Source organism: Gorilla gorilla, chromosome 12 (genome assembly GCF_029281585.2).
Source record: "Gorilla gorilla gorilla isolate KB3781 chromosome 12, NHGRI_mGorGor1-v2.1_pri, whole genome shotgun sequence".
NCBI lineage: Eukaryota > Metazoa > Chordata > Mammalia > Primates > Hominidae > Gorilla > Gorilla gorilla.
This window is the reverse complement of record NC_073236.2, coordinates 105047734-105169629: the sequence shown is the minus strand read 5'-3', so window position 1 is coordinate 105169629 and position 121896 is coordinate 105047734. Positions and strand designations below refer to the sequence as shown.

The following is a 121896-nucleotide window of genomic DNA, read 5'->3' as shown; positions in this document are numbered from 1 at the left end:
ATATTGTTAGGCTTTGTGTCCCCACCCAAATCTCATCTTGGATTATAATCCCCATAATCCCTATGTGTCAAGGGAGAGACCAGGTAGAGGTAATAGGATCATGGGGGCAGTTTCCCCCATGCTATTCTTGTGATAGTGAGTGAGTTCTCATGACATCTGATGGTTTTATAAGAGGCTTTTCCCACTTTGCTTGGCACTTCTCATTCCTGCCACTTTGTGAAGAATGTGCCTTTCTTCCCCTTTGCCTTCTGCCATGATTGTAAGTTTCCTGAGGCCTCCTCAGCCATGCTTAACTGTGAGTCAGTTAAACCTCTTTCCTTTGTAAATTACCCAGACTTGAGCAGTTCTTCATAGCAGTGTGAAAATGGACTAATACACCCTTTGTATGACTATTCCTCAATTCTTCACTGTCCTTATTAATGTGGACCACCAAAATTTAAATCCACTTCACAGGTGTGGTCTGCCCATTGCAACAACAAAGAGACTTCATTCCCTGTGGTTAGGGCATTTTCTCAAATATTAGCGTGGGGCCAGTGGCAACATTCTTTTCTTGACTTATGTGAAACCTGTATTTTGACAAATGCTGTATATAACCAATGTTCCACACTAGTATATTATTGGACATCAAAGAGAAGGCTTTTATGATCGTTTCTAATTTGGTCTCTTGTTTTGACCTAAATAAATGAATGTTGATTTTGTTGCCTACTAAATTAGCTTTTCCTCCAGCTGCTTCACTTACAAGTTTGAAAAATCTGCTTTAATGCTTTTAAATTTGGGGAAAAAAATACACCCAAATACCCCAGATATCATTTAAAAACCTTAAACAGAGCTACATGGCATTCCAGCAGCAGCTTATCCAGGTTTCAACAGAACTGCATAAGAAAACTGCTTCAAAGCATCTTGTTTTTTATCTTGTATAGAAATTCCCATGATATCCTGTGTCTTGGTGTTAATACAGTGAATCTACTGCTACCTAAGAGCCTCTTAGCCATTTCATCCAATAGATGAATGAGTCAAGTTTGTCATTATCTACTGTAGTTGAGTTCAACTATATTATAAAAATTTCCATATACTTAAAAAAATCCATTCATGTTCTTTGATTATTTAGTTTTGCTAGAATACTCTCTCCTCCCCTGACTGTAATTTTCTCAAATGACATCTTTTCTCTACTCATTTTGAAAAATCAGAACATTTGCTTAATCTTCCATTTCTGAGCTCATTCTTTCTCCCCCATTTTTAAAATTGTTCAGACTATGATACTACATTTGCAGTCTCTTCAGTATCTTTTTATGTGCTTCTTCCTGACACGCTCACTGGAAATCTTAATTTTATTGTTTGAGGTCTCAAATACATTTCTATAATAAAGATTATTTTTCTGACTGTAGAAGAATGAACTAAAATAGGATTTCAGTTGGAGTATTTTCCCTTTAGGTTGTTGACTTTCTGTTTCTTTTTTGTATCATGGACATAATTTTAACAAATATATATGTGTATATATATGTATAGACAGATAGATGATTAGATAGATACAGATATAGATATGGTTTGGCTGTGTCCCCACCCAAATCTCATCTTGAATTGTACCTCCCATAATTCCCATGTGTTGTGGGGGGGACCTAGTGGGGGATAATTGAATCATAAGGGCAGTTTCCCCCATACTGTTCTCATGGTAGTGAAAAAGTCTCATGAGATCTGATGGTTATATAAGGGGAAACTCCTTTCACTTGGTCTTCATTCTCTCTTGCTTGTTGCCATGTAAGAGGTGGCTTTTGGCTTCCACCATGATTTTGAGGCCTCCCCAGCCACGTGGAACTGTGAGTCCATCAAACCTCTTTTTCTTTATAAATCACCCAGTCTCAGGTATATCTTATCAGCAAGTGAAATGGACTACAACATATATATACATATATATGTATGTGTGTGTACATATATATGTAATGCATATATACATGTATACTCTGTTGGCACATTCTTGAGACTTCAACTCATTATGGGATACTTTTCCTAATTCTCTCTTAATCATGCCATCTTTTAATATTCATTTGTGATTATATATTTCTATTTCCGTCTTAAAAATATTTTGTGAATTTGCGATTTTCAGTTATAGTGGACAGTTTAATAGTTCTGTAGTTGCTAATCACTGATTGCATATTTAGAATTTTTTTGAATCTCTAGTTTCTCAAAAGTCATACCCAGAGGGAAGTCCCAGATTTTCTAGGACCTGAAACTTATACAATTGGAGAGAAGGGGTCTTTTTTTTTTGTTAAGAAAACCACATAAAACACCTCATTTAAAAAAAAATTTTACAGGACTGTGAATGCAGCCCATGAAAAAGAGGGTTTTCGGAAGCTTGACATTTATGAGGGTGAGGGTGAGTACACTTCTGGCTATGTCCTTTCAGAGTCTAGCCAAAGAGCTGTAACTGAATTTTGGCTGGTCATTTTGAAAGTGGTTTCAAACAATCTAGCATATATTATCTGCTCAATATGGAGGTCTGAGCTGATTCAGAAGCCACTCCTAACATATAGACATGGGAAAGAAATCAGGGAAAGAATGAGGGAAAGAAACCACCACAATGGAAAGTCAGTACATGAAACACATGAGAATATTTGAAGCCTTGTCCTTGAGACAATAGAATGATCTGAATTACAAGTGAAATGGCTAACTGATTATAAGGGTGAATAGACTCTAAAAGACAGAAACAGCATATTATGGATTAAAAAACAGGAATAATTTTGAAAACAAATAAATATTCTACAAATAAGACAATAAATAATATATAGGGGAATCATTCAATAGAGAGCTTAAAAAAGAGACTAATAAACCATAAAAAAGAATAATTGTGCCTGAAGATAGATCTAAACTTTTCTATAGTATAAACATAATTAAAGAGAAGGAAAGAGTGAAAAATGAGGATTAAAGTAAATGACTATACAATGCTAAGTGGCAGCCTATGTGTAGTAGGAGTTTCAGAAGAGATGAATAAATATTGGAAAAGCAAAATTTGAAGGCACAAGAACAGCAATAACAGCAGATATATTTCCTCTATTCCTGTTATTGATGGAAAATCTTCGAAATACTCACCATTAAGTATGTTGTCTGCTGTAGGATTTTGGTAAATAACTTTAATAATTGTTTTTCTATTACTAATTTCCAAAGTTTCATTTTTTTATTTTTAATGATTGTGAGCAGAATCTATTTGAAGATTTTCTGTCTCTTTAAAGATGATCATATGTATTTTTCACTCTCTTAATGAATAATGTACATAACTTTTTCATTCCTAACATATAAATTATTAAACAATGTTGAAGTCAATTTACAAATACAATTTAATGTATCTAAGGATTTGGTGCTATGTTTATAAGTGAAATAATCTATTTGTTTTGAACTGTCCTTGGCTAGTTTGTCATTTTAATTATATAAATCTAAAACAAGTTGGATAACTTTCCCTCCATTTCTATTCTCTGGAAAAATTTGTGAAAGTCAAAGGTAAACTAGGGAAGTTTGCTAAAACTTGCTTGTAGTAGTATCTGTACATGGTGTCATTGAAGACTAGGAAAAAGGAAAAACTTGTACTACCTATTTGGTTTAATGCCTATTAATCAATTCAGGGTTTCCATTTTTTTCTTGAGATAATTTGATCATATACTTATTTTTAGAAAATTTTAATCACATACACATTTTATATTTTATTGACATTAAAGAGGTCTTTCATATTTGGTTAAAACTTCAAAATTAGTCACTACTTTCTTCATATTTTGTATCTTCTCTTTAATGTCTACTATTATATATATGTATGTGTGTATACATATGTGTGTGTGCATATATAGAGAGACAGAGAGAGAAAGAGGGAGATCTGTCTTTGAGCAGTGTTGCTTGAATTTTATCAATTTCATTCATTTCTGAATATAATGAATATTTCATTTTTTCACAATATTTGACTTCAAATAGAAGGATATTATGACCTCAAAATTAGTTTTCAACTTGTTCTAGAAAATCATCATCTGGGTCCTTTATTCGCATAACGCAGTTGGAAATATACTTGCACGATAATATCACTTGTGAATCTCTATTTACTTCTTCTCCCAAGCCCCCCATGATGTTTGCACTCACTCCTCTGTGAAGCCCTCCCTGATAGCCCCTCAGCAAGATCCAGAAGTTCCATCCACTATGCCGTGCCTGTTCTTATTCCATTACAATAGAAGACATGTTCAATTGTTTTGCTTTACTGAATGCAGGTCTCTTTTCTATATTCTAAGTTTCCTGGGAATAAATGCAGTAACTTTTGTTTATGACTTAGAAATCCAAACAATTATCTAGTATTGTGTAGGCACTCAGTAAATCAGTTTGGATTTTTAACATTAATTAACTTTGTTAATTATTCTTGTGCTTCTTGTTAAGAAAATTAGTAGTTAGAATATATTTTGACAGATTAGAAAAGGTTGACTCAGGCCAGGTGCGTTGGCTTACACCTGTAATCCCAACACTTTGGGAGGCCGAGGCTGGTGGATCATGAGATCAGGAGATCCAGACCATCCTGGCTAACACGGTGAAACCCCATCTCTACTAAAAATACAAAAAATTAACCGGGCATAGTGGTGGGCGCCTGTAGTCCCAGCTACTCGGGAGGCTGAGGCAAGAGAATGGCATGAACCTGGGAGGCGGAGCTTGCAGTGAGCCGAGACAGTGCCACTGCACTCCAGCCTGCCACAGGGCGAGACTCCATCTCAAAAAAAAAAAAAAAAAAAAAAAAAAACAAAAACAAAAAAGAAAGAAAAGGTTGACTCATTCTTCTAAGAAGATAGCACACTTACTTATTTGATAAGTTGGGCCTAATCATTGATTTATAGTTTATCTTGTTCTAGAAATAATTTCAGTGGCTATGTCACACCTGTGTGTGTCTATCTACTTCCACAGCCTTTAGAAGAGACTCCTCAAATACTATTATAGATTTTCTTCTAGGGTGGTGATAGTGTTCCCGCTTTTACCCGTGAATTCATAAATCATACTATATTCTCTGAAGTCTAAAACCGAGCTTCATTGTTTATTGTTTAGACCTGTCATCTCTAAGAATCCATCAAAATAAGTCTCTTGCTCACTGTCTTTCACTGTGTTCTCCTGCTTATACAGTTTTTACAACTTTGATTCATCTCCACTATATTAGTACAATTTCCCCCCTGGTAAGTTTTGATTTAACTAACAAAAAGATCTACAATTGGAAAAGTCTTGCCTTTTAGGCATTTGTTCAAAACCATGGGAATTTGCAGCTCCCCCTATGGTCTTGCCACAGATTAAAGTAACAAGACTAATTTCAGTCATTTAAGATGTTTAATTTAAATCACTTGTTTCAATGAGAATACATTTTTTGATCATGTGATGGCCTAAGGAGAATTTCAGTCCATATTCCTCTTGTTGATTTTGCTGCAGAATTGACAAGCCGACATCAGTCTCCAGAGTGAATCCAAGGAGTGGACCCAAGACATTTGTGTTCTGTGATGTGGTGGCATGTTACCTGTCATCTCTGATGCATAACTCCTAAAGTGTTTATGTCTGGGGCAGTTGTAGAGATTGCAGAAGATAATACTCAAGATGTTCTCCAAGGCCAACTACTCATCAGTTTATTCATGCAAGTATTAATAATACAATTGCTTCTCCAGGTTCTAGCAATTAAAGAAGAAAAAACAAGTGGCCTGAATTTGAACAAAGCAAATATGAGATTTGTGGCTATTGCTTGTAAAAGTGGTTGCCTTCACAAATAGCCTTAGAGCAGAGGATTAAGAATCACAGAAAATGTACTTGATTGTGTATACTTTTGCTGTGTGACCTCATCAGTTTGTATATAGACGACCAGAGCTGAGTCCCTTTTCGTATGCTGCTCTCTCCATTCAGTACGGTAGATGTTAAACATTGTGTGTAGGTATGCACATGTGTAGGCCGCCATATGTGAGCATGTGTGCGGTTTCATGTATTCAGTGTCTGCTGAAGCAGACTTTGCTAATTACTGTATTACCCTTCTCCTTTTGTTCAAGCCAGGAAACCAGTTTCAGGAACCAGTAAGAAACACACAATAAGATATGCCCTTCAGGTCCCTCCATATCTGTAATGCTTGGTTCCTTCATGCCTCTAGAAAATATTTCATGAAAACTGCTGAAAAAAAACTTCTTTTCTCTGACCAAACTTGAGACAAGCTCCTCTGAGATCCCTTTTTGAGGAGGGCCTGCTTCGAGCTCTCTCCTTGGCCTGTTTAGTCCAGTTTCAGCAAGACTCTTGCTGGATCACTTTAGTGTAAATCCCCTAGCCTCGCTATCTAATAAAATTCCTCATTCCCCACCTTCAATATCTCTTAACATTGGCCTTGCTTCAGCAAGATTCATTTTGAGTAGGTCTAGCAAGTATTCCCCTAGCTTTGATGTTTCCTGCTAGTAATTTTCCATCTACTGACCCTCACCCTCTCCAAAATTTCTCCTTGGCTATACACTTCTACTTTTCCCCTTTATATGCAAAGTTAAGCCCAATCTCTCCTCACAGCTAAAAAACTCCACTGTAGTAGCCCCCCATTGAATAGTCTTCCTTACCATTTTTAATGAATGTCACAAATATATGTGTGTGTGTATATATATGTTTTTTTTATTTTTCCATAAGTTATTGGGGTACAGGCAGTACTTGGTTACATGAGTAAGTTCTTTAGTGGTGATTTGTGAGATTTTGGTGCACCCATCACCCGAGCAGTATACACTGCACCATATTTGTAGTCTTCTATCCTTTGCCTTCCTTCCATTCTTCCCCCCAAGTCCCCAAAGTCCATTGCATCATTCTTATGCCTTTGCATCCTCATAGCTTAGCTCCCACATATCAATGAGAACATACGATATTTGGTTTTCCATTCCTGAGTTACTTCACTTAGAATAATAGTCTCCAATCTCATCCAGGTCATTGCAAATGCTGTTAATTCATTCCTTTTTATGGCTGCATAGTATTCTGTCATATATATGCCACAGTTTCTTTATCCACTCATTGATTGATGGGCATTTGGGTTGGATCCACGATTTTGCAATTGTGGATTGTGCTACTATAAACATGTGTGTGTAAATATCTTTTTTGAATAATGACATTTTTTTCCTTTGGTTTAGATACCCAGTAGTGTGATTGCTGGATCAAATTGTAGTTATACTTTTAGTTCTTTTAGAAATCCACACTGTTTTCCATAGCGGCTGTACTAGTTTACATTCCCACCAGCAGTGTAGAAGTGTTCCCTTTTCACTATATCCATGCCAACATCTACTGTTTTATTGATTTTTTGATTATGGCCATTCTTGCAGGAGTGAAGTGGTATTGCACTGTGGTTTTGATTTGCATTTCCCTGATCATTAGTGATGTTGAGCATTTTTTCATATGTTTGTTGGCCATTTGTATATTTTCACAATATTGATTCTACCCATCCATGAGCATGAGATGTGTTTCTATTTGTTCATGTCATCTACAATTTCTTTCAGCAGTGTTGTATAGTTTTCCTTATAGAGGTCTTTCGACTCATTGGTTAGGTATATTCCTAAATTTTTTTATTTTTTTATTTTATTTTTTTGCAGCTATTGTAAAAGTGGTGGAGTTCTTGATTCTCTGCTTGGTCGCTGTTGGTGTATAGAAAAGCTACTGATTTGTGTACATTAATCTTGTATATGGGAACTCTGCTGAATTCTTTTATCAGTTCTAGGAGCTTTCTGGAGGAGTCCTTAGGGTTTTCAAGGTAAAAAATCATATCATCAAATAGTGACAGTTTGACTTCCTCTTTACCGATTTGGATGCCCTTGATTTCTTTCTCTTGTCTGATTGCTCTGGTTAGGACTTCCAGTTCTATGTTGAAGAGGAGTGGTGAAAGTAGGCATCCTTGTCTTGTCCCAGTTCCCAAAGGGGATGCTTTCAACTTTTCCCCATTCAGTATTATGTTGGCTGTGGGTATGTCATAGGTGCCTTTTAATTACGTTAACGTATGTCCCTTGTATTTTGATTTTGCTGAGAGTTTTAATCATAAAGAGATGCTAGAATTTGTTGAATGCTTTTACTGCATCTACTAAAATGATCATGTGATTTTTGTTTTTAGTTTTGTTTATGTGGTATATCACATTTATTGACTTGCCTTTGTTAAACCATCCATGCATCCCTGGTATGAAACCCACTTGATCATGGTGGATTATCTTTTTGGTATGTTGTTGGATTCTGTTAGCTAGTATTTTGTTAAGGATTTTAGCATCTATGTTCATCAAATATATCGGTCTGTAGTTTTCTTTTTTGATTATGTCCTTTCCTGGTTTTGGTATTAGGGTGATGCTGGCCTCATAGAGTTAATTCCTTTTTTCCCTATCTTGTGGAATAGTGTCAAAAGGATTGGTAGCAGTTTTTCTTTGAATGTATGGTAGAATTGTGCTGTGATTCAGTCTAGTCCTGGCCTTTTTTGTTGGTAATTTTTTAATTACTGTTTCAATCTTGCTGCTTGTTAATGGTCTGTTCAGGTTATCTAGTTCTTCCTGATATAAGCTAGGTTGGTTGTATTTTTCCAATAATTTATCCATCTCTTCTAGGTTTTCCATTTTATGTGTGTAAAGGTGTTCATATTAGCCTTGAATGATCTTTTGTATTTCAGTTGTTTCAGTTGTAATATCTCCTGTTTTGTTTCTTAGTGAGATTATTTGGACTTTCTCTCTTCTTTTCTTGGTTAATCTTGCCAATGGTCTATCAATTTTATTTATCATTTCAAAGAACCAGCATTTTGTTTCATTTATCTTTTGCATTTGTTTTTGTTTCAATTTCATTTAGTTTTCCTCTGATCTTGGTTACTTCCTTTCTTCTGCTAGGTTTGGATTGGTTTGTTTTTGTTTCTCCAGTTCCTTCAGGTGTGACCTTAGAATGTCAGTTTGTGCTCTTACACTCTTTTTGATGTAGGCATTTAGGGCCATGAACTTTCCTGTTAGCACTGCCTTTGCTGCATCCCAGAGGTTTTGATAGGTTGTGTCATTATTGTCATTCAGTTTGAAGAATGTTTTAATTTTCATCTTGATTTTATTTTTGACCCAATGTTCATTTAGGAGATTATTTAATTTCCATATTTTGCGAAGTTTCCTTTTGCAGTTGCTTTCCAGTTTTATTCCACTGTGGTCTGAGAGAGTGCTTGATATAATTTCAATTATCTTAAATTTATTGAGGCTCGTTTTATGGCCTGTTATATGATCTATCTTGGAGAAAGTTTCATGTGCTGTTGAATAGATTGTGTATTCTGCAGTTGTTGGATAAAATGTTCTATATTTATCTGTTAAGTCCATTCGTTCCAAGGTATAGTTTAAATCCATTGTTTCTTGTTGACTTTCTGTCTTGATGACCTGTCTAGGGCTGTGAGTGGAGTATTGAAGTCCCCCACTATTATTGTGTTGCTGCCTATGTCATTTCTTAGGTCTATTAGTAATTGTTTTATAAATTTGGGACCTCCAGTGTTAGGTGAATATATGTTTAGGATTGTGATATTTTCCTCTTGGAAAAGGTCTTTTACCATTATATAATGTCCCTCTTTGTCTCTTTTAACTTCTGTTGCTTTAAAGCTTGTTTTGACTGATATAAGAATAGCTACCTCTGCTCCCATTTGGTGTCCATTTGCATGAAATGCCTCTTTCCACCTCTTTAAGTTTATGTGAGTCCTGATGTGCTACATGTGTCTCCTGCAGGCAGCAGATATTTGGTTGGTGAGTTCTTACCCATTCTGCTATTCTGTATCTTTTAAGTAGACCACTTAGGCCATTTACATTCAACGTTATATTGAAGTATGAGGTACCTTTGAATTCATTGTGCTCTTTGCTGCCTGTGTACTTTGGTATTTTTGTTTTCTGTTTTTGCTTTTTAACTTGTATTTTTGTCTTACAGGTGCTGTGTAATTTATGCTTTAAAGACGTTCTATTTTGATGTGTTTCCAGGATTTGTTTCAAGATTTAGAGCTCCTTTTAGCAGTTCTCATAGTGGTGGCTTGGTAATGGCAAATTTTGTTAGCATTTGTTTGTTTGAAAAAGACTGTATCTTTCCTTCATATATGATGCTTAGGTTCACTAGATACAAAATTCTTGGCTGATAATTGTTTTGTTTGAGGAGGCTGAAGCTAGGGCCCCATTCCCTTACAGCTTGTAGGGTTTCTGCTGAGAAATCTACTGTTAATCTGAAAGGGTTTCCTTTATAGGTTACCTGCTGCTTCTGTCTCACAGCTCTTTTCTTTCCTGATGACAATGTCCCTATTGTCCCTAACCTGATGACAATGTCCCAATTCATCTTTTTGTGATGAATTTCCCAGGTGTTCTTTGTGCTTCTTGTATTTGGATGTCTAGGTCTCTAGCAAGGCTGGGGAAGTTTTCCTTGATTGTTCCCCCAAATATGTTTTCCAAGCTTTTAGAAGTCTCTTCTTCCTCGGGAACACTGATTATTCTTTGTTTTGGTTGTTTAACATAATCCCAGACTTCTTGGAGGCTTTGTTCATACTTTCTTGTTCTTTTTTTCTTTGTCTTAGTTGGATTGGGTTAATTCAAAGACCTTGTCTTTGAACTCTGAAATTCTTTCTTCAGTTCTATTGCTGAGACTTTCCAGAGCATTTTGCATTTCTAAAAGTGTGTGTGAAGTTTCCTGAATTTTTTATTTGTTTTTAAGCCATCTAGTTTCTTGAGTATTTCCCCCTTCAGTTCTTGTAACATATTTTGCATTTCCATGCATTGGGTTTTGCCTTTCTCTGGTCCCTCCCTGATTAGTTTAATAACTAAACTCCTGAATTCCTTTTCGGGTAAATCAGGGATTTCTTCTTGGTTTGGATCCATTGCTGGTGAACTAGTGTGATGTTTTGGGGGTGTTGAAGAGCCTCATTTTGTTATATTACCAGGGTTGGTTTTCCGGTTCCTTCTCATTTGGGTAGGCTCTGTCATAGGGAAGGTCTGGGGCTGAAGGCTGTTGTTCAGATTCTTTTGTCCCACAGGTGTTCCCTTGATGTAGTATTCTCCCCCTTTTCCTATGGATGTGGCTTCCTGTGAGCCAAACCGCAGTGATTGTTGTCTCTCTTCCAGATCTACCCACCCAGCGAGTCTACCTGGCTTCAGTCTGGTACTGGGGGTTGTCTGCACAGAGTCCTGTGATTTGAACAGTCTGTGGATCTCTTAGCCATCAATACTAGCTATCTGTTTTGGTGGAGGTGGTGCGGCCGGCAGGGGGCGGGGGGCGTGCAATGGACTCCGTGGGGGTTCACAGCTTTGGTGGTTTAATGCTCTATTTTTGTGCTGGTTGGCCTCGTGCCAGGAGGTGGCGCTTTCCAGAGAGCATCAGCCATGGTAGTATGGGGAGGAACCGGTGGTGTGTGGGGCCCTAAAACTCCCAAGATTATATGCATTTTGTCTTCTGCTACCAGGGTGAGTAGGGAAGGTCCATCAGGTGGAGGTGGGTCTAGGCGTGTCTGAGCTCAGACTCTCCTTGGGCGGGTCTTGGTGCAGCTGCTGTGGGGGGTGGGGGTAAGATTCCCAGATCACTGGAGTTTGTACTTAGGATTATGGCTGCCTCTGCTGAGTCATGCAGGTTGTCAGGGAAGAAGGGGAAAGCTGGCAGTCACAGGCCTCACCCAGCTCCCATGCAAACTGAAGGACCGGTCTCACTTCCACCATGCCCCCCACCCTCAATGGCCCCCAGACTGTTTCCAGGTAGAGAGCGATATGGACTTGAAACCCTGTCCCAGGCTCTCCACCTCCCAGCTGAGAAAGAAAAGGGCTTGGTTCTTCCCTCATCTGTGGAGTCTGCACACTGGATTTGTGCCCTCCCGCAAGTTCTGTCCAGTAGGCTTCTAACAACCTTCAAATTGTTACAAAGTTCTGCTAGAGATTTCCTTCTCCCTTGTAGTTTTACACCCTGCTCCTCTCCCATTGGATCCCTGTGGTGCTAGGCAGGAATGTCCTGCGAGGGGACCCAGCGAGCTCCCAGGGCCTTTCTGCTGCTTCCTGTATCCCTGTGTTTCACTGGGCTCTCCACACTGATTCAGCTCCAGGTAAAGTCAGAAACTTTGCCTGCAAACAGACTTTCAGCCTCTCCAGTGGGTGTGTGTATTTGGGAGAGGAGGGTCTCCCTTTCCCACTTCGGCAGTTGGGGAACTCGCATTTTTTGGGTGGTCCCCAGGGTCGTGCAGGAGCAATCCGCTTCCTTCAGAGGGTCTGTGGCTCCTCTTGGGGTTGCTGGTTTGTTCTTGCAGTTGATCTGGAGCTAAAATTTGCAATGTGAGCCCCCATTCACTGCTCTGTCAGGAGATGCAATCTAGTCCTGCCTCCTGTCCGCCATGATCATACATATACATATATATATTTTTAACACTGCCATACAACACTATTTTTTCCACACAGTTGCCAGTGGGTCTCAGGAGCCCCTGGAAGGCATGCATTTGGAATTTCCTAGTGCTGCCTTTTATGTACCTAGAGCATTCCATAGTCTAGGGCTGACCACTTTCTCTTAGAACTTGTAAGAGAAGCCAACAGAATTCAGCAGTCCTTTCTCAACTGTACAGCAAGACAAAAAATAGATATCATCTTTTCACATATTTCTATGGTAACTCCTAGAATACAGAGTGTTACTTGGGAAAATGGGGACAAAGAGGAAAAGGAGGACAAAGGAAATAATGAAAGGAATTATGGAGGATGGTTGAATAAAATCAGATGACATTGTAACCAAACTAAAGTGGGTCCATTTGCCCAAACAACAGAAAGACAAAGACGGGAATTTTGCCGTGAGGAAGGTTTATTGTGAGGCAGCTGAAAAGGAGACTAGGGAATGCTCAAATCCATCTACCCAAGCTGGGGGATGTGTTGGGTTTATGAGGATGGTGTAATGAAGTATGATCTGACTGGATCTTGCAATGAGGTGATGCCAGAATGCATGATCTGACTGGATCCTGACCTTCTTGCCTTGTACTTTTTCTTAATTCAGTCCCTGCTTCTCAGTCCTACCACTTAGGTTCTGCACATGGTTCATCTGGGCATGCTTAGCTCATGTGATCTTCAACTTGGAGGTCCCTGGCGACCAAAAAAACAACTTTCAACTTTGCTACATGACAGTTAAACCAGATTGGTATGATGCAGTTATAACATAGACAAGTTCTTTCAAAGTAGCTGTAATTAAAGTCCAAAATTGTGAGAATTCAATATGAAAATAAAATTTATCTGAATTATGATATTTCTGTATTTTTAAATTAAATTTGTTTTTTTAAAGAGATTGATACAATTATATATATTTGTCATATAAAACATGACATTCTGAAACACATAAACCTTGCAGAATGGCCAAACCAAGCCAATACATCACAGTTGTCATTTTTGTGGTGAGAACACTTACTAATATCTTAGCATTTTTCAGGAATATAATATATTGTTATTAACTGTAGTCACTCTTTTGTAGAATAGATCTTTTGAATTTATTCCTTTTGGCTAACAAAAATGTTGTGTCTTTGGACCAACATCTTTCTTACCCCCTCCATCACCACTGCCCCAGACCCTGTTAACCAACATTCTACTCTCTACCTCCATGAGATCAACTTTTCTAGATTCCACATGCAAGTGAAATTATGTGGTACTTGTCTTTCTGTACCTGTTTTATTTCACTTAACATAATCTTTTAAACAAATGTGAAGAGAGAATTATACCTGAAGAAGGCAATCACTTTTGGAAGCTCTCTTTCCAAGTACAGCAAATAAGCTTGCCTAACCTGACAGTTCAGATAAGATTAAAGACATGTTGCTTGAATTACTACTACAGTTCTTATTCCTTTGTTCCTCACAGGTTTCTGGGACTGCATTCATGAACTCATCCTTTGAAGTATTTCAACAAGCTTTTTCATGTAACTAATCTGCGGAAGGTAGAAAGGGGAAAACTGTTGGGTGCTAAAATGACAACTGGTTCAAGGTACAATGGCGAATATTTTTATTTCTGCAACTTTTCTTAGAGGTTGGAAACTGGACTGGGCAGGAAGATTCCTTTTTGTAAGATTAGTCTCCAGTTTTCATCAAGCAGTTTAGTGGGGTATTTTAGGCCCAGTTCCCTCTCCACAGTCCCCAAAGGTCTTCTGTTAACTTTAAATCAGCAAAGAGAGAGATCTCTGCCAAGCAGCAACTGCAAGAGCATGTGGGTCAATGTTACCAGCAGACACTCAAAGCCCATTCCCTTTACTTCAACACTGCTTTATAAATTATCTTAGAGACGTTGTCAAGTTGGTATCAGAGGTGAGTGGTCATGACTTCATGATTTCTCGTCTTTCTGAATGCACAGTGGCTGGGAGTGGTGGCTCATGCCTGTAATCCCAGCACTTTGGGAGGCCGAGGTGGGCAGATTGTTTGACCACAGGAGTTCGAGACCAGCCTGGCTAACATGGCAAGACCCCAATCTCTACCAAAAAAAAAAAAAAAACACACACAAAAATTGTCTGGGTGTGGTGTGCATGCCTGTAGTCCCAAGTCCCAGCTACTCTACTTGGGAGGCTGAGGCAGAAGGATCACCTGAGCCCAGGAAGGCCAAGGCTGCAGTGAGCCCTGATGGTGCCACTGCACTTGAGCTTGGGCAACAGAATGAGAATGAGACCCTGTCAAAAAAAAAACAAGAAAAAAAAAAGAAAGAAAAAGAGAGAAAGAAAGAGAAAGAAAGAAAGAAAAGAATGCATAGTGAGATTTTACAGTAAAACTCTTTCTTAGAGGCTAAAAACTCTGGGGATCTCACGATGTGGGTACATTTCTAGAGATAATATTTTAGATCTCTATAGACATTATTTTAATACATTTTTTTCTTTTTGGTTTGACTGTGTATCATATGGCTTTTCTTCTTGGAAGTTATCAAACTTCTCCCTAACTAAGGTCCTTGCATATGCTGACCTGTTTGACATACTCCCACTCTGGTCTACTCATTCTTCAGGTATCATTTTCATTCCTGTCACTACCCCTTAACCCAACCCAGACAAGGTTATTGTGCACTGAATCATTTCAAAATGCCACTTTAAAAATGAGTAAATATTTTTATAATTATGTGTTGAATATACCTCCTCTTTACAAGCATATAAGTCTATGATACAAGTCTATGCTTGTCTCTTCTAATTCTGGTACATCATGTGATGTGAGAACCATGGTAGGCAATCAATAATGCAGAGACAAAATGTTTTTATCTTAGAGAGACTCTCACACAAGTTTCTAGTTTAGAGATGCTTCACTGAAGTTTATGGCCTCAACTTCCTTGGGTCTTGATTACTATCAGTGGATGCAGTGATGGAGGGTAGGTAAAATCCAATGTTATCTACAAGTTCTAGACTACAGCCAACAAACTTTTTCCAAAATAGGCCAGATAATAAATATATTAGGTTTTTTGGGCCATGAAGTCTCTGCTGCAGCTACTCAGCTCCACATTTGTAGTGCAAAAGCAGTTATAGATGAAACATAAAATGAATTAGTGTGGCTGTGTTCAAAAAAAGCTATTTTCAAAAACAGCCAGTGGGACAGCTTTGGTCCTTGAGCCATAGTTTGCAAAATTTTGTTCTAAACAGTAATTCCTTCACTGGAGATTTTGAAAACAGAAAGAGAATACAGACACCTATACATGTTCTGGTCTATTCCTGTTCTCTAGTATAGCAGCACCTTAAAACTGTATTACTAACAGAGTACAGGAGATTGTATGGAAGGCCTATAGTGATGACTCTTTCATCAGCTTTGTTCATAATAAATTAACCGTATGTGTTTCAGAGAGTCATATGACTCCAAAATGATTTAACACATGCTGCTACAAGCCAGCCTTCTTAAGTTTTTATTAAATCTTGATTGTTTTGGTCACATTATTTTTATATTAAATCCTGTGATAGTCATTGTTTTTCTATAAAAATCATCATATTTCAAGTGTTAGGTAGTGTGTATAGAACTGACAGGTAATAATTTTGACAGGTATGGGATTAAATAGAATCCATCCAAAACCATTTACTTTCCTTATACATTATAGCAGAAGTGGCTAAATTAGAGGGTTGTTCCTGTCTCCATCATGTACTTCTGTCTTCTACTCCATCCCTTGTATACATTGGGGATATTTTGAGCCAAGTGATAACGTTACTTACACAGCTGATATTTCAGACTAATATGAATGCTGACCGTTTGCACTCACAACATGCCCACAACACATGGATTATCCAGGGGAATTAATCGTTAGCAATGAATTCAACATTTAGCCTTTAACATTTTTATTCTGCCAGTAAGGCCAGAGAATAAATCTATTCTTTCAAGCAGGCAATTATTAATCTCTGGCTTTCACAAACAGCAAACGGCCACTGAATCCAGCTGACAGCATATATTTATTTAAAGATTAATAAGGAGAATTACCTATATTAGTTAAAACGTATTCTTCATTATGTTTAAATCTTTCCAGAGCTATGGCAGGAGTTGGACTGGAGTATACAGAACGGATTAACTTATTCTAATTGTTATCTAAAGTAGAGGCATTGAGCACTGATATGGTTTGGCTGTGTCCTCAACCAAATCTCATCTTGAATCAGTTCCCATAATCCCCACGTGTCAAGGGCGGGACCAGCTGGAGGTAACTGAATCATGGGAACGGTTTCCCTCATGCTGTTCTCGTGATAGTGAGTTCTCACAACATATGATGCTTTTATAAGCGTCTGTCATTTCTGCTGCTGTTACTCATTGTCTCTCCTGATGGCCTCTGGAGAGGTGACTTTGCCATGATTGTAAGTTTCCTGAGGCTTCCTAGCCATGTGGAATTGTGAGTCAATTAAACATCTTTTCTGTATAAATTACCCAGTCTTGGATATTTCTTCATAGCAGTGTGAGAACGGACTAGCACAAGCATATTTCCAAAATACATTCTGACAGTCATTTAAGTTTCATTGCAGAAAGACTATAATCTTGCAATAGACATTATCTAACTTTTTGCTAAGAAAATACATTTTCAAACTCTTCATCCTTTGGTGTGACCAGGTTCAGAGATGTCCCTTCATGTATCTTGTGTTTATATTGCAATTTTGAATATAATGGGATCAACTACATGAATTAAAGACAGAAATAGGAAGCAGGTTTCAAAAAACATAATTTAAGAACATATAATGGAGGAATAATTGTAGGAGCTTATTCTTTATATTCCAGTTTTATTAGCCAAGTAAAACGATTTCCTTACTCTGTCACTTTTTAGTCATACCAAGAATGCTGTCAGTATTTCTCAAATTATTGTGCAGATTTAGAAGAATCCACGTTATAGTGCAATTTTGAGTCTCTTAAAAGAAAAACAAGGATCTTAAACCAAAGGCACTCTATCCCAAATTTTGTAAGTAACTACTGAATATCTCCAAAGCCTTCTTAGGAATCCTAACAATTTTCATGCTTTTTTTTGAGACGGAGTCTTGCTCTGTCGCCCAGGCTGGAGTGCAGTGGCACGATCTCGGCTCACTACAAGCTCCACCTCCCAGGTTCACGCCATTCTCCTGCCTCAGCCTCCCGAGTAACTGGGACTACAGGTGCATGCCGCCATGCCCGGCCAATTTTTTTTTTTTTTTTTCAGTAGAGACGGGGTTTCACCGTGTTAGCCAGGATGGTCTCGATCTCCTGACCTCGTAATCTGCCCGCCTCAGCCTCCCAAAGTGCTGGGAGTACAGGCGTGAGCCACCGCACCTGGCCAATTTTCAGGCTTTTTATTGGTAGATACTTTATAATGTTTATTTAGTTGGTTTGCAAAAATGATCATAGCTTCATGGTTGTGGCGTCTGATTTTCCTCATGTCGAGTGTAGCATCTTCCTTGAGTTCTAACCTTCTGTTCACATTATTATGGGAAAGTTATTGAAGAGTTGATGCTTCAGGGACAATTTTGAAATTGGCTTTACCCTTGTCATGTCTGTAAAGTGCAAGCTACAATTGAAATGCACCTGCAGTTTGCCACCAGGAGGCATATTTGTCCATTTCTAAAATGGAAATAGTTAAAAATGCATTCACAAGTAGTAATATTTGAGTGGACTTCAATTATTTATGAAATTCTGTACCTATCAGATACAGAAACTGCAAAATGCTACAAAAAATTCATCTAATGTATAATATGGAGTGTAACATTGGAAGAGCAGAGGGGCTATGAAGTGAGAGTCTCTGTTGAGTTTATCTTTCACAGACTCAAACAAAATACCTTCGATGTGACTTTACTGGCCCCTATTTTAGTCCCCTGAGCCTCAACTTTCTGTATTTCATTGGGCTTTGATCACTAATTTACATAAATTTCACTAATACTTACTGGAGCTTTCTTACATTTGTTTGCTTAAATGTCAGCAAAAGGAAAATGCAATACTCCAGAATAAAATCATGAACTAAATTAAGAAACAAAGTAAAAAGACTCTGCTTTAAAATATTCTATTATTATTCAGTTTCAACCTTGTTTTTATTGTTTGTATTTCCACTTGTGGATTGTGAGAGAAAAACACAGTTAAAAAGTTGAGTATGTCAGACAGTGGATTGTCCTTGGATAGTGTGTGGTTTGGACTCTTCCACACATTTCCAGTGTTACGCTCTTTAAGAAGTCCCAGTTCTCCTCTGTTCATTCAAACTAAGCTTCTCAAAGTTTCCCCCAGGCACTTCATTTTATCTCATGGCTCCTTGAATGTAGGACTGCTTTATGACAATAATGCATTTTTCTGCTTTTTTCCTTTTCTTGTTTATCCTTAAAGATTTGGCTTCTGTGTTACTTCTTATTAGCGGTGATCCCTGCCTGCCCTCACCGAGCTCAGGGAGTTAGGGGACTATTCTTTGTACACATTGTGTCCTGTGCTATCCTTTTCACATCACCTACATTTGTTATACTTAAGAACTTGATTTTTTGTTCTCAACATTTTCTACACTTGCTTGCGACTTCTTTGAGAAGAGAAACTGCATTCTTACTTCCCAGTAGCCAATAAGTAGACACATAGTAAACATTTATTGTATGGATGGCTTATGGGGTTTACTACAAGTCTGTTTTGTTTCAGAGAAAGAATTTCCCACTTGTGAGTGGGTCAAACGGTGGAAATTTTCTTGCATGGTTTCAATTCAACATTCCCTTTTCCTAACGTCCCGTGGAATTTTCTGGACCTTGATGATAACTTTTAGGTTATGTGGTGATTTTTAATGTACTTTGAGTCAAACTAAAAATCTGTTGTCGTCTTTGGGACATACTAGACCAAATTAGTTTCGGAGAGTTCATTACATTCCCCATGGCTTCGGAGGTCAAAACCTCTCCTGAAGTTCACTTTACTATAAATAAGTACTTATTTAGATTTTATTTAGGGATGGGTTTATAATGTATACAGATATAATTTGTATTGTAATAATAACACATGGAAGGAAGAAAGTTATAGAGTTAATGAGGAAAAAATTGTATACTGTTGAAACTAAGTTGATGTTAATATGAAGTAGATTGTTTTAAGTTAAGTTGCAAATGTAATTCCCAGAGCAATCACTATGAAATAATCCAAAAATAGGAAGTAAAGAAAACAACATGGAAATAAAAATGATATACTAGAATATGTCTATTTAAAACAAAAGAAACAAGTAATGGAAGAAAACTGAAAAAAAGAAATAAAATATACACGTACCAATTTGGCATAAATAAATCCTACCTAACCAGTAATGAGACTTAAAATAAATGAACTAAACATTTCCATCAAAAGGCAGAGATTGGAAGATTAGTTTAAAAAACATATGATCCAACTAGATGTTGGATAAATGAAACAAAATTTACTTTCAAAGACACAAATAAGTAAGGATTAAAAAAGATGTGCCATTCATAAAATGCCCAAAAGAGAGTTGGAATGGTTATACTATATGATGTGTTTTGTTTTTGTTTTCAGTGAAATTATAAATGAAAATGAAAACAAATTATACAAAAATTTATAGAATGCAGCTGAAGCAGTGCTCAGAAGGAGATTTTACAGGCCTATTTTTAAAAAGAAGAAAGATGGCAAATCAATAATGCAGCCTTCAATCTTATGAATTTTTTTAAATAAAAAAACATACTAAACCTGGAGCATGTATTAGTCATAATACATACTAATACATATTAATACACAAGGAACAAGCATTAGGGTTCTTCAGAAAGATAGAAACAGTAGGATATATACAGAGAGATGGATAGATATTTGAGAGAAGATGAATTAGGGAAACTGGCTTATACCAGTTCTAGAGGCTAAGAAGTCCCACAGTGGTCTGCCTGCAAGCTGGAGACCCTGGGCGATCTACTACACCTAATAGAGTACTAAGAATGGTGTTTGGAGAATGAGTATGTCAACAAATGTTGTTACAATTTAACCTACAAAAAATGGAGCCCAAATATAGACAGAAGTATTGTCAAATGGATTTTTGAGCAGACGAAGAATGAATTCCTTTCATTAACATTGTATCATTTGACTCCTGGAAAATTTTTAAAAACATATTTATGAATATTTCTTAAATACTGGCCTTAGAACGTGATTGAGGGTCTTTCTTCCCTCCAGTTCCGACACAGAGTCCTTTGCTTATCACTGACTAGCAGACTTTTCATTTATAAATTGTTGACAATCTACTTTCTAGAAGATAAACTGATCATTTGTTGTTGTCAAACGATAAGCCTCAAACTATAAGAAAGAAAAAGGAAGAGGAGAAAAAGACAACAAGAACAGAATATTTTTCCAATTGTTCATATAAAACTTTGGAGTCATCATTGACCCCTTTCTGCCTCTCACACTCCCAGTCCAATCACTCAGATCATCTTGCCCACTTTGTCTTCAAGTTATATACAAAATTTAACCACTTCTTCTCATCTGTACTGCCACCACTGCAGGTCAAGCTACCTTCATCTCTTACCTGGATTAGTAAAAAGCTTATAAGTTGATATATCAGCTTCGCTACTTATCTCCACTCCAAGTATTCTCAAAACAACAGCCAGAGTAATCTTACCAGGTTAGTCAGATCTTGTCACTCTTCTGCTCAATACACTTCAGGCATGTCTTCTCCATCAGAATAAAAATCACCACTGAGGAAGACCTACAGGGTCATATATGATATTTCTGACATTCATTTTACACTAATTTTACCTTCCCTCACTGTGCATGAGCTAGTGCTTCCTCATTGTTCCAGGGATGAGCCATTTGCGTCTGCCTTAGTTTTTATGCATTTGCTTTTTCTTATCTTTAGAATGCTTGTCCTCAAGAGTCTACCTGGCTCACTCATTCACTTTACTGGAATGTCACCTTTTCATGAAATTCTGCTGATTCTTTGAGCCATCCTATCTATTATTCTACATATGATCCTTCCTGTCCCTCTTCCTTGCATTTTTTCTCCCCTTCCCACTCTCATCATCTAATATACTATACATTTTAATAATTTGTCTTTGGAATTGATCTCAATTTCTCCCACTAGAATGAATGTCCTATAGGGCAGGGATTTTTGCCTATGTGTCTAGAGCAGTGCTTGGCACATAAGAAGTTTCTATAAATGTTAGTCCTTCTGGGAGACAGATGCAGAATTGAACTGTTTACACATATTTTTTCACTTTTTCTTCCTAATAGCTCTATTATGCTGATATTTGCATCCCCCCCCCCCCCACTTTTTAAGGTGAAGATACTGAAACTGAGAGAGGGTAAAATATGTGAATCTAGGTCTTTCTGACTTCAAAGCTATTATTCTTTATTATATCTTAGTTACTTTTACTCAGAAAATAAGTGTTATGTGACAGGTCCTTAGGTCTTTATTTTCCTTTTATCTGGGACTCTATTCAATCTTCCTTTCACTCTCTGACTTTTCATGTTAACACTGCAAAGACGACCCATTGTGAAGCCTGGCTTAGCCACGCTGTCACAAGCTCCTTTAAAATCTCACTAGTTGGAGTGGAGCTGTCAGCCTTTTGTGAACAAGGCAAGCTTCTCACTGAAAGAAAAGGCCAATGACATGGTGTACCTTGTAAAAGCTATCATAGTGGAAAAGAACATGCAGCAATGTTCACATCATGAAGAGAAATGTCACCAGATGCATATAATTTTTAAATTCTTACCTATATTTTTATACACACTACTTGGGTTAACAGTTCTGAGACAATAAAAGAAAGACACAATCATTGTATTCAGTTCAGTTGCTTCAAGTGTAAAAAAAAAAGACTGTATAAAAGTGAATATCAGGTTAGTAGTCTGAAATATTGCCTATTGATCTAATCAAAAGAGAACATTCAAAATGAATGTAGTCCAGGTTTATGTAATATTTAGAACAAGTCAAATGCTTAGTACTTTTGTGGTAAAAGTTTTATGATTCTTGAATACTAATGGCAGAAAAGTCAAGGACTGCAATGATAAAGTCGAAATAAAACGTGAAACCAAGTGGAATTGCTAGAATTTGAGTCATTAGGAATGAAGGAAAATCACAGCAGAAAGAACTAAACAGTGTAATGATTTAATAGGAATCTTTGCTTCCTATGTCAGTCCAAGATTTATGTGAACAAGAGTTTTTGAGAACTCATGATGGAAAGGAGAAAAAGGTGAAAAAGGATTTTAAGCCTTAGCTCGTTGATTTTAGATTTGAGATTTGTTAAACTTCTCACAGTAAGTAATAAAAAATTCCATAAAAAGAATATCTGTTGGCCAGGCGTGGTGGCTCACGCCTATAATCCCAGCACTTTGGGAGGCCGAGGCAGGCGGATCACAAGATCAGGAGATCGAGACCATCCTGGCTAACAGGGTGAAACCCGCCTCTACTAAAAATACAAAAAAATTAGCCGGGCGTGGTGGCAGGCACCTGTAGTCCCAGCTACTGGGAGGCTGAGACAGGAGAATGGCGTGAACGTGGGAGGCAGAGCTTGCAGTGAGCCGAGATTGTGCCACTGCAATCCAGCCTGGGCAACGGAGTGAGAGTCTGTCTCAAACAAAAAAAAAAAAAAGGGAGAATATCTGTTGAAGAAAGTTATCAAAACATATGTGTATGCTTATGAGTGTGTTTCATTATATGCGCATGTATATATATGTATGTGTGAGCATACACACATATATTTCCCAAAAAGCTTATTTTCATGATTTCTCTGTATTGTCAGAAGGTGCTAGGATAATACTGGCTGCTTTTACAGATAAAAGCAGAAAAGCTCTCACTCTTCATGACTTGCACTCTAGCAAGTTCATTCCTCACTCAATGTATTAGACCCAAGTAGGTGCTCACAGTCAGTCCTGCAGGAAGAGATTAGAGGATCTAGTTACCCAGGGATCATCTCCATTCCTTCCAACTGAAAGGGAAACAAACAAGGAGGAGCACGCCCGGGGAGGTTTTCACGGGCCAGGACTGGAAATGCACATTTCTCTTTTCCTCACATTCCAGTAAGTAGATCTCCATTATGTGGCTACGTGTAATACAGCCATGTGCCCAGGAAGAAGACAAGTCTGATTTTGAGAACAGATAGCAATTTGCCCCATTAGAATAGAATACGCTCAATGAACTTTTACTAAGGGCAAGGCAGTGATCCAGAAAGTAGAACATACACATTTGAGTATCATTTTTTTTTGTTTTTTTTTTTTTGAGAAACCAAATATAGAATACTAATTGTATAGTTTTTTGATAACAATTGAGTTGTTCCATTTGGACTATAAAAATATATAATAGTACCTATTTGGGCTCATGTCATATGTTTTATTAACATGTACTTCCTGGTTTATATCAAATTACAGAATTTTAGAGTTTCAGAATAATTTGAATTTAGAAAGCTATTACTGTAGATTATGTGGGGGCATTAATGGAGGCTTGTAATTGAAATGCTGAAAATGTAAATTAATTGGCTTGTAAATGAGACAGGTATAGCAAGTAAATGAGGTCCTGAGGGTATGTTTTTATTCAGCTACTGAGTTGCAGGATAAAGTCAAAATATTTACCGAGGTTAATGGAATAATTATGTAGGATTTATCAATACTATTAAAATTACATTTAAAATATAGAGCTATATTGCTTACCTTAAATTATAAAATGAGCTTTCTCCAAATTCAAAATGCTTGTAATTCAAACAGTCATTTTTGGATTACTGTAAAAAGGTAACTAACTGCCTTTTTACAATTAGGAATTTATTTACAACTTTCTCTTCCAATCCATTTTCTAGTCTTTTATACAAAAGACTCATCTGCTTTCAAGGTTAGTTCATTTAAGTCATAAGGTAGAGAGAAGCAAGTACAGAATACAACACAGAACCACAGCCATAAGGCAGATTTCTCAAATACTGTCCCTAATGTTACCAGGGGTCCTTGCTTCCAGAGCTCCCAAGATGGTGGTGGGCCACTTCCAAGATGGTGGCAAGAGTCGTATTCTCTGACCTGGGGTTCTCGGTCTCATGGATTCCAAGGAATGGAATCTTGCGCCATGTGGTAAGTGTTATAACTCTATTAGAAGTCGTGGGTCACGGAAGGGAACCATGGACCCCAGTGACTAGTGTTCAACTCAATTAGGATGAACCCAGGCACTTAGCCCTGCAGGAACAATGGCAAGCATTTAACCCGATGTGGAGCAGCAATGGGCGCCTCGCTGGATTAGGAGCACAGCGGGCACCCTGCTGGATCCAGAGGGATGGAAGTCAGCGGAGTGTCTGCCACGGCGTCAAAACAGCAGTGGTGCACTGCCAGCGAAAGCTCAGCTCGAGACGTAACAAACACGTACCAGTAGAGTATTAAATCTTGCAGTTGCAAGATTTAATAGAGTGAAACAGGGTGAAAACAGAGCTCCCATACAAGGAGGGACCCAAAGGGGGTTGCCTTTGCTGGCTCGAATGCCTGGATTTACATCCTGATCATTGTCCCTCCCGCTGTGCTCTCAGGCAATAGATGATTGGCTATTTCTTTACCTCCTGTTTTTGCCTAATTAGCATTTGGTGAGCTCTCTGATTGGTCAGGTGTGAGCTCAGTTGCAAGCCCCGTGTTTAAAGGTTGATGCGATCAACTTCCCAGCTAGGCTTAGGGATTCTTAGTCGGCCTAGGAAATCCAGCTAGTCCTGTCTCTCACTAACAGAGACTTAACATTAACGGTTGGGTCTTCCTTGTTTCTCTCACTCTTTTCCTTTCCTTTCCTTTTATTAAAAAAATTTTTTCTTTCTCTTCTTTCCCTCCCTCCCTCCCTCTTTCCCTCCCTCCCTTCCTTCCTTTCGTTCCCCTTGTTTTTTCTTTTTTTTCTTTTAATTCTATCAAGTCTTTAGATTGTTTTTCCAGTAGATCCTTAATTTATTTGTTGAAATGAAGAAAGTGGAAGTCAAGCATTTGCTTTCACCTAAGCTAGACTCTCTGCTTCTAGGGAATAGTGCTGGAGATCATCACCTTTATATCTCCTTACATGGGGGCAGCTTTTCCAAGAGGAGTTAAGAAACTATTTCACAAAGCATATCAAATTAATCTTCTCAATATCCTTCCAGTTAGCTTATGCCTGGTCGTTTTTCCAAGAAAGCTTCGGATATAAATATCACTCATTTCTATTTGCCTAAACCTTGTGTTTTTTAATTGCCTTTTTGAACTTAAGTGGTTTAATAAATATTCTCCATTTTAAGAAACAATTTTATTCAAGCTCATTAAATATTTTGCATTTGCTTAAATAAAATATGTCACCTAAAAATTGAAAGCATGGGAGCAAATATATAAATTATTACTTGTATGTTTATAATCCGAATAAAACATCTTCAACAAGAGGTATATAACAGGGTTTTTTAAACCTTGGCATTATTGCTTTTTGAACTAGATAATTCTTTGTTGTGGGGGACTGTCCTTATACTGTAGGATATTTAGCAAGATTCCTGGCTTCTATCCACTAGATGCTAACCAGTTGGAACAACCTAAAATGTCTCCAGATATTGTCAAATGTCCATGAGTGAGAGCACTGGAGGTGTAAAGTTGTATCAGTTGAGAACCACTGGGCATATATTGCAAATAGTCTTTTGTATGCTCTTAACTTTTGATAAAATATCACAGTCCTCCTTAGAGTAACTCACTATCCACAAGGCAAAATTGTTTACATGTAATGTAGCTGTTAATCAATATGGGCTTTAGGCAAGTCTATGCTGAATAAGACTCTGTGGGCTAATTCAATGGTTTTAGGTTTCATAATGACAGAGAAACTAATATGTTTTTGGTATGGTTGAGCCAATTTAGTTACTAAAGAGTCAACAAATTATCTTGATAGGACAAATTGGGTCAATAATTCTACAATAATTTTTTTAGTGTTTTGACATTAAATTCGGGGAGAACACACTAAATAAGAAACAAGAGTCATATAGCTTAGAGTTTAATTTTAAGATTATTCTTTAGCTGTTTCATCTGTTTTATTCATTGTTGAAAAAGAAACAATTATCTGGTGAATTTCAATCCTGTAAAAATTCTTTGGGATGAATTTTGCCTAAAAAGGCATTATATATTTTCTATAGTTCTCAGGTTTGGGTTTGTGATGTTTTTGAGAAATACTTAAATTCTGAAACTCTTACAGCCCTCTTCTGACTAGCCTTGGGGCAACTTCAGTAGTAGGAACATTCTAGATGTAAATTAAAACATTTTAGCAAGGTAAAGCTATTCAAAATAATGACTCAGTTTGGCAGTCAGAAAGTAATTCTCCTGGAAGCATTCACACTGGGGTATTCACCAGCAATTGAGAAACACTTAACTAGAAGATTGAAAGGGAAGAATGAAATCATTGTTTCCAATTCTCAGCAGCTTTCACTTCTATTCTTCCTTAACTAGTCAGCTCACAAATTGTTGTGAGAGAATATAGTTTAGGTTAAATCTTCAAGTCTTACCTGTAGTGTTATTTAAGTGATCTTGGTATATGTAATAAACACACAATCGAGCAGCTAATTGTTGCAGCATAACTCCAATCCAATTGCACATTCACTTTCAGGTGCCACAGGGTCTTCTAAGCCCTGGTGAATGCTGTAAAGCAAATACATCTCATTTATCTCTTTGCATATTCCACAAATTTTACCATATAACCTATATGTAGGAACTCTCATTCCATACTTATCTTTAGTCTGTGTATAGAGACAGAATATTGACCGAGAATAGAAAAATAAGGCTTGTTAGATTACCTTTGTCAAGCTTATGCTACAGCCTAATGGGGTTCAGGACACACTATCCCAAAATGTAGTTAGACAATGAGTTCTCTGAGAGCAGGATCCACCTATTTGGTTGTAATAGTTTTTTTTCTATAAATGTTGAATGAGTGGATCGATTTATCAAAATAGAGTTTATGAACATAAAAAATTGCCTTATGCAACCAAGTTTGATAATAACAACATGACCTTGATATTAAACTGAAAAAAGGCATCTTCCAGTCTCTACTATTACAACCTCTCCCCAACTATTATAGCCATTCAAATCTCTAACCAGGCTGAATATTAAATAAAATGGTTTACCATCTGATGTTAAGGTATAAAGATAAGATTTTTTTTTCTGAATTAAAAAAAATAGTCCAAAGAAGAAGGAGGAAGAAAGGGGATATAATGAGAATGTAAGTATCCAAGAAATATTGACTGTTTTGATTTACGTAATGAAATTAAAAAGTCAAAAGCCAGTTTTAAAGCATTTCAAAGTAATATCACAGAAATTAATTTGAAGGATACATTTAATGTTTTGAATCATAACCTGTCAAGCCTGGCATGCATTTTAACTGAGTTTTTAAAAAAAGCATTCTGACGCTATTGTACGGACATTAGCGTTTTAAATACCACAGAACTACCTAAGAAATAATGATACAATAGAAATCAGTTTCCTGGCTGTAATAAAGTATTTCAGTTGAAATCATGATAAATGTTAAAGGAAATATTTTGATTATTTAAATAACAAAATTGGCTGTTTGTAAAACCTGGTTATACCTGATAACTTCTAGAACAATATTTCTGATTTTAACTCCATTCTGCTTTCCTTAATTTTGTACAGACACACACATGCACATAAGTTTATTAAATTTTCACAAACTGAACACCCCTGTGCAACCAATACCTGGATCTAAAAAGAGAACATTGTCAACCCACCAAAAGCCCTCATTATGCCCTTTTATCTGTACCTTCCCTCCAAAGTAATTACTAATTATTATGCACTTAAATGATAAGGGCTGTAGAGATATGGGTGGGGCACCAAGAGCTTCTGCTACAGTTTACTCCTTGCCCTAACCAGATCCCCCCTTGTCTGGTATTAAGTTTAATCTATCACTGTTTCTTCATGTGACAGTTGGTCAGTGTTTCACTGAAAAAAACACAATAGAAGAGGTGGGACTATAGTCAGCACTGCTTCATTGATTCTGAAGCTGAAATTTATATTTAGTATTTCTCCACCTCTTTCTCCAATTTTACATTCCCTTCACTCTCAACCAGCCCTCTCACTGTTATGGGTTGCCTATCCAGTAGATAAATATAGAATTTAATCATTCAGAAGTCTGTGCCACTGGATAGCATATCCTTATAAGGCCATGCTTGCTATAATTACCCATTAACAGATATCACTCAACATGGTAACTTAAGAAAGAAAGAATAGCATGTCCTTGTAAGGCCATGCTTGCTATAATTACCCATTAACAGATATCACTCAACATGGTAACTGTCAGGCCTCTGAGTCCAAGCTAAGCCATCATATCCCCTGTGACATGCACGTATACATCCAGATGGCCTGAAGCAACTGAAGATCCACAAAAGAAGTGAAAATAGCCTTAACTGATGACATTCCAACATTGTGATTTATTCCTGCCCCACCCTAACTGACACGATATATTCTCCCCCCGCCCTTAAGAAGGTACTTTGTAATACTCTCCCCACCCTTGAGAAGGTACTTTGTACGCCTATCCCAAATCTATAAGAACTAATGATAATCCCACCACCCTTTGCTGACTCCTTTTTCGGACTCAGCCCACCTGCGCCCAGGTGAAATAAACAGCCTTGTTGCTCACACAAAGCCTGTTTGGTGGACTCTCTTCACACGGACGCGCATGACAGTAACACCAGGAGATTCCCCAAGGACTATCTTAAAGTTTAGACATAATTCTTCTTAACCCCATCAGGTAGTAGCATTCCTAGCTCTTCATGATAATCAAATTCTATTATTCTTGCTAATATAGTAACTTTGTTTGTTTTGCTTGCTGGTCTTTTGGCTAGAGGAGCGTCAGATAATTAGGCAGCAGTCCAACAATTGGATTTTGTGGAACTTTTACTATGTCATCTATTTATTGGAATTCCCCCTGGATACCAGGACCCCCTCCAGGAGAGCTTAAAGTTATAGTTACAGGAAGTACAAATTCCGTATGTGGATCCCTGGAAGTGTGATGAGAAGAACCACTGTTTCCAAGATCTATTTATTCTATTTATCAGGCCTATAAAATCATGTAATGGCCATGGCTTCAACTAGACTCCACATCTTGAATCACAGAACTCAACGAATGACATCAACTACAAGCTGGTATTCTGCTATACATTTAAGAGGCCATTTTAATATTCTATTAGTCTAGCAGCTTCTAAGTGATGAGGGATATGGGGGGACTGGAGGATCCCGTGCTCACTTCTTTTTCTGTAAAAGGAGCTCTTTGATCCAAGGTGACATGGTATGGGATCCAGTGACAATAAATCAGTTATTCTGTGAACCCTGACCAAAACTTGACTAAACTTTTAACAGTTAGGTTTTTTCCTGACCACAGACTCCTCACCTTTCTTTTCTTAGAAAATTTACATTGGAAAACAGATGTAAATTTTCTCCAGCCTCTTGCAAGGTTTACAGTCCAGGACTTTGAGGTCCTGGGAGTCATCCTTTTGAAATACAATCATCAAAGAAGATAGTGCTCCAATCTCCTAGTCTCTGTGGGAGGGTGGGAACCTAACTTCAGTAAACTAAGCACCAATTAGCAAACACAGAGGGGCTGATCATATTGACCCACTTTCCCACTAAAATGTCTAGTACTTTCCACCAGCTCACCACAGTGCTTAAAAACTCTGTCTTTTTAGTAGAGTCCAATCTCTTTCATCTATTGCAATAGTGTTGAATAAAGTCTTCCTTGCCTAACTTGTCATGTGTATTTTTTCTCTGACTGCCTTCAGAGAGTGTTATTGTCCAAGACACTGAAAAATAGAAACACAACCTTCATCTAGAAAATGCAAGAATCTCAGTAAAGATGAATCATTGTTCTGCCACCATGGAAGGCAGCTAGTTGTAGTCAATTAGCCAAAAAGTACCTGGTTGGTTTCCTTGAGGGGATGGCATGCGTATTAATCCGGATCCAGTCAGGACACAGAAATAATAGCAACAATTTAAACAAGAAAAATTAATGTAAGGTATTATTAACTACTAACAGGAGTGAAAGAGTGTTGTACATGTAAGACTGAGAGAGAAAGAACAAGGCAGGAATAAGAACTTAGAAGAGACACCATCCCCCAGCCTGAGAATCAGATCTTATTAGAAAGAGTGTCGCTACCCCAAAAATATGCAAAAGATCAGTGGGGAAGAAGTTTGCTGGAACATGTGGGCTTGGATTTTTGGGTAGGAAAGTTGTGTGGGGCGGTCAAAAAATTACTACAGAGTGTTTGCCACTAGGTCTCTGGCACGCTAATTTCCTAGTAGCTACATCACAGGAAAACAAAATTACACCAGTACCAAGGAGAGAAGCCCCTTCCTCTTACTATAACCTTTCAATGTCCTTCCATTGTCCCCTGTTGACAAAGCTTAACATTGCACCAGCTGGCAAAGGAGAAATGTTCACGGGATTAAGGGCCAGTATCACAGATCAGGTCAAAGAAAGGTGAACTAGGAGTTTATAGATAATAAATTAATAACCAGTGTCATATCAAGGGGTCAGTGTTGGTCCAAATTTCTGACTGGTCACACATTCAGTAGCAGCACTGGCTGCTTAGTGAGAAGGAGCCCATAGTGAAAGTCCCACATGTGGCCTGACTTTCTCCAATGTTGGCCACTACAATTGTGGGATTATATGCAAGCACAGGAGTGGCTGAAGTCAAAGGGTGGCTAGCCACTGTTAGATGAGTCTTTCTAACCTAGTTGTCTATGCTTTCTCTGTGATGAATGTTGGTGGGCACTGCCATGAGACATAAAAATCCTCACATTTTATTTACTTTCGCATAGAAAAATCTGCATACTTTTCTTCAAATATCTGCTCTTCCAGTCTTACTCTGTACTGTTTTTTTTTTTCTTTTTGACTGAGTCTCACTCTCTCATAAGGCTGGAGTGCAGTGGTGCAATCTCAGTTCACAGCAACCTCTGCCTCCTGGGTTCAAGTGATTCTCCTACGTCAGCCTCCCAAGTAGCTGGGACTACAGGCATGTGCCACCATGCCCAGCTAATTTTTTTTGTATTTTTAGTAGAGACGGGGTTTCACCATGTTGGCCAGGATGGTCCCGATCTCCTGACCTTGTGATCTGTCCACCTCGGCCTCCCAAAGTGCTGGGATTACAGGCATGAGCCACCGCACCCAGCTGGTTCTTGACGAAAAAACTAGGTCATTCATCTCTGCCCCAAAATTTATTAATACCCTCAGTGCAAGCGTCTTCTTCTACATCAAAGTGATAACCTAAAGCTTTGTTCAAAATTCTGTCCATTAGTAAGATTTTCCCTCAATGCTGTTTTCTGAAGCCATTTCTATTTTTGGCTGGTATCAATACATTGGTTTATAGTAACTAGCCTCTTCATAAATCTGGGCCAGATTTACGTCCACAGGCTGGACATAAGTAATTCCTTATGAAGTCATAGCTGTGAGCTGAGGGTGAGATATTGGAACAACAGAATTTGGTACTTGGAGTCTTGGTCACCTCTTTTTGTAACTTACTTGTCATCTCTGAATTCATGTCTCTGAATTCTGATTAGGCTGTAGGCCTAATTTTTGTCATTGCTATCATATGGTGGATTTATATTGTGCCTATACAACTTCATTATTTGATAGGTTGATAATTCCCAATTTATAATTAGTAGCACCAATAATATCCTTAATAGTCACTTGATATACTGGCACTGGACACTTAGTCCCTTTGAGGTTAAGCTATAAGTTAATAACCAAATACTTATCAGTCAACTTTTTTTAAAACTGTGATTATGAAGATAAGCTCCATAAAGAGAAAAGCTAAGTCTGTCTCATATACTAAGCCTAGTCATTATGAATATTAAAGTTAGGCACATAGTAGGTGTTCAGTAAATATTTGTTGAGTAAATACATCCTAGAGTAACTTCATGGAATTATTTGATGATGAGAGATTTAAATCAGTGCCATAAGTCAGCCGATAACAGGTAATACTTTTTCAATTAGACAATATAAGCATAGCTCAGAATTCAGGTTGTCCTATTTTGCAGCAGCATCAGGAGAAGAGGAGGAACAAGCAAATGAGGAAGAAGAGGAAAAGGAGGAAGAGGAAAAGGAGAAGATAGTATTTTTCGTATCTAAAACTAAGATTTCAACATGCCTTATTCACAGTGTTCAAAGGGTGATACCAAACACAGTCAGTGTGGGAGAAGGAGGAGTGTGCTTATTATTTTATCTAGATGTCACTGCTATTTTTTATGAATCAACTTGCTACTTTATTAGAATATGAAATATTTCTTTTGTCTTAAATTTATATATGCTGGTGCAAAACTTCTTGAGAATTATAAAATGACTATGACCAACTATAGAGTCATTTTCAGAATCTATACCTTGCAATTCCAGAAACGAAATGCTATTAAACATTAGCAATTAAAGATGCAGTTGTCGTTACTGACCTAAATTCACCAGTTGTAGTGATATTAGCATAAAGATTTACAACATTTTTATGAAACATTAATAATCTGTGACTATGTCAAGGTGGGGCTGGGAGATAAAAGGCAAATACCCTTTCCATTTCACTTATGAAGTTGCTTTACAAGGTTTCAATTAGATCTTTCTTTTTACCCCTGAGAGAAGCTAACAAATCTATTGCATTAATTATGGTTTCAAGACAGGATCATGACAGCCAAAATTATAAAATTACAGTCATTGCAGTTGTGTAGGCTCTACTTCTCTCATTCTGTGTGCCTGTAGAGTTGGAATGTAACTTTACAACTCATATCTTAAGAGGCAGTGCAAATGCAGAACAAATATGCTGTGCAGAGCTAGAGAAAGAGAAGTGATAAAGCCAAAGAACATTGTCTGATTAATCAAACAAATCATTGAATGTGGCTTATAATATTTAAAATGCAAGACTTTAATCCATCGATTACCATTTGAAGTATATTCATGTTTTAAGAAAACAGAACACGATTATATTTCAATATATAATTTCTGTACAGCCAAAAAATAAAACACCACAGTAAAATAAATGGGAAAAACATAATATTTAAAATGCTTGACAAAATGTTAACATCCTTAATCATAAATGAGCTCTTAGTAACAAAGAGATTAACTTTACAAGGGAAATGAAAAGAAAAAGAAAAGAGGAAAATGAAATAGCACAAATGACTTATAAGGTTATGTAAAGATGATATAGCCTAACATTAATAGATAAAAGGCAATTTCATTATAAATTATATTATCAGTGCTTAGAAATATTGATACCTAATGTTTGTATGGCTGTAGGAAATGAGGAATTCTCAAATACTGGGAAAATTTACTCCTGTCATGAGAAATTTAGTCAAAATATAGATTTTGCATATTCTTTGCCCTGGCAGTTTCAATCCATAGGAATCATTCCAACAAAGTAGTTGGATGAATTTTTATATATATATATAAAAATATATATTTTTATATAATATAAAATTATATATATTTTTATATAATATAAAATTATATATATTTTTATATAATATATATTTTTATATAAAATATATATTTATATATTTTTATATATATTATTATATATAATTATATATTATTATATATACTATTATAATATATATTATTTATATATATAAAATATATATTTTTATATAATATTTTATATATATATATACACATGAATGTTTACTACATAGAAAATGTGTAAGTGATATATCATCTCCCGAGTAACCATTTAAGTATCAACTGGTTTATAAAATAAGAGATTGGGAGGTGGAATTAGAAAGAAAAAAGGCACAAGTAAAAATACTAGATTTCACAACATTCTATGTCCTTTGAATTCTTAAAAAAGATCATGTTTTAATGAATCAGTTTTATGTTTACTCTGCGATAAGTAAAAATTATAAATATATGCATTTTATACTTAGGAAAGCACTGAGATGAAACCCTTTTAATTCCACCATCCTGTCTCCTTTGTTCAATAATGTATATTCACGCTTCTATCAAATTCAGTTTTAGTTTTTCACGTGTATGCATATATGCTTGTATACACACATGCATACATAGAGTGGGAAAGAGCTATCTCTGAATATATATTGTTGTATTTGTGTGTGTTTATATGTGTGTTTGCATATGTATGTTTGTATGTGTGTGTGCATGTAGGTGTAGCTAGAAAGAAAGAAATGGGAACTTTTAACTATGAGTCCACAGAACTGTCCCAAATCACAATACAGCTATTTGAAAATAGAAAGGATTGGCATGGTCATTTATTATTTCCCTCAACATTTTTTTAATCTAAAAACTAATTGAATGCCTCTTCTGAAAAATATATTATGCCAATAATACACCTTATGACTAAGGCAGTCAGCAGGGTAAATTTCCAGATTATTATTTAAAAAGCTATTGTCTGTAGAAAAGAAAAGCCATGCATAAAAATCTTATCTCTTTTGATATGGGTAGTATTCTAAAGAACACTGTCACAGCATTTCCTAAATCTAGAAAATAAAATTTGTTGGAAATATCCGTATTTTAGGATATTGTCTAAAAACATGATTAAAGTTTTAAAATGGAATTTATCAAGTGATCCAGATCCACTTAGGTAACTAGCTAATGCCATAGATCAAAAGCACTTGCAGGCAGAGATAACTAGTTGTGAGCTGATTTTATATATTCAAAAGGAATGATTTTATTTTTGATGAAATAAAATTTAAAAAATAATGTGCAATCAATTAAAAATCATAATATGCAGGAGACAGACTTAGTAGTATTACATTTAATAATCAAGGCAATGCTTTCTGAAATACCTAACTTGTAGAATAAATCATATTTATAGCATGAATAAATTAGGAAGTAAGTGACTGAAAGAGTAGGTTAATTAAAATTAGTGCATTTTCTGAACTGGAAAAGGAAATACCTTGGTGAGCTAGTCTATCAGAGTCTGGCAGTGATTTCAGCTAAAGTAATCAAAGCAGATGGGCATTCAGAAATGACCCCAAAAGACTTTATTTTTATGGTCATATACTGAGTCACAGAGCTTACACAGAGCTTACCATATTATCTTTATTCAAAACATTATTATCACATGATGAATATTTGTGCAGACTAAATATAATTGCATAACTTCTTGAGAATTAGGCAAGTTATCTATTATACCTTTCTTTCATCTCATTTTCCTCACTTATGAAATAAAGATAATAATAATACTCATCTCCTATGATTTTTTTAAAGATTGAATCAAATAATATATAAGATAGAACACTGGCACAGACTAAAGCTTTCAATAAATGAAAACTAGTACGTTTTAAAATATTAGCTGTGCTTTGACGTTTTTGGTATAGCCCCCATTAAAGATGTTTACAATTTACAATTATGTAAATTTTTGTTTCATTTCATGGTGTTTGGGTTTATAACAGCTTTGCAAGCAGTTAAATAGATTACAACTAAGTAGACTATGCTAATCTAATCAAAGAGGCAACCGAATTAGACTTCTGTTTTTCTTTTCTTTAGCAGTTTTATCTACATGAAAATTATCCTCTTCAAGATCTTTCAGGAAAGCTTTTCCACTGTTGGAGCACTTTTAATAAATAGGGTTTTGGTTAAGGGAAGAAAATTAACAAGAGACCTCAAAGAAAATTCACTTCATAAAGGATATAGACTTTTAGATGACATAGCACCTTACACGGAGTTTGGAGATGGAGAAGAGTCAGCTGGGAAATAAAAAGTCAGCAGGGAAAAAAAATAAAATAAGATTCAGGGACTAAAAATGAAATCTGTAATTGGAAAAGGTCTACAAGATCATTATGTCTTTTGAATTGCAATCACCAGGTTAATAACTTATGAGAAAGATGTTTTGGAGTATGCAGACAACAGGTGATCTAATGCTTCTATTTGTTCCTATACAATCAGAGGTCTTAGTTCACATTGCTTATTAATCAGAAAGAAGGTTTTCAATTTATTGGCCTTACTCCTGACCTTTCATTCCCTTGAAACTAAAGAATCCCACATGTTGGTATTGCAAAATGAGACAACTTCATTTACAGTTAGATCTGATTTTATATAGCATATTATATATAGCATATTGTGTTTTAATTTTGTTTTTAGTAGGGGGAGTGGGAGAAGGATGCTGTAACATTCACAAAGATCAAGAATACATGTTATAGACAAACAGGTTTAATTCCTACAAGTGACATATGCTATGTGACTCTGGGCACACATTCTTTAATGTTAAGGCCTGTTCCTTATTTGTTATTTAATCAATAGCACCCACCACACAGTGTGTATGAAACAATCACACAAGAAATGCATATTGAAAAAGCAAATGGTATTTTTTAACTTCATGTTCTCTTTCCTATTTAAAATGGGAATAAAAATTCTTTATAAATTCGTGGGAATTAAATTAAATAACGTGCACTAAACACTGGATAGAGAAAGTACCTGACATATGGTAAGTCCTCAATCAATAGTAGCTTTTATTATTTGTATTAAAATTATTCAACTGCATGACAAGATTTTTTTTGGACAGAGAGAACTATTACTGCTTTAAACATCAGGCCTGTCAGGAATTTATATCATTTACTATTATTTTATTTATATACAAATTTGTCAATTATTTTGATACACATTAGAAAATAATTTTTTTTATCACTGGATAACTATGACAGAGTTTTAGGTTAGCATTTTTATAGTTCGGTTGGATTTGGAACATACTTGATACAGATAAATCTTGAAAACCTAAATTAAGTGAGAAAGAAGTTTAATCCCAGGAAACATTTTTGTCCCTTTTTTTACTTTTCCTTCCTTAAATACAGTGGGAATTTAGACGGAAGTGCCCAATGCAGTTCCGTATATGGGGATAAAATTGCCTGGTAAGAAGTTGTTTTTCTTCCTACCAATCGTTTGTTTCCTGGATTTTAATCTATGAAAGTCATCCCAACTGTCCCTTCTTTTTATTATCATACTTTTTTAATCAAAGTACTCACTAGATTTGATACAGTTTAATTTGAAACCTTAATCAAGCATTGGGTTCATTTCTATGCCATCTTTTTGATTGTCAACATGGCTTCTAAGTGTCATTGAGAACTGTATTGGGAAAAGCCAGCCATTTCTGAAGTCTCCTTATAAGAATTTTCTTTATCTGTTTATTATATAAAGTGCAATTTGTAACTAAGCTGTCCTGTATTTCTTTTGCTGACAGCACTTCCAGCCAGCGAAACAGTTCAGGACCATGACTTCATCCGATACCCATTGATTACCCAGTACAGGATGATGATTTTTAACTCCAAATCAGCACTAGCTCCCTGATGACTCTAATTCCAGTAATAGCAATATTGCTTCAACAAAAAAAGAAGGACCATCTGAGACCTTCTACATTTATTCTTATACATTAGCTTATCCTGAAGTGTTCAAAAACCTTTGGTGGAGGAGATAGTGGAGGAAAGGGATAATATTTTATTTTTATTAAACTAAAGGTATATTCAGAGGCACTCCTGTTGGCTTAATGGAAAAGGATATGACTCATTAGTAGCTTTTTTTATTGGTAATTTTGGGTACTAGCAGAGGAACAGTATAACTTCTATTCTCTGACAGCGGAAGTTGATCTATGCTCGTTTTGCCAAGAGAACTGCTCCCAGGGAGGAAAGTCTTTAATACCATGCCTGTTGGCATTATTGCTCTGTCAATACAGACCTACTTTCTCCACATAGCCTCTAATAGCCCCGAACTTACAGATCTGATAGCCAGGTTCTATCACCTGAGACAACTTTGGATCTTTTGAACTTCTGAGTCCACAATCCTAAAGAAAAAACTATTATTCTAGGGAAAAATTAGGTCTAGTCCCCTGGGTCTATCAACTTTGGCTAAAGTAATATGATTATATAAAATCATAATATCTCCAATAGGAACCAGATGAATGTAAGGGGGAGAGGAGAAGTCTTTTGGCAGTTTGTCATGTTTTGTACAGTGTCTCACTTCCACACCCTCTCTTCCCAATGAGAATTGTCCATTTCTGCATAGAATGGTAAAATAATCTATTTTGGGCTACCAGAAAACTATCACCACACCTCAGCTTGACCTTGTTTGTTAATGTCCCCTTATTGAGTCTAGAAAGTGGTGGTATCTGAGTCCTTAATCATTCAAATTTCTCTGCTGTGTATTAAATTGCAGAACTTACAAAACATGTCAACTAGTTTTCAAATCCTGATCCAATGAATTTCTGGTATTGATTCTAGGTTTAAAATTGCACACTTTCTCTAGATCCCATTTTACAGTTGATCTTTAAGTGACAATTTGATATATAGTAGCTTTTCATATAATCTATGTTCATATTACTTCCTAGTCTTTTGTAACGGTGGTAGGAGAAATCATTGTCAACCATTTCAATGAACTACGAAGAAATAGATGTACAGAAAAAGTTAAGGAAAAAATATACCAGAAATCTTCCATTAAAAAACAGGCAGATGAATCTGTACAAGATTGTGGTACAAAACTAGCATGAACATTGGGAATCCTAAATCAAAAGCTCTTCACTTAGTTTAAGTTCTTGGGACTTACCACTAATGAGACTTGAAATTCCTTCAAAATTTAGTATAGAATAAAAATCAGATTTCCAGGAAGACTTGTCAAAAATCTCTAAGCAATTGAATCAGAAATCTATTGGATTATTTTCTCTTAAGTAGAATACATCATTTTCTTTCCATAAATAGACAACATAAACACCACCTGTTAACAATGATTCAATTAATTCAATCAGTAGAGTCAGTCTTGCTTTAAGGATCAAAACTAAGCCAAAACCAAACAAAGCTCAAAACAATGTTTTCCCCACAATAATAGAATATGTGTACCTTAGCTTGTTATAAACATACTAAAAGTAATATGCCATATTAATTAGTCTATGATGTCACAATTGTTGATGACTCATTCCTTTTTAATTTTTTTTTTACTTTGGCCTCATCTTTATTCTTACAAGTCTAAAACTCAAAATTAATAAGAGAGTGGTAAATCAATGATAAAAAGACCAAAATTATAATTGTTTCTTACATCATATACAAAAATCAACTCAAGATGGATTTAAGACCTAAATGTAAAGCCTAAACTATAAAAACCCTGGATGATAACCTAGGACATTCTGGACATAGGACCTGGCAAACATTTCATGATGAAGATGCCAAAAGCGACTGCAACAAAAACAAAAAAAACTGACAAATGGGACCTAATTAAAGAGCTTCTGCACCATAAAAGTAACTATTAAGAGAGTAAGCAGACAACCTACAGAATGGAAAAAAATATTTTCAAACTATGCATCTAACAAACGTCTAATATACAAGGTCTATAAGGAACTTAAATCTACAAGCGAAAACAACCCCCTTAAAAAGTGAGCAAGCACATGAACAGACACTTTTCAAAAGAAGACATACAAGTGGCCAATGAGCATATGAAAAGAAAAGCTCAACATCACCAATCGTTAGAGAAATGCAAATCAAAACCACAAGGAGATACCATCTCACACTAGTCACAATGGCTATTACTAAAAAGTAAAAAAATAACAGATGCTGGAGGGGTTGTGCAAAAAAGGGAATGCTTATACACTGCTGATTGAAATATAAATTACTTCAGTCACTTTGGAAAGCAGTTTAAGGATTTCTCAAAAAACTAAAACAGACTTACCATATGACCCAGCAATCCCATTATAGAGAAATATAAATCATTCTACCATAAAGTCACATATATGTGTACATTCATCACAGCACTGTTCACAATAACAAAATCATGGAATTAACCTAAATGCCTATCAATAGTACACTGGACAAATAAAATAATGTGGTACATATATACCATGGAATACTATGCAGCCATAAAAAATGAGATCATGTCCTTTGTGGGAACATGGATGAAGCTGGAGGCTGTTATTGTACACCAACTAACACAAGGACAGAAACACAAATACTGTATGTTCTTACTTGTAAGTGGGAGCTAAACAATGAGTACATATGAACACAAAGAAGGGAACAACACACATCAAGGCCTACTTGAGGGTGAAGGGTGGGATGAGGGTGAGGATCAAAAACTATGTATCAGGTACTGATTACCGGGGTGACAAATGATCTGTACACAAAACTGCTGCAACATGCAATTTACCTATATAAGGACATGCACATGTACCCCTGAACCTAAAATAATAGTAAAGAAAAAGAAAATAGTTACAATAAATTCCATAATATTACTTTACTTTCAAGTCTCTAGGTATTAAACATGAGTTAGTTAAGTGGATTCTTTACCTATTGGTTCCATCATGTGTGCTTGTTTAATTTTTTTTTGTATGACAGTTTGTTAGAAGCATGATTAATTTTTGAATAAAAAACTCCCTGAAGCTTTCTAGAGAAAAGAATAATATTTTACTGTTTTAAGCAGTATTTAATCTAAACAAATTTTTTATTTATTTAGACACAGGGTCTTGCTGTCATCCAGGCTGGAATGCAGTGGTGTGATCATTGCTCACTGCAGCCTCAAATTCCTAGGCTCAAGCAATCTTCCCACTTCAGCCTCCCAAGTAGCTGGGACCAAAGGAGTGCACCACCACATCTGGCTAATTATTATTATTATTACTATTATTTGTAGATTCAGAGTCTTGCTATGCTGCCCAGGCTGGTAACTCCTGGCCTCAAATTATTCTTCTGCCTTGGCCTTGGGAAATGCTGCTATTACAGGAATGAGCCACCACATCCAGCCTAAACAAACATACAAAAACAATACTTACAGATTCAATAGATGAGATTGATTATCTCAAAAGTTCCACCTTGGCAAAAGCCCCATGGGGACTGGAATTTCAGTCTATTGGTTTCTATGTTGTATGCCTATTGTCCCAAACAGAAACTTGGGGCATCATTTCTTATCTCTCATTTTAAAAAGAGAATGCTTCTAAATTTCCACAGTACACTTCATGTTTGCCGTAGGTTTTTGGAAGCTTCCCTTTGTTTATCTTTATATTGGGATGTGTGTCTTGTTTTTCACATATTAAACCTTTATCTCCTTTATATACCTTCTCCCACTCTGTCAACCACCCATATCTACATTGTTTTCTGTGTGTTTTATTGACAAGCAGTCTGTATTTTCAGTGTAACTGCATTCATTAATTTTTGATTTTGAAGTTTTGTTTTTCAAGCACCTTTCTGCCTATATATAAGTCTCTTTTTCTCCTATTATCTTATAGTTTATCTTCACATTTAGATCTTTAGTTCATCAAGCTACTTTTGAATGGGCTGTTAAGTAGGCATCCACTTTTATTCTCTTCCTTGAAGAGTTTATGCCTATAAACTAATTCGTTCTTTTCCCATTACTTTTGACTCTCCCATTGTTATATATGGGTTTCCATACAAACTAACAAATTTGAAAATCTAAAGAAAAATTGTAATTTCCTAAAAATAGATAATGCCAATGTTTCCTCAGTAACTGTAAGTTTTAAACAAAATTAAAATAAAATTTAGAAGCATCCTCTTTTTAAAATGAGAGATAAGAAATGATGCCCCAAGGTTCTGTTTGGGACAATAGGCATACAACATAGAAACCAATAGACTGAAATTCCAGTCCCCATGGGGCTTTTGCCATGGTGGAACTTTTGAGATAATCAATCTCATCTATTGAATCTGTAAGTATTGTTTTTTTGTATGTTTGTTTAGGCTGGATGTAGTGGCTTATTCCTGTAATAGCAGCATTTTGCGAGGCCAAGGCAGAAGGATAATTTGAGGCCAGGAGTTACCAGCCTTGGCAGCATGGCAAGACTTGTTGCTACAATTTAGTAACACAGCAAAAGTCAGGGAGAAAAAATTTTGAAGTTAGTTGACACAAATTTTCAAATAATATTAAATTCCTACAAAATAGGAATTTAATATTTAATAAATTCCTACAAAATAGGAATTTAATATTATTTAATAAATTCCTACAAAATAGGAATTAAATATTATTTGAAAATTTGTGTCAACTGACTTCAAAATCTTTTCTCCCTGGCTTTTGCTTTGTTACTAAATTGTAGTAACAACGCTTGCTATGCTGCCCAGGCTGGTAACTCCTGGCCTCAAATTATCCTTCTGCCTTGGCCTCGCAAAATGCTGCTATTACAGGAATAAGACACCGCATCCTTGACAGACCTGACAAAAAGAAGAAGTGGGGAAAGGATTCCCTATTTAATAAATGGTGCTGGGAAAACTGGCTAGCCATATGTAGAAAGCTAAAACTGGATCCCTTCCTTACATCTTATACAAAAATTAATTCAAGATGGATTAAAGACTTACATGTTAAACCTAAAACCATAAAAACCCTAGAAGAAAACCTAGGCAATATCACTCAGGACATAGGCATGGGCAAGGACTTCATGTCTAAAACACCAAAAGCAATGGCAACAAAAGCAACAGTTGACAAATGGGATCTAATTAAACTAAAGAGCTTCTGCACAGCAAAAGAAACCATCAGAGTGAACAGGCAACCTACAGAATGGGAGAAAATTTTTGCAATCTACTCATCTGACAAAGGGCTAATATCCAGAATCTACAATGAACTCAAACAAATTTACAAGAAAAAAACAAACAACCCCATCAAAAAGTGGGCGAAGGATATGAACAGACACTTCTCAAAAGAAGACATTTATACAGCCAAAAAACACATGAAAAAATGCTCATCATCACTGGCCATCAGAGAAATGCAAATCAAAACCACAATGAGATATCATCTCACACCAGTTAGAATGGCAATCATTAAAAAGTCAGGAAACAATAGGTGCTGGAGAGGATGTGGAGAAATAGGAACACTTTTACACCGTTGGTGGGACTGTAAACTAGTTCAACCATTGTGGAAGTCAGTGTGGCAATTCCTCAGGGATCTAGAACTAGAAATACCATTTGACCCAGCCATCCCATTACTGGGTATATACCCAAAGGATTATAAATCATGCTGCTATAAAAACACATGCACATGTATGTTTATTGCGGCACTATTCACAATAGCAAAGACTTGGAACCAACCCAAATGTCCAACAATGATAGACTGGATTAAGAACATGTGGCACATATACACCATGGAATACTATGCAGCCATAAAAAATGATGAGTTCATGTCCTTTGTAGGGACATGGATGAAGCTGGAAACCATCATTCTCAGCAAACTATCTCAAGGACAAAAAACCAAACACCACATGTTCTCACTCATGGGTGGAAACTGAACAATGAGAACACATGGACACAGGAAGGGGAACATCACACACCATGGACTGTTGTGCGGTGGGGGAAGGGGGGAGGGATAGCATTAGGAGATAAACCTAATGCTAAATGATGAGTTAATGGGTGCAGCACACCAACATGGCACATGTATACATATGTAACAAACCTGCACATTGTGCACATATACCCTAAAACTTAAAGTATAATAATAAATAAATTCCTATTTTATACAAGTTGTCTGACAAAATGCAATAAAAGACAAAGATGCCTAGTTCATTTTATGAAGCTAGTGTGTTTTTGATTACCATAAAGATAATGACAATATAAGAAAAGTATAGGCTTATTTTACATAGGAATACACACACGCACGCTTAGGAATGTATGTGTAGCATTAAATATTTGAATATATATATCATTAGATATTAAAATATACACATGTAGCATTAAATCTTTTTTTTCTTTTTTCTTTTTTTTTTTTTTTTGAGATGGAGTTTTGCTCTTGTTGCCCAGGCTGGAGTGTAGTGGCACAATCTCGGCTCACCGCAACCTCCGCCTCGCGGGTTCAAGCAATTCTTCTGCCTCAGCCTTCCGAGTAGCTGGGATTACAGGCATGTGTCACCACGCCCTGCGAATTTTTGTATTTTTAGTAGAGATGGGGTTTCTCCCTATTGGTAAAGCTGGTCTCAAACTCCCAACCTCAGGTGATCCACTTGCCTCGGCTTCCCAAAGTGCTGGGATTACAGGTGTGAGCCACCGTGCCCGGCTGGCATTAAATCTTAAAATAATACATAAGTTTACCAAATTTCAAGTTTTGTCTTATAATCATAAGATTGGATGTAAATATAAGAATGATTTAGTATAAGAAAAATTTTTCAATGACAGTCAACCCATTAAAAGAAAACAATATTTTTTGTTATCTCTATAAAAATATTTTTTAGTTATCTCTAAAAAAACACTCAATAAATGAAGACTAGCAGAAAACTTCCTTAACTTGATAAAAATTGTACACCAAAACCAATAGTAAACAGTATACTTGACAAGGAAATTTTAGACATACTTCTTTTACTATTGGGAACAAAGGCATATTTAGCATAGTATTGGAAGTCCTGCCTAATGGTAACAGAAAGAACAATAATTAAGAAGTGCAAGGATTAGAAATGGAAATATATAAATCTCATTATATGCAGATATTTATCTACCTAAGGAAAACAGAACAATAGAATAAACATACAAACAAAAAAAATAAATGAGAACCCTGTGAGTTGCCTGGACACAAGATATGTCTGTAAAAGGCAATAGCATTTCTCTACCCTTTTTCTAAACAATTACCAACTGAAGGGATATGACTGCCGACAGCACTTTCATACATTTGTTGAGGATGTTGGTGTCCAGAGTAAGAAAAGGTTTGTCAGTTTTCCATTATAAAATGTTTGAACTCTCTAAGCCGAGGTTTTAGCTCCTAAAAGCCCCCCTCCTCCCCCACTGCACGTGCAGGCATCATCTAGCCTTCTTCACATTTCCTCATAGAAACTGGACTTCAGAGAATGAGTGCGAAAAATGGATATTCTGGCTAATGTTATCACTGTGTGTAATGAATTGTCCTTTTTCTCTGAACCAAGAGTCATGTGTCTTCTGCCAGCATATGAAACTGTGATAGGCTAACTTATTAGCTTGCATGTCAGGTAAGAATCTCAGACCTTGCACAGTTCTTGACACTACCTAGAAAGTAGGACACCATCACACCAGCACCTAAAACTTTAACTCATATAGTAACTTAGCTTATCATGCATACACTATGGAGGAAAAGCTATAAAATTAAGGGTATAAAAGAAGATCTTAATTTTTAAGAGACATTTCATGTTTTTAGAAGGGATGGTTTACTATTATAAATGAATCAGTTGTTCTATTTCAAATTTTATATTTAGATAAGCTTAAAAATCTACAACTTCTATGGAAGAACAATTCATGAATAAACTGATCTTAAATAATTAGGAGTAAAGCAGAGATATTTGCTAAAATAGAATTAAGAAATATAACAAAATATAGTTATACATACTGTGTGTATTGGCTCAATAACATTAGTTCAAATATGTTGCCATATATATTATATATATGGTATAATACATATTATATATTCTATGGAGCAGAATAGAATACTCAGAGATATAATCTCATCCTAAAAATTGAAGTTCGGTGTTCCTGTAAAACATTAGATCATAAGTTTTATCTAAAACATTCAAATTTCTCCCAGCAGATTACATTTAAAAGCAAAATTTAACAGAAGTGCTCTTGGATTTCTTTTTGGAGTGTTCCCCTAGTCCACTGTTGAAAAGGCAGGCTCAAGGTTTAATCGCTTAAGCTAGGTAGAAAAGTATCTTGGAAAGTGTTCAGGGACTGACAAAGGGAAGCCTATAAATCACTGTGAACACAATTGAAGTAAGCGTAGTTAACTTTCAAATTGCTGCGCCTATGCCAAACTTTATAAATTTGTAATCACAGTTTTTCATAGTGCATTTTAGCGTCCAGTGGTTTGTCTAAACATGGGTGGCAAACCAATCTTCCATGAGTTGAATTATATCCATATAATTTGTCTAGTCCAGAATTTAAGAAACTTGTGAAGGTGAATTTCATGAGAGAGAGAGAAAGTTCACAACAGCCTTACCACTTCATATCATCTTTATATAAAGCCACTCATTTACCTTACCTATCTAAGCTCATGTGTGTGAATAAGATTGTAATTTGAGGTCTAAATCTGAAAGGCTGGGAGCTTTAATTGGTGCAAAAAATCTACCCAGGCCGGGGGCGGTGGCTCACGCCTGTAATCCCAGCACTTTGGGAGGCTGAGGCGGGCGGATCACGAGGTCAGGAGATCGAAACCATCCTGGCTAACACGGTGAAATCCTGTCTCTACTAAAAAAATACACACACACACACACAAAATTAGCTGGGCATGGTGGCCGGCGCCTGTAGTTCCAGCTACTCGGGAGGCTGAGGCAGGAGAATGGCATGAACCCGGGAGGTGGAGCTTGCAGTGAGCCGAGATCACGCCACTGTACTCCAGCCTGGGCGACAGAGCGAGACTCTGTGAAAAAAAAAAAAAAAAAAAAAAAGAAATCCTCTACCCAGACTCAGTTTTAGGATCATCTCTGTTTTAGGATTCTGAGGTGGGTCTTACATACTTGGTTTTTTTTTCATTTCAGAAATCAAATTTAACATGGAGAAGGGAATGAGTAATTTGCTTCCCTCTGAGCTTCATCCTTTTTCATATGAATCCTGCTCCCCAAGAACTTCACAATATATTTTGCCCCAGTTATCCTCACTTTAGGCTTGGCTGTTCAGGTCTACTGGATGGAGGAATTCTACACACAGGTTATTGATCAATGTGTTTTATGCGGCAGACCCATGTTTTTGAAATGATGTCAGAATAATCTGGTCCTTTTTGCTCTGGTTAAAGTTGCATTAGATAACATATATTTTTTGTATGCCAAATAAATCTAAAAGCCTTAATAACACTGGTTTACATTAATAAGTCAAAATAATAGATAAAACAAATTTAAAAATTTACTGACAATTTTTACAGATATAATAAAATTCAGAAACAGCCCAAGGAGCCTCAATGAATGTATTATATTTCCAGTTAATCAGTGATGCCAATGCCAGGTTATTTTAATAGTATAATATGAATAGAAATCATAAAATACCTTTAAAAAAGTGATTTTTGTGAGTAAAGGAACTTGCAAATTTTAAAACACTGGCCCTGTTATAAAAATGGATCTTCCCATGAGTGTGCGTTTAAGTTGAATTCACTGATCTGAAGGACACACAGCTGATTTACTCCAAAGAGTGTCCTTTAAATCTCTGAGGTTAACAGGGAACTTGGTAAATTGATAGTGTAGAACCTAGTGAAAGATTTGAATATAGATAGAGGTCCTCAAACTTTATTGCTGACCTTGAGATTTGGAAATAATATTTGTCACATTATTAGAAAGCTATTGCTTTTTCAATGACAAATTATTTGCCATGTGGGGTTGTAATCATTAGACCACATTTTTTATAGTATTGATTGTTTGTGCAAACATGAGATTTAGTCAGAGTTTTATTATACATTTTTTTCCCAACCTCTCCTGCTAGATTCTACGGTGCTTTAAATATCTTTTATTTTGGACAATTGCAAGGGAAAAACAGTCACATAGAATTTCTTTGTTTTGATGTATAGAATGTAACATTTGAAGTTTAATTACAGTATCATGGTCCTTTTCTCCATTTTAATTACCCTCTATCTATAGATTTTATATCAAATGTGCCATTTTTTATATGGTTCATCCACGAGAAAGAGAAAATCATCTGATAAAATCCACTTGCTTGACCTTTACAGTTAGGCCTTTCTTGGTATTTTTAAGAGCTGTGCCAGCACCTTCAGTAGTCCGTGATGTACCTCTGTTAAACATGAAAAATTTCACAGAAGCTCTGTTTCAGACAAGGTCACTCTGTGACATGATGCAGTGGGACAAAAACCAACAACAATTCATGATGTTGACTAAGTAAAGAGAAAAACCACATTACTGTACAAACCCTAAAATATCAAACATCCTTCCTTTCCAACTAAAATGAGTGACTGGTATCTACTTACAAACTACAGCTTTAAAGTTGCTCTAATCTTCTCTTCTTCCAATAAGATTTAAAAATTATGGCTCTTAAAACTATGTACAGTTCCTGATAACATTCAATGCAGACAAAAACCTTACTTGTTTGAACCCTCCCCCAGATCACCTAACAAAAGGCAGAATCTTGAAAGGACCTTGTAGTAAGTCCTTTCTCATACCCTCTTACCGACACAGCCCATAATCCCCTATGATGTATGTTCTCCTTCCCTGTAATGCCCAATAAGTCCAACTTGTTTTACTGGTGTGTTTCTGCGTATCTCTTTCTAGAGGACATTCTGACCCATTCATTACAACCTTGGTTTGTGTCCTTAAAACACATACACACACACACACACACACACACACACACACACAGCAAAACAACAACCTAATAAAATCAAGATATATAATAACTTAAGAGTTCATACCTAGTTATTATCTTGAGTCTCAATCAGTGAATTATTTCTAGCATACTTCAGCATTCTATATCTTCAGGCACCAGAAAATTGAACTTGAAAACAAAAAGTAATTCTAGTTGTAGTCTTCAAAACTACTTTCTAAAACTGTTCAAAAAAATCAAAAGGGAACCCAAGATAAAAAAAAAAAGTTGGTATTTTTATTCTATCTAGAGAGAAGCTTGTCAAAAACAATAGTTCCCAAACTCTATTTCATAAATTATTGATTCTCAATTAATTATAAATTAATAATGATTCTTCACAAACTCCTGCAAAATATATGAGTGGAGGTACTTCCTAACTCATTTTATGGGGCCAGTGTTACCTTGATATGAAAACCAGACAAAGATATCACAATATAAGAATACTATAGACTGATACATTTTATGAATATAGATGTAAAAATACTCAACAAAATACTACAAACCAAAACCAGCAACATATAATAAATACACATCATGACCAATTATTATTTATTCCAGGAATGTAATATTGGTTTAATCTTTGAAAATCAATTAATATAATACATTATCTCTATAGAATAAAAGACCACATGATCATCTAAATAGAGAATTTAACAAATCTACAACCCTTTCATGATAATACACACTGAATAAATTAGGAACAGAGGGAAACATCCTCAGTCTCATAAAAGGTGCCTACAGCTAACATTCCACAGCTAACATTGTATTTAATGGTGAGAGACTGGATACTTTCCTCCTAAGATCAAGAACAAGACAAGAATGTGCACTCTTGATGTTTCTATTTGTACAGGAGGTTTTAGCTTGAGCAAATAGACAAGAGAAGTAAATAAAAAGTATCTGCATTGGAAAGAAAGAAAAAAGTTCTATTTGCAGATAACATAACTTGGTATATAGAAAATCCTAAAAGATCCAGTAAATAGCCATTAAACTAATAAATAGGTTCAGCATGGTTTCAGAATACAAAATTATTATAAAAAATCAATTGTATTTTCATACTTACAAGAAACTATCCAAACATAAAATTGAGAAAACAATTCTATTTACTATAGCAATTTAAAAATAACATTGAAATAAATATAACAAAAGAAGTGCAAAATTTATACCCTGAAGTTTACAAGCCATTGTTGAAATACATTAAAGAAGATCTAAATGGAAAATAATCTATGTGCATATATTTGAAAATTTAACATTGTTGAGACAATACTCACCAATTGATCTACAAAATCAGCATAATCCCTATCAGAATTCTAAATGACTTCTTTGTACAAATTGGTAAGATGATTCTAAATTTCATATGGAATTACAAAAAATCCAGAATTGTTAAAAAAAATCTTGAAAAAGAAGAATAAATTACAAGTACTTAAACTTATTGATTTCACTACAAAGCAGTGGTAATCAAGACAGTGTAATACTTGATGAAGAATAGACATATAGATTAATGGGATAAAATTGAGTCCAGATATAAGCATATACATACAGCTATTCAAATAATTTTTGATAGTTGTGCCAAGACAATTCAATAAAGAAAAAATAGTATTTTCAACAAATAGTACTGATACAACTGGGTAGCCATATGCAAAGGAATGAAGTTGGACCTTATCTCACACCATATGCACATGTTAACTCAAAACAGATCAAAGACATAAATGTAGGAACTAAAATTATAAAACTTTAAGAATAAAATATAGGAGTAAATCTTTGTGTCCTTGGATTTAGCAAAAGACTATGAACTATGACTCCGAAAACTTAAGCAAGAACAAAAAAGACATAAAATAAAAATACATAAAATGAACACCATCTGAATTTAAAATTTTTGTCCAAAGGATACCATCAAAAGAGTTAAAAGACATCTTACACAATGGGAGACAATATTTGTAAATATTTTTAATGGAAAAAATGACACATGAGAAAATTCTTTACTGCTTTTTAGAAAATTATATCTAGAATATAAAAAGAAGTAAAAAAAAATCCAAAAACAAAAAGACAACCCAATTTTAAAATAGACAAATTACCTATATAGTATTTTTTCAAGGAATTTATGATTATTATGAGTTTACATACTGAATGGTATAAACATAATGATGTAAATAAATATTTGAATCAAAGAAGTCACAAGAATACATATGTTATGATTATACTATATAATGTACGAAAACAGGCCAACTTGATGTACTGTGATAGAAGTCAGGACAGCCGGTACTCTTGGTGGGATAGAAACTGGAAGGCAGCACAGAATTGCTGCTCATGGTGCTGGTAATGTCTTTTTTCTTGATATCGGTACTGTTACAGAGATGTCTATTTCATAAAAAGTCATTGAGCTGTACACTTATGTACATGTGTCTGCATATATACTTACACCAGTGGAAGTATTACCAGTAGATGCTAATAGATGTTTTGTAAAAGTTTTCTGAATTACATTAAGCTTAAGAAACACCCACACACATTAACAATGTGTTTTTTTCATTTGATTATATGTGTTTTTGTTTTATTTTAAATGTATAATGTGCTGTTTTCTAGAAGAGATTGGTGCATTTCAGTGGATAAACCAAAGTCTAGCAAGACAGATGAAAACAAAGAAAAGCTGAGATAGAAAATAGAACCATATTGAGCACAGTTATTACTGGTTTTCACATATGATTTACATTTTTCCACCAGCTTCTGTCTTTTTTTTTGTATGTCTCATTAAGTACTTCTATCTTTTATTCAGCTCAATGTATAGATACTTAATAAGCAGGAAAATAAATGGAGCATCTTTAGTCTGTTCACTGTTAGAATTTTGCCTATTTTGTATTTGCCCAAGTAAAATCTAAAGTATCTCCTTTGGCTGTTTTCTAAATTTCTTCCACTTGTCAATTTGTTATAGTACCATGAGTGTCAAATAATATGCTATTAAGGAAAACCTCATCAAAACAGTGTTGGTATCTTAGACTGCTAAACTGTAATTTCTTTCTTTCCAGGCTATAAGTTCAGTTTCTGCTGCTGCAACTTTACAACTGAATCAGCTTGAAAAAGATTAAGTATATGGCCAAGGCTCGTTTTGTAAGTGACATCTATTATTCCGATTAAAAAAATGAAAGAATAACTTAAAGCACCTCCATCATAGGCTGAGTGCAGGGAGAATTCAGCTGTCATTTTGCATAAAGCTGGATCATCACTACATTTAATCTTCATTTATCCTTGTACCTTTCTTTCGTCTATCTGTAGATTTTACTGCTGGAAGGTAGTGACCCTACAATATCAAATGAACAAATACATTTACCCTTGTTTGCTGTTAATAGTCTTAGGAACCATATTTCAATTCAATTAATAACTATGTTATTTTTCTTTTCTTCTTTTTTAAAAAAATCTCTTTAGTTAATTCTATGCAACTATGAGAATATTTTTGAGATTTTTAGGACGCCTGCCTTTAGATAACTTGAATTCTCTTTGATTACTTACGGTACCCATATAAAACTATCAAATACGATACAGTTCATTTCAATCCTTGCCTTACTAGTAGCAGTTCTGGCATCAGGGACTGCTTTATTCGAAAGCCGTAAGTTAAGACAGAACGATCAGTTTGACAGCTTGTACGCTCATTGTCTTGGTAAAATGTTCCACGTGATTGGCTTAGGAATTTTTCTAATGGACAAGTAAGCCAAAGTTGAAGGTTTTCTTGCTTTCAGAGTTTGTTTTGTATTTGCTTGGGCTTGTTTTTATTTTTTATAATATTTTTGTGGATCTCCTGACCTCTTAGTTCTTGAATTTGCTTCAAACCACGGCTGCTGTCAAATACATAAGTAAGCAGACATCCTAACTCTGCGAAGCAAGAAAAATGATTCCTCTGTGAATTTATTTCCTCAAAACCACAAAATTTGGGATTATGCTTGCTATTTCTTATTTTTTTAAGGCAATTTATTTATTATCGACATTTGATAGAAGAAACATTTTTACAGTTTACTTGCAAATAGTTATGATATATAGACAAGACTGAAAAGATATTCCAATGACAGTCACCATCAGTAGACTCATCTTAAACAGAGGAAAATGATTAAAATATTTCAATAATAATTTTTTTTTTTTGACACTGAGTCTCGCTCTGTCACCCAGGCTGGAGTGCAGTGACGCGATCTCAGCTCATTGCAAGCTCCGCCTCCCGGGTTCACGCCATTCTCCTGCCTCAGCCTCCCAGTAGCTGGGACTACAGGTGCCCGCCAATTTTTTGGAGGCTAATTTTTTGTATTTTTAGTAGTGTCGGGGTTTCACCGTGTTGACCAGGCGCGGTGGCTCACGCCTATAATCCCAACACTTTGGGAGGCCTAGGCGGGCGGATCATGAGATCAGAAGATTGAATAATTTCTTTTTAATGGGAGAAATGACACATGAGATAAAATTCTTTACTGCTTTTTGGTTCAAAGAACCCTAAAAGGGTTGAGAGGCCTGGCTTCACTCCACATTCTGACATTGACACGATATAAAATCAGCCATTTAGCCCTTTGAAATTAAGTTTTTTCACTTCCTTTTAAAATTAAGAGCTTAGGGCAGATTATTTTTAAAGTACAATTTATGCTGTTCCTCTACAATTACCATTTGTTCGTTACTTAATGTGCAAGAAAGTAGACTTAACTCACACCGTCTCTCTTGAGCCTTCTAATGATCCTAGGGAAAAGGCTTTTCCAGCATCTCCATTTTACAGAGAATAAACCATGGCAGAAATGAGGTAAACATCTGGTTCAGGGTAACACAGCTGGGCAGCAACGGAGACAGGAATCCACTTGATTCTGTGTGACTCCAGTTTCTCTCCATTGTATAATCCTACTCTTGTAGGAGGTAGTATAGTATCTTCCTTAAATGCATGCATTCTGGAACCAGCCTGCCTGGAGGCAGCCTGGCCTGCTATGCAATCCTTAAGAAGTTATTCTAGTCTAGGCCCTGTGCCTCAGTTTGATGGTAAAAGGGGAAAATAATTGTTTTTCCTTCATATGGTTATTGTAAGCTTTCAAAAAATTAATATACATAAGTCGCTTACGATAATGCCTAATATAAAAGCATGCCTTCAGTGTTACTCACTGCTATTATTAACTTTATTCTTATTTCAAAAAGAGAGTCCTATTGGCTACAATGTTCACTATTCAGGTGATGGGTACCCTAAAGTTCTAGACTTCACTTGTATGCTATATATGCATATAAGAAACCTGTACTTGTACCCTCTAAATATGTAACAGTAAATACTTTTAAAAAAAAAAAAAAAAAAGAGAGCCATGAGACTAAAATCACCTCATATATAGACGTGGTTTGATTGCATCAAATATGTCTTTTTATTACTGTTCACTTGGCATGACAATAGTACGGTTCTTGTTTCAAATGGAATTCTGCAAATCAAATGGAATTTCAGTCTTCCCATAATAGCCTTGCAGATTTGATCAAAAATTTAAAATAGAAAATTGCTTTAAGCTAGAATAATTTTACCTGGGCTTCTAACTCTTATCAATTACATGACAATGTTTACTGCAATGGTGAATCATTTATGAGTAATAGACATTCAATTGAATAACACCGCATAATAAGGACTGTTTCAAAGAGGAATATATAGTATGCCCATGTGCATACAACTGGAATGAAATTCAGTACACCTGTGTGTCACTCCTAACTCTGCCCTTCCATTCTAATAAATAGAAAAAAAATCTCTCAGTCTTTATGGGGTTAAATTTCTTTATCTTTAAATTAAATATTTACTTTTTATTAGGGCTATTTTGAAGGTTAAATAAGATAGCATCTATATATAGTGTTCTATAAAGTGTAAACCTCTCTTCAAAACTAAACTACATTTTTATTGAAACAGTCCTTAATTTTAAAAACTCTGCTTTAAATTCAGCCTGATTTTACAATGGCCTTTCATAATACAACAGGTTCTGATTCTGGATGCTTATATTACTGTGCTTGTCTCTTATAAGAGATCAAGCACATCAGTGTTTCTAGGGTTACATAGATTATCTTCTGCAGTGGAGGCTTACTGCAAGAACCCACATATATGAGGGCAAAGGGCATGACCTCACAAATTATATTGTTCTCTCATACTTCCAGAATGTGCAATGAACTTAGAATAATACAATAAGACCCAGGAGCCTGCCTTTTCCTTGCTCACTGAATATGCCAAAAGAGTTTGTTAATGGGCTGCCACTCTGTGAAGAACAACTCAGGCAGAATTTGCTCCTTAGCCTCCCTCTGTCTACCTTGCAATAGGGCAAGCTGTAACAATGATAGCTGCTTTATGTATAACAGAAACTGTTGGCCATTTTCTCATAATTGAGTATGTGACCAAGGCTTGATATGGATGAATTACTTCTTCACTTTCTCTGGCACATCCTCTTAGAGGTTTATTTTTTTCTAAATCCCATTTCTTAATCTTAGCCCCCAATTCTATTAACTATTTTTCAACACTGTACACTAAAACAAATGAACATGCCAAAATTGATTGAGTGATTGAAAACAATTCAGCCATACTTTCTCTTGATTCTGAATTAGCAAGATATCTAAAGGAACCTCTGGAGTTATTAAGCTTCATGCCTGATAACCAATTCCAAGAACCAAAACTATGCTAGAACGTCCTGGACCTAGGTTTTTTGTCCTCCCCAAAGTTAGATTGGAGTATTCTGAGGCATCAAATGTCTATGCCCTGGACCAAATATAATTACTCAGCTTGGAATATAGCCAGATACATTTGCTATTGAAATTTTAATGTCAAGTGGCAAGAGATTTCCATCTACTTTCATTTGAAAAGTTCTTGGGCATATGTGAGTCATCTTATCTGTTTCTGGAAATAACAGTACAATATTTCAATTTTGTTTTTCAATTAACTATTTTCCATCATATTGTCTATTGCAAATATATTGTTTAAAATCAAATCTGGAAAAAACCTATATTCAAAGTGGTTTCTTGTTTCTCTGAGAGTTTCTGGAGGAAGAGATGTAGCTTTGTAGTTTAATTGAATTTTAATCCAATATAATAATATCATCCTTGTAATTGTCAGGGATTCCAAGACTGGGTTAAATAAGCACCTTTTATGAACTAAAAAAAAGCTCTGTGGACCATTAACTTTTATAATTGAGTTTTAAAATAGCACATGTACAATCAAAAGTGTTGTTTTACTTCTTATTTATGGGTAATTTTATTACTACATGATTTTGGAAAATAATAGAAACCACCAGAGAAACCATATGTCTAAAAACAGAAATAATTTATTAATGCATTTTGTGTGTATTTGGTCATAATGCATATTCTAATGACTTTATAAAATTAATTTAAAGACCAACCCCTGAGAAGCCAATAAGTAATAAGAATTTGATTATAGATAGGCATAGTTCATCTGGTAAACATTAGAATTAACTATTATTGTTTTGACTACTGTGGTTGAATGACTTATATGTAAACACTAAATTAAGTTTTCTTCTTACCAAGATCGAACCCTGATGTAGGGAAATAAATATGTCTAGATTACATAACTGAGATGGCCTCACCCATTATCTCTTAGGTAATTCAGATTTGTTGCTTCTCAGCTGACACTGAAAACCCCAGTGACCATATCCTGGTCCTCAATCTGGACCCATGGATCCTTTTTAGTCACGCCACTTAGCTCCAAAATCTCTGTTTCCCCAGTGCTTATTTCAGAGTCTGCCTTGCAAGTATTCTCATTGCTGACCTTGAATGTTTTCTCTTAATATCTTACTCTCGACTTTTTGCTCTTGTGGCCACACCCATCACTGCTTCAGGTGTCTTGTTAGGCTTCTAGAGGAAAAGATAAGGGGTTATGGGAATCGATTTTGAGAAGGCCTGCCCCATCAGTTTTCTAGGCACACTCAGATGTACATGAATTATAATTTAGGCCTGAGCAAAGACAGATGTTACTGTTTCCAGAGAATTATTAACCAATTCAATAGCATGCAGTGTTATATTACATACCATATAGGTAGATAATGGTCCTTACCAGGCCTATTTGAACTTATCCTAGTGCCTTCCATAGTATACTGTTCATATGTAAGAAATAAACCTATGCTAAATGATTTAATAAAGGCTGTTTTGAAACTGTTAAGGCCAACACTGAAATGTACATCATTCATATAACTCATATATTTATTCAACAGGCATTTGATAAGGACACAATTCATGTCAGCTGCTATATACACATCGTGTCGTTGAATCACTAATATGTGACTTAAAGAGGTTAGGATACAAACCTAAAGTCACACAGCAAATAGGATATGAATCAGGTCACTAATTCAGGACTGTTTAACTTAAAACACTATGCTTATTTTGCTCTATCTCATTTCATTTTACATTGCTTAAAGAGATGCACAAACAGTAGAATAATAAAATTATTGAGAATGAGAATAGTTAACACATATTAAATTCTTTCAATGTGCTATTCTAATGTATTGGTTTTACATTATTTATGTTATGCAATATTTACAAGAATACCCTGTAATAAATATTATTATTGTTCCTTTAATACACATCATAAGTTAAGCCTCAGAGAATCAAGTCATATGCTCCGAAAACGTTAATGGCAAAACTAAATTTTATCCCCTGGCTGCCTTATCTCAAATTCATGTTTAACCATATGGGTAAACAGGAATGGGACAAAAGACTATCAAAATAAGATTGGAGATGAATTATTTACAAGGGAAGATTTTAATCAAGGTAAGTACATAAACTGAGAGAGTTCGTAGAGTTTACCTACAAATGTGCTATATCTATATATGATGAGAAGTACTCCATAGTACCTTGATAAACCTGACAGAGGTTTTCTTTAGGGGAGGTTACATTTTGAAATCATTTATGAAAATCCAGCTCTTCGGAGGGAATTGGGTCAACTTACATAACCAGTTCTATGTAAATGCTTTAACATAGAAGATAAATGAATGGATAAAAGCATTTGGAATATTAGACCTTTGTCAGATGGATAAATTGCAAAAATTTGCTCCCGTTCTGTAGGTTGCCTGTCCACTCTGATGATAGTTTATTTTGCTGTACAGAAGCTCTTTAGTTTAATTAGATCTGATTTGTCAGTTTTGGCTTTTGTTGCAATTGCTTTTGGTGTTCTCGTCGTGAAGTCTTTGCTCGTGCCTAAGCCCTGAATGGTATTGCCTAGGTTTTCTTCCAGGGTTTTTATGGTTTTACGTTTTATGTTTAAGTCTTTAATTCATCTTGAGTTAATTTTTGTATAAGGCATAAGGTAGGGGTCCAATTTCAGTTTTCTGCATAAGGCTCTCCAGGTTTCCCAGCACCATTTATTAAATAGGGAATCATTTCCCCACTGCTTGTTTTTGTCAGGTTTGTCGAAGATCAGATGGTTGTAGAATCTACAAGGAACTTAAACAAATTTACGAGAAAAAACAACCCCATTAAAAAGTGGGTGAAGGAAATAAACAGACCCTTCTCATAAGAAGACATTTACGTGGCCAAAGTACGTATGAAAAAAACCTCATCATCACTGGTCATTAGAGAAATGCAAATCAAAACCACAGTGAGATACCATCTCATGCCAGTTAAAATGGCAATCATTAAAAATTCTAGCAACAACAGATGCTGGCAAGGATGCTCAGAAATAGGATCACTTTTACACTGCTGGTGGGAGTGTAAATTAGTTCAACCATTGTGGAAGACAGTGTGGCGATTCTTCGAGGATCTAGAACCAGAAATACCACTTGACCCAGCAATCCCATTACTGGGTATATACGCAAAGGATTATACATCATTCCACTACAAGGACATATGCATATACATGTTTATTACAGAACTATTTACAATAGCAAAGACTCGGAACCAACCCAAATGCCCATCAATGATAGACTGGATAAAGAAAATATGGCACATATACACCATGTAATACTATGCGCCATAAAAAAGAATGAGTTCATGTCCTTTGCAGGGACACGGATGAAGCTGGAAACTATCATCCTCAGAAAACTAACACAGGAACAGAAAAACCAAATGCCCCATGTTCTCACTTATAAGTGGGAGCTGAACCATGAGAACACATGGACACAGGGAGGGAAACATCACACACCAGGGCCTATTGGTGGGTGAGGGGAAAGAGGAGGGAGAGCATCAGGACAAATACCTAATGCAAGCTGAGCCTAAAACCTATGATGGGTTGATAGGTGCAGCAAACCACCATGGCACATGTAAACTTGTGTAACGAATCTGCATGTTCAGCACATGTATCCCAGAACTTAAAAAAAACAGAAAAAGAAAAAGCATTTGGAATTACTTTGGATGAAGTTTTCTAGAACCACAGTGAAAATGGGAAGATTAATGAAGGAATCAGATATAGATTAAGATTTTTGAGGGGTTTTAAGAGCATCGGGATTCTATAGCATGCTTCTAAGAAAAAGGTGTCTACCTTAACTAATACCTTCACCTGTTTCTATATAATAGAATGCTATTGTTACGATCAATACAAGAGATTAAAACATTTCTTATTTTTCCAGGATGTAACTTAAAGGCAAATGTACAAAGGATAAAATGAAGCAGCTTTGACCAGTGTAACTTAATTTACATTTATTTGATTAGTATTTCCAACTTAAGTTCACATTAAAGGAGAACATTTTTATTTATGCATAAAAATATATATCTCATTGTAAAGGTTAATAATGTAGAAAATATGGCAGCAGTTTTCTTCAGTATTGGCTGGGTGTTATATGGAGGAATATTCTACTACTGCCAACTTTCAAGTTTATCACTATTGCCTTTTGAGTGTTATTGAACTAAATGAAAAGGCTCTAGAAAATTTTTATAATGAGAATTTTCTTATGCATGTTACTTACACTTGGATGAAGTGATTTTACTTATCTTTACTCATAAAATGGTAATGTTTGAGAAGTCTTCCTTTGAGAGGATATAAAAAAATTTTTTTAAGATAAGGGAGAATGGCTTTTCAAAGGATCCTCATGTTTCAATCACTCACTGAAACTTTCACAGAAATTATACCAGCTATGGCAACTCTGAAATACCTCCAACATCATCAACTATGTTAGGGTCTGAGGAACGAGTAGAATAAATAACATTATTTAATTGAAAGAGTCCTGAAATTTTGATTTTTATTTTAGATTCAGGGGGTATATATGCAGTTTTGTTATACAGCTATATTGCCTGATCCTGAAGTTCGGGGTAGGTTGATCCCGTTGCCAGGGTAGTAAGAATAGTATCCAATAGTTAGTTCTCAACCCTTGCCCCTCTCCCTTCTTCCATCCCCTGGTAGTCCCCAGTGTCTATTGTTGTTATCTTTATGTTAATGAGTATACAATGTTTAGCTCCCACTTATAAGTGATAACAGGCAGTATTTGGTTTTCTCTTCTGTGCTTAGTCACTTAAGATAATGGCCTTCAGCTGCATCCACGTTGCTGCAAAGGACATGATTTGTTATCTTTCTTTGTTTACTTATTTTTTTGAGATGCAGTCTCGCCCTGTCACCCAGGCTGGAGTGCAATGGTGCAATCTTGGCTCACTGTAACCTTCATCTCCTGGGTTCAAACGATTCTCCTGACTGAGCCTCCCAAGTAGCTGGGATTACAGGCGCCCACCACCATACCCAGCTAATTTTTGTATTTTTAGTAGAGACGGGGTTTCACCGTGTTGGCTAGGCTAGTCTTGAACTCCTGACCTCGTGGTCTGCCCACTTCGGCCTCCCAAAGTGCTGGGATTAAAGGTGTGAGCCACCGCGCCTGGCCGATTTGTTATTTTTCATGGCTGTGTAGTATTCCATGGTATATACAAGCCACATTTTCTTTATTCAGTGCACTATTGATGGGAACCTAGGTTGATTCCATGTCTTTGATATTTTGAATAGTGCCGTCATGAATATATGAGTGCATGTGTGTTTTTGGTTGAATGATTTATTTTAGTTGAACAATTTTTTAATGTACTCAGTAATGGGATCGCTGGGCCAAATTGTAGTTCTGTTTTAAGTTGTTTGAGAAACCTCCAAACTCTTTTCCACAGTTGCTAAACTAATTTACAATCCCGCTAAAGGTATAAGCATTCTCTTTTCTCTGTAGCCTCACCAGCATCTGTTATTTTTTGATTTTTTTAAAAATAATAGTCACTCTGACTGGTTAAGCTACACTATTTTAAAACATTGATTACTATTTATCTTTGTCCATCTTTTAAATATATATATATATATATACACACACACACACACACATTGGAGCTTTGATTACAGAAACTACAACTAGCAACATTGTAAGACATTTCAAAAGAGTATCATGCTAGTATTCACCTTCTAAGGAAGACTTCATTTAAATGGGTAATTATACCTGTAACAAATGGAAATATTCAATTACCGTCTTTGGTTCCTCATTAAAGTCAATGACAATTTACTCAGGAAAAACATATAAAGTAATATGATTCCACATATCTAATATAGTACCAAGAGCTAGCAATCAGGATAAGTATCACATCTCAAAACTTCATTTCCCAAGCCTCCATTCATCACTTCTGATAAAACACAATCTCCAAGTAAAAATCAAGTACTTGTATTAATAGAAATACAACCCCCAAAGTGTTCTTTAACCTTGTGTTTCAATTGGACTGCTACCTATAAGCCTCTCTTACATAGAAAGTGTGAATTTTCAATAGCAAAGACTTGGAACCAACCCAAATGTCCATCAATGAAAGACTGGATTAAGAAAATGTGGCACACATACACCATGGAATACTATGCAGCCATAAAAAAGGATGAGTTCATGTCCTTTGCGGCGACATGGATGAAGCTGTAAACAATCATTCTCAGCAAACTAACACAGGAACAGAACACCAAACACCGCATGTCCTCACTCATAAGTGGGAGTTGAACAATGAGAGCACGTAGACACAGGGAGGGGAACATCACACACTGGGGCCTGTCGGGGGTGGGGGGCTGGGGGAGGGATAGCATTAGGACAAACACCTAATGTAAATGATGAGTTGATGGGTGCAGCAAACCAACATGGCACATGTATACCTATGTATCAAACCTGCACGTTGTGCACATGTACCCTAGAACTTAAAATATAATAATAAAAAAAGAAAGTGTGAATTTTCTGCCTGCGTGTGTATGTATGTGCATGCATATATATATCTAATGTATTGCATAAATATATGCACTTACTATGTATACACATATATAGACATGCATATATATATATACCTACTATATATACAGATATACAGACATATACACACACATATATATGTGCATGCACGTACACACGCAGGCAGAAAATTCACACACAAACATATATATAAAATATTAAACAGTTTATTTTTATTTTTCTGGGTACATAGTAGGTGTATATATTCATGGGGTACATGAGATATTTTGATACAGGCATAGAATGCATAATAATTACCTCAGGGTAAATGGGGTATCCATCACCTCAAGCATTTATCCTTTCTTGTGTTACAATCTGATTATACTTTTAGTTATTTTAAAATGTACAATAAACTGTAGTTACCCTGTTATGCTGTCAAATACTAGTTTTTATTCATCCTATCTAATTATGTTTTTGTATCTATTAACCATCTCTATTCTCCCATCTTCACTAGCTTTCCCAGCCTCTGGCAACCATCATTCTATTCTTTATCTCCATGACTTCAATTGTTTAAAATTTTTTAGCTTCCACAAATAAGTGAGAACATGCGAAGTTTGTCTTTCTGTGCCTGGCTTATTTCATTTAACATAATTATCTCCAGTTTCATCCATGTTGTTGCAGACCATCGGATCTCATTCTTTCTTGTGGCTATAGTACTCTATTGTGTATATGGACCAAATTTTTATTATCCATGAATCTTTTGATGAACAATTAAGTTGCTTCCAAATCTCGGGCCATTCTGAATAGTGCTGCAGTAAATATGGGAGTGCAAATATTTCTTTGATTTCCAGATTTCTGATTTCCTTTCTGTATAACTAGCAGTGGGGTTGCTACATCATATTGGTAGTTCTAATTTTAGTTTCTTGAAGAACCCCCAAACTGTTTTCAATAGTGGTTGCACTAATTTGCATTTCTATGAACAGTGCAGAAAGGTACCCTTTTCTCCACATCCTCACCAGCATTTGTTATTGCCTGTCTTTTGGAAATAAGCTGGGGTATTTTAACTTTTAACTGAGATAAATTGATACCTCATCAGTTTTGGTTTGTATTTCTCTGATGATCAATGATGTTGAGCACCTTTTCATACACGATTGCCATTTGTATATCTTCTTTTTAGAAATGTCTATTCAGAACTTTTGCCCATTTTTAAATGAGAATATTAGTTTCTTTCTTATTGAGTTGTTTGAGCTCCTTATACATTCTGGTTAATCCCTTGTCAGATGGATAGTTTGCAAATATTTCTCTCCCATTCTGTGGGTTGTGTCTTCACTTTGTTGATTGCTTTCTTTGCTGTGTAGAAGCTTTTTAACTTGAGGTGATCCTATTTGTCCAGTTTTGCTTTGGATGCTTATGCTTGTGGGGTATTAAAAAAAAAAAACCTCTGCCCAGCCTAATGTTCTGGAGAGCTTCCCCAACATTTTTTTGTAGTGGTTTCATAGCTTGGGCTCTCAGATTTGAGTATTTAATCCATTTTGATTTGATTTTTGTCTATGGTGAGAGGTAGTGGTCTAATGTCATTATTTTGCATATGGATATCCAATTATTTCAGCCCTATTTACTGAAGACTGTCCTTTCTCCAATGTGTGCTCTTGGCACCTTTGTAAAAAATGAGCTCACTGTAGATGTATGGATTTATGTCTGGGTCCTCTATTCTGATCCATTGGTCTGTAAGTTTGTTTTTATGCCCGTATCATGCTGTTTGGTTTAGTGTAGCTCTGTAGTATAATTTGAAGTCAGATAATGTAATTCTTCCAGTTTTATTCTTCTTGCTCAGGATGGCTTTGGCTATTCCATGTTTTTTGCGGTCCCATGTAAATTTTAGAATTATTTTTTCTATTTCTGTGAATAATCATTCATATTTTAATAGAGAGATTGATTTGAATATCTAGATTGCTTTGGACAGTGTGGATACTTTAACTGTATTGCTTCTTCCAATCCATAAACATAGAATATTTTTCCATTTTTTTGTTATAACACATACTACTTTCCTCTGGCTATCATTTCTAAAGATTGTAAAGACTATCCACGTAGGTTAGAATATCCAAAAGTAACATCTTGCTCTTCTTAGTGATCTCATTCCATCCTCACTCCCTTAGACAGATTAAGATACTGTTGCAGATTAGGTCATGGCAATTCTATCAACTTAATCACAAAGAAGTTACTACTTAACTCTTTAATCTTTTCAGTTTTTCTTCTCTAGATTTTGCTTTATATTTCTGTCTTTCTTTAGTTTTTCTGGGACCTTACTTTTCCCTTACCTTTGTGTCCCTTACCTTATGTCCTTTACCTTTCCTTTTTTTAATTTAACATTTATAGATTTTTTCAATTTCTCTTTTTAATAAAAAAATTGTGTCCTCAGCCCTCTGCTCTTTTGAATTCATAACTTCTTCAAAATACCTTTATTCAGTGTTCAACTACTATGTGTTTGCTAATCAATAACAACAGACCTGTCTCTTGTATAATCCAGAACTCTATCTCCAGTGGTCTGTCAGACATCTTTGCTTTCATGTCAAAATGAAATAATTCATGCTAAAATGGAAATAATTAAAACAAATAACAAAGCAACAACCTTAGCCTTTTAACATTTGTCAGTTTTTTAAATGACATCATTAACCACCAAGCAAGTCACCTAAGACAAATTCACTTTTGTTTTTTTAACAGCACTGTCCTCTACCTTGCCCCATCTGATGGCCATCAAATTCTGTTGATTCTACAGCTTTGATAGCTTATCAGCTCTGTTTTCTAGAATTCTTGCCACCCACTTAGTTCAGACTCCTGAAATTTTTTCAAACAAAATAAGGAATCTCTTATTTTGCTTGGCTGTGATCTTATCCTCATATCCTTTGCCGAACAGGCATAAAAGGCTCCAAATTGCTGCAAATCTCATCATATCATTTCCATTAAAATAATCTTAAAGCTCCTTCAGGATTTTATTCAGCATAGAATTTTCATGATATCCATTCAAGATCTGGAACCTGCCCACTGCTCCAGCTTCCTTCTCATGTTTTATGTCTGTGCATTATACATGCAATTCTTTTGCTTGAAATGTGATTCTCTCTTCCCCATCTTTTTCATCTTTCATCTTTTATTAAAAATTGACCTGGCCGGGCACAGCAGCTCACGCCTGTAATCCCAGCACTTTGGGAGGTTGAGGCGGGTGGATCACGAGGTCAGGAGATCGAGACCATCCTGGCTAACACGGTGAAACCCCGTCTCTACTAAAAATACAAAAAATTAGCCGGGCATGGTGGCGGGCGCCTGTAGTCCCAGCTACTTGGGAGGCTGAGGCAGGAGAATGGCATGAACCCCGGGGGGCGGAGTTTGCAGTGAGCCAAGATCGCGCCACTGAACTCCAGCCTGGGCGACAGAGCAAGACTGTGTCTCAAAAAAAAAAATTAACTTGAACATAGCCTTCAAAAAATATTTCTTAAGCCACAGCCAAATGTCCACAGCCCTTAATCTGTGCTCTCAGAGGATTCTGCATACTCTTCTTACATAAGAGTATGTAAGAAGTATTCACACTTCAGTGTGCTCAATCATTCACTTGTCTGTCCCCTTTATGGCCTAAGCTCTTTGAGGGCAGGAGCCCTGCTTTATTAATTTTAAATCCCTAGCATTTATTACTGAGTCCAGTAAACTAAGTGTTAAACAAATATTCATTAAGTAAAGATATAATTGCAAGAAACACACAGAAAATACTTCTATTTTATCTTTCTTGGGAGAGGTGATTACTTTTTATTATACCCTTCCCATTTCTACTGTTACTTATTTCCACTTTTTCTTACAAAATGAGACCTAACCCTAAAAATAATAATAATATTCTTGAAGGATAGTTAGTCTTTAATTCTCTGAATAGCTAGATATTTACAATTACAGAATTTCTTGAAAAACATGTGCTGAGTTATGCATTCTCAGGAGACATTCATTTAAATAGCTCAGGACACAGCTAAGTTCCCAGGGGAATAAAGTTAAGAACACACATAGGGATTACAATCTCTAGGAGATAATACGTTGCCTACTTCTTCATGGAAATTAGGAAATGAGTTGCATATAGCCTCATTAGGAGGACAGAAAGCTACTGTCACTTTTCTAAGAGGTGCTCTGAGCATCTTCTATTATTTTTTTCTTTTACGTTGTGCAGCTTATGGAAATAGCTATGATACCATTTAGAATTTCTTTTTGGTGAGAGGCAATAGTCCTTTCTGAGTTATGATTATTATTAGTTTTACAAATGCTCTCTGGAATCTCTAAAGTTCATTTGTACATATTATATTAATTCACTAACATGATTTTGTTAATTTACAAATCTAATTGCAAATTTCTGGAAAGAAAAAATATACACACACACACATGGAATGTATACACATATGTATACATTCCATATGTGTATATATGTAATGCATACACACAGGTAACGCATACACATATGTAATGTATACACATATACACATATGTGTGTATCTATCTATCTAGCTATCTATAGAGAGAATTTGACGAAGCACCAAAGTTGTAAGGCATGAATTCTGTACTAAAGAATTTGGACATTTTTAGGTGTGTGGGGCAGAGGAAGGGAAGATATGCAAACACAGACTAAAATAGGTTAAATGTCCAAGTATCTGGGCTTTAGGTATATTGTTCTCTTAGGAACACCTGTACTCAATTTTTATTTCACTCACTCATGAACACTCAGTTTTATTAGACAGGTTCTACCATGCTGATTTGTAATCCTCAAGGATTACCTTAGACTAAGTACCATAGATAACAAATAGCCAGTTTATAATGCAAAATATTATAGTTAAAGTGACCTGAAGTTTCTTATAACAATAAATAAATGTAATGAAATATTTTCTAATATATTGTCTCCAAATTAATACACTTTAAACTCAGAATAATTAGAAGTTACAAGATCTGGCCCTAACGATTGAAAGAGTAATTTCGCTTTTGGAGCCTTTCCTAAGGAAAACACCTGGAGTATATCGTAAGAAATAGGTTCACACAAGTGATCTTCAAATTAGTGTTATGGTGGCAAACATAATAAAAAATCAGGAAGCAAATAATACTATAGCTAGGCAATGACCAGGCATTAATGCAGCCAATAATATAAACTTTTCTCTAAGTTTATGTCATGAGAAATGCTTTTGCTATGATAAGTAAAGCATTCAGGAATCAGAAACATCTTTAATGTGTAAGTATGTTGTAATTAAGCAAAAATACGCATTAAAAGGGGGTTAGTATTAAATAAATTAAACATTTAGGTAGCTTTTATCTGAGAATTGTCAAACTTTCAATTCTCTTTTTATTCTAAGTATTTTATATTTTTAGAATTATGGATACATATTAAAACTATACTAAAAATAAACTTTATGTTTACAATTACATAAAAACCAATGAAATTTAGTTAATATCTATAAAATCTAACAGCAATTTTTTCTAACTTCCGGAATGACAAATGCTGGTTCTGTCTTCTAATATGCCAGTGAGTAAGTCAAAGGTCACAGAAATTTGAACTTACAGGATTCACTTTGCAGATAGTGTTTTATTATAATTTATTTTTTTAAATTCTGAAACTTCTAAAATAAGTACTATGTAATATTGTGGCCAAATTGCTTATCACATGTTAATAGTCACTTCTTTATCCCTTTTTTGGCAAATATACACCTCCTTCTATCCCAGCTTTAGTGAGTTTAAAGAGAATGAAAATCAAAGTTTCAATCAACACTGATCCAACTCTCAATTACCTAGAGAGCAAAGGTAAACCTAATAAGAATGTTACAATTCACTTACAACCAAATTATAAACTACTAACCAATTTGGCTGCCAAAGTTGAAGTAGAGGATCACGCTGGTAACGTGTAGAGGTAAAAACCATCTTTTCTGTGCTAAAATTGCCTATGTATCATCAAAATTTTAATACTGTTTTTTTGAATAATTCCAATATGTACAATTGCAGAAAACATTTAATGCAAGGTTCAGACAAGAGAAAATATGTATGTTAAATTTCTTATACAGTTGATATCAAAATCAATTGATTATCAGCTGCAAGATGGTCTGAAAATACAGGAGCCAAGGGTAAGAATGGTTATCAGTTCCACTATGTGCATTTTCCAAAGTCACAAGAACAAGAAGATTATTTCCTTTTTAAGAACTTTCCATCTTTGACAAACTTGTAACATATAAAGCTTCAATTGGAATAATAACGATCTTGTGCTTTGTTTTAGCTTAAATAACCCAGTTGGGTCAACACTTCATGTCTGGAACAACAGACACTGTTTAATTCAATTTTAAGGGGAATGAAAAAAGACAGTGAGGGTAATGGAAATATACTACCCTATCGATACAAGGTGAGGAAAGCCAAGAAGGAACAATGGTGGATAAAACGTCTCTTGAAGGAAATGAAACTAGAAAAGAGATGACTGCCTATCTACTGTATGGAAAATAATATAAGCCATTTAGAATGAAGGTCATTTAATAAAGGGAAGCTTCAGCAATGCTTTTACAGTAGACTTTATCAAATCTCAACATCTATTTATATTTAATTTCTAGACTGTCCAATCTCATATTGACGATTGTGGCTACCCACAAATTTTCTGATGTTCATGGATGCATGTTAATATATCAAGCCAAAAATAGGCAAATCAAAGTAGCATAAAAAAGTAAGGAAATGATAGTTGGATAGAAAATAGTGATTTATATTTTGGCATTATTTTAGCCATTTGAAAGACTATATTGATATTGCATTCAATTAAATGAAGCACGGGGAAATCACATTTTAGAAGTAACATAAATTTGTTTCTCCTCAAGAAGACATAGACTTGTTTTAGGCCAGGGGAAAATGACTTCTATCAATATCCATTCTAGCTCAAACACAATGGACACAAACAACTTTTTCACCTTTTTTTTGCTTATTTACTCCACAATACATCATCTGGAAAAAGAAACGTACTCAGGGGCACGTTAGGCTTATGAGTAGCCATAAGGAAAGCATCACTGGTAAGAAGGTTGAGTGTGAACTTACAGAATAATTGACATATCACTAAAAAAATTTTTAACGTCTAAGAACAATACATGTAAGGGCTAAGTGAATCATAAGCTGTGAGCCTGTATCTCTGTCCAACTCAATTACATATTCCAAAAAATAACCACAGAACAATGTGCACAGGGTCATAAGTTTAAGTTATCACACACACACACACACACACACACACACACACACACAGACTATAGACTAAATACCTGCATATGTATATGAGCAATTATATTTTATCACCATGAAACATATCAGCACGTTAGTTCAGATTTTAACTTCTATTTTATCTGTGAAAACAAAATAAACAAGGCCAAACAGATGGCATAAATACACATGAACTTTGGGGAAAAGGGGGCACAATTAAACTAAATTATATAATTCTAGTTCTCCATAATAGAAATAGCACCTAGGTGTGCAACATATGAGCAAGAGTCAATTCCATACCACTATACTTACATTTTCCACATTTTATACTGTGTGGAGAGAGGCTGGATAGAGTCAGCACTGATGGTTTCAAAGAAGATAACATTTTTATTAATATTGGAATTATACACACACACGCGCACACACACACAGGCACACACTCTCATGGAGACACATTAATTCCATATATGTTTATTCAGAATTACATGTATTTTCTTAATATCCTCTCATGCTAAAATCTCTATGATGGAGGACTAGGGTACATTGAATCCATTATGTTGAAGAGACATAATCTTATTTCAATTACATAAATACAATACTGTATTTATTCTTGTGGGAAGATTGTTCTGATCTCTTTCAAGTCATGGGCTAAGTAAACTTTGGTACCCTAAGATTTTCCAAACCAAGTGAGCATATAGATCCCTATCTACAGCATGTGCACTTTATTATAAAAATTCTAATTTCAAAAGTCATAAACTTCTGAAGGCATAAACAGTAAGTTCTGAGATATAAAGGCAGGATCACAAAAAGCTAAAGCTCCCAATCACTTTATCATCTGTTTGAAGAAACCAATTAAACAATTATGTCAATAAATACCTCAGCCAAAAATTTGTTTTCTTTTATCATAATCTTTCTTTTTACTTATACGAAACCTGGCCATATGCCAGGAGTTGTGTTCGATGCTTTTTAAATTTTATCTTCTCTCATAACAACAGAATTTTAAAATATTTTATCAGTGAGAAAACTGAAGCACAGAATAACTTGCTAAGGCCACCCGATGAGTAAAGGGTAGGGATGGTCTTTGAATCTCAACTACAGCCTCTTAGAGCTCATTTTCTTACCTATTACATTATATAGCCCCTTACTTTATTAAATTTGAAGAAGTAGGTTTAAGTAACTAACTCATTAATGATGTTTGGTACAAATTAAATTCCATACTCCAAATTAATGATTCACGGCTTGGAAAGGAAATTCTCAAATTCATCCTAATCCTCCATAGACACCTCCCAGAGTATAATATATCTGGCATATGTCTGGCAATTGTTATATATTTGCTAATCAACAAATGAAAGAATACAGTATGACTACTCAAGTCAACTTAGATGGGGAGATGTCATTATCTAAGGCTCACTGTTTTATGAAATAGTGGCTTTGACTCTGTTTCAAAGTGATAGAACTATTCTTGATGCTGCAATAACTCAATCATTATAAATTCCATAGACACTGGAATCATTACAATCGGTCTTTTCCGTGGTATTCATTAGATTGGGAATTTATTAGAGATAATACCTAAGTTTGAATAAAGGCTTATACATTTTAAAGCATGAAGATAACAGACAACATTGACGACAGCAAAAATAGAATGAAAAGGAACATTATATGCTAGAACTAAAAGTAGTCACTATGTGTATTTGTTGATGCCTAAGATCAGTTATAGTAAATAACTGATCAGTTATAGTAAATTAAGCTTTCTTCATGGGATTCTTATGCTTTTTCAATATACTTTAGTAAACCAAACCCATTAGAATAACCTTCAATTGTGGTTTGTGTCTTTTTTTAAAAATGACCAAAGATTCTTCTTAATTGTAGAAAGCAATTTAATAAGCAAATATTTAAATATGAACTATACGCAGTTGACAGTCTCTGACTAATGAGAGATCAGACTCTACCAACATTTGGATAATTAATTTTAGTGATAAAAGAGGCAAATGCCAATGGAGAAGTAATCTAAAATGCCTGTGCTTTCTTTTTTTATTTTTCTTTTTTATTTTTTTGAGATGGAGTTTTGCTCTTGTTGCCCAGGCTGGCATGCAATGGTGAGATCTTGGCTCACTGCAACCTCTGCCTCCCAGGCTCAAGTGATTCTCCTGCCTCAGCCTCCTGAGTAGCTGGGATTACAGGCATGCACTACCACACCCGGCTAATTTTTTGTGTTTTTAATAGAGACAGGGTTTCTCCATGTTGGTCAAGCTGGTCTCGAACTCCTGACCTCAGGTGATCCACCCGCCTCAGCCTCCCAAAGTGCTGGGATTATAGGCGTGAGCCACCGCACCCGACCTGTGCTTTCTATACCATCTGTGGAAAATTTCTAAGAGGGCTTATCTAAGGGAAAGGCTAATTATTTCAAATGGCTCCTCTGTAAAGTCACAGCTCTGCAACCTCCTGTCAGTTGTGAAACTTTCAGAAAAGAATTGAAAAGATCTCTGGGTGAGTGGGAAAGTGTTGGTTTCCATGGAGAAAATGATTTGGCTCTAGATGACTGCCTGTTCTAGAGAATGATGAGAAACCCCATTTCTGAGATAGACTAAACCATAACAATTTTATCTCTAATATATTTGATGAAAATTCTAGACAAAATAGCCATTCTTCATGATCTTCCGTTTAATATTCGATATGATACCATTCCGAAATGAAATGAGTACTCGTGGATTTTTTTTTTTTTTTTTTTTTTGAGATGGAGTCTCGCTATGTTGCCAAGGCTGGAATTCAGTGGTATGATCTGGGCTTGCTGCAACCTCTGCCCCATGAATTCATGCAATTCTCCTTCCTCAGCCTCCCAAGTAGCTGAGATTACAGGCTGTGCCACCATGTCCAGCTAATTTTTGTATTTTTTTAGTAGAGACAGGGTTTCACCGTGTTGGCCAGGCTGGTCTCAAACTCCTGAGCTCAAGTGATCTGCCTGACTTGGCCTCCCAGATTGCTGGGATTACAGGCGTGAGTCACCGTGCCCGGCTGGAAATATGTTTTTAAATGAAAATTATAATTGTTATTTAATAATGTTACCTATCTAAATAATACTCAACACCTAGACTCCTGAAAACTGAATTAGCCCCAGAGATATAAATTTTTGTACATCTAGGTCAACAGGAAAATAGAATAAAATAAAATACCAGTAAATCAATTTTCTTTCCCTAAATTTTTCTTGTCATTAATCAAACTAATTTGAATATAGCACTTTTAAAAACAGAACAAAATTAAATTGAGTTTTCACATTTAATGTACTTTAGGTAAACAGTATTTTCTAATGCTTTTATTGTCTAATTGCCACCCGATGATTTTGAATCATACAAAGTACAGAAAGTCTGGCAGCAGAGGACAACAGAAACGTGAGAATTTAAGGTATATTTGATTCAGCACGCAGGAAACTACTCACTTTTAAAACAGGGAAAGTCTCTACATTTAAATGTAAAAGAACAAATCTTCCCTCTTAAGTATGCTATTCTCTATTTTGAGATTTCCCAAATCTACTTCTTCCTTCCAATGGCTGTTACATCTTTCTCAAATCTCTCAGTCCCAAGTTTTCACTTTGTTTCCATATGTCTTCTACAATATTATTTTTACTATCTTCCTTTATATGGCTTTCTCTCTCTGCCCACATCCCCTAACATGGAAACCATGAAAGACTGAGACAATACAGGTCAACAAAATAATTTAAAAATCCATTTACAAGAAAAAGGAAAAACAGCATTTAAGTTTATGCGAAGAGATACAAAATTTTAGAAAGAACAGTATGTCTCAGCCTCTTTAATTCATGGGCCCAGGCCGGGTGCAGTGCCTCTCGCCTGTAATCCCAGCACTTTGGGAGGCCAAGGCGGGTGGATTGCTTGAGGTTGGGAGTTTGAGACCAGCCTGACCAACATGGTGAAACCCATCTCTACTAAAAATACAAAAACTAGCCGGGCATGGTGGCAGGTGCCTGTAATCCTAGCTACTCAGGAGGCTGAGAACAGCTTGAAGCCAGGAGGCGGAGGTGGCGGTGAGCTGAGGTCGTTCCACTGCACTCCAGCCTAGGTGACAGAGCAAGACCCCATCTCAAAAAAAAAAAAAAAAAAAAAAAAAAAAAATCATGTGCCCTTAAAAATCATAAGACTTTCTTTAGTGTTATTTAAAATTTCAAGGTATATTTTGTGTGGTTTAAACAAATCAAATTATACTGTAAAACAAAGTTTTATATTGAATAGGTTTTTTCTAATTACCCAAACCCTCCTTCAAATTTTTCCTCATTTGAGGTTATTCATGATGCTTTCCCCTACTAGACAAGCACTTTACCAAATTTTACAAGCAATTGAACAAGGAATTATTTTTCTATATTTAGGTCCCTGCGTTGCAGTTTAGAAATCCCCTTGTGAACATATGGGACAAATATTTGAAATGGAAATCCAAATGTAAATGAAAACATTACATCTGTAGGGGGATTTCTTTAAGTTGTGCAAACCAAAGCCATATCTGTAACCAAATAGATTAATAATCACAAGCCTGTATGAATCCTATGAAATCTACAGGGACAAATAGCAAACAATAATTTATGGGCCAGGAACTTTACTGACTAAGAACTCACTGTAGTTCCTGTGACTCTCTGCTGCATTGCAGGTGCTAAAGGAATAGGTAAGGGTTAAAATGTAAGGAAAACCTCAACAAAACAATTGTATCAGTCCATTTTCAGGCTGCTGATAAAGAAATACCCGAGACTGGGAAGAAAAAGAGGTTTAATTGGACTTACAGTTCCACATGGCTGGGGAGGCCTCAGAATCATGGTGGAGGTGAAAGGCACTTCTTACATGGTGGCAGCAAGAGAAAATGAAGAAGCAGCAAAAGCAGAAACCCCTGATAAACCCATCAGATCTCGTGAGACTTATTCACTATCATGAGAATAGCATGGGAAAGACCAGCCCCCATGATTCAATTATCTCTCCCTGGGTCCTTCCCAAAACACATGGGAATTCTGGGAGATATAATTCAAGGTGAGATTTGGGTGGGGACAAAGCCAAGCCATATAAACGATAAACTCAAGCAAGGAAGAGTTTTGTTTGCTTGTTTTTTTTTTGTTCTTTTTTCACCCTTTCCTTTTTCCTGGTTGTCTGGTTTACATGACAACAAAAGCATCTGAGAAATTCAGCTTGTCTAAGATGCCAATCCAAAGTGTCACAGACAGGCTTTCAGCCATAGGACAGGTCATTACTGCAAATGCTGGACCCAGGGGTACTAGGCTTGGACTAAGTTAATGATTATGTGGCAAAAATGTATTCTTTCCATAGGAATGTGGAGGGCTGTAAACGGGGGGAGGACATGGACTTAGAAGCTCCAAGTTGATGAAGAATTTCCACATTTCACTGTTAGAAGGATGCTTGGTTTTCCTACCAAGCCACTAGACTGGCTGAATCTAAGGGCTCAAAGTTTAATGCAAGAAGGAAGGAAATGCCAGTTTTCAACAGAATGGTTGGATTTAAGAATCCCAAGTGAAACAATGGAGGTGGAGAGAATCCAAACTGGTAAACCAAACTCAAGTGAGGGCAACATGAGGTATCAATTTACAGAGCCAAGAAATTCAGGCGTAAGAACAACTTCAAGTTACAAGGTCCAAGACATCGACTAAAATATGTTAAATGACAGGATCAAACAGATAGGTTCATATAGGTGTATTAGGTTGAACAATGGCCCTGCAAAATGTCCATGTCCTAATACCCAGAATCTGTCAATATGTTACCTTACATGGCCAATGGGTCTTCAAAGATGTGACTAAATCAAGTTTCAAGAGATGGGGAGACTATCCTGGTTTATCTGGGTGAGTTCAACGTAACCACTAGGGTCCGTATAAAAAAGAGGAATACAGGTCAGAGTCAGAGAAAGTGATGTGACTATGGAAGAAGAGAGACAGAAGGATATATGATGGCAGAAGCAGGGGTCAGAATGATGCAGGGCTACAGTTGAGGAACATGAGAAGCCTCCAGAAACTGGAAGAGACAAGAAAACAATTTTTTCCCTAGCACTTCCAGAAGCAACATAGCCATATCAAACTATTTTAAATGTGTGATCTTTACAACAGCAAGATCACAAATTTATGTTGCTTTACCATGCTTAGTTTGTGGTAATTCGCTATAGCAAGAATAAGGAACAAATACAATAGGAATGGAATAGCGTAAGTGAGAAACACAGGCAGGGAAAAATAACTTAAAAGTTAAAATTCACATACCCTGGTAGTGGGAATGTAAAGCACTGCAGCCATTATGGAAAACAGTATGAAGTTTCCTCAAAAAACTCATAATAAAAGTACCATAAGATCCAGATATTCACTGCTAGGGATATAACCAAAGGAAATTAATATTTCAAAAAGGTATCTGCAGAACGATGCTTACTGCAGTGCTGTTTGAAATAGCCAAGATATGAAATGAACCTAAGTGTCCACCTGTGGATGAGTAAAGAAAATGTATATATACACAATGGAATATTATTCAGCCATTAAAAAGGAATGAAATCCTGTCTTTTGCGGCAACATGGATGGGAACTGACATTATGTTAAGTGAAATAAGTCAGGTAGAGAAAGACAAATATTGTATGTCTTACTCATATGTGGAAGCTAAAAAAATGAATCTAATGGAAATAGAGAGTGGAATTATGGTTAGAAGAGGCTGGAATAGGAAGGCAGTGGGAGGTGAAGAGGAGTTGGTTAATGTGTAAAAATATACAGTTAGATAGAAATAGTAGGTTCTAATATTCAATAGTACTATAGGAAAATTATGGTTAAGAATAATTGTACATTTCGAAACAGCTAGAAAAAAGAATTGTAATATTCTGAACACAAAGAAAATATCAATTTTTGAGGTAAAAGATATAACAATTACCCTGATTTGACCATTACACATAGTATACATGTATCAAAATATCATGTGTATCCCCAACATATGTATAACTATGCTATATAAGTAACATTAAAAAACTAGTAAAAAATAAGTCATACATGTACCATAGAGATAATAAGAAGGTAGTGATATAGGTACAGGGTTGGTATGGTAGGTCCAAGGAAAAATCAATAGAAAATGGCCTGTCCTTATATTTGTGGTAAGAACCGCCTAGATTTTTTCTTTTTTGTGGACAGGACAAGGCTAAGTCAGTAGATATATCTGAATGGAGGTAAGGTTTATGGGTATAGAAGAGAGGCAAAATTACACTATAGTTCAATAACACACTGGAGTACTTTGAGGAAGAATATCAGTGCTCTCCACAATGCCATTTAAAAAAATTCAGGATACGTTAAATCTAAATATTACTGCCTTTTGTGTCATCTGCTATGGATATATATCCATCACACACTAATTTATGAGAAAGATGGTTTTGCTTTCCCTTAAGGAACAGGATGACTCATTACCTCTACTCTCTTACTTTTCTTTCCCTACCTTAAATAGCTAATTGTTTTTGGTAAGTTTCCACTAAGATGCCCTTCATTATTCATTTCATATCTTAATAATTTAGCAGAAACACTTACATAATTTCACTGCAGGTTGCTGGCATCTATAATTTTCAACAAGGAGTCACTAACCACACACTAATAACCCTCGTATAAATAATTAAATATACCCAGGGCAATGGAACCCTGTTTTTCTACATCTACAGAGAAAAGAAAATGGGATTGTATTATACATAAATGCTGATTTTTCTGTAATCTTGGTATAGCCTATGAATAGGTTCTAACTCTCCCCAGACGTAAGCATTTCTGAAGTTCTCTACTTATGACTAAGGTACTTGTAATGCTCCACTAGACAATGAAAGAGAAAGGACCTAAGCAACAAAAGGCAGAGGGTGAGATCCCCTGAGCAAGATTAATTATGAAAGCCTGTCTGGCTTCTGCCCCTCCAGCTCTCCAAATGAGCTCATTTGGAGACAGGCTTTCTATCCTCCACTACAGGGTTAGCCATGGATTGAGAAATACACTCTATATGTGCTACAACTCATGTTTGTCATGCCTATGACAGATATTCCAAATCAATCAGAGTGCAATTTCTTTCAGAATCTATCACAGTTCAATTTCCCCCTGAAGTGGAATGCAGCCTCACAATTTTTATTACAGCAAACTACACAGCTATTACCATTTTCTCATAATGCCCACCCCAGATGTAGCTTATTTTCCTTAGCAGGTGTCTTTCCGCCTTCAAAGCTAAGATGGATCCACAACTTTAGGGAATGGGAAACTACATGTCAGTTGCTCTCAGGTAAAACCTACTTTCGTGTCTGTTGCAAGGTGACTTTGTTTTTCTGTGCATTTCAAAGATAGCTTTTGTGTTTTTTTAAGGGTATGCCATATCACTTTCAATCTCCAGAAGAAACGAAGACCAAAAGTGTTACTCCAAACCTCCAGGAGGGGCTGGCAACCAAAGATCTTAGGTAGTTTTGAATTACATTTTTGGGGGTTTGTGTCTGAATCCTATTGCTAGGTATTACTGGAGCTAAAGTCATCTCCCATTTTTAATCCACTATTGATTAAACACACACACACACACACACACACACACACACACTAACCTGTTCTTAAAACCTGCATTTGCCTTCTCCATTAGACCACTTTTGTTGATGTTAGAAGCTCTTCACTTAATATTTTCAGCCTCAAACTATCCTTGATAGTTTATTTTTTAAAAGAACATCCTTAAATTCTCAATGTTTCTATTGTCTAAAAGTACTATGTGCTACATAAATATTAATTTTTCTATCTTCTTATTTCTCTATACATTTATAATCCAACAGTAAGGAGGAAATAACATGGATAACATGTTTGTATGACTTGGGCCTGTGGCAGCAATATTCTATCATTCTCTCTAATGCCAATTCCTTAGCAGAATTTCGGTAGCTCTTAGATTTATTTCCAACCATTCACTTACTGCCAAACTCCTGGCTTGGATTTACCTTTCCCAGAGTGGCCCATATTACCACTGTCTGACACAGATGATCTGCTCATTGGAATATATTGTTGACACTAGGCAAACAGACAATTGCTTTGTGCCAGATGTGCTTCAGAGATGTCAAAAGGAAGAGGACAAAAATGAAATGAAATGAACAAACAGCAGCACTTTCAGGACTATTAAAAATTATGTATTCATGAACTCAGAGCCCTCTCACCTTTTTGGCAGCCTATCTTGGAGTTTTCTCCAATATTCTGTAGTTGCTCCAATTCATTAGAAAGAGTTATGAAAGCACTACTGAAAAGCAAGCAATCATTACTATGATGACTATTTATAATTATTATGTTGTATTTTGCTGTTGTATGTTGTGTTGTGCCATTGTATGTTGGATTGCTGTCATAAGAACATACAGCTCAATACCATATAATTGCATTTTACTATTTTAAGGACAATTGTGTAATGTGTATTGATAGTCACTAACTCCATTTTCGGATTAAATACATTTAACAGGCCAAATGGAATTTTGCACATTTAAGGGGCACTGACATCTATTATTTACAGGAGAAAAGAGATGCCCTAACCTTAGTTTACACAAAACATCTTTATATGATGCTAATGGTGGCCAAGGAGCAGTTGGCCAGCAAAGGCAGTTCCTGTCATATGCTTTGAAGTTCCAGATTGCCTGGAACTTCAAATTGGAACGATGCCTGTTATGGCAATTTTCAGGAGAAATGAAAAAGGAATCTTAAAGATCAAAACTAATTTTTGGGACCATCTGCTGTAAATTATTTTTGAACTAGTTTTTTCATATATAAAGAAATCTTTCATGCATAAATACATACATATTCATATATAAAACTATACAGGCAGTTCTTGCTGTGCACATTTTGATATGCATGTATTTCAGTTATCATAGTTATAGTGAAATAACACCAGTCTCTCAACAATATGGTCCAAATTTCACTTACCATCATATATTAACTATTAGTAGTTACAGGAAGTACCAACATCTCTGCTAGCTCTTTAGTCCATCAGATATCATGTGAGTGACAGAAGAACATCATGCCTGGGATTCACTTCTTTCAAAGCCTGTCAGCTATTGTTCATTGCACATTTTTATGTTACTCAGTTTGCTCACAGACAGCAAAATGTGTAGTTGTGTTGTTTTCTTGTTGTCTCCTTGTCTCCCAGTGATAAACGCCCATGACATTTTACAAAAATGGGCAAAAGAGGGCAGTGGCCAACAAAGATAAAAGTGCAACAAATAAATAAAAAGTAATGCTGAAAGTGAAATCTAAATAGAATATAAATGGATTCAGAGAAAAAAAGGCTATCTATAGAAATAATACTGCCATTGTTCTAGATATAGCCAGAGGAAATTAGTGAATGTAGATTTATCTACACAAATAAGAAACACAGTTGTGATGAGAAGACTGTAGATATCCCAGAGGAAGTAACAGGAACTAAAATCTTTGCAGTAAAAGAACTCTCAGAGATATTTCGTCACATTGAATACACAATGAGTAAAATGTTAGAAGCTGATCCCAACTTAGAAAGAAGCAAGGCAATTTACTATGTCATAGAAAAGATGTGTGTTTAGTTTTGTAATTTTTATAACAAGAAGGCAAACACTGTTCAAACTATCCTTGATAGTTTATTTTTAAAAAGAATATCCTTATATAACCATAGTACTCTGCCCAAACAAGGAAACTGACATTGGTAAACTGTGACATCCATAGAACTTATTCAGATTTTACCAGTTTTACATGCTCACATCTTCTCTCTGTGAGTGTGTGTGTGTGCAATTCTACACAATTTTATTACGTGTAGATTTGTGTAACCTCCCTCATCAAAAAATTCATTCTGATTATAATTTATTGTACATTCTGATTATAACTTATTGTACATTCATGATTTATTGTACATTCTGATTATAATTTATTGTACATTCATGGTTGTCAGTATTTTGGTGTGTAGTATACAGTTTCTGAAAGAAAACTAAAGCACAGAAGATAATATATACCAAAAGCACTAGTGTAACAGAAAATGTCTTTAAACTTATTGTAAAGTTTCAAATGTTTCTTCTGTACATATTTTAGAGAAAAATAATGTGGTATTTTAGTACAAATAAATGATTAAAGTTTTATCCTCTTAAAAACAATAAAAAAGAACATCCTTAAATTCTCAATGTTTCTATTGTCTAAAAGTATTATGTGCTAAATATTAATTTTTCTATTTTCTTCATTTCTCTATAGATTTATAATCCAACAGTAAGAGAGTTTTTAATGTATTAAGAAAACGTTTTCAAGGGTAACAGGAAATTTGTAATTTTTCTCATTGATTGTTCAGATCATTTGGCGTAGGTTTTGCTTTTATAGTCATTTTTATAGTATTGCACTATCTTACTGAAAAGCAAAGACTGCCTCTATTTATCCTATGATAAACGGACTCACTTGGAGATCAGACCATTTGAGTAGGTTTGTATAAAGGCTACAAAATCTTCAGTTGATGGTAAGAGAACAACCTGCAGGGCAGGAGAGCAGAAACCATGTAACCTACCATGAATTAGGAAAGGGAAATTGTGAAAAAGGCTCTGCTCTGGAGACTGGAGAAAGGGATTCTATAAACTTAGTTGGGTAGGGAAGGAGCTAGAATCCCAGTAATGAAACTGTATGCTTATGGAAGTATCTGGAGTGATGGAGAAACAAATGCTGTAATTATCCATCATTCATCACTACACTTGAAATTATCTGAGGAAAAAGGAGGAAATAACATGGATAACATGTTTTTCTCTCTCTCTCATACACACACACACACACACACACACACAATTGTAATGGTTATTGACTTCACAATCCAACTTCATCTTCTATACATTTAATATGTTTTATCCACCTGGATACCTTAATAGAAAACTAATTCTGGATATGGAACTATAGAGTCAATAAGAAAGACATTTTTAACATGCTGGGATGAAAGAAGTTCTAATAAACTACTATAATCACACCTATGGCGAATGAATTAATATTATCTCTTAATGTTTTGTGTGGCTTCATTTATTCTTCTTCCCTTTACTACATACTAAAAATGAGACAAGTTCTACCTTTTGTGAATTTCATTACACTGAGTGTTTGAGAGTTTTAAGAAACTAATTTATGATGTACTCTGAATAATTTTCTGTTTGTATCCAAGGGAGTAATCAATACACCTTCCTTTACAATTGAGAGCTGGGTTCAGCAACTCCAACAGTTCTCTGATTTCCAATTTTATCTCTAAATTCAAGTAAGGTGCAAAATCTTATAACTGGACCTAACATGTAGAATAATAAATGACTTACCAGAGAAGAATGTTGTGATGGTGATCCTGCTTCTCATAGTTTTCAGGTGAGGAAGCCTGTGGGACTCATTCCCACCTGCCTTTCAGAATCACTTCCCTGGTTCATTCTCTGAAAACAGTGGAGGGAGGCGATAACTTATGGAGTAAGTCAGTTTATTGCAAAGGCAATGGGGACTGTATGGCAGAGCACCTTCTTCTGGAGTTTCAGCACAATAAAGACACTGTAGTTAATATTCATTCCAGTAGGACACATGGAAGCATTTTTTTTTTTTATTTTTTATTTTTTTTGAGACAGTCTCGCTCTGTCGCCCAGGCTGGAGTGCACTGGCACAATCTCAGTTCACTGCAAGCTCTGCCTCCTGGGCTCATGCCATTCTCCTGCCTCAGCCTCCTGAGTAGCTGGGACTACAGGCGCCCGCCACCATGCCCGGCTAATTTTTTGTATTTTTAGTAGAGACAGGGTTTCACCATCTTAGCCAGGACGGTCTCAATCTCCTGACCTCGTGATCCACCCGCCTCGGCCTCCCAACGTGCTGGGATTACAGGCATGAGCCACCGCACCCGGTGACACATGCTAGCATTCTTTATGTTCATTACAAGCCCTTTAGTATTGGGTTGTGGGAGATATTTTTTCTGACTTGATCTGTACCCTGGGGTCAGGCCATTACCTGATTCTGAGTCTCAGCTACTTCAACAGTGAAACATATGCTTGTATTTTACCACTAAATTGAAACATTCTGATTCTGAATTTCATTCAAGTCATGTATACACATAAATGTGTGATTTGTGTACACATATAAATATACACATATACATAACAAAGTTTTTTTGCTCAGTATCTTTTAGATACCATTCCATATCAGTTTATAGATGGTTGTTTTTATAGCTGCCTATTACTTTATCGTGTCTATGTACTATAGTTTATGCAACAAATCTACTTTGAACATTTAGAAAGTTAGTTATATTATGTAATTACAAATAGTACTGCAGAAAAATATTATTTCCCCATTCAATATACAATAATAAACCTCAAGTCCAAATGGGTTAGAGATTTAAATGAAAAAATGAAACTGTACAGATATTACAGTAAAACACGACTGACATGGATAAAGACAAGAGAGATTCTTTTTGACTGTTCATGACGCTGTGACCACATACTCTAGGGGGCATTTAGGCTTTGATGATTGATTTAATCATGGTGAGATCATCGATGAATTAGATATTAGATGTCTTTTTCTGCACACATTTTGTATAATTTGCCAGTTTAAGCAAAGTTAGTTACATGCACTTCTATGTTGCCACCTCACAAACTTCATCATGTGGTATGGTGGTTATTGATCTATATGGTAACCCTACAAAACTGATGATTCCAGAAAATGAAGTATTCATTTTCCTTTCAGATGCACAACATCTCCTACTTTCTGGTTCAATAGGTCTGTACTGACACCCAGAAATCTGCATTTTCACCAGATTTCAGGAACTTTGCCATAGATGGCCCCAAGAGCCACATTTTACCACATATATTAGGTTTTGAGTTCCCTGAGAGAACTGTGTTATATTCATGTTTCTACTGTAAGTATCCCTCTACACAATAAATGCTTGGAAATTTTTTTTAAATAGTTGCTAGTTTCTTTAACAAGAACAAAATAAAAAATGCCTTTGATAGTGACATTATTACCCCCAAGCTTTCAAGATAATACAGTTCAGATTACTTTTTTACTTTCTTTCTCAGATTTCTTTATATACTTTAGTTCTCTGGAAATATTTTGCCTTCTGTAATAGTTAATTTTATGTGTCAATTTGACTGGGCCACCCAGGGAGTGGCCAGATATTTGGTCAAACATTATTCTGGGTGTTTCCGTGAGAGTGTTTTTGGATAAGATTAGCATTTGGATTGATCGACCCATGAAAGCAGTAAAAGAGATTGTCTTCCCTGTGTGTGTAGCCCTCATCCAATCAACTGAAGAACTGAATAGAACAAAAAGGCTGAGTAAGACGGAACTTTATCTGCCTGACCAAATGATCTGGGACATTGGTCTTTTACACATGGACTAGAATTTACACCATCAGCTCTTCAAGTTCTTAGGACTTTGGAAGCAGACAAGAATTATACAATTAACTCTCCTGGGTCTGCAGTTTGCCAACTGCAGATCTTGTTTCTTCTTGGCCTCCATGATCACATCAGCCAATTCCTTATAAAAATATTCTTATTTATAAATAAATACATATATAACTATATCTATATTAATATTTAAATCTATATGTATATGTCCTACTCTGAAGAACCTTGGCTAATGCATTCATCTAAGCTACTTTAGTGGAGATTGAGTTTAAAACAACAACCCCAAATGGCAATTGTCAGGCCTCTGAGCCCAAGCTAAGCCATCATATCCCCTGTAACCTGCTCCTACACATCCAGATAGCCTGTTCCTTGCCTTAACTGATGACATTCCACCACAAAAGAAGTGAAAATGGCCGTTCCTTGCCGTAAGTGATGACATTATCTTGTGAAATTCCTTCCCCTGGCTCATCCTGCCTCAAAAGCTCCCCTACTGAGCACCTTGTGACCCCTGCTCCTCCCCCCAGAGAACAACCCCCCTTTGACGGTAATTATCCTTTACCTACCCAAATCTTATAAAACAGCCCTATCCTTATCTCCCTTCGCTGATTCATTTCGGACTCAGCCTGCCTGCACCCAGGTGATTAAAAAGCTTTATTGCTCACACAAAGCCTGTTTGGTGGTCTCTTCACAGGGATGCGAGTGAAATTTGGTGCCGTGACTCGGATCGGGGAACCTCCCTTAGGAGATCAATCCCGTCCTCCTGCTCTTTGTTTCATGAGGAAGATCCACCTACGACCTCTAGTCCTCAGACCAACCAGCCCAAGGAATATCTCACCAATTTTAAATCCCGTAAGTGGCCTATTTTTACTTTCTTCAACCTCTCTCACTATCCCTCAACCTCTTTCTTCTTTCAGTCTTGGTGCCACACTTCAATCTCTCCCTTCTCTTAATTTCAGTTCCTTTCCTTTCCTGGTAGAGACGAAGGAGACGCATTTTATCCGTGGACCCAAAACTCCGGTGCTGGTCACAGACTGGGGAAGACAGTCTTCCCTTGGTGTTTAATCACGTGGGGATGCCTGCCTGATTATTCACCCACGTTTCAGAGGTGTCTGACCACGCAGGGACACCTGCCTTGGTCCTTCACCCTTAGTGGTAAGTACCGCTTTTTTAGGGAGTGATAAGCCCCCAACCCCTTCTCTTCGTGTCTCTACCACTTCTCTGCTTTTCTGGGGGGGCAAGAACCCCCCAACCTCTTCTCCTTCACCCTTAGCAGCAAGTACTGCTTTTCTGGGGGGCAAGAATCCCCCCCAGCCCCTTGTCTCCATTTCTCTACCCCTTCTCCACTTTTCTGGAGGGCAAGAACCCCCCAACCCCTTCTCTCCGTGTCTCTACTCTCTCTTTTTTCTGGGCTTGCCTCCTTCACTATGGGCAACCTTCCACCCTCCATTCCTCCCTCTTCCCCCTTAGCCTCTGTTCTCAAGAACTTAAAACCACTTCAACTCACACCTGACCTAAACCTAAATGCCTTATTTTCTTCTGCAATGCTGCTTGACCCCAGTACAAACTCAACAGCAGTTCAAAATAGCCAGAAAATGGCACTTTCGATTTTTCCATCCTACAAGATCTAAATAATTCTTGTCGTAAAATAGGCAAACAGTCTGAGATGCCTGATGTCCAGGCATTCTTTTACACATTGGTCCCTCTCTAGCCTCTGTTCCCAATGCGACTCGTCCCAAATCCTCCTTCTTTCCCTCTTGCCTGTCCCCTCAGTCCCAACCCCAAGTGTCGCTGAGTCTTTCTAATCTTCCTTTTCTGCAGACCCATCTGACCTCTCCGCTCCTCCCCAGGCTGCTCCTCGCCAGGCTGAGCTAGGTCCCAATTCTTCCTCAGCCTCTGCTCCTCCACCCTATAATCTTTTAATCACTTCCCCTCCTCACACAGGGTCCGGCGGCTTGCAGTTTCGTTCTGTGACTAGCCCTCCCCCACCTACCCAGGAATTTCCTCTTAAAAAGATGGCTGGAGCTAAAGGCATAGTCAAGGTTAATGCTCCTTTTTCTTTATCTGACCTCTCCCAAATCAGTTAGTGTTTAGGCTCTTTTTCATTAAATATGAAAAACCCAGCACAGTTCATGGCTCATTTGGCAGCAACCCTGAGATGCTTTACAGCCCTAGACCCTAAAAGGTCAAAAGGCCATCTTATTCTCAATGTACATTTTATTACCCAATCTGCTCCCAACTTTAAATAAAGCTCCAAAAATTAAATTCTGACCCTCAAACCCCACAACAGGACTTAATTAACATCGCCTTCAAGGTGTACAATAATAGAAAAAAGTTGCAATTCCTTGTCTCCACTGTGAGACAAACCCCAGCCACATCTCCAGCACACAAGAACTTCCAAACGCCTGAACCATAGCGGCCAGGCATTCCTCCAGAACCTCCTCCCCCAGGAGCTTGCTACAAGTGCTGGAAATCTGGCCACCAGGCCAAGGAATGCCCGCAGCCTGGGATTCCTCCTAAGCTGCGTCCCGTCTGTGCGGGACCCCAATGAAAATCGGACGCTTCAACTCACCTGGCAGCCACTCCCAGAGCCCCTGGAACTCTGGCCCAAGGCTCTCTGACTCCTTCCCAGATCTTCTTGGCTTACCGGCTGAAGACCGACGCTGCCAGATCGCCTCAGAAGCCCCCTAAACCATCACGGACGCCAAGCTTCAGGTAACTCTCACAGCGGAAGGTAAGTCCGTCCCCTTAATCAATACGGAGGCTACCCACTCCACATTACCTTCTTTTCAAGGGCCTGTTTCCCTTGCCTCCATAACTATTGTGGGTATGGATGGCCAGGCTTCTAAACCTCTTAAAACTCCCCAACTCTGGTGCCATCTTAGACAAAACTCTTTTAAGCACTCCTTTTTAGTTATCCCCACCTGCCCAGTTCCCTTGTTAGGCCAAGACACTTTAACTAAATTGTCTGCTTCCCTGAGTATTCCTGGGCTACAGCCACACCTCATTGCTGCCTTTTCCCCCAGTTCAAAGCCTCCTTCATATTCTCCCCTTGTATCTCCCCACCTTAACCCACAAGTATAACACACCTCTACTCCCTCCTTAGTGACCAATCATGCACCCCTTACCATCCCATTGAAACCTAATCACTCTTACCCCGCTCAATGCCAATATCCCATCCCACAGCACGCTTTAAAAGGATTAAAATCTGTTATCACTCACTTGCTACAGCATGGCCATTTAAAACCTATAAACTCCCCCCTACAATTCCCCCATTTCACCTGTCCTAAAACCAGACAAGGTTTACAGGTTAGTTCAGGATCTGCGTCTTATCATCCAAATTGTTTTGCCTATCCACCCCATGGTGCCAAACCCATATACTCTCCTATCCTCAATACCTCCCTCCACAACCCATTATTCTATTCTGGATCTCAAACATGCTTTCTTTACTATTCCTTTGCACTCTTCATCCGAGCCTCTCTTTGCTTTCACTTGGATTGACCCTGACACCCATCAGGCTCAGCAAATTACCTGGGCTATACGGCCGCAAGTCTTCACAGACAGCCCCCATTACTTCAGTCAAGCCCAAATTTCCTCATCTGTTACCTATCTCGGCATAATTCTCATAAAAACACACGTGCTCTCCCAGCTGATCGTGTCCAGCCAATCTCCCAAACCCCAATCCCTTCTACAAAACGACAACTCCTTTCCCTCCTAGGCATGGTTAGTAAGGTCAGAATTCTTACACAAGAGCTGGGACCGCATCCTGTAGCCTTTCTGTCCAAACAACTTGACCTTACGGTTTTAGCCTAGCCCTCAGGTCTGCATGCAGCGGCTGCCACTGCCTTAATACTTTTAAAGGCCCTAAAAATCACAAACTATTCTCAACTCACTCTCTACTGTTCTCCTAACTTCCAAAATCTATTTTCTTCCTCACACCTGACACTTATACTTTCTGCTCCTGGCTCCTTCAGCTGTACTCACTCTTTGTTGAGTCTCCCAAGATTACCATTTTTCCTGGTCCAGACTTCAATCCGGCCAAACATAATACATAATGTGTACTTAAAAAAATTTCTACCTAATATCTCATGTGCAGCTTTGCAAGCAAAATTTCATTAAACGTTTATTTTCACTTCTAAGTTATTTATTATACTATCTTACAATTGTGTATATATATACACACATTATATATATATATGCGTACATACATATATAGTATATATACATGTGTGTTATATATAGAGATAATTCTGTGCTTATATATACATATACTATATACACATATTTGTAGGTTGGTAGATAGATTATTGATGTTTTATATATATACTACCAATATTACTCAAGGAAAAATAAATGTATAAAAGCTTTTTATGTGAGACTAACTTTTAAAATTACTGATATATACAGTTCTGCAAGTTTGAGAATAAAATGCATTGCAGTTATCTTTGAAATCAACAGAGGTGAAACCCAGAAATAACTTTTTTGATTAAAAAAAATTTTTGTCTGAAAATATCAAGGAAATAGAGAATAAAATGAATAGCAGGGAGAACAATAAATTTACTTGGCACAGCCAAATGTTGGCAGATACAAGGAACTGTAAGGCAAGACCAACCAAAATGTGATGGCAAGAAAAGAAAGATGTTAACTTGGAAATAAAGGAAAGAAAAATCAACTTCTGCTGGTGTCTTTGTAGCATGAACAACCCAAAAAAGAATCTCACATGGTGGTTTCTTATTACCTGCTCTGTCTTCAGCGTGGCACATCAGTTGCTGAACTGCAGACTGTGCTCATCCAGGCAAAGTGGGAAGGACATGATTGAATGATTAGCCAGTAAATGAGATTCATGCAAATGGCCTCTTGGAAACATCTTGAGGCAAAATAAATAATTATTTATTTTATATGCTGTGTGAATTTGTCTATCTAAATAATGCTTGGAGGGCTCCATTTCACTTATTTTATCTACACACACACCACACACACATACACACACACACACACAAACACAGCACGAGACTAAGCCAAAACAAAGTAGACAATTATGTTTCTGATGGCCTTCTTTCTGGTGCCCATATTCACTTTTAATGTCCCCTTGCTGGTTACTTTTCATGGGGTTCTTTTAGCTTCCTGTCCATTACAATTATCGGCCTCTTCCCACCTCTAACTGTTGCTTGTTACAATTATTTGTGTTTTAAGATAATTCATATTAAAATTAGAATTTTTTTGAGGATCAAAAGCCAAGGTAAAAAAATGAAAAGAGATCATGCTAGGGGAGCAGGATTTCAGGCAGGCTCATTGATCTCTATTTTTCACACAGAATTCCCATCCAGGCTTGTAGACTTTGCCTACTCTGTTGACTTTCCAGGACAGTTATGCACCAGGATGCTTTAGAAAGGAAAGTACAGATGTTGACAACAGACAGACCTGAGCTTGAATTCTGACGTTTTATTCTATCTAGTAGCTGTATTTCTGAGCCTCTGTTTTCTGTAAAATAGTAATAAATGTATACCTCCATGATATATAGCTTTGAGAAGAATTTTTAAATGAGATTATACATTCCAAACACATATTAAGTACCTGATTTAGTACTTGAGTGGCAAGTATTAACATGGTGGCTATTATTATTATTAGCTATTGGGAGCCAGATTAGCATTAGGAATAATATTCTCATTTATATGGGTTGTTTGGGAATTAAATTAATAAATCATATTTATAAAAATTCCTGTCACAGCACATGACAGATGCACCCACTCAAATGCAGCTTTCATTTACAAGAAGTAGAGAATGAGATTGTTTTCATTTTATTCAGCTGAACAATTTCTAAACCAGTTTCTGATATCTGAAGTGCAAACCAAAATAGGTCTTTTACTACAGGAATGTATTTTACTAGGATATGCTTTTGGATTTCTCCCCGGTTTCTTTCTTACATTTTCCGAACTCTTGCAGTTCTATTTGTTGAAAGTTCAGGGATGGTAATGACCTCCTATCAGCTTCTGGTAACTAGGATCAAGGATGCTGCTTAAGTCTAAAGCAAAATGGAGAGTGAGCTTTTATTCCTCAGTCCTTTAAGAAAAACATAAATTTGAGATCTCTTTGTATTTGTCTTAAAACCTTGATTGATAAGGAAATAGTTGTTATTTACAGTTAAATGAAAAATGTATTAATTTATTATAGGATTTCAGCTAGGATCAAAGGACAAAGGATAAAATTAAAATATTAATAATGGCCATTTTTAGTTGTAGAAAATGTATATTTAATTAGATCCATGCATACATAAACCAAAATGGACCCTTATGCTCTTATAATAAGGGAAACATTCTGACATCACATTTTCAGCAAATGCTCCCTCTTTTCTGCAACTCAGTCATGCACATCATAAAGTCATTTTGGTCAATGATGGACCACATATTAAATGAAGCCCCATAAGATTATAATTGAGCTGAAAATGTTCTATTACCTAGTGAAGACATAGCTGTGGTAATATGGCAGTGCAAAACATTACCTTTTCTGTATTTAGATATGTTTAGATACACAAATACCATTATGTTATATTTGCCTACAACATTCAGTATAGGAACATGCTGTACAAGTTTGTAGCCTAGGATCCATAGGTCACACAATAGAGCCTACGTGTGTAGTAGGCTATAACACCTAGGTTTGTGTAAGTACATTCTGTGGTGTTAGCACAATGATGCATTTTTCAGAATGTATCCTGTCGTTAAGTGATAGTTTTAAGTGATTTCTGAACCAAAGGGACTCCTAGACACCCTCCTAGAAGATAAACAATCCTGAAGTCTCACTAGAAAAAAAAACTGCTAAATTTTAGTATTTAAAGTTAACGTTTGTGGCACAAATATGCTTATTTCTGAATATTTTATTAAGGTATTTTTAACTTCTTTATTCTGATACTTGCTCATAATGATAGTTAAACCATATCCATATACAATAGTTGAAAAGTAGTCCTAATCTAGCATATAATATGTATTTCTAATTTTCCCAAAATATTAACACCAATATCCACATGGTTTCTCTTTATACAATATATTCTCTGTCCCAGTATCTTCAAAGTGCTTCCTAAATTATTAGCTTCCAAAAGAGGCCGTGAAAACATTTGCCTTTCCCATCTTATTATTTTCATTTCAGAAGATTATCAAACTACAATCATTAATGTTATCAAATTTCAATTATTAATGTCAAAAGAGAAAATTGATTATTCAGATATTCACATCAACTTTACTAAAATGGAGATGACAGTGGTTTGTTTTAAATAGTTGAATTGGCCTCTAGTATGTTTCTTTTCTTCTTCTTTTCACCTCATTGATTTGTATGTATGACCATGATAACATTACCAGTGACTAAACAAATCAGATTGATCTTATTATATCTTTATTTCAGAAAGGTCACTGAATTGTCATTGTACAATAAAGCATTCGGGAAACATGACCTTGGGAATGCCCTATTTTTTCTTTCTTTCTGTGGAGATAGACAATTTGGTTCATATTGTAAAAGGGCAAATTTGCATACTCTCATCATTTTGGTTTTGGGTTAAGATATTAAGACCTTCCCTTCTCCCTAAAGAAAAAGCAGGCATCTTTCCTTTTCAATTGCTCTAGCTTAATAAAAGCAAAAATTGTAACTGCGCTGAATCATTGAAAGGGCCCTTAACACTGAGTGTATTCTAAACACATCTTCAGGTCTGCTGGCAACTTTGTTCCTTAACCCAAAGCCTGAATACTAATAATGTGAAAAGTCTAACATTATTCAGGCCACATAACTGCTTTCCTCCTGAAATACCACCTTGTAAAGATAGAGAAAATGGTAAGTTATAAGTAAAAGATGAATATTAAAATAATGCCATTGTCTCATCCAGAAGGTGGGTCAGGTTTTCTGATTGCCAGGGAATGACATATTACATATCAAGGTTGGTCATACATGTAGATAAAAATAGGTGGATGCCACTTGAAAGATGCTGTGGTATTAGCTATCTACACCAAACTTCCACAGACAGTGTGCTGAAGTTCCTGAAATTTCTTCTTTTGAATTGTTCATTTGGGTTATTGTCTCCAGAGAGCTTTTATTAAAAATTATTGTAAGCTTGCAAAAGAGGGTTGATGTATTATAACAAATTATTTATTTATGAGATTGGTGAGTTTTGCTCTGGAAAGAAGGCATAAGGATGTGAATGATATGAAACTGAATCCCAAGGAAATTGTTTAGTGACTGTGAACAAGAAACTCTTCCACTAAATTGTAACTCTTTGAACAGAAGGCCCTATTCTTATTTATTTTTCATATCCTCCACTTTGCTCAGTAGAGTGCAATATATCCATTTCAATATAGGATTTAAGAAGAGATTTCAATTGAAAGAAGCATTAACAGGGATTGAAATGTTTCCGAAGAACTGCTTAAGAAAATCTTGGAAGTGGAGATGCAAACATGTAGGCAAGAATGACACCATCAACCATATATTTAATTGTAATTACTTCAGTCTTTTTTCAGGAGGACACCCTGACATCAATCTTCAAGCCCTCAAATAATCAGCCTTCAGTTGGGAAAGAATCCAATTCAGGGTGAAAATAGATGAGTTTTTTGCTCTGCTTAGAACCATATTGCAATAGCAGAAATGTGCTTAATATATTTACAAATTCTCAGGGACATCCACCTTTGCCAGTAAGCGCGTCATTAGGCCAGTGTCAAAAGGATTGACGGGCTAGACAGAGGTAAGAACAATAACTTTTCAGTATCTCACAAAGCAGCATTAATGGGGTAGCAGCAAGAGCATGAGCTCTGAAATCCCAAGATCTGGGTTTAATACCTTGGCTTCATGGGACTTTGGAGGTGTGGTTTAACCTTTGTGGGGGTCAGTTACGTTTTCAAAAATGGAAACAACGACATGCATACTTTCACGCGCGTCTGTGTGAAGAGACCACCAAACAGGCTTTGTGTGAGCAATAAAGCTTTATTTCACCTGGGTGCAGGTGGGCTGAGTCCGAAAAGAGTCAGTGAAGGGCGATAGGGGTGGGGCTGTTTTATAAGATTTGGGTAGGTAAAGGAAAATTACAGTTAAAGGGGGGTGGTTCTCTGGTGGGCAGGAGTGGGGGTCACAAGGTGCTCAGTAGGGAAGCTTCTGAGCCAGGATGAGCCAGGAGAAGGAATTTCATGAGATAATGTCATCAGTTAAGGCAGGAACAGGCCATTTTCATTTCTTTTGTGGTGGAATGTCATCAGTTAAGGCAGGTACCGGCCATCTGGATGTGTATGTGCAGGTCACAGGGGATATGATGGCTTAGCTTGGGCTCAGAGGCCTGACATTCCTGTCTTCTTATATTAATAAGAAAAATAAAACGAAGTGGTGGTAAAGTGTTGGGATGGCAAAAATTTTTGGGGATGGCATGGAGAGATAATGGGCAATGTTTCTCAGGGCTGCTTCGAGCGGGATTAGGGGCAGTGTGGGAATCTAGAGTGGGAGAGATTAAGCTGAAGGAAGATTTTGTGGTAAGGGGTGATATTGTGGGACTGTTAGAAGAAACATTTGTCATTTAGAATTATTGGTGATGGCCTGGATACAGTTTTGTATGAATTGAAAAACTAAATGGAATAAGAGAAGGAGAAAAACAGGTGTTAAAGGTCTAAGAATTGGGAGGACCTAGGACATTTAATTAGAGAGTGCTTAAGGAGATTCATCATAGTCCTGCCAGCAAAGATTATTTATTTACTTCAAGAGTTAAGAGTGGCAGTTTGGGGATAGCACCAGGAGATATCAGCTGTGATGGCTTGGAGAAACAGTGTAAACCGGCAGTGTAAACAAGAGCAGGGCATGTATGAGTAGTTGAGAACGGTGAATAGGAATATGACTAGATAGAAGACAGTAGGGATGACAAGTTCTTTGGGGCACAGTCCAAGTTGGTCTGGTGTCTGGAATGAAACTGGGGCTTAATAAAAAGGAGCGTCCATACAGGAGCTCAAATGGGCTGTACCCTGTAGTATTCCAAGGACAGGCCTGAATTCTGAGAAGGGAAAGTGGTGAAAGTATTGTCCAATCCTTTTTAGGTTGGTGGCTGAGCTTGGTGAGGTGTGTTTTTAAAAGACCATTAGTCCGTTCTACCTTTCTTGAAGACTGAGGACCGAAAAGGATATAAAGGTTTCACTGAATACCAAGAGCCGAAAAAAATGCTTGGCTGATTTGACTAATAAAGGCTGGTCCGTTATCAGACTGTATAGAGGTGGGAAGGCTAAAACGAGGAATTATGTCTGACAGAAGGGAAGAAATGACCGTGGTGGCCTTCTCAGACCCTGTAGGAAAGGCCTCTACCCATCTAGTGAAAGTGTCTACCTAGACTAAGAGGTATTTTAGTTTTCTGACTTGGGGCATGTTGAGTAAAGCCAGTTTGCCAGTCCTGGGTGGGGGCAAATCCTCGAGCTTAATGTGTAGGGAAGGGAGGGGGCCTAAATAATCCCTGAGGAGTAGTAGAATAGCAGATGGAACACTGAGAAGTGATTTCTTTGAGGATAGATTTCCACGATGGAAAGGAAATGAGAGGTTTTAAGAGGCGGGCTAGTGGCTAGTACTATAGCATAGCCTGCCTTTGCTGGTGAGTGGCGATTAGGCCAGTTGGAACTGCCATCAATAAACCAAGTGTGATCAGGGTGAGAAACAGGGAAGAAGGACATATGGGGAAATGGGGTGAATGTCAGGTGTATCAGAGAGATGCACTCATGAGGGTCAGGTGTGGTATCTGGAATAATGTGGGAAGCCAGATTGAAGTCCCGGCCAAGAACAATGGTAATTGTGGGACTCAACAAAGAGTGAGCACAGCTGAAGGAGCCAGAGAGCAGAAAGTATATGCGTCAGGTGTGAGGAAGAAAATAGATTTTGGAAGTTATGAGAAAGGTAGAGTGAGTTGAGCATAGTTTGTGATTTTAAGGGCCTCTAAAAGTGTCAAAGCAGTGGCAGCCACTGCATGCAGACATGAGGCCTAGGCTAAAACAGAAAGGTCAAGTTGTTTGGGCAGAAAGCCTACAGGGTGTGGTCCTGGCTCTTGTGTAAGACTTCTGACCTTACTAACCATGCCTAGAAAAGAAAGGAGTTGTTTTGTAGAAGGGATTGGGGTTTGGGAGATTAGCCAGACAGGATCAGCAGGGAGAGCCCATGTGTTTTTTATGAGAATTATGCCGAGATAGTTAACAGATGAGGAAGACATTTGGGCTTGACTGAAGTAATGGGGGCTGTCTGTGAAGACTTGCGGCAATACAGCCTAGGTAATTTACTGAGCCTGATGGGTGTCAGGGTCAGTCCAAGTGAAAGCAAAGAGAGGCTCAGATGAAGGGTGCAAAGGAATAATAAAGAAAGCATGTTTGAGATCTAAAACAGAATAATGGATTGTGGAGGGAGGTGTTGAGGATAGGAGAGTATATATGGGTTTGGCACCATGAGGTGGATAGGCAAAACAGTTTGGTTGATAAGGCACAGATCTTGAACTAACCTATAAGCCTTGTCTGGTTTTAGGACAGGTGAAATAGGGGAATTATAAGGGGAGCGTATAGGTTTTAGAAGCCTATGTTGTAGCAGGTGAGTGATAACAGGCTTTATTCCTTTTAAATCGTGCTGTGGGATGGGATATTGGCATTGAGCAGGGTAAGGGTGATTAGGTTTTAATGGGATGGTAATAGGCATGTGATCAGTTGCCAGGGAAGGAGTAGAGATGTCCTATACTTGTGGGTTAAGTTGGGGGGGATATGAGAGGAAGATGCAAAGGAGGCTTTGGGTTGGGGAGAAGGGCAGCAATGAGATGCAGCTGTAGTCCAGGAATAGTCAGGGAAGCAGATAATTTAGTTAAAATATCTTGGCCTAATAAGGGAACGGGGCAGGTGGGGATAACTAAAAAAGAGTGCATAAAAGAGTATTGTCTAAGTTGGCACCAGAGTTGGGGAGTTTTAAGAGCTTTAGAAGCCTGGCCGTCAATACCTACAACAGTTATGGAGGCAAGGGAAACAGGCCTTTGAAAAGAAGGTAATGTGGTGTGGGTAGCCTACATATTGACTAAGAAGTGGGTGGACTTACTTTCCACTGTGAGAGTTACCTAGTGTGTCTGTGATGGTCTTGTAGGCTTCTGAGGCGATCGGGCAGTGTCAGTCTTCAGCTGCTAAGCCGAGAAGATCTGGGAAGGATTCAGTCAGAGAGCCTTGGGCCAGAGTTCCAGGGGCTCTGGGAGTGGCTGCCAGGTGAGTTGAACGGTCTGATTTTCAGTGGGGTCCTGCTACCTCTGGCAGCTGCAGTTCGGGCATTTGGAGTTCTTGTGTGCTGGAGATGTGGCTGAGGTTTCTCTCACAGTGGAGGTAAGGAATTGCAACTTAGAAATACATTGCTACTTGGTTGCCTCTACTCTGTTTTTATACACCTTGAAGGTGAGGTTAATTAAGCCTTGTTGTGGGGTTTGAGGGCTGGAATTTAATTTTTGGAGTTTTATTTAATGTCAGGAGCAGATTGGGTAATAAAATGTATATTGAGAATAAGATGGCCTTTTGACTTTTTAGGGTCTAGGGTTGTAAAGCGTCTCAGAGTTGCTGCCGAATGAGCCATGAACTGTGCTGGGTTTTTCATATTTGTTGAAAGAGCCTAAACGCTAACTGATTTGGGAGAGGTCAGATAAAGAAAAAGGGGCATTAACCTTGATTATGCCTTTAGCTTCAGCCACCTTTTTAAGAGGAAATTGCTGGGCAGGTGGGGGAGGGCTAGTCGTGGAACAGAACTGTAAGCCGGACCTGGTGTGAGGAAGGGAGGTGATAAAAGGATTATAGGGTGGAGGAGCAGAGGCTGAGGAAGAATTGGGACCTAGCTCAGCCTGGCAAGGAGGGGAGAGGTCAGATGGGTCTGTAGAAAAGGAAGAGTAGAAAGACTTAGCGACACTTGGGGTTGGGACTGAGGGGACAGGAGGGAGGGAAAGGAGGAGGATTTGGGACCGGTTGCATTGGGAACAGACACTTGGGAGGGACTGATGTGTAAAAGAATGCCTGGGCGTCAGGCAACTCCGACTGTTTGCCTATTTTACGACAAGAATTATTTAGATCTTGTAGGATGGAAAAATTGAAAGTGCCGTTTTCTGGCTATTTGGAGCTACTGTCAAGTTTGTATTAGGGTCAAGCGGCATTGCAGAAGAAAATAAGATGCTTAGATTTTAGGTCAGGCGAGAGTTGAAGAGCTTTTAAGTTCTTAAGAACACAGGCTAAGGGAGAAGAAGGAGGAATGGAGGGTGGAAGCTTGCCTATAGTGAAGGAGGCAAGTTTAAAGAGAAGGGTAGAGACATAGAGGGCAGGGGTTTGGGGGTTCTTACCTTCTAGAAAAGGGGAAAGTGCTCAGGGCATGGAAATAAGGGGTTAGGGTGCAGAGATAAGAGGTTGGGGCACGGAAAAAGGGGTTGGGGCACAGAGATAAGAGGTCGGGGTGTGGAAACAAGGGATCAGGGCACAGAGATAAGAGGTCGGGGCATGGAAATAAGTGGTTGGGGCACGGAAATAAGGGATTGGGGCGTAGAGATAAGAGGTTGAGGCATGGAAATAAGGGATCGGGGGTTCTTGCCCCTAGAAAAGCAGAGAAGGGGTAGAGACATGGAGAGAAGGGGTTGGGGGTTCTTGCCTCTTAGAAAAGTGGTACTTGCCGCTAAGGGTGAAGGAGAAGGGGTTGGGGGGTTCTTGCCTTCCAGAAAAGCAGAGAAGGGGTAGAGACATGGAGAGAAGGGGTTGGGGGGTTCTTGCCCCCTACAAAAGCGATACTTGCTGCTAAGGGTGAAGGACGAAGGTAGGCATCCCCGCGTGGTCAGATACCTCTGAAATGTGGGCGAATAATCAGGCAGGTGTCCTTGTGTGATTAAACACCAAGGGAAGACTGTCTTCCTGAGTCCGTGACCAGCACCAGAGATTTGGGTCCACGGATAAAATGCATCTCCTGTCTCTACTAGAAAAGGAAAGGACCTGAAATTAAGAGAAAGGAGAGATTGAAGGGTGGCACCAAGATTGAAAGGAGAAAGTGGTTAAGGGATAGTGAGAGAGGTTGGAGAAGAAAGAAAAGGCCGCTTACCGGATTTAAAATTGGAGAGATGTTCCTTGGGCTGGTGGGTCTGAGGATCTGAGGTTGTAGGTGGATCTTTTTCACGGAGCAAAGAGCAAGAGGACAGGGGATTGATCTCCTAAGGGAGGTCCCCCAATCCAAGTCACGGCACCAAATTTCACTCACGTCCGTGTGAAAAGACCACCAAACAGGCTTTGTGTAAGCAATAAAGCTGTTTATTTCGCCTAGGTGCAGGCAGGCTGAGTCCAAAAAGAGAGTCAGCAAAAAGAGATAAAAGTGAGGCCGTTTTATAAGATTTAGGTAAGTAAAAAAAAATTACAGTCAAAGAAAGGTTGTTCTCTGGGGGGCAGGAGTAGAGGTCACAAGGTGCTCAGTAAAGGAGCTTTTAAGCCAGGATGAGCCAGGAGAAAGAATTTCACAAGATACTGTCATCAGTTAAGGCAGGAACAGGCCATTTTCATTTCTTTTGTAGTGGAATGTCATCAGTTAAGGCAAGAACTGGCCATCTAGATGTGTACTTGCAAGTCACAAAGGATATGATGGCTTAGCTTAGGCTCGGAGGCCTGACACATACTACTGGATTAAATAATCTTTATCAAACACTAAATCTGGCCTCAAATAATAATAACCTCTATTCCCACTTTATACAGCGAAATGGTTCAAAGAACACTAAAACCGTGTCCCACTATAGTTATTTTCAAGAAACGTTGGTCAGTTTTTAAAAATTGTATTGGAAAGGAACTTTTCGTTGTTCAATAACAAGATAAAAAAAATCAAACAAGAAGAGGGATTATTTCCATTTCTGTTTCCCCACAAAACTTTGATTTTCCTTTACATTTACATTTTTTTCCAACTCTATCATATACTTAGGTTAGCACTACTTATGTCAGGATCTTGCTGCATTCTGGTTTTTCTAAAGTATGAAACACAAAAGAAGAAAAGAATGATTGTATCTGGGTCTTTCTCATACATGACCAGACAGGTTAAAAACAGACAAAAAGCAAGTGGAAGGACTGTTTCCAACAGGATAGTAACTGGCATTAAGTTGGAAAGCAGTGGGGAGGGCTGTTCATTTTGTTCTTATTCTTGTTTTTTTTTAATAAATGGATTTCAACCATGTTTATAAGATAAACACTGGATGGTAGGATGACTTGAGGTTTGTGGTAGGGACAGGGTAATAATAGCAGAAAAGACAAACAGATATACATAATGCTGAGAGTGTTGATATAATTATTGGAGATTTTATCAAAAGAAATCTCACAAACAAGATTCAAAGTAAGAGTTTCTCCTATGCAAACCAACATTGTGATTCATGTTGGTCTTTTATGCTTTTCCACCCTGCTTTCATTATTCTTTCATTTCAAAACCATACACAACCCTTCCTCAACAAACACACACAGGTACACAGGACTGATGAGTACAATAAAAACTCACTTGGCTAGCATTCTGTTTCCTCACAAGGCCTTGCTTTCTGTTGGGCTGATTCAATAAAATCTATAAAAACTGAAAAATTATAATGTATCAACAATCAAAGAATAAAATTGGGTAATGCTGTCTTTGAAACTTAACTCACACGATGTGAGCAGTTAAAAGATCAGACCTGTATTCAGCACTATCACTCCATAGTCCAGATCAATTTTATTGAAATGCCCTATTTATAGAAATAGGATCTCTGACCTCATAAAATGAGAATGAAAATTCCATATCACAGGAGAGCTCAGAGAATGAGAAAGGCACCATTTGGAAATATAGGGTGATCCTTTGGAACTAGAATATCTCAATATTTTTCATTTTAGAATCCTTTAAAAATGGAATTAGTGATATGAGGAGAAAAGAAGTAATACTTCTTGAGTGCCAGATGTGCTGGATGATATTGATAAATAAATAAATAGGTATACATATGTTCAAATACAGCAAAACAATTAACTATAGAGATGTAATTGTTTTGCCCTTTTCTTCTGGTACATTAAGGAGTTTGCTACTTGCCCATAGTCAATTCATGGCATGATAGCAGATTAGGAATACAGATGCAAGGCTTTTGAACTCAGAGGACAGTTATTTTTATCAATACAATAAGCCACATTTTTATAAGTACAAGAAAAGTTATTTACTATATTTAACTTGGTTCTAAGGAAACCGGGGTAAAGAAAATTCTGCTGCTCCTATGATTATTTCTTATAGAGAAACAGAGAATGGTTTCATAAGTATTTTAATTATATGCAGCACCTTCCTAAAATAGAGAGTGAACTTTAGCAAAGGATTTATCATGACTTTCCCATTTATTTAAGCAAACTGCTTCGTTGAAGAACATGGCAGTTTGAGCTCTTTCCACCTCTTCATCTCAAATCTACCACTACATTTTCACATTTAATTAAGTTTGTATTTATGAAGGCTTCCTGTCTCCACAGCAATTCAAGGAAGACATAACTAATACAAAATCTAAATGTCAGCCTCCAGAGAAGTGAGATTTCTTCATGAGAACCAGGCTTTCTGCCCACATTCTCCAGCCTACACTGATACACCAAAGGACACCAGTGTTATTGCTGATCTTATGCAATATGTCTTAAAATAAATGCACACAAGGCCTTACTTCTATTTATTTTCTTCTCATCTAGAAAGTTATAAAATTGCCAATTTTCAATTGCACATTTGAAAAACTGTCCTCATCAACCTATATACAAATGTATGTTGAAAAATATTACTGGAGCTCTCTCCTTTTTCATCTGAATATGCCAAGTGTTGGGGAAAAGGCAACTTTTGAAGAAATTGTGACGGATCATATTATACTCTTCCACCTGTGAGTCTAACATTTTATTCTATCTCCAATTAGCTTTTTACTTGCATTATCGTGGTTTTATTCCTTTTTTTCTCCATTAAAAAATTATTCATTGTTGCCAGGTGCGGTGGCTCACGCCTGTAATCCCAGCACTTTGGGAGGCAGAGGTGGGAAGATCACCTGAGGTCAGGAGTTTGAGACCAGCCTGGCCAATATGGTGAAACCCTGTCTCAACTAAAAATACAAAAATTAGCTGGGCGTGGTGGCATATGCCTGTAATCCCAGCTACTCGGGAGGCTGAGGCAGGAGAATTGCTTGAACCCAGGAGGCAGAGGTTGCAGTGAGCTGAGATTGTGCCAGTGCACTCCAGCCTGGACAACAAGAGCGAAACTCGGTCTCAAAAAAAACCAAAAATGTCCATTGTTTTAATCACCTCTAACTTACCCTTTTGATGAGAGAGGGATTCACACCCTCTGGCTATGAGAGAATGGCACACACACTACACTAGACACTAGGAAGATGAGATAGCAATTATTAATCACATCCACTCACAGTCTGGGGGGAAGGGCAGTGCATGCCATGAAGAACCACATGGATATTGCATTTACGAACAGTGGACAAGTAGAAGCTGTGGCAAAGTGACCCCTGAATCCCAGGGAAGGATGTGATTAGCTTGTTTGAATAGCTCTGCAGGCTGGGAAGGAATTGAAACCTGCTCCTCAGGGATAAGCAAGCACTGTGCTGGTCCCATGATAAGGAAGGTTGCTTGACCAGAGACGTTATCCATGGGAGCAAAGTGAGGAGGAAAACCTGTTGTTAGGCCATTTGAAGCTCCTCTGGTTTCACTAGATGTCAAGGCAGCACATAATGTAGAACATTAAATTAGGCTTTATACCTCAGGGATTTTCATTTATGTTGGCATATATTGAATGAGTACTTACTTTATCTAAGACAACAGACTATATCACTCTGTAATGTCTATAGACTTGGGCTATATGTTACTCAGTTTTAACGAGTATTTGTTTTCAGGTGAGTGAAAGCAATAGGGAAAATATTGTTTCCAATATCTTATAGATGAGGACATTGAATTTAGAGAAATCACGTTTGTTTAAGATCCCACAACTAACCTGTACTTGGTTTGAAATTAGGTCTCTTTATGAGATTACTATACTCCTACTCCTTTTCTTTCTCCATTTGTGCTTTAAGTACATTTGTGGTGGTCAGTGGGCTTAATAAGATGGTTAAACCCTGGGCTAAGTACATTCTCATGCAATCACCCAAACACGGAGAAGGAAAGACCAAGCTTTATTTCAGGGAATGCTGCTTAGAGTGTCTTTTCTAAGCCACATGTAAGTCCTTTGTTAAACTAAACAGTTGATCTAGAATGGATGGGACATATGCAGTCTCAGATTTGAACGTGCCATCATGTATTCAAAACATTTGTTGGCCAGTCCAGGCATTTTGTCAAAAGCAGAACTGAGATGGACAGTAAACAAATATATGTTGTTTCATTTTTTTTAATGGCTGGGTGGCTTTAGGCCAAAGCTCCAGAACAACATACAAGCATAATTCTGGCTGCCTGTGCTCAGATGTCTACCCGATCCTTGAATGCATGAGCAAAATAGTTCTTCCAGCCTTGTAGCTGGAAGTACCAGTGTGCCTGGGGCAGTAATTCAACTTAAAGATAAAGATGAGCCAACATATCCCTTATAAAACGTAAGACTCAGGATCGTCTGCAAGTTTCATTGTCTCTATCATCTCTTGAGAAATTCCAGAGTTTAAATAGGTCAGCAAATGTTGACCCTTTGAATTCTACAATTAAAAGATGGTTTGCTTTGTCCCTCAGACACATTACATTGGAAATGCATTGAGAATGTGAATTTTGGGGTTTACCTGACACTGGCATACATGATTGTCTCTAGGGGAAATGGCTCTCTTCTCTTATTTACTTTGTGTGTGTTTCTGTTTATTTCCCTTATGAGGTTAATAGAAGTTTCTGAATTTGTTGCTATGATTTCTCCCTAAGCAGTAGATTGTTTGTTGTTGTTGTTCTTTGGTTGGTTGGTTTTGTTTTGATTTTGGCTTCTTGTGCCAAAATCAGATGGAGAAGACAGTGGAAAGCTTTTCCAAAACTGCTAACAGGAGACAGTAAATGGAAAATATTCTGAGCAGATTTATTATTTTCATGCTGGCTTGTGGAGTTTCGTCTCCTTTTGAATGTGATGAAAACACTTCCCCAAACGAGTTTCCAGTTTTTATATGTGAATAGGAACTCAGGAATTGACGTATGCATTTTATCTTGAGAATTTTATCAAGTCCCAAAAGAAAAACAGAAGCCCAAATAAATATAAAGTATTGTTATAATTCAGATAAATAACCGAGTCCAGTTTCCTTTAGGGTTGTTAACCACTTTGTTAAAAAATAACTTTTGGAAGTAATCTGTCACTCTCTATAAGTAAATTTAATGAAACATGGATGAATATTAATAATATATATTTAAACATTTCCTAATCTGTAAGGAACTCATATGGGTTTTAAAATTAATACAACTTCCAACTTTTGGTTTCAAGGTGTATACTTACTATATAAATTCAGTCAAATCTTGAAGCCTGGATTAGTTTGGCTACTTACCTGTAGTTTTATTAACTACATTGTCTATGTTCTAGAGATGATCATGACTTTATTTTTGTTGTTTAAATATAAATTAATGACTAACTTGAATTCAATTATGCTGATAATCATAGAAGTTAGTATGCTTGTTTGGTGTAGGGGTGTGTGTGTATGTGTTTATGTGTTTTCAGAAGTAGTATTGGAAGGGAAATCTCAGCACATATACTAACATTCAATGTTACTATAATCTTTATATTTTCCCATCTTTTCACACAACACACATGTGCACACACACAGATTCCACATACACATCCCTGTGAGTACACATCTCTATTAATACTTTTCTTAGTTAATGGAGAAACATTATTTTTCCCAGAGATAATTGAGATTAATTAGTAGTGTTAGGTGAACAAAGAGACACCCAAGTTGGGTTGCAATTCTTTTTGTTTAATTTATATTTTTAGACCGGGTGCGGTGGCTTACGCCTGTAATCCCAGCACTTTGGGAGGCTGAGGCGGGCGAATCACGAGGTCAGGAGATCGAGACCATCCTGGCTAACACAGTGAAACCCCATCTCTACTAAAAATACAAAAAATTAGCTGGGCGTAGTGGCGGCCGCTTGCAGTCCCAGCTACTCGGGAGGTTGAGGCAGGAGAATGGCGTGAACCTGGGAGGCGGAGCTTGCAGTGAGCCCAGATCGCTCCAGCCTGGGCCACAGAGCAAGACTCCATCTCAAAAAAAAAAAAATTGTATTTTTAAATTTTAAATTGATAAAGTATAGCTAGTATATTTAGGAGACACAAACTGATACTATGATTTATGAATATAATATGAAATAATTAAATAAAGCTAATTAATATATTAATCACCTCAAATACTTCTCTTCCTTAGATGATAACATTTGAACTTTACTCTTGGTGACTTTGAAATGTACTTTCAAAAGCACTTTTTGAAATGTATTTTGAATGATTTTGAATTTCGTTTGAGGTTGGTCATGACTTGCAGCCTTATCCTTGGGAAGTAAGATTTTTTTCTTGATTCTTAATTGTAAAATAAATTTCTTGCATGATAGTTCTCTTTTTTTCTTCTGGGAACTTGATATTCTTCCTCTCACGGACAATGAACACTTTAACTGCTCTTGCTTCCCATTACAATTTGTCTGCTGAGAAACTAAAAGAGGTTTCTGCTGTCCCAAATTATTGCCCGGATAGAATCTCATGGCCTACATACTAACTTTCAATATTTGGCCTATTTTTATTCTAGCCATATTTTCTATGTCCTGCTCATTTTAATATACATAATTAACCTAAAATTTTGTTTTGGAATATTATAGTCATAATAAACAATTAACCTTATGTCTTTCATTACTCTATCTTAAAGATTTTGGATCTTAAGACAAGAATATGTGCTTAAAAGTATATCAACTGCAGTGCTTCATTGATTTTCTTAATCATGTGACTTAAGTCCAGATAGAATTGATAATTTGCTACAGTCATTTCTTCTGTGAGTAATAGAAGAATCTTTCCATTTATCCTTCACTGTGATGAACTGTATAGTCTTCTTGGATATAGAGAGAGTGCATATACTTTACAAGCAAAAGAATAGTATATATTCCTTCATTAGTAATCTTGCAAAAATTTCTTCAGCCTTCATTAAAGCTGTGAGGAATGCAATGTGCACTAAAGATGACATCTATCACTTATTGAATGTTTGCTTTGCATCAGACACAATGCTAAATGCATTTTACCGATTGCCTTATTTAATCTCCACCAGAAACTTGTTTATTGAGTATTCCTTTATTTTAAAAATGAGAAAACTAAAGACCCAGTGATAAATATATGTGCGTGTTCATAAAGTTAACACATGGTAGAGCTAAGTTTTTTTTTTTTTTTTTTTTTTTTTGAGACAGTCTCACTCTGTCACCCAGGCCGGAGTGCGGTGGTGCAATCTCGGCTCACGGCAACCTCCACCTCCTGGGTTCAAGTGATTCTCCTGCCTCAGCCTCCCGAGTAGCTGGGCCTACAGGTGGGTGGCACCACGCCCGGCTATATATATATATATATATATTTTTTTTTTTTTTTTTAGTTGAGACGGGGTTTCACCGTGTAGCCAGGATGGTCTCGATCTCCTGACCTCGTGATCCACCAACCTTGGCCTACCAAAGTGCTGGGATTACAGGTGTAAGCCACAGCGCCTGGCCAAGATTTGAATCTGTATTTGTTAGAAATAATTTATTCATGAGTGTTATTAAATTGCCAATTAAAAAATTGGCATCAAGATGTAGCTTTATTTCTCTTTTATTGTAAAATCCTATTAATACATAATCCAGAGTTAAGATGGAAACTGTGCTTACAATGTCCTCAGACATCCAGGCTCCTTTAATCCTTACCTTTCTGTCATCTTAGGCGTAGTTCACACATCCTCATATTTAGGTGGCAGCACATTGTAGGGAGCCGGACAGGAAAAGAATGGTCTAAGAGGGAACAAAAGGTTTACTCTAGAAGTCAGTTAAGGAAAGTTCCAGGAAGCTGCCTACTGGCATTTATGCTTATCACTCAGTGGCTATAATTTGCCAAATGGCTACAGGACTGACCAAGCGGATTCTCACTGAGCAGACTTGGATCTCATGTAGCATCATAACAAACCGCCTTTGTCAAAGTAACATTCCCTAAGGATGATACTCAGGCTGGATTTCTCACACTGGGCATCTGAATCTTCACTAGAGGAGGTGATATGTTTTGTAATAATATTTTGAGTTGTTCTTTTCAAAACCTTTTATAAAGACAGCAGAATAATTATTTGAGAAAGAACGACTATTTCCCTGTGGTGTTCAGTAAGTGTTCACCAAATTAATGGCTGAATACATTTATGAAATGATAACTGGCATTTTTGAACAGTCAAATTAAACGTACATATATAACAAACTAAAATCAGTGAACAGAAATATTCTAATACAAGCTTCTAGTTTCTCCACACTAAGTCAACAGGGAAAGCCTTTTCAGACATGCATTCATGCATTCAACAATTTTTAAAGTACCTATTATGGACCTGTATTTTCTTAGAATTTGGATATCAAAGAACAAGAAAGAACAAAACCAAAAAAGATAAAACAATTACGACTTTTACATGACCTACATTCTATCAGAGAAAAAATGTATATATATACATTATATATATACATATATATGAGAAGCGAGAAGTAATTCACAGTATGTTAGATAATTTTAAGTGCTATGCAGAAAATTAAAGCAGGAAGAGGGATAATGATAGCTAAGGGAATATTCTGGAGTGATTTCACACAGAAAATTGATTTTCCATCAAACAAGAATAAGGAAGTCCCAACACTTCCTATGAAAAAGTGAAAATATTTACCTTGGATTTGGCAATTTGAATACACGATGGCAGGAGGCAGGTAGTGTGGCAGGGAGAGCTAAAGACTTCTTGTGTCACTAGTTCATGGGAAATTTCACATAAGCTTTTGGATTCTAAATGCAGGTATAATGCCATTGTTTCCAAAGACTGCCTTGACTTCTTGTCTTCACTGATGTGAAAAAGTACTTGATCTATGTTTGCAAGTCTGTTTCCACTAAGAAGTGGAATTGGGAATACAGGGTATTTGAAGTCCTGGAAGATATTGCTTCCTTGTTTTGCTACTGACTTTTGCCACAGAACATAGCCTGTCTTATTGCACAAAGAAATCATGAAGAGTGATATGCTCAGAGAGAGTGCTCAACATCCATTGTTTGTTTTGGGGCTAATGATATCTACTTTTTATCTTGCATACACTTTGATTTGTGTGTCCAGATAAAGGGAACAGTTCATTTGAGTGCTATGTTTTCATGAAAAAGTAGTTGTCTTTGTTAGAATGTAATGCACAGTTGTAGACAACAAAGGGCTAACTTTCTAATAACATTTTATAGTATCTTCAGACTGCAATTTGTTCATTCCTGTAAGTGTAAGCATATACATTATATATGTGTATATATACATAAAGTATATGTACACAATGTGTATATATATATACACACATATATACACACACACACAATGTGTGTGCATACACACATACACACACACAGTGTGTATACATACACACATACACACGGTGTGTATACATACACACGGTGTGCATACACACACGCAAAGTGTGCGTACACACACAGTGTGCATACACACACATACACACACACAGGGTGCATACACACACATACACACACAGTGTGCATAAAACACACACACAGTGTGCATAACACACATACACACACAGTGTGCATACACACACATACACACACAGTGTGTACACACACACATACACACACACAGTGTGTACACACACATACACACACAGTGTGTACACACACAGTGTGTGTATATATACACATATACATATACACACACACACTGTGTGTATATATACAGATATACATATACACACACACTATGTGTATATATACACATATACATATACACACACTGTGTGTATATATACACATACACACTGTGTGTACATATACACATATACATATACACACACACTGTGTGTATATATACACATATACATATACACACACACACTGTGTGTATATATACACATATACGTATACACACACACACACTGTGTATATATACACATATACATATACACACACTGTGTGTATATATACACATACACACTGTGTGTATATATACACACACCCACTGTGTGTATATATACACATATACATATACACACACACACACACACACATATATGTGTGTGTGCTCAGCCCTCTATATCCATGAGTTCTGAATCCGTGGATTCAACGAACTGTCGGTAAAACATATTTCAGAAAATTTCAAAAAGTAAAACTTGAATTTATTGTGCATTGAATACTGCATTGAATACACAAAAAGAAAGTGATGCATAGGTATTGTATTACATATTATAAGTAATCTAGAGGTTATTTAAAATATACTGGAGGATGTGCACTTGCATACAAATACTATGCCGTTTTATATAAGGGACACTAGCTTTTGTATATTTTGGTATTTGCAGGGGGTCCTGGAAACAATCTCCCATGGACAGAGAGAGATGGCTCTGTGTGTGTGTTTGTGTATGTACACGTGAGTGCCTGTGTGTGCGAGTGTGTGTGTAATTTGTTTAGAAATAATGGGCGATGGAGGATGGGGTATAGGAGCAGAAGATCATGGAGGTGACAACCCATTTCCTGCCCTTGCTCACTCCCCTGCCACAGGTGCTAATCTTAGGTGAAGCCATTTCAGAGAATAAGCTCTTCTTCGCGTCTTCATATCTCACTGTCATCTTTCTCTCCTCTCTATATTTCTCAGGCTTGTGGAGCCCTAACAGTGCTTCTTGGCTCTTCAGCTTCAGTCAACAAACTGATAGGTTCATCACGAAAGCTCCTGTGGCCTGGAAGCTGTGCCATGGACCCTCCTTTGCGTAACCCTTTTAAATTATTGTACTTACTGCATGTTCCTATTGTGCAGAAAATACTACTGTTTCTATTTTGCATAAAAAGGTGCAGAAAATGAACAGTTTAAGAAAGAAGACCCAAGTAATATCTGAACTTTATAGATATACTTTATATATAAAGAAAATGAAATAAATTTGTTTGTTAAAATCGCACAAATAATATTCCAGGTATTCTGAAGTTGTGCTTCATTTTCTTTCCTTATGCTGTCATGCTGAGTTAGAGACAACTGGACCATTCAGGCCATACTTATTTAATGTAGGTGACTGAAGATGGCCCAAGTCTTGTATGCCGTATGAAAAATGCAAAACATTGTGGTTGAGAGCTTGCTTTTGAAGTCAGACAGGTGCATATTTGAATTTCAGCTCCGTCTATTACTGTTTTTTTGTCTTTCAGGGAGTATCTTAACCTTGCTAGGCCTTATTTCCCCATGCGCTTAATCAGAAAACTTATTTCTCAGGGCTGTTTAGAAAATTTTAAGATTTGTGGCCATGAGACAACAATTTCATGTGCCTTATCTTAATAAATAGTCTAATCTGTGACATAAATCTTATAATCTTATTTTATACGGGCTATGTTTGGTACTGGGAAGGGTATAGGTTTTGGAGTAAGTTAGAACTGCATTTAAGCTTTCTCTGCCAACTACTAGCAATCTTTGAAAACTGATGGGAATGTATTAATAGAAAAGACACTCATAGAAGGAACATATTATAAGGAAATTTTCAATTAAGTACTAACCTAGATTATGTAGAACTAGAACTGGAGGTTTGGAGGCCAGGGAGGGAGATAAAAATTTAAAAATTATTAAAGTTACTGGTAAAGAAAGGAAAGTGATGGAAAAGCTGGTTATTTTAAAGATCCTATTTGATTCAGGTAGGGGAAAGGAGGAGTGTAATAGTCTATTTTCAGGCTGCTGATAAAGACATACCTGAGATTGGGCCATTTACAAGAGAATGAGGTTTAATGGACTTACAGTTCCACGTGACTGGGGAGGTCTCACAATCATTGTGGAAGGCAAGGAGGAGGTCCTCATGTCTTACATGGATGGAAGCAGGCAAAGAGAGAGTTTGTGCAGGGAAACCCACATTTTTAAAAACCATCAGGTCTCTTAAGACTTATTCACCATCATGAGAACAGAATGGGAAAGCCTGGCCCCCATGATTCATTTACCTCCTGCTGTGTCCTTCCGGCAACACATGGGAATTCAAGATGAGATTTGGGTGGGGACACAGCCAAACCATATCAAGGGGATAATAAGCCCATAATGGGATTGAAATAGTAAGTGTCAATGGGAAAATAGTGGGGATAATTTATAAAACGAGTTTCTCAAACTTTTAAGGAACACATTGTGTGAATTTTATGCAAACAGTTAATCATAACTGAAAATGTAGGAAACATTTCCCATTTCATTCTATGTCAAATACAACCTTGATAACCACACCAGAAACAAAAAGGAAAGTTGCCAATTGATCTCACTGATGCATTCAAATGAAATTTTTTTAAATTAATTAAAATTTTAATTAAATTAAATTTAAAAAAATCTTAAATCAGCCAGATACAGAAAAAGATAATACATGATAATTAAGTTGCCTCCTGAAAATGCAAGAGTAGTTTAATATTAGGGAAGCTATAAGCCTAAGTTTACACTTGAGAAAATAAGAATTGGAAAATGCCCCTTGAGCATTTCAATAGATGCATCAAAATTTGATAAAATTTGACTCCCACTCATAACTAAAAATATTCACAAACCAGTCACAAGAGTGAATTTAATTGATTTATTAGAGAATATGCATAAAAACAATAACCCTAAAGGAGTTCTCCTGCTGGCAATCACATAATGACTGGAATTAAACTAATCCTTCTACAAAGTATATCTATAAAAGCTGGATTAAACAGGTATCTGGGAGAAATAAAGAATATGAGGAAAAAGTAAGCATGTAAATGTCTTTAAATTACTATTGAGTAAAACTCCAATAAAATAATTTAAATATAAAAATACATGCCAGCAATAGTACACAATGCAAGAAAGTGGTAGATAAAGTTAAAATTTTGTGAGGTTGTAAATAAAGTTAAATTTTTTGTGTGTCAAATGGCAAAAATCCAAATTTAAGGCAAATATTAATACATTAATGACCTATGTTGTAATTTCATAAAAACTCACTAAATAAATACAGGTATATCTTCAGAGATGTGTGGGTTGGTTCTTTATGCTCATTCTTCTTTCTTATTCTGATTTAACCATAAACAGACTGATCAAATTGGGCACTTTTTCTCCCACCTTTGCTGTGTTACATGCCTCAAGTCTTTGACACTTCCCCATAGCAAGGAAAATAAAGAAATGTAGGAAGCAAACTGTCTAAAATCAGAATGGCCCACTGCTTTGAGAGCAACTTTGACTTGAAAGCACCTATCTTGTACACACTGCAAGTGTAGTCTGTGAGCATGCCTGTTCTGCGTGAAGGGACTTAATATGAAACCATTCTTTTGTCCAAGTGAGCTTACTGTTTCTCAATCCTATCTCTTCCTTTGAAATGAAGAATTGATTAGCACCATCTGTTTTGCTCATCTCTGCTTATGTATCGATCTAATGCCTCTCCCTTCACCCCAGTCTCACCCAAAAACTCCAGAGTGGCAACTGATCTTCTGATCATTACCAATTTGTACCTCTAGTCTTATCTTCTCACAGAGACCCTATCACATGACATCAAAATTGTGGAGGGGTGTGTAGACGAGCAAGCTTATATCTACACAACTCAGACTTTTCTGTATGCAGATACACTCTTTTCCCTATTTTCTTTTGAGAGAAGCTCTTATTCCAGCCAGACGCAAAATCTTGACATCACCTTGTAATTGAGTCACTTGACCTCAAAATGCATTTAATTTTTCCCCCTTTCTCTTTTCTCCCTAGTCTCAAGACATAACCTTGAAGCAAACTGCAGAAGTTTTTTCCCTTAACTTTGAAATACACTTCATGTCCCTCCCTTTCTCACCATATTCTCCCTTCACATTTATCTATCTGCATAATAGTACCTAATTATGTGCTTACTTAGAAGTTCCAGGGGTCAACCGTGAGACAGAGAGACCAAGCCTGAATTTTACAGACCCAGCTGTAAAATTCCAGCGCTTACCTCAAGACAGCTAGTCAACAACCTGGCCATTGTCGACATGATGCCAGCCTGAACTTCAGGTGGACTGAGACACAAGATAAGTCACTGAAACAAGACATACACACCTCAGAATCAGCACAACTTGATATGGCTCCTATGTCAAGTTCTGCTTTTTTACACAACTGCTGCATGCCTTCCATATCAAGTCCCCCCTTTTTAAGCCTGTGCCTTTTCTCCAGAAATTCAAAGTGGCCACTTTGGGTGGGAATCTGGCCACTTCCCCATTACTAGTTTTGGTTAATAAATTTCTTTCTACCGTACCTCAGTGTTGTCACTGGACTCTGCAAGTGGCTATCAGATAGAATGCTTTTTGTTACAACCTTTGATTCAGCCTTCTTCACGATGTAGTTTGTGTCTATCTCCACATCATACCGCAGATTTTTCTCCTGTGTCTTCCTCTAAATTCTACTGCCAGCACATTCATCTCAAAGTGGGATTGCATATCCAGCTTCTTTAAATGCTGCTCTGATAACATTACTTCTCATCTCAAAATGCTGCAGTATCTCTCAGTTCTTCATTACTCAGTGTCCCTGCCTTACTTGCAACGTCTTCTTTAAGCTGTTTCTGCTTATATAGCATTAATTTTCATGAGTTCTCAGGATATTTCTTTTGCTTCTGCCGAGTCAGATTTAGATTTGTTATCTTTCATATACTATTTCATGCTGTTCCACAAACTCACACTACTTTTTATTTATTTTATTTTTTTGTTACACGTAAATGCTCTATTCTCTGCTTCCTACATTGTATAAACTATCAAATCTCAATGCAATACTCATTCTTCCATGGATGATTGATAGTCTCCTCTTCCTCAAAGTTTATTCATTTTTATCCCCTCTGAACCGGTACCTACTGTTGGTTAAAAAAATAGCCTTTAAACACTGGCAATAATATGTATTTGTTTACCTAATGGATGAATAATGTAAAAATGCATTATTGTTTCTGGTTTCATGTGTGTTAATCTTGTTACTCCTTGTACACTCTAAGCTTGATAAATGCTTTCTTTTTAACTGGATAGATAGAGATGGGAGAGAGAGAGAGTGGAAGAGAGAGAGGGAAGAACGTTGATTTATACTTAAAAAAAATCCCAGATTGTATCTAAAACAGTACTGATTAAAAATCCTTGCTGAATGGTTTTGTAGGTGGACATTTATAGCACATGCATTTTTTAAATCAGAGTATCTGATGTATGTAAATACATCTATATTTTTAATCACAAAAGAATTTGATATTTTAAAACATATTCTTTCTGATTGCTGTATATATATGAGGATACAGACTGGAAGAGGACAGAAACGACCCTCTGTCCCTTCAGTTCAAAATCTTGATCCAAATGAGGGTGATATGACTGAATATATATGGAAAAATTATACTAACTTAAATTTTACACGCTCTAAAGTATGATAGATACCTCAATAAATAAGTTTAAAAGATATTTAAACAAAATATGAGTGAGTTACTTTAATACCTACCCACAGGAAAAACTAATTTGTGCTAGATAATGCAATATTGTAGAAAGAATGTTACTTTCAATGTTGAAGTTAAAATTGTCATTTCTATGGATTTTGAAGCACTCTATAATCTCTAAATAAAGATCTAAAATACAAACCCAAAAGCCTAAATATAATTATATATGACAGCTTCTAGTAAGAAAATATTCAATAAAGTAATGGCATTACATAAGGAATATAATTCTGGTAAAGAGCAATGGGAAAGTAATCATTCTCTTACATTTTTACAACGTGCTAATGTACAGGCAGTACATTAGCTGATATTTCTAATACGTTGACTACAACCACTCCATGAGCTACCAAGCAGACAGTTTGTCTTTACTTCAGAAAAAAATGGTGAAATTTAAAGAGGATACATCATTAGCACAAAGCCCTATAATACTTATTAATGGTTAATTTAGAGAGCAAATTTATGTATGCTCACATCTCTTCCTATTATCTCTATATTAAACCATACACATAACTTCAGACCATTTACAAACATGTTTAAATTTATGTAAACTCATGAGGGAGTGGGACCAGAATCTAAGCAGAATGATATTTATCTTAAATTGCTTTGTTCTCTGTCTCCCATTTCCCTGATCCTGTTTCATGTGGCCCCAGTGCTACCTAGAGTTGTGTTCTGGCAGTTTTCCCTGGGTGACCATAATTTCACCAAAACATCTCTGATTGCTCACCTTCCTGGCTCTCCGAGTACCTATCATAATATGACTATTGCATTTGTGTTTAAGTTCATGCTTGCTTAACCATTTTAATAAGAAACTTATTATGAAACAACGAAAGTTAGTAATAGCATATTGGGCTATGTTCTTCACTAAAGTACCTGGCTCTTCTGGATTAAAATACCATATTGAGGTTTTTAAGAGTCAGAATGTAAGAGATCTCCATCTGTAGGGTATGCATTATTTCTAGTTTCTTTCCTGAGCCCCAGACTTCTTTGCTGCATTGAATTCAGAGCTAAGGAACTAATCCAGAGAAATTCTGCAGTTATTTGGGATCCACTCTCATCCTTTTAACACTCCAGAATCAAATATAAGCCCCAAGTAAGTAGCTTTTAAATAAGATGAGATGGAGACAGGAGGGGAGGGGAGAGAAAGATGAGCAGAAACACAAACCTTTGCGTTCAAAAGGTAGCAATACCATACATCATCTAGCTTCTGGAAAACTCCCTGGTACACTTGTGAAATAATAAGACTGGCAATAGGGTCTTCATATTATAATTAAATTATATTTTACTTTTTGGACCCTCGAAAGGAGCCACACCTTAAGAATCTCGTATCCATGATATTCCTCTGCAACTTAAGGAGGTTGCAGTAAGAGGCGTTTCACGTGCAACAAATACCTCTCAGCAATATACTGTAATTATATGTTCACATGGCTTTAAGAGCTGTGATTCTAAAAATGACAACTGCACACACAGGACTTGCATGGATATTGGTGTTCCATGGTATTCACTTAGGATAAGGAGGAGTCCTTATCTAGTACCACCCCTCCCAAAGCCTAACAGTAGTCTTCCTCCACAAAGGGTCAAGTCTTCCAGAGTACAAAAATAAAATATCTCTTTAAATATAACATCTAAAAACCGTATATTATTTTTATTTCGTATATATGTACATACAAAATAATTTACATATACACACATATATTTCTATATATGTATATTATAACAAGTAATATACACATATACACATGGATACACACACACACATATCTCAGTAGAATATGGTTGAAAGCGGAGATTCCATGGTAGGTGCGATTCAGGAAATAAGGAATTTTTTGTGAGATAGATTACATACTAATTTATATTTAATTTTATAGCATCAGTTAATATCCTCGTATCTTTTTCCACACCTTTAATTTCAGAATGGAAGCACTTGCAGACACACATAAATGTCCATGAGAGAGAAGGACCAAAGAATGCTCCAAAAAGAAAAATCACTTAGACCCTCCTGAATGATAATTCCAAAGGCTGGAACTACTTTTTGCATAATACTACAGAGTAGCCAAAATCTTTTTTCTTTTTTCCTGCTTAAACACCTTCACTGTTATTTCAGACTATGATCTGTGAATGCCAAGTGTTTGCATTCCTCAGTGTGCACCAACACATTTCTGTTCTTACGGATGTTTTACCCAGCAGGGGCCATTATAGCCCTCATCTCCAGATGGCAGAACAAATCAACAGAGCATATGGCATTTGGGAAAATAAAAGTGAACCGTTCTTTATTCTTTCTCCGAAACAAGCTTATTTCTGTCTCCTCTGGATTTTTACTTTGAGGTGAAGCTTTCAGAAACCAAAAATTGGTTACTAATGAGTGAGTTCGTGTACTCAAAAATATACAGAATAATTTGAATTAAAAAGTCATTCTGGGTCAAAATAAATCAATGACATTGTTTAGAAAAATGACTGTGCTATTTTACCTGTGTAGCCTCAGTGGGTTATTATCTAAGACTTTGAATGTATTTATACCAAAACAACAGAAAAGGGGAGCACTGGAAAATGTACAGTAAAATGAGCCTAGCCAAGGCAATAGCATTTCATGGACCAATCCATCATCAATATATTGATTCTTTCATCATCAGTCAAACCAAGACAGACAACTAGAATTTTTAATCTGTTAACTGTCTTGGTAATCTCATACTTGTGAACTCCATTTTGCTTAGGGAATAAACTACAAAATCTAATTGCTTGAGCAAGAAACATATTATTTACTTCAAATCATGGACAAAAGTCTTTGCTCATGTTTTTGAATAAAGAAAAGAGAAAAGTTTACTCCCGACCAGCCTCAGAATGCCATTTTTAGCTTTCTGCAGTTCATGCTGCTACTACTGGAGTATGTTATTTATGCCACTTTCAAACACAGTAACAAAATTATATTTGGTCCATTTGTTTGGTGCACGAAAATGAAGAGCAACTAATAGGCATAATTTCTATACAGGCAATTTAGCTTCGCTCACTGTGTTAGTTTTCTAGGGATTCTATAACAAAGTACTATGAACTAGGTAGTTTGAAATGATAGGAATTCATTTATAAGGTCACATTTACAGGTTCCAGTAGACATGAATTTCATAGAAACACTATTCAATCCAGCACACTAATTTACATGACCATACATCAAATTAACTGCTTTGACAGGACAGTCATAAACAAAATAGCTAGTGTAATTAATATTAATAGAGTTTTACACACAACTGCCTCCAGACCTGCAATATAAAATACATGAGAACATCTTCAGAAAGTAACAAAACAATGTTTTAGCCCCTGATTTAATTAGACTTGTATATCAAATAACTGTAGCTTTGATTTTAGAGAACGTCAGTGCATCATATATTCACTTGTTTTTGTCATTTAGTGTTATTAACATCAAAATGACCCATGGCGGCTGGGCGCGTTTGCTCAGGCCTGTAATCTCAGCACTTTGGGAGGCCGAGACAGGCAGATCACCTGAGGTCAGGAGTTCAAGACAACAGCTGGCCAACATGGTGAAACCCCATCTCTACTAAAAGTACAAAAATTAGTCAGGCATGGTGGTAAGTGCCTGTAATCCAGGCTACTCAGAAGGCTGAGGCAGGAGAATTGCTTGAACCCGGGAGGTATAGGTTGCAGTGAGCCAAGATTGTGCCACTGACTCCAGCCTGGGTGACACAGGGAGACTCTGTCTCAAAACAAACAAACAAACAAAAAAACATGGCTTTAAAACAAACCCCAATTCTTGGTCAGTTGTCTTACTCACTTTCCTTTTTATCTGGGAACAAACAAGATGTTGTGGTAACCGAGGACACATTGAAGGAGTTAGGAGTTAGTAAGTCATTTTTCTTTCAATAGATGTTTATTCAGTGCTTGCCACAGGCCAAACTGTGGCTTAGATACTGTAGACTGGTAAGCAAACAAAACAGACTAGTTCTTTGTCTTCATTAAACTGACTTTCTAGTGAAGAAAAGTGTAGACTTTACTGCTAGAAACCAATTGACTGCTGATACTGACCTATCAGAGGTCAACAACATACTAGAACAAGTTGGCAAAAGGTGCAAATAATGAAATGACTCTTATTTTGAAGTTTGCTTAGGAGTGAAGGTTGTTAAGGAATGAAGGTTGTTATTCTGATGGTGTTTACAAGATACCACTCAGCTGAACAGTCCTGTTGACTCTGTTGAATGTTTAAGAAGTCTTCCTTCCTCTCAATTGACCATCTTTTCATCATTGTCAAACTCTCTCACAACTACCATAACTAATCCTCTACTGATTCCCATTAATTTTATCTCCCAAGAAAAATTTCCTAAGTATCCATGGTTCACCCACTTCTATGTCTTGACTACTTCTTCTCTATATTCCAGTGCCACTATCCTGAAATCTGGCTGTTAATATCCTAGCTTCTATAATTCTATACTTCTATGCATTTGCCTTTCATATATTTTTGTCTTTACAATTGATCCAGAATAAATTTTTCATAAATGAAACTCCAGCCAAATCCTTCTCATATTTAAAATACTTAATGATTTACTATCATACTAGGATAGAAGAAAAATAATCTTAACACATCCTATACATTCTTATGTGAATTGTTACCAACTTATTTCTCATTTTTGCCTATGCCTCTTTAGTCTACCATGCTTCAGCTATAGTAGCCTTCAATCAGTTTCATAATAATCTATATTGGTCACTTATGCCACAGGGCTGTTGGACATATTCTCGCTGACTGGATTATACATCCTTCTCCTCTTTGTCTAACTTATTATCGTCCCTATAAGTCTCAGACACAGTTTTATTTTCTCAGAGAACACTTTTGACTCTTCTGAGAATGATGCCTCTGTTAAAAATGGCATTTAATTAGTAATTAAGTGTTTATTAGCATTATTTAAATAATGTTGGTTTCTCTAGCAAGACTATGACCTCCTTGAGAAAAAGGAAAAAACCAGATTTCAGTCATGACTGCACTTGGCACAGAGCCAATTGTCCATTTTTGCTTTGGTCATCTTTGCTTGTGGAGTGTTACTCAAGAAATCTTTGCCCAGTCCAATGTCCTGGAGAGTTTCCCCAATTTTTTTGTAGTTTCATAGTTTGAAATCTTAGATTTAAGTCTTTAATCCATTTTGATTGGATTTTTGTATATGGTGAGAGGTAAGGGTTTAGTGTCATTCTTTTCCATATGGATATCCAGTTTTACCAGCAACATTTATTGAAGAGACAGTCCTTTCCCCAATGTATGTTCTTGTCACTTTGGTCAAAAATGAGTTCACTGCAGATGTGTGGATTTATTTTTGGGTTCTGTATTCTGTTCCATTGGTCTGTGTTTCTGTTTTTATGCCAGTACCATAATGTTTTGATTACTATAGCTCTGTAGTATAATTTGAAGTCAGATAATGTGATTCCTTCAGTATTGTTCTTTTTGCTCAGGATAGCTTTGGCTATTCTGGGTCTTTTGTGGTTCCATATAAAATTTAAGATTACTTTTTCTATTTTTGTAGAAAATGTAATTGGTATTTTGATACGGATTGCATTGAATATGTGGATTGCTTTGGATACTATGGACATTTTAACAATGTTGATTCGTCCAATCCATCTACATGGAATATCTCTCCAATTTTTTGTCCCCTCTTCAATTTTTTTCATCAATGTTTTATAGTTTTCATTGTACAGATCTTTTACTTCTTTGGTTAAATTAATTTCTAGGTATTTAATTTTTTTATCCCTATTTTAAATGGAATTCTTTCTTGATTTCTTTTTCAGTTTGTTTGCTGTTGGCATATAGAAATGCCACTGATTTTTGTATGTTGATTTTGTATACTGGATTTGGATGCCCTTTATTTTTCTTGGCTGATGGCTGTAGCTAGTCCTGCAGTACTGTGTTGAATAACAGTGGTGAAAGTGAGCATCCTTGTCATGTTCCTTATCTTAGAGGGAAAGCTTTCAATTTTTCTCCATTTAGAATGATACTAGTTATGTGTCTGTCATATATGGCTTTTATTATGTTGAGATATGTTCCTCTATACTCAGATTTTCAGGGTTTTTATCATGAAAGTATATTGAATTTTGTCAAATGCCTTTTAAGCATCAATTGAAATGATAAATAGGGATTTATACTTCCTTCCTTTGATATGATGTTTCATATTGTTTGATTTGCATTTATAACCAACCCTTGGATGAACCCCACTAAGTCATAATGAATAATCTTTTTAATGTGTTGTTGAATTCAATTTACCTGTATTTTTGCATCAATATTTATCACAGATATTTGCTGGTAGTTTCCTTATTTTGAAACTTTGTCTGGTTTTGGTATCAGGGTAATACTGGCCTCACAGAATGAGTTTGGAAGTATTCCTTCCTTTATTTTAGAATAGTTTGCATAGGATTGACATTAGTTTTTCTTTAATGAATTTGGTAGAATTCAACAGGAAAACCACTGGGTCCCAGGCTTATTGTTGTTTTTGGGAGATTTTGTATTAAAGCTTTGATCTTGCTACTTTTTGATCTGTTCAGGTTTTGGATTTCTTCATGGTTCTCTCTTGGTAGGTTGTATGTATCTAGGAATTTATTCATTTCTTCTAGATTTCCCAATTTATTGTTGCACATTGTAGCCAATAATGATCCTTTCAATTTCTGTGGTATTTGTTGTAACATTCTCTTTTATATCTCTGATTTTATTTATTGAGATCTTATCTCATTTTTTCTTTAGTTAATCTGATTAAGAATTTGTCAATTTTGTTTAACTTTTCAACAAACCAACTTTTTGTCTCTATCTTTTGTATTGTTGTCTTCATTTCAATTTCATTTATTTCTTCTCTGATATTTATTATTTATTTTCTTATACTATTTTTGTTTTTGGTTTGCTCTTGCTTTTCTATTTTTAAGATGCATCATTAGGTTCTTTATATGAAGTTTTTCTAATTTTTTGATGCAGGTGCTTATAGCTATAAATTTCCCTCCACGTACTGTTTTTGCTGTAACCCACAGGTTTTGGTATGTCTTGTTTCCATTATCATTTCTTTCAATAAATGTTTTAATTTTTTCTTAATTTCTTCATTGACCTACTGGTCATTCAGGAGGATATTGTTTAATTTCCATGTGTCTGTATAGTTTTCCAAATTCCTCTTGTTATTGCTTTCTAGTTTTATTCCATTGTGATTGGAGAAGATGGCTGATATTATTAAAATTTTTTTTGGATATTTTAAGACTTGTTTTGTGACCTAACATATGGTCTATCATTGAGAATGATCCATGTGATCCATGAGCTGTTAGTGGTGCTGTTTGGAGTCAGGGGAGGGGTGATGCAAGCACTCCCTTAGATTTCTCAGCTGGTGCATAAGTAAGCCACATGTCCCCAAAGTCCTCTGTCTCTGAGCCCAGGTGACAGGACTAGGACTTGCAGTCCTTATGACCTAGACTGCCTTTCAAGTTTATTTAAAGGTCCAGAGCACTTCAGCCCACCATGCTGAGGCATTCAGAACTCAAGTTCTGAATGCTGGGATGGGCGATTCCCCTTTGGCTAGGGGTGATCCAAATGTTCCCTTTGTGGTTGTGTGTCAGCTGAGTTCAGCCCACTTTTGCTTTCTGCTGTGACAGGGCAGCACTGAGTTCAATGCAGTCTCACAATCACTGCACTCTTCCTCTCCCAGTTGCACAGATTTCTCTGTGCCATGCAGCTTCTATGGGGGGATGGAGGAGGAGTGGCATTGGCAATTCAAGACTGCCTTTCCAACCCTTTTCAGTGCCTCTTTCAGTGATATGAAGCTAAAACCAGATACTGTGAGTACCCACCTGAGTTTTGGTTCTTATAAAGTAGTTTGGGTTTTTAAATGTGTAGATAGTTGTTAAATATGCTGTTCCTGTGGTGGGGATAATCAGTTGCTCTGTTCCCCAGACAGCATCTCATTTCTGATGCATGTAGATAACTGGATGCTATACTTCATATAAACTAATGGTACGTGCCAGACAAAATGACAATATTTTACACTTATATAACATCTTTCTTCTAATGAGCTCAATAATGATTCTGTGATCTATTTCTTTCTTGTAATAATTTGGAAGTATTTACATGTTTAATATATTTTCATTCAAATATCTTTCTACTGATGAGAAACTAGGTAGTATCAAAAGTAAGACGGAAAGTTTGTTTTCCAAATCAGAGTCACAGATAATAGGAAATAAGCTGAAAGAAACGGTTGAAATTAATCAGCATACCTGTTGTGCTATCTGTGAAGTACAGGGCATAATAACAAATCAGAAAAACAGGAAAATATGAAAATATTCCTAAGAGAAACAATATAAGGCATTCCATTAGTGTTATATAAAACCATAGGATAAAGTATTTTATATAAAATATCATAATGTTCAATTATCTGTTTGAAGCATTTAACCATGTATTATTTGTCTTTTATATAAATCATTATTGAATTTCAATAATACCGATCTTCTTGCTGTGTATAATAATACATGTTATTGTTTACATCTTAATACTGAAGTTTTCTAGTTACAGATTTATCAATAGATACTACAAATAATGTTTTTACATAGCATATTGATACAATTGCAAATATGAAGTATTTCCTTTTTTTTGGTAATTCTCCAATTTTTTATTGCTTTAAAGTAATGATTCAATTCTTGGACGAAAGTACACAGAAAAGTCATTTTTATTTATGGCTGGTTATTTTCCCCCAAAGAATATAATAAACAAGTATATTGGCCACTAGTTTTTTGACCTTATGTAAATCACTTAAATTTTATTTGCCCTGTTTTCTGTTTATAAAATGGCCACAATTATAGTATTCTTGTCTTCCTCAGAGGAATACTGAATTTAATGTCAAATATATAAAAGAACTTTGAACATATAAATAAGAAGCACATAATCAAGGTACTAACAGTAATAATATTAGTAAAATATTTTTAATTATTTATGAATGATATTTAATAGGCCTTACTTTTTGTTGGATGAATGTAGCTTGATGCCATATGAATTCCCAGGTTCTTATTATCACTGATAGTATATAAAATGTATAGGTGGTGTAGAAAAGAATAAAAAGAGACAGTGCCAATGTAGTTCAAAAGTTTGCCAAATTGTTAACTTTTGTTTAATTAATTAAATTCTACTCATTGAAAATCTGTCAGATCCAGCCACCTGCTATGCCTC

The 121896-nt window shown here is 36.4% G+C and overlaps 1 long non-coding RNA gene across 1 annotated transcript; it reads left to right on the top strand.

Moving 5' to 3' along the window:
- Positions 1-13815: 13815 nt before the first annotated feature.
- On the top strand, positions 13816-59010 carry LOC129531812 (uncharacterized). The gene is made up of 4 exons (XR_008677236.2): positions 13816-13946; positions 24272-24397; positions 51514-51595; positions 57866-59010. It is a non-coding gene; the product is annotated as an uncharacterized lncRNA (long non-coding RNA).
- The last annotated feature ends 62886 nt before the right edge of the window (positions 59011-121896 follow it).